Source organism: Osmerus eperlanus, chromosome 13, assembly GCF_963692335.1.
Source record: "Osmerus eperlanus chromosome 13, fOsmEpe2.1, whole genome shotgun sequence".
NCBI classification, from domain to species: Eukaryota; Metazoa; Chordata; class Actinopteri; order Osmeriformes; family Osmeridae; genus Osmerus; species Osmerus eperlanus.
In genome coordinates this window covers 633,643-777,821 of record NC_085030.1, presented here as the reverse complement: position 1 = coordinate 777,821, position 144,179 = coordinate 633,643, and the positions used below count along the sequence as shown (strand labels likewise).

Here is a 144,179-nt window from a genome sequence, read left to right as displayed (position 1 = left end):
ACCATTAAGTAACATGGACAGTGGGCACAAAAGCACATTCCAGTCAACCCAAAATATACAGATTAAAATCTAACACAACCTAACACATAATAAATAAATAAATAAAGATTTTGCAGTGCCATCAACTCCAACTGAAGCATCAGCCGAATTTGGAGGAACACACCCCACATAGCCCCCATGTTGATGTGTCAATACCAACCTTAAGAGACAGTGTCTGCCAATACCCATCCATTCCTCATGTTCAATGTTCCTGTCACACAGGCAGCCATTCCTGCTGTGTATGGATCCTTCTGTGGACAGCCTGAGAGAGATGACCTCCTCTTTACCACTGTCCTAATGGAGATGAATAGCTGTCTCCTGTTCTCTAGATCTGGGCCCATCTCACCAGGATATCTTTCTTTGGAAACCTTACTGGCATCCATGCGGGACGATAGGTGTCAGAGACAACACAGCAATAGTGTTGCTTTCGTTAATGAAAATTATGACTAAATATCGTTGTCAACGAACCTTTAAACAAGATGTGTATTATTTCTGGAATAATATTATTTAGTATTACCTTTTTATTATAATGAATATCTCTGTAAAGTAGAGACTCTTATTTTGACACGTTGTTTTGACCATGTGAAGAGAGCACGCTTACTTGGAAGGAACAGAGAGGCACGGAGGTTCACAGTGTTCTGACCGTGCTAGCTTAATTGTGAAATAATAATAATTTATTTATGTAAAGACAGGGTTACTTGAACATTTATGAAGATAAAGAAATTTAAACTTTTGACCTTTGAAATTTAAACTTTTGCACGCGTCCATTACTTTCCCCGAGTGCTTCAAAGAATGTTACAGATATTGGATCTGCTGCCATAACGTGTGACTAGTGTGTGTACTGTTTGTGTGTGTGTATTTGTTTGTAGGAGAGGGTGTAAAGTGGGTTAGTTCCTACCTGACTGACTGCATGTGTACTAAGCATCCCTTGTTGGCCAAATACTGTAGCTAGTTTTGTCATTCACATAGCAATCACACTGAACTGAATTTGACATCAACAACATGACTTTGAATAGGCCTACCTTATTCTAGACAAATACATACATTTAAACAAATGGTTTTGGTATTAACATGCCTCCCGAGACTACTGCAGACTACTTCTGTTTTGATTAAAAAGAGACTAAAATACAATTTTCATTGACTTAAACTAAACTAAATGTCATCAGTTTTCGTCAACTAAAACTAAACGAAAATAGTCATGGATAAGTCTGACTAAAATAAGACAAAAATGCTCAGACTTTTAGTCGACTGAAACTTCACTAGACTAAAAAGAGTAACTTAACCCTTGTGCTGCCTTCGGGTCACATGACCCAAAGGTTCATAACGAACCATCGTTGTGTTTACCCAATTTTACCCAATACAAAAACAAATAAAAATAATTTTCTTTTAACCTTTGCAATGTGGGGGGTCTGAGACAGCCCAAAGGTTAAAAGAAAATGCTTCACTTTGTTTTTGTATGCGGTAAAGTTGTTGCAATACGACGGTGGGTCACAACGACTGATGGGTCAGAATGACCAGAAGATAACACAAGAGTTAAACTAATAACAACTAAAATGACAGCTTGACACAAAGAGTAGACTAAAACTAAAATGAAAACAGGCCGCCAAAAACAACACTACACAGCAAGCAGCCAACATGGATGCCTTGCAGGAATCCGGACAGGCATCCATGCAGTAAGCCTTAGAGGTGATCCCGTTGGCATCCAAACATGTAACCTTACAGGCATCTATACAGGACAACTAGAAAGCATCCACAGAGGCACCCATACAGGCAGCAATGTTATCATCCTTAGGGTTAATCCCACAGGTAGAAAAACAGAAATCCTCACAGGCGAAGCTCTGTGTGTGTGAACATGTGTGTGCATCTGTGTGTGCGTGTGTGCATGCGTGCGTGTGAGTACATGTGTGCATGCATGTGTGTGTGTGCATGTGCATGTGTGTGTGTGATACCTCCTGGTCTCCAGCAGAGTGGTGTCAGCGCGTATGACAGCCAGCAGCCAGCAGGAGACCCACATGCTACGACCAATCTCCATGGAGCCTCACATTAGACTCTTGTTTCCTGAGAACAGTCATCTCTCCTCACCAGCTCTCCTGTCAACCCAGTCCTGGGGTGGCAGGAGGAAAAATAGCTACTTTTAGACCTGCTCCTTCCCTCCCTCCTTCCTGCTCTGCTCTGCCTTGCCCACAGTGAATTTCTGCATATCTCCAGTTATTCAGGTGTTGTTGTTTTATTTATTTTTATTCCATACAGTATGCAAAAATATGCAGTTCAAATCCTGGAAGGGTTTTAGCAGAAAGGACTGTAACTGTTTTATATTTAATGTTTTATGTAATAATAATAAAATAATGTACAAAATTGCACTGTCATGTCTATGGATGTGAAAGTTAAAATCTGAAATTGAATGCTCCCTATAAAAAAGAGACACTGCTCTCCAAGGCTACTGTACTGTCAAACAAGAATATGAATCAAACGATGATTGTCGTGTCAAGTCAGCGCACACTGTCATTTTCTGTTTGAGGTCGACAAACACTTCACAGACCAGGAAATGTAAATGTTCTCTGACATGGTCCCCTTTTCCTCTTTTGATTTGTCTACTGTTTTCCATTTCAAACAAGCAGCATACTGTAGTGAGAATTTGAGTTGGAATCCCTTTCACGGCAGCGCCTAAATTCCTCTAAGTGGTTTAAAAGCTGTGGACTTGGAAGATAAAACTAACTGTCTGTTTAATGGGTGGATTCTGACACTGAAACACCCTAATCTGCTGTTAGTAGGACAGTGAAAGAGAGTGTTAGGCAAGCTTTGTGACAGCCTTGCTCTGTTACTTCAATAAAATTATCACCATAAAATTATTTGCAAAAAAAAAAATCCTCTAACTTGACTTAGGAATAAGTATTTTAAAAGCCTGTCTGGTGATTTTTATGATGAAAATGGTACACTGTACCCAGAGAGTGAAACTTTATTTCATAGGTCCGACTTCATTAAAGAACAAGGTGAGGAAATTGTATCAAAGTGCTGTAATTACAAATTAAGTAGCAATCAATTACCCCCCTCTGTCCTGCAGTATTAAGAAAGTCTGGAGTGAATGTTAACCTTAACATTTCCTTGACTCTACTTAATCTGTATGCAGGGGTGTGATGGTTGCAGCACTGGCTTGTCTGAACGAATACAGCCTATTCACTGCAGAAAGGAAGGAGGGAGGGAGGGAGGGAGGGAGGGAGGGAGGGAGGGAGGGGGGAGAGAGGAATAAAATGTGAAAAAGAGGGAGAGAGGGAGGAAGGTAGAGAGAGAAAGAATAATTACATTGAGAGAGAACAAATTTAAGAGAGGGATAAAGAGAGAGAGAAAAGAGTAAATATATTGAGAAAAAAATGAAAGAGAGCGTGAGAGACAGTGACAGAGATTAGAGGCAGGATGGAGTGAAATAAAAAGATAAACAGAGCAAAACAGAAAAGAAAGAAGGATGGAGGGGGAGGAGGGGAGACCAGCGGTGGGAGAGAAACAGGGTGTGAGAGCGCCAGCAGCCTTGTCCCGGGAGTCTGCATGAAGTGTGTTCCAGACAAGCAGATGTCAATGAGCCGTGATCTCCAGCAGACGAGCAGGCACTGAGAGACCGAGACCCTGCTGGAGCACATCTCAGCAGCCTGGAGCTCCACAACAACCAGGACTGTTTTCTACTGCTCTCAGCGAGATAGATGCAGGGCGAGTGAGGTACCGAGCAGGACCAGATGTGCACCGATCATAATAGCTTTCCACAAATAGACCTGTAAAAAGTTCAAACTTTGTCCTATTCTTTCAGGGTGCACCGTTAAACCCAGTTCTTCTCAGCAAGTGTAAAAAGCACAATGGAATAACTGTGTTTCTAAGGTTAACTCTATGATCATAACTATAAGGATGCAGTGCAAATTTCAAATAAAAAACTAGATCTTGATTAAAAAACTAAGATAAAAAAACAGTAAAAAAAACAAAGATAACACAAAGAGACAAATTCTCTTTTATAAAGCGACATTTTGCATTTGAAACACAATACTAATTACAGGTTTAACCTTGTGAAAACATATTTTAATTGGGTAGTTAATAGTGTAAGTGCCCTATAATTTAAGAGCCTTAGGTGATGTTTGTGTTGCATGTTAAAATCAGGATAACAAATACGCAGGAATGGCAAAACCCCCTTTTTGTAAGATACATTTTTGAGCATTTATCATGCATTGTTGGACAGTTTTTTGGGCTGCGACAGGAAAGGCAGGGAGAGAGAGAGAGAGGGGAAGACATGCAACAAAGGGCAAAAGCCAAAATCGGACCCAGGCCGCTGCAGTAATGCTTCTGCCGACATGGTACACGCACTTATCCAGTGAACTACCGAGGCAACCCAGAATCCCCTTTTTAATGAGAATTCCAACAAAGAATTCCAACAAAGCATTCTGCCTCAAGAACTCAATGGAATTCCCATCTCCAATTATCTTAACAATCCGCAAAAATCACAGATAAAGAACATGATTCCTACTGTAAAATGCCCAGTTTCTCTTTCAAACTGTTTTTTGTCAATGTAACTGTTATGATAATTTCTTTATCAAGTAATGCACAGAGTCGTCGGATTCAAAGAAAGTACAATAGTTTAATGCTTGCCGGCAATGAGACAAAATCTGATCGCAATACAAAGTTTGTCTGGTTCCCAAGTTTTCATGTAAGACCATTTTAACATATTGGTGAGAAGTCCCCTCCCCTGAATATCAGCTGTCAATGTGATCGATTCCAGAGGTAGAGTGCGCATGCACGTGGAAACTTACAGAGTTCTCATACCGTAGGCTTGACCATATGATTCACTCAACACAAATAAGGTTAAACTCATTTATTGCACCTTTAGTATGATAATGGTCAACCTAGGTCAGTTTGTTAACGTAAGCCTAGTGTCATCTATAGGTCATGTGGGGTGAGGGTTCTCTACTGACAAGGAATGCTAAGCACCAGTATTTTCAGAATATAACGTTACATCCTAAATTTTTCCGACAGTAACAGACGTGGTCTGGGGGGGGGGGGGGAGAACCATTCATTATCAAGACCACGTTGTGGTGACAACAGCTGTGCCTCTTTCAGCACATTTAGAATCTATGTTCCCGTGGCCGTCGTGCCATTGAGTTGACTCTTAGTTTGGCTGTCTCGCCTGCCATCAGAGCCTTGCAGAAATGTGAGTGTTACTGATGGATGCCTCAGGGGTCAGAGAGTTGAGTCAGGAGATTTTGTGATGGATCACCTCTGTATCCAGCTGAGTCCCTCTGGGCCCCCTTCTGAGCTGCCCACACGCGTGGTCCAACTGTTCTTTTCATAGCTACTTCAAAGCAGCCTGAAGGCAAGAATACTGACCATCCACTGTACCAGACAGTGTACAGGACTGGCACACAATAATTACTAGAGACCTTGCATTTATATGGAAAATTAAAGGGTTCATTGCAGAATTCAGAGTGTTTTCTTCTTTAGCTTGGCCATGTTCCATCACACTAGGGCTGTTCTACTTATCTCTGTTGTTGGTGTGAGAGAAATGTAATTATCTTCTTAATTAAATCAGTATGACCCCTCAGAACTGTGTGAATGTTAGGAGTGTGTGTGTGTGTGTGTGGACGTGTGTGTGTGGGGGGGGGGGTCCACACTCCTCTCACAGAGGGACCGTGTATTGGAGGAGAGAAAGACAAAGAACGGGGAGTATAAAGAGACGGAGAGTGGAGAGAAAGAGGGAGACAATTGGTGCCGCCCCCATAATGCATATTTATGATTGTTGGTCATGGCCATAATTATTACACTGAAATTTGCCCACATGCTGTGTACTAAACCTTGAGGGTGTTTTGTGTGTGTGTCTCTAAAAGTCTGTACTTACATTTACATAGAGGGCCCTATTTTAACGATCTGAAATGCAAGTCTCCAACGCGAAACGCAAGTAACTTTGTGGGCGGGACTCCGGCGCTGTTGCTATTATACCGGCGGGATAAATGACTTGGCACCGGTCGCAAATCTAAAATGGGTGGGTCTGAAGTAGCTACATTACTAATGGGTGTGGTTTGGGCGTAACTTGCAAAAAACTATCAGCGCATCATCTCACATTCCCTTTAAGAGCAGGCGCGCTTGTTCCATGGCGGATTGCTATTATAACGGCGGATTTGCCAGGCGCACGCCAGGAGCGGTTCACAGCCGAGGAGACAGACGTTCTTGTCAGGGCCGTAAAAGATAGAGAAGTGACATTGTATGAGAAAGGCAGAGCAGTTTTCTCATTGCACTAAGTTGCCCACTCATGCTGCTTATTCAAATTCTTATTTTTATATATATATATTTTTTTTTTATTGTTATATTTTTAATTGTTTAGTTCTTAGAATTAGTTTAACCATTGTACTTTTTAATTTAATTTAAGACCTGTGTATGTTTATTGTTTGCACCTTCCTGCCACAGTAAATTCCGTGTTTGTGTAATAAAGGCTATGGCAAATAAACCTAATTCTGATTCTGATTGGGATGGGAGAAGAAGCCCACCCAAATTAGCTTCGGTTAAACAGGCTTGGGAGGAAATTGCCACAATTGTTACAAATCAAGTTCACATACATAGAGATTTCTCATGAAAATCTTTTTAATCATTGACATGAAAGACATGTAACACAGCCATACAATAAATCAAAACAATGTTAGTAGCTTCGCAGGAAAAAGACCCTGGCCTCGCCAGCAGTGCACACGGGCCAAGCATGCGCCCTTAACCCTCGTGCTGCCTTCGGGTCACATGACCCAAAGGTTCATAACGAACCATCGTTGTGTTTACCCAATTTTACCCAATACAAAAACAAATACAAATAATTTTCTTTTAACCTTCGCAATGTGGGGGGTCTGAGACAGCCCAACGGTTAAAAGAAAATGCTTCACTTTGTTTTTGTATGCGGTAAAGTTGTCGCAATACGATGGTGGGTCACAATGACTGATGGGTCAGAACGACCCGAAGATAACACAAGGGTTAAAATAGCATCTGAATAATGCACCATTGACTTTAGACTATGTTTTTCCTGGTCTGTGGCGGAATTGTTTTTCTGAAACTGCAAAATAGCACCAGGGAACGTTTGCGCCGGAACACGACTCTTTTTTTTGCTGAACCGCCCCCGGGAGCGCAAGGTCATTCCCTAATTTACCGACGTGCGTCTGTGGAGGGAAAAGTCCGCTTTGCGTCGAGTGCAAACTAGGAATGATACTTGCGTCGTTGACAAAGTCAATTGCGCTGGGTGTAAGATAGGGCAATATAGCTCTATTTGTCTTAAGTCTTTCCCCTCTGTTCTAGGTACAGTTGGCCACATGTGCACACACACAAACACACACACAGATAAGTAACAAATGAACTCACTGTCACTGGGCCAAAAGTCTCTGAGTGCTGTTAGTACAGATATGGAGTATTATGTGTCCACAAAGGGTAGAGTGTTGAGCTCGTTGAAAATCTATTATTTTAGTATGGACGACAGAATCTAGTGGTTTAGGTGTGTCAGATGTGTTTTTGTTGTCAGTCTTGTGGTTGTTTGTTGTGGTTTGTAAAATGTGATCGAAAGAACGATAAAGAAATATGTCCAATGTCTATTGGCGTAGATGCTGAATGTGGAGGTATCAGTCATTATTTGCTGACTGGTCCGTATTGTCCATTCCTCCCACATCCTGTCTGATAGGCCACAGCATTCCAACATGCTGTCTGATAGGCCACATCCTTTCTACATGCCGGTCGATTGGCTACATATTTGCCACATGCTGTCTGTCATGGATACTGCAGTATGAGCAGCATCACTGTTGTCATTATTATCATGGCATTATCCCAGTCTCTCAGACATCCAGATCTTGTCTCATTCCCCTGCCTGACTGTGTTGAGTCACAGCCCTACCCTTGAGTCTTAGGGAGATGTTGTACAATTCATACAGATTCTGGATTTATAAAAAGGCTTGAGGTAGCTAAGCATGAGGCTGTCAGTGACTGAACCACTGCAGGGCTTAGATTTGTCAGCACCCAGACACCAGGAGATCTATGTAGAGAAAGTAACCTTGTTGGTCCATAACAGTGAATAAGACATATGTTCTATTTTATTTAGTCATTTAGCAGACGCTCTTATCCAGAGCGACTTACAGTAAGTACAGGGACATTCCCCCCGAGGCAAGTAGGGTGAGGTGCCTTGCCCAAGGACACAACGTCATTTGGCACAGCCGGGAATCGAACCGGTAACCTTCAAATTACGAGTCCGACTCCCTAACCGCTCAGCCACCTGACTGACCTGATCTGTTCTAATCTAATCTTTGTAAGAAACGTATCCAACAGTGAAAAGTAGGTCTCCTTCTGTGGGATATAGTTGTGTTGAAAAAGTAAGGCTTTTCGGACCAGAAAAGATATTATAAAACTTTTTTTTCCTTTTAAGATGAGACTGGGAAGACCTAGCAGGCTAGGAAGGACTCAAGGCCACTGTGCTGGTATTGTAACATTTCCATAACAATCTCCAAAAAAGACTGCTAAGTCTTACTGCTCAGCTGTGGGAATTAAAGGGATTATTTTCATCATTAAAAATAGCCACTGTATAGTTTTTAATTAGAATGTGCGTGGTTGAATTATAATGACCATTGAAACCTTAATGCTCCTGTCTCTGGAGAAATGGAAGTCTCATAGAAGACAACAGCACAACGAGTTTGACCTTTGAAAATTGTTTAATAATTTGTGGATTTTTGACATTTGAATGATTAAACAGAATTATGGTCTGTGGATACTAAAATCCTCCGCATGTTTTAGCTCTGTTGGACATGAGCCACGATCACACAGACACACTCACTTACACACACACACACACACACACACACACACACACTGATACACAGACCCAAACACACACTGGCACACAAACTGTGCACACAAACACCCACACTCCCCGTATGAGATGTGTGTTTCTTCATAACCACTTCCAAGTTGTGATCTAATCTTAGTAAGAAACATCTCCACAGTGATTAGCCGGTCTCCTTCTATGTAAGGAAAAAATATGAAATGAGTCTGACCTTTACAGAAAGCTTAACCTTTAAAAATGCCAGACAATAGGGCTAAAGTCTAAGTGCGCCACATTCTCTGAACATTCTTCTGTTTTAGCGACTCATCATGACCTATAAGGACCCGGTGACAAGGGAGGGCCGACTGTGATGGATCATGTGTCACACAGCTATTTGTTATTGTTGAGATATTCCTCATCCCTCTTTAAACCGAAGGCTTTCACACAATGCTGGGATGATCAAGTTCACGCAACACTCGCTGCTGTCTTGTGCTGTTGCCGTTCGCTTCTCCTCATAGTTTGTCTTCTTTTTCTTCTTCTGCTTTATATCCGTCTAATTTCCTCTGATTTGTCTTCTCAAAGTTATTCTCCTTCTATTTCTTCTTCTTCTTCTATTGATACAACTTGTTTTTTTGATACGGTAGACATTAAAAAACCCAGGCACGTAGTCTGTTGGCCTCTCTCTGGATGCTGCTGCTCTTCATTCTATGAAGAATATTCCACCCTTTTATTAGATGGGCAATCAAGGGGAATAAAACTCAACCGTTCACCAACGTGACAGACTGGGCGATTCGCCTGGTCTCCCTAAGATCAATCTGACTCTATCTGGTGTGTAATTCCCCTCCAGCTCCTGTTGTCTTCACTGGAGCTGTCGCCAACAATCACAACCTCTCTGTTCAGAGAAATTAGTTGCTTTGTTGTCGAGAGTTCCAACAGGAGCAGAGCTGGTCGGCGCAAATGGGAATGAATGGCATTCCTAGCGAAGACACACACTTATAAAGTACATGTGAGAAAGGCATAATTGCTTCTGTCAGTGTAAGTTGGATCAAATGGATGACACTTCCAGAGAGCTTCACCTTCAGAGGACAGAGCGAGCGTATGTAAAAGATTAATGAGTCTTAAGAGAAAGATGGTGTTCGGTAAATGTGAGGGGGGAAGTAGTACAGTCAGTCACCTACAAAACATGAATCCGCTTTAGGGTGCTTCAAAGCTGTAAAAGTAAACATCTCGACACTGTAAACTTGATATTCCATTACACTGAAAGCTGTACCATACTGTACTTGATTTGAACCATCCAGAATAAAAATCTAAGCAGAGTGTGGACCAACTCTTCCACATCACAATCCAAACATCACAATCTGTTTGGTTTTAAAGTCTTTGGATTATCTAAAGATGAGGTGTACAGTACACAACTCCTGGTCGGTTTCCTTCAGACCAAGCTACTTATGGAATAAAGCCCTGAGCCCTACTGCGCAGTCAGACAGAGAACATCTCTTTCCACCTCCACACCACTCACACCCAGGCAACTACTTCCACACTCACAGCCCCAGCTGGGATTCTTGTGTTAGATTTGACAACGTTTTTCACAATGGACAACACAAGGGTACGTAATGAGACAAATAAATGTTTTCATTGCAAATAAAACCCTTTCTTTTTATGTTTTTTATTATCATACCCCACCTAACTTATGGAGTTAGATTAGTTTCATAATTCAAACAAACAAACGTAACACGATTCACAAATGTATTTCGTGATTCACAAATGTAACGCGAGTCACAAATAAATGACCCCATTACATTTGTTTGCAACCTGACGAACACGAGTTACAAATCGGAGAACACGAGTTACAAATCGGAGAACACGAGTTACAAATTGGAGAACACAAGTTACAAATCGGAGAACACGAGTTACAAATCCCTGCATTTGTGTGTGTTAGTGATGTGTCGTTCGTGAACGATTCGTTCATTTTGAACGAATCCTTACAAGGACTCGGGAGTAACGAGTCCTCTCAAAGAGTGATTCGTTCATTTTCTCGTGGCCGCGCATCGGGACTTTTGCATAGGCTCGTCCAAGTAAACATAAATGATTTGTTCATTTCCCGACTCGGTCTTCGAGTACGAGTATTTGGATCATTTTTCACGTGACCTGCATAGGCTCTGTAGTGGTAGCTAGAGGAAACGCTAGAGGGAACGATTCGTTCATTTCCCGACTCGATCTTTCTACGAGTCTTTGGATCATTTTTCACGTGACCTGCATAGGCTCTGTAGTGGTAGCTAGAGGAAACGAACGATTCGTTCATTTCCCGACTCGGTCTTTCTACGAGTCTTTGGATCATTTTTCACGTGACCTGCATAGGCTCTGTAGTGGTAGCTAGAGGAAACGAACGATTCGTTCATTTCCCGACTCGGTCTTTCTACGAGTCTTTGGATCATTTTTCACCTGACCTGCATAGGCTCTGTACTGGAGGAAACGAACGATTCGTTCATTTCCCGACTCAGTCTTTCTACGAGTCTTTGGATCCTTTTTTCACGTGACCCACATTGTATTTTTTAGTAGAGGAAACAGTTTCCCATACCCTTTCGCGTGGCCGCTGTTTTAGTAAGACGTGAATGATATTCGCTCCAGTCATCATACTGACTGGTTTTGTTATTGGGTGTGCTCAAGCCTTCGGCGAGAGCACAACCTTTGTTCTCTCACATATATATTATTATTATTATTCTTTTTGCCCCCCTAAAACTCAGTCAATATTTGGCCTACATTGACAACCTAGGTGTCAAAAGTTTCGTCTTGGTAGCGATTGAGTTGCTTCTATTGGGATTTACGTTCCGTTGCATGGTTTAGGCTTAAGTTACGTTTTTGTGGCGAAAAGTGAAGCTAACGGTGGCTAATTTGCTAGCCACAGTCACTGACGTTACTAACGTCACTACGTCACTAACGTCACTACGTCACTAACGTCACGAAAACACGCGTGACTACCTGTAGCAGAATATTCGTTTCGCATCTGTTAACTTGGGAGATAGCTAGGCTAACTATAGCTTTACTGCAAGGCAGCTGCAGAAACGCCACAAGCAAAGAGGCCAGGGTGATAACTATTTACTTATTTTACTTTGTGATGTGAAACACAATTGTAAAATGTAATGTACAATATTAGCTGATATTATTAAGGAAGTAGGCCCACATCTACTTTAGGAAAAGGTAGTCTACTATTTCACTGAGGCATTAGCATGACATTAGCCTCTGTTACCCGGGCAACACATACTACAGTGGTCTATGATGCATCTGTTTTCAATCATTGTGAGAATGCTGTTCAGCATTCTCACTATTGTTTTTCAACTTCTTAGTTCTTCCGCCGTTTTTTGGCCTTTAACTCGTTCTGCATACTTTAACCGATTCCTACAACTTTTGTATCAAAACGTTCAGCTCCTTCAGGAGATGATGGCTATGACTTTTGGTATTTCTCACTTTTATACTTTTTAAGACATTAAGGTTTTTGTGCAAATTATTCTCCCATTAAAAGTAATGGTAAATCCTTTCAAATCATTAAAAAGCTTCCTCCTCTTTCAAACGTAACTACTTCAGCTTACTTTCAGCTAGACACCATTCAACCTTTAAAATGTTCACAAGACATTCAGCTATTCCCAAATGATTCAGCTTTTTCAAATGTTCAGCCAATTTTGAATTATGACAGTTTGAAATACATTAAAATGTTTGCTCCTTCTTGATTTTTATGAATGAATGATTTTTCTGATATTCAACTAATTTGTCAAACAAATTCCTCTAACGTTCATATAGTTTAACTTACAGAAACAAGTTATACCTTAAAATGTAGGAATAATTGTCCTCTTTCAGCCAATGTAACTACTAAAGAGCTCACCTTTACAGATTTTCAGCTATGAGCCTTGAAGCGAGAGCAGCCTTTCAAATTCTCTCACTAACTTCAATGGAGAGGTGAGTAAAATCAGTCAGAGAAAGCAAGAAGGAACAAGATTTTGAAACTGCCGATAGAGTCGTATTTCTGACCGCACAGACATATAAAGGACATCTCTGGTTTCGGCAGAGTCTTGGGTCTCGGAAAATATCCTTATATTTTGGATTGGACGTATAGTTTTGCGTCTAGGTCAACTTGTTTGAGGTGTGGATGCTAGGTAAATGTTCGTTTTTCTCTCTGCCTAGCTCGTTAGCTATCACAGCTGCGCCATCGCCGTGGCAACCAAACAAACACGCACCAGGAAAGCAGAAGGAACACGTTTTTGAAACTGCAGGTAGAGTCGTATTTCTGACTGCACAGACATATAAAGAATATCTCTGGTTTCGGCAGAGTCTTGGGTCTCGGAAAATATCCTTATATTTTGGATTGGACGTACAGTTTTGCGTCTAGGTTATCTTGTTTGAGGTGTGGATTCTAGCTACATTTCTGTTATTCTCTCCTATAGTCGAGCTAGCGCGATGGCTCTCCATAACTAAAAACGGTTCGACCTCTTTTCCACAATCGACCAAATTGGCCAAACAAGGTATGTACATTGAGCTTAAAGTGTACATAATCTAGCTAGATCGTTTTTATTTTAGCAAGTTTCACAGAAATTTGCAAAAATCGACGCTTAAGACTGCCATAGCTGACCGTCACGAACAGCCAACCCGGGGCTGGTGTAAGTGTTTGCTGCAGCTGGCGTTAATCCTACGAACAAACGCTTCGTAACTGGAAAGTTTTTACTTTTAATTGACGATATTGAACACAGATGTTAAGTAACTTGTCTTTACTCAAATATATTCTCCGTTTTCAATTTGAAGCAGTATCTAGCTTACTATAGGAAATCTCCCAATGCATCCTCTCTCTAGCTTCGCTTCGGCTAAAGTCAGATGGAGACGATGACGATGCATGCATTGTTCACGCCTACGGTGACTACTGCAAAAAAAGATGAACTACAGTATTGTGGGTATTAAATAAGATCATGCTACATCTAACCAGCGGATCATTTCTTGCAAGTGTGTCAAAGTGGTATTTGTACAGACTGTTAATACAGTCTGTACAAATACCACTTTGACACACTTGCAAGAAATGATCCGCTGGTTAGATGTAGCATGATCTTATTTAATACCCACAATACTGTAGTTCATCTTTTTTTGCAGCAGCATTTTAATCTGAGTTCAAGTAGCTTTTGCAGTTGCACAACCAACAAAGTCACGTAATGTGACGTGATTGAATTTAAAAGTTTTTATTTTTATGTCATCTTAAATTAAGTGTCTGAACAGGGCTGGGTGTGCAGGCACACATGATTAGTTTCTCCTCCACCTTGAACCTGAAACCTAGATTCTAGGTTAGAAATGTTGCCAGTCTGTTGCCAATGACCAACGGTTGCTACGTTTTTCCAGCAAGTTCAAGTCATTCCAGTGTTGTCCTTTTACCTTCCAATTCGTTCAACCCAGACTTCAGCAACTGGTTTTCTGCTAAATTTTCACATTTTCCTGCAGCTCATCTTTCTGAATTTTTGCCCTTATTGTTTTGCATTTTTTTCTTCTTTTCTTCTCTTTTCTTCTGTGTTCTGCCTTCATCTTGCTCCAGGTCCTTTCAAAATTACCTTTCACAGCAGTACCTTCCAACTGCCATACTTTTGCATTTTCTTCTCTTTTCTGTACTTTTCTGCCTTCATCTTGCTGCAGGTCCTTTCTAACATACATTTCAGGCCTTTTGAAACTCCAGCAAATAATTTTCTGCTACATTTTCAAAATCTTCAGAATTATTTCTCTTTTTTAATTTTTCTTCTCTTCTGTAGTTTTATACCTTCGTCCAGCTCCAGCCCCTTTCAAAAATACCTTTCAGGTGCTTCAGCTTATAACTTTCTGCTAAATGTTCAAAATTTTCCGCTTTTTTAGCATGGTCAGCTATCCCCATTCAGGTTTTCAGCATTCTCACTGCTGTTTCGCAGGAACAGCCTTTTCTAGTTAAAATAAACGTTCCTCACAAATACATTTTCGTTGTAGGATTTATTATGACATTACATTACAAGTAAACGATTTGTTGGTGAAATTATCATTACCTGTGGTTTCAAACCAGTGTTGCTCACTGCAACGCTGTAGCCTACGCGAGACACACTACAAAAACATCTACACAGCTGTTTAGGAAGTCAAACGGCGACAGAACATGTTTGGCACTTCCCTTACTTAAATCAAAAGTCTTTCAATAGGTGAAACTATCTGACTACTAACCTGAACTTCATTGCCACAGCCTAAACTTTGTCAATCTGTTCATGAAAATAATTAATTTCAGCCTAAACCATACAACGGAACGTTTAATCGAATTCAACAAACGCAACCGCTACCAAGACGAACACAGCAGTAGTCTAGTACTGTACTGTAGTAGTAGAATTTACCGGGGCAGCTTCTCCACACAGGGCTATATCGCATTTTGCGTTGTTACTGACAATGATCGCTACCAGTGAGCTTTTTATGAATGAGCGATTTTCCACTAAATAAATGTCAAGCTTATTTACGTTTTTGGGGGCATATTTTCAGTTAGCAGATGGTACTGTTTGAATCGCGATTCTATCTTCTGCCGGTAACATCGTAGAATAATCTTCAAAGGGGGTTCTTTATTAATGAATGAATGCAATATGAGTAGGCTAAATGCCTGAAAATATCACGAGAAGGGAAAACTTAAAAGGACGTTTAAGTCATAGAGATTAGGTCCATTTTTACACCGGTCTGCCAAATTTATTCGTTTTGATTCAGCTATGAGGCTGCCTCTTGCAGGGGAAATGAGAAGACATCATATTTCATTCTACACTTCACTCGTATTTTGAGTTGTAAATGAGCAGCAAAAAAAAGATGCTTTTAAATCTATGTAATCTTTATAAATAATAAGTAGGCCCTATGCATTTTTATATAAAATATACAGACCCCTGTGCAACCGACGCAAGCAAGCACACCCTACAATTTCCCCAGAAATTGTACCCTCTCTAGTTTTCACTTTACATTTACACTTACAGTTTAGTGCAGTGTAATTGTTTGCCCTGATAATTAAATGCTAGTGTGATAATAAATGACCAAATCATACAAACTGTCATGATACATTATTTTAATGCAGGAATTTCTTTTAAAATAGTATCTGCTGGTGCACATGTCATGCACTAACCTACATGAGAATATGATACGTGTTTGCAGTGGACGGATAGCCCCCCCCCACCCCCACCCCCGTTGAAATGAACGAATGACTCGAAAAAAGATTCGTTCATTTTACTGAACGAGATTCAAAGAACCGAATCAGTCAAATGATCCGAACTTCCCATCACTAGTGTGTGTGGATATTTGGAACTTTCCTGACGTGCTTAGATTCACAAATGCATTTTTTTCAAAAAGATATTCTCTGCAGCCTATCAGATCGTCTCTTCAAATTTGAGCCAATCACATTAACGTGTCTATGTGGACTTCAACAACCTGCCATAATAACGGACAAAATGTCTCCTTCAGATCACGAGCAATGTCGTCTGGTAGTATGTAGGTGAAATATTGCTTGTTAATCTTATTAAACCGATTATCATATGTGATTGAATATTCTTGAGAATGGCAGGATCCATGTTTAGTCATTTTAAGTGTTTCCTAGGCTAATGTTTAGCAAGCTAGCTGTGATTGGCTAAAATTGGGAGAGACATCTGATAGGCTGCAGAGAATATCTTTTAGAAAAAATGCATTTGTGAATCTAAGCCGACAGGAAAGTTCCAAAAATCGACACACACAAATGCAGGGATTTGTAACTCGTGTTCTCCGATTTATAACTCGTGTTCTCCGATTTGTAACTCGTGTTCTCCGATTTGTAACTCGTGTTTGTCAGGTTGCAAACAAATGTAATGGGGTCATTTATTTGTGAATCGCGTTACATTTGTGAATCACGAAATACATTTGTGAATCGTGTTACGTTTGTTTGTGAATTATGAAACTAATCTAACTCCATACTAACTCCTCACTTTTGCACTAAAACTAAACGATTCTGTTGCACGGTTCATGAAATATTAAAGGCCATTGCTGCAGCGCGTCATAATAGTCACATGATTGCAAACAAGCACCTGGTCCTGTCGACACCAAAAGCTTGGGTACTCTTTTGGCATCTCTAGCCTTGATGTTTGAAGACGTCAGAAAACAACTTGGGGAACATAGGAGCGAGCTAGCTAGCTAGCATCAGCAGTGCCGACTACAGTTTGAAAGTTGATGTCAGTTCATAGTAAGAGACTGAAGTTAGAAAGCTAGGGACAGCTTGGCCAACCGCAAGCACACTTCACTTCTTCCCATCAGAAATGGTACCTCTCTAGTTTCCAGTGATGCTCTGTGTGAAATAGTACAATAGAATAGTACAATACTGTTCGCAATGGTGTGAGAAATCTATCAACTAAGATTCTGTTTCATTCCAAGGATGAAAGCTATGTGAAGATGGATTTAAAAAATGAACAGAAGTACCAGTGTGGAAAGGAGCCACACAATTCTGATACTGATGTCATCCAAGGACAAACTCATTGAGTTGCTGTGTATATTACAAAATCCTCTTTTAACAGATTGCGGGTATCATCAGGTTGCAATCCATCTCTTGATTTTACCTGTAGCTTACATTGGCATAGTGCTCTACAGAATTCTATTTCCATTTGTTATTTACATTGCCTTTTTTCATGAGATCTCTGCATGTCGGCGCTAGTGTGTTCTCTGGGGATCAGAGAGGCAGGTGAGGATTCATCTGAAGGGGCTGATGCCCTGCAGGTGTTGTTTATCTGCTTGTGATGGCCTTGCACAAGTCCTAATGTCATTATAACAATAGCTGTCTGCTGAACCAAACACTCTCTAAATTCCCCACTCTGCCATCCCCCACCCCACCACCCGTGGCTTGCATTGACAGCCCCCTGACACGGGCATATGCAAATACACATTTGAAATAGAGCGTTTTACGTCACGCTCTGCATTCCAAGGTGATGTTTCTATGGTGATTCGTACTTGAAGATGATAGTGGTTTATTTTCTCAGGCTGACTCTGCCATGCTTGTCTAAGGCCATGCAGAGGAGCCGACACCATAACCACTTGTATTATCATACTGGAGTTTGGTCCCTCATAGAACAGGAAGCAGGGCAATCTCCTGCCACTGTAATTGTTGTTGTTGTTGTAGTCATCGTCAGTTACAGGCAAAACATATGATGAAATTAGAAAAAGAATAGTTGTACTGTACTTGTAATTTGCATTAGCACCGTTCAACTATTGTTCAACTCTAGCTACGATGGGCATGGCATTAGCAAAATTATAGCTTTATCTGTCAAACAGCTGACTTAACATAATGCTGAAAATCCAATTTTGTATTGATTGGCAGAGCAGGATGCAGCAAGCCCATTTATTGCTTTCCGTAGTCCTATTATACAGGCTGGTTATTTAGCATGGAAAGGATGTGGCTTTGACTGGGAGTAATTAGCTATGCTCCAGGCTCTGCAAAATTAATTGCAGGTACAGTAGAACTCCTTTACAATGAGGGGATAACCAGAGTAGCACTGCAGCTATGTGAGCATTGGCAAATAGCAAGACTTACACTCTGCCATCACTCACACACAATGGCACACACATGTACACATGATCACAAATGCACACACACTCTACCTCTCACACATGTACACAAACATACTATCTCCCTCTCTCTCTTACACCCAAGCTAGCATCCAAGACTACAGTAGATGACCGATCCATACACTCATTAATAACATGCAGTATTCACCCTTCTGCCTATTGAATGTTTCATCATTAATTCCAGCTCGGCTTTATTGATGAGCAGTACATTATTCAGACCAGAGGAGCCTATCAGGAAGGATGCCTCGTCGCTTAAACATATCAAGGTTACCTAAAGTCAGTTGTTATTCTGAGGCCTAGGCTGTCTATGAACGATGATTTATAGTAATCTCATGAAACGTCCCTAAATCAGAACATATTCACTTCCTATTCTCTACCCAACTCATGTAAATAACACACAATTATTAGAACACTGCTCCAACCCAACTTGTTGACAAATACATTAACCCTGGTTTTGACAATGTCGTTTTTTTCACGATAGTCAAACAACCACCTGAGCTTCCTACATCAAATTAACGAATTACTTCCCCTCGTTTTGTATCATAGACAAGTTGTTTGTTTTATGTATTTGCTGGTTTGTATTAGCGTGTTGATTCTCACTGAGGAGGCAACGGGTGCTCCGGTAATGGGCCTCGAGGATCCATGGATGGCGTCCGCTAACGACATGTCACAATGGAAAAACACCGGTAATTGTCTGAAAGGGTGGCTGTCTAATAACGGCATTGCGCCTCACCTCTCCCATTATCCATAGAAACCGTGTTTGTTTTTCCTCTCAATTAGACATGCAAGCGCTCAACAACAGCTTGGTAGGCAGAGCTTCAGGATGTCATGGATGTTGTGGATGTTTGTGGGGAAGGGTGGGGGTCATAAGAGCTGTCAATCGTGGTGCCGGTGTGATGGTGGTGGTGGGGGGCAGGGTTGATGGAGATATGGGTGCTGTCAAAGGTGATGGTGTGAGGCGGAAATAGGTGCTGTTGAGAATGATGTTTGTGTGATGGTGGTGGGGGTTGGGTGGGTGGGTGGGTTATCGCCTGGGTGCTGTTGCTGGGGGTGGGTGGAAGGCGCTGGCATTGTTGTGGGGGATGCCAGTGTGATGATGGTGAGGAGTGGGGGGCAAGGGTGCTGTCAATGTTTACATTTACATTTAGTCATTTAGCAGACGCTCTTATCCAGAGCGACTTACAGTAAGTACAGGGACATTCCCCCCGAGGCAAGTAGGGTGAAGTGCCTTGCCCAAGGACACAACGTCATTTCACATCGAACTGGCAACCTTCAGATTACTAGCCCGATTCCCCAATGTTGATGTTGATGGGGGATGCTGTAGAAGGCTTGCTCCTAGGGCGCGTGCAATTGGGGGACCTTGGATTTTGGAGTCCAGCTTGAAGTGTAGCATTTCTTCATGGATGAGTGAGTGTGTGGCAGCAGCCGTAGTCACATGTTCCTGGCTGGGGAGTGGTGGGGGGGGGATGTGAAGTGTGTCAGCCTCAGCAGCTGATAACAGCAACTCTGTCACAGTGAGGGCCAAAGAGCATTTGCTCGCCAGCCAAATCGTATGATGGGATTGTGATGCCATGTGCACACGTACAGACAGGCACGCTGGATAATTCAATACTGAGATGGTTTCATTCTGCAAGTGTGTCACATCGTCATCTCTCTGATACCTCAAGAGGACCTTTCTCCTTTCCTCTTCCCTTCCTTTCTCTCCACTCCTCTTTCCTTCTACTCTTCTCTACTCTTCCCTTTTCCTCTTCTCCTTTCTTCTCTCCTCTCCTCTTCCCTTCTCCTCTCTTTTATTTTTTATCCTCTCTTTCCTTTTCCATGTTTTTCTCTTCTTTTAATGAACACAGACTCAGGCCAGTAAAGCAGAAGTAGTCAGGCTGGCAGGGTCGGTAAATGGGCAAAATGAATTTCCAAGGGGGTGGTCAGGTCACAGGCATGGGTTGGATGAGAGCAGGCGGGTTTGTGCAAAGCAAGGAGCAGTTACGTGGGATAGGAAGGGATCAGCATCACAGATTTTAGGCAGTCAAAAGGGAAGAGTAGAGACAAGGTTGAGATTAAAACTGGGTTGGTACACAGAATATTCTAGCGAGAAAATAAACTCTCCAAATTGCAGGCTGCGCAACAACAGGACTTCACAGTGAAGTACCAGAATAGTATTTATACACATTTGTGACCAAAGGGAGGGGAGTTACTCAGGTGAATGGGGTGCAGGTGTAAGAGAGGGAGAGCACTGAAATCTCTGGCGACCGTGATCTAGGAATGGGAGCCACAGCTGTCCTACTTCTCTTTACTTCCCTTATTTCCTTCACTCTTCTCCTCAGCTCTACACTCTGCTCTCGTCCTCTCCTCTCTTTGTCTTTCCATCTCTTTCCCTTGACTTCACACCTCTCAAATTCCTTAATCCAATTTTTTTTCACAGTAAAGCACTGTTGCACACAAATCCACAACACATTTCCACTGCTGACAGCATGCATGAATAAACCACATGCCATGAAACTTACAATGTGTTTTCCTAAACAAACCAACCACTGCTCCGGCTGCTCCGGCTGTGTGACATCCTTCGACAACGCCACTTCAACCGCCTCCTCCGGGGTACACTGTTCCAGTGTCCGTCTCCTCTGTAGGAACAACCCATCTACTGCTTGTTCTCTTGCTCGCTTCCTCTGCCCTCCTTCTTCTCTCTCTCCCTCCCCCTCTCTTTTCCCTCTCCCAGGATAAAGGATTGAGCCTCGAGAGGCTGACGGAGTCTCTTATCAGACTCCAACATCTGGCCAAGACTGATGGGCTTCAAGTGGAGGCCTCCAGACGCCACTGAGACCTATCTATCTGAGATGGGTCTAACCACAGCCCCTCAGCGACATCAATGGAGATGCTGTCATTACACCCAACATTCCTTTCCCAAGCACGAGTGTCTCTATGAATGGCAGGATGTACACAGCAGTCGCTGTGTGACCAGGGGGTATGAAAGTGAAGGAGACTTGTGTTGGAAGAGCACTGGGTGGCAAGACACACCAATCACATGTGAGCCATTCCAGCAGAAGACGAGCGTTGATGGAGTCCTGCTCTCAAATATCCCAGCGATAGGCGTTTCCAGCGGTGAAGAACAGATTGTGAAGACTGATTGCCGATTTTGGTTTGTTTGGTGCGGATAACTCTTGAAATGTAAATTCCATCTGCCCTCAATTAGTTCACCTCTCTGAGCTATTAAACAGCTCATGATTCTTGCTAGATTGCAGTCATCAGTGTTCAATTAAGTCTTCCTGCCAGTGTGTATGTCTGCACATTGGATCAGCTGTGGGAGTCACCCGCCACGGCTAAGATCAATTATCTCAGCTGCTGTTTCTCTTTTTGTGCTTTAAAGACAAAAGGAATGCCATACAGAACCATTTACAACAATACAATTGTAAATAGAAATATCCTTATATAATAAGTGTTATTGGATTACCAGTATAATTTAATTCCTCTCTTTATTTAATTTGATCTCTTCTCAAATGGCTTAGAGTATTTTCTTTTTTGTAAATTATATTATATAATTATCTATCAGAAAGATCTTTATCTGATGTTTTTGTCTTTATTTATTTTTTTATTTTTTTGCCACAAAATTAAAATCCTGCTGAGGTTAAGTTAGATTGGTGCCACAGTGTGAATGAAAGTACCTTCTTTGTTATAATGGAAGAAGTTCATCACTATTAGCATCACTGATAACAGGAGCTTCAAAAGGACTATGCTTGGGCTCCAGCTGTAAGGAAGCTGATAAGGGACAACTGTAAGGTTTAATTTCAAAATACTGGCTGTTTAGCATAAACCGTAAAGTTCAAAAGACTACAAGGTTTTGATGTTATTGTACTCAGGCTTAATTATGTTTTCTAATTGATACTGGGCATACCACAGTTCTTTTACTTTTTGACTGACCACCGAAATACTGTAGAATTCCTGGTTGCACTTCTGATCCTTGATCTTCTGCTGACCATTCCACATCCACTGTACCTTCTAATTTTCAAACATCCATGTTGTTAATGTATTTATTTACATACTGCATGTACTTGATCCTTTGCTGTAATTATCAAGATGTGTGAACAATGAATTCACAATGAGAGTAATTGCCTACTATGTGACAGGAACATGTTCTCTATTGCAGAAATGACATAAAGAGTCACAAGGGTTAAAAAAGACACACATTTGAGATAAAAGTTTGCGCATTTTCATTCTATGTTTTTCCAGGACCTGCAGTCTGAGCTTTGGTTTTCATGACCTCTGTCATTACATCCTTTGACCCCCAACCCTCATCCCCTGTCTCCTGAAATGTGTGCATGTGTGTCTATGTATGCAATTGTGTGTGTGTGCACGTGATTTGAGAAACTAGAAATTGAATTACTGCTGTGGTTCCAGAGTTTTCCCCTGGGTGTGGGTGACAGCAGGGAAATTTGTGAGTATTGGCGCCACCTCTGACCTCAATGGAAGGGGATCCCCTTTCTGCAGACACCAAGGGCAGCTCACATCATGTTTTGATTGACAAAGCAATTGATTGAGCTATTCTACACCTCCAGCACATTCAAATGTTTAATGACCAATGTACGCACAGCATAGATCAGAGAAGCGTTCCATCTGAAATTAGCTGACCTTGTGGTGAATGGTCCATAGCAACTTCGAGAAGCCAGAGGTTCTGTAAAGGATCAAGAGTGACAGCACAACACACTGTGGGAGTGTGTATCTGGCTGTGCATGGAGGTTTGGTTTGTTTCTGCTGACCACAGACTCTAATAGACCCCAAGGAGCCTCCAAAGAAGGAAGCTTTCTTGTTGCTTCACCCTTTGCTTCTAGACCAGCGTTACTCATTGCGCGGCTCGCGAGTCTCCTGCAGCACGCCAAGCTTTAATTTGTGGCTCGCATGGCAGTAAATAACACGCTCATTTGACCTAACGTGAAAATAGGCGGGGCAACCAGAAATCTGTCCCAATGGCCCTCTACGAGAGCACGCTGCAGTTCCATTTTTACATGGGAAAGTTGTGAGGCACTGTCGAGCTAGGGAGGGCTCCGAGACCTAGCACTTCATACACACATTATAACAACAACGCTTGCTTAGCTATGGTTATTTCCAGCTTATATATATAGTGTTATATACGGACTGAAAATGGATCGATTCTATTTATGACTGGATGTAACTTTTGCAACTTTGCAGTAAAAGTGGCTCTTCTACTGACTTTGTCCAATCATTGTCACTCTCATGAAAAAAATAGTGAAGACCACTGTTCTAGCCAGACAGAAAGTCGTCTGCGAGGAGAAAGGTGATCTGAGACCTCGCCACAGGAGGTGTCTGGTTCAGCAGTACAATCTGCTCTGGTTAAATCATAAGTATGAGGTCACCCACTTCTGAAACTTGTAACAGGAGAAGAGATGTTTGACAAAGAAAGAGAGTGGGGGAGAGAAATACCACGATAGAGAGGGAGAGAGGGGGATATAAAGGGAGAGAGAGGGAGAGTAAAAGAGATAGAGTGAGAGAAAGAGAGGGAATATATGAACTAAAAATTAAGATGATGTTGGCCCTGTAATGTGTGGTGTATAGGGAACCCAGCCTATTACAGTATCAATAGCTGAAGACTTGCCCATTTGCAATGCAATTAAAAAGTCAATTTTGGAAAAGCTTTGCCGCCAGTGATAAACGAGGCAGTAATCCTTTAATTGTTCTCAGTTTGGCTGAACTGCCGCGACACTGCATCGGTGAAGGAAAAAAATAACTTGTGAAGACTTCTAGTAAACACTAACTGGAAAAAATGCTTAGAAAAAAACTAAAGTACGTTTTTCTAAAAGAAAACTTAAGGTGCAAAATATAGATACTTGCTACAGTGAACAGGAGTCAGGTGGCTGAGTTGGGCACAGCATTTCACCCTACTTGCCTCGGGGAATGTCCCTGCACTTACTGTAAGTCGCTCTTAGCGTCTGCTAAATGTACAGTTACAATGCATTAATTAATTTTGGATCAATTATAAATGTATTAAACTAACTACTAAGAGTCAGGTGAAATGCTGAATTGTGAGTTTACTGGATCGTTACATTTTGCTACACAAACCACCCTTCTCTCGGTCGACTGCGACATCAGCACCATGGACAGTTCCGTGCGCTGCTACTTCTGTAGTGATGGAGGGAGAGAGAGAGAGAGAGAGAAATTACTTTTTTTTTTAGGTGAGTTGACGACCATTGGCTACAAATATTTATTTTTACTTTAGTACTTCCCAGTTATGTATCTAAACAACTCAAAACATCTTTGTGCGGCTATACCAGTGTTTTACTGTCTCTTAGATATGTACATTTTACAAAGATGAAAGGTCACATTTAATTGATTTCCATCACACTGACAACAATTTTGAACAACATTTCATATAAAATCAACGGACCACACCACTTGTGTTGTTTTCCTTTATTGGACGCGTTCTATCACCCTCCGTGCACACTGTCTAAGGAGATGCCGCAGCTGGAAGTGTTATGGGCGAATCGGATTCACTGGCAGTCTGAGATTGACGTGCTTCTTATCGATTGCGCCAACAGTAATGTTGACGAGCGCAGCACTTGGCTGCAGTAGTCGTACTCTATCGGGCAAGCCTTCTTGTGCATGGGGAAGCTTTTTAATTCAACGTCAGATCAAGTTTGATCAATATCGCCCCGTCGCCTCTGGTCCAATCGGAGTAGTCCGTTTTCTCAATAAGCTCTTCCCGTTTCTCCTCCACCATCTTTGGGATAAGTCCCTGTTTTTTCCCTCTCTCTCTTTCGCTCCCGCACTCTCTTTATATCTCCTTCTCTCTCTCTCTCTCTCTCTCTCTCTCTCTCTCTCTCTCTCTCTCGTCCTCATCTTTCTTTTTCTCCCCCTTACTCTTCGCAGTTCCAGAAAATTGCTCTGTAACCCGGTCTGCACCTGAATGAGCCTAATTGCTGCACTGTGAGCCACCATCGTAAATTGTAGGGATTTTCGTCTATCTCGGGTTGCATATGAATTTGTTGCTTAGACGGAGCCTGTTTCTGAGGAGTTGAATACACAGGTTGGAGAAAATGGCACATAGCATGGTTTTGTTTTTACTGTGGCTTTTTGGTAGATCATTCGGGGGATTTCCCAACCAGATTAATATAGGTGAGTGAATCGCTGTTGTTATTTGTCACGCAATCAGTTATTTTCTTACAGTTGGAAACGTTTTAGCGTCTTCGGGACATTGTTTTAGCGGGTTATCCGGTGTGTGGGGCAGCCTAGCTTCCATGGGTGAACGCGGCGAACTGGAATTTGGCCTGGGACTGTAGTTATGAATTTTGAGTAATTGTAACAACGAGAATTGAAAATAGACGAAACTCACAAGAGGGCTACACAAAAGTAGCCTATACATTCCGTGCTATGGATGATTAAAATCAGACATTTAGTCGAAGGTATTTGCAATTTATGATTCTGTAAACTGTTTTTAAGTAATTGGGGAAGATGATGTCAGAGGGAAAACAATGTGTGGTACTTTTTTAATACAAGAGCATATCAAAACAGCATTATGGATTATTTTAATGATGTCTGAAGACGTGCAACTGAACACAACCTCTCCCACAAGTTTCGCAGGGACGCCAAAAACGTGTTTTTCCTCCATACTTGCAATTGATTAAGAAACCTCTGATTAATGTCGGGTGGTGCTTAAGCTCGTGTTTAATCATCTGCGTTTTTTTAAAAGGCGGACTCTTTATGCGGTCTACGGTGCAGGAGCACAGCGCGTTCCGGTTCGCCGTTCAGCTTTACAACACCAACCAGAACACGACGGAGAAACCGTTCCATCTCAACTACAACGTAGACAACCTCGAGTCTTCTAACAGCTTCTCCGTTACACATGCGTGTAAGTCCCAAGAGTTTAAACAATGTTTCAACAGGACACGTTCACGGTCTCAATAAATCAGTGGAAAGCACACATTCACATCCTCCTCCTAGATTTCTGGTGCAACAACACAGAATTCAACCATTCTTCCAACACTTACATGACAAATTCCCAGTCAGCCCAAACCTTTGGGAGATAACCAGCTCAATGGGCCAGCCTCTTGATGTGAATGTACATGTGTGTTTAGGCCATCATAGTTCTTGGTTAGGACACTGCATGATACCTACTGTAATCCTGGCACTCTGCTGTGCTTTACCACAGGGGTATAATTGACAAACCACACAAATATAAGGACACCATTTGTTTGAAGTACGAATATCTTAATGGTCGAATTGCCCGCTTTGAGTATTTGTGCTTTTTTTGTGTGCATAAAGCATAATTTTTTGTGCGTTCGAACATCAAGTTTCCTTGGTAACGTGCTTAAAGCCGGTGGGCTCTTCCGGCCCTTCCGTGGAACCTTCCGTGGAGCGCAGAACATCAGCAGTTACACAACAGCGGTGGTGTCAAGGACTCCGAGTGGGAGGTTTGTGCCTGCTCTCTTCTGCGAGGCGGTGCTAACAGCACACAGCCAGGCACTGAGGTACAATAGCGGTTTTAATCTCCCAGTCTCAGCTTTGATCAGACGCATCATTCATCCACCCCTAAGCTTTTGGCCCCTAAATCACTGCGGCACTGGATAGCGATCAATGCAGGTTCTGCACCATCAATAAGGTTTGATTCTCCAGGTTTTTACTGCTGCTATGGTGACTGGGGGTCTTCAGTGTCCATCCACAGTGCTGTGGTTTGCAGTGTGTATGTGTGTGTGTGTGTGGGGGGGTCGATGTGGTAAATGACCCTGTGCTCAGACCCTCGGTCCCACTGGCCTTGTTGCTGATCATCAGCAGTCTGGACAAGCGCGGGTGGGAGGGAGAGGGGAGCCGAGGTGAAGGCAATACAGGCTGATGGTGTTATGTGTGTGTGCGTGTGTGTGTGCTGGTCCTGGTATGTGTTTGTGTAGGATGGTTCTAAGGAAGGAGAGGGGAGGTGAGGTGCAGGGAACACCAGCAGATGGAACGTGTGTGTGTACAGTATGTTTGGCTGTGTGTGTTTGTGTGTCATGGTCCAAAGTGAACCTGGTTTGTGTGTGATGCTTCTTGTGTGTGTCTACTTCGACTCTCCTCATGTCTAGAAGCCCTGCAGAGTCAGCTCATTAGCACCCACACCTCATAGGGCCTGGCTCGTGCTGTCATAGGACAAAGGGAGGAAAAAATCCATATCCCCTTGACCATCACCGGCCAATCAGCTGGGCAGTGTCAAGTAGGGGTTGGGGGAAGGGGCTCTGGGAGGTGAGAGAAGACGCTAAGCCCTCCCTCCCCGTTTCACACACGGCACTAGCGGTTCTTCGTAAAGCCCCCCCTTCCCGGTATCGCATGCAGCAGCTTTGACTGTTCCTCAACAAAACCCTTCCCCCTTCGCGTCTCGCCTCGATACCTATGGAAACAATAAGCAAATGAGTAAATAAATAAAAGATAACGGCGTGCAATTTCATGCATGTTGAGGGAGCAGGCAAGCAGGGGGGAAAGAGAGAGGCTAGATATTGGAATAAAAATAATTGCGGATGCAAAGACAAGGGAGAAAGAGTAAGAGAGAGAGAGAGAGAGAGAGAGAGGGGGAACCAGAGGGAGAGAGTGTGCAAAAAGAGTGAGTGTGAGAGAGAGAAATAGGCAAGACTGTGGGAAGAGAAAGAGGGAGTAAAGAAGGGTTATGGAAGGATCTCCGGTGGGAGCCTCGGCCCCATTTCTGCCTCGTCTCTCCTCTCTCTCTCTCTCTCTCTTTCCATCCACACCCCCTCCCCCTTCTCTCTCACAACTCCACAGCTATCTGAGTCTCAGGCCTGTCTCAGGTACTCTGTCTGAGAAACCTGGCTGCCTTTGATGAAGCATGGATGAGATTCCGACCGGAGGAAAAGGTGCTGCAGCAGAGCTGGGGGATCCACTATGAAGTTGTCAACTGCCATTACGCCGTCGGACTGGAACACCTTGCTTCCTTTGATCTGTTTGTGTTTTGTGATCATCTGTGAATGAGCCCCTTTCCACTGTACAGCTCTCCGGTGTGTGCTAATACTCAACACTGATGATAAACAGCTTGCGCTAAACATAGCCTCGCCTAGTGGATTCAACATAGCGAATGCTGGTCCAAACTTCAAGGGGGAGGTTTAGGTCAGTGGCGGAGCGCTTGACTGCAGATCAAGAGGTTGCAAGTCCAAATCCCCACCTGTATGTCGCTTTGGATGAAATGATCTGCTAAAGGAGTATGTTCTTACAGTAATATGGCATGATGGTTGTCAAGCTCTCCTGGAGTTTCTAGTTTCTGTGGTCTATTGTTTGATAATAGTGACAATGACATTATTTCTAGTCTGAGGCCTCTTAAAGCTGAGGATACTGTCTACAGATAGGATCCTGGAAATCTTGTCACGCTAGCATCCAGCAGTCAGCTCTGTCTGAGTGCTAGAGAGCTGGAGTGCTTTGAGATTTGGCATCTTCAAAAGGCTGAGTGACACTAGAGTTCGAACACAGGGAGGATTCTCCGACAAAGCAAAGGGATGTGCTAGTGTTCTCTTCCAAGCCTCCACCTCCCAACAGCTCTCATGTGGAATTGGTTCAGTTTTGTATGGCAAAACTTTATTTCTTCCTTTGTGTGCTGTAGATCCACATGCATGGTGGGTCTACATGCAAGGCTAGCTGTTGTTTGAGAGGGCTGTGTTAGTCAGTGAGCTACTTGCTAGGCATGTTAGGGTGAATGGGCCAATAGGCTTCCTACAAGGCATGTTAGTATGAATGGGCTAATGTGCTGCCTACTCGGCCTGATAGGGTGACTAGACCAACGGGCTGCCTGCCAACATTGGCCAGTTTTCTGCATGCTACTGTAGGCATGTTAAGGCCATATTAGAGTGTCTAGAGGACACACACTGGACCCCCACACACACACACACACACACACACACACACACACACACACACACACACACACACACACACACACACACAGATGACTTTGAAGACCTGTGTCAGCAGTGGATAACACCACTAGTCTCAGCAAATACAGTCAAGAATTCAGCCAACTGGCATTTTACATACAATGTGTGGAGTAAGTCTAAGTTGACTCGAGCTTTCATTTCTTTGATAAAAATGTCACACAACGTGACGGCTTGCAGTTTAGCTGCGAAGAATTTGAGTGACAGCACAATTTAGTGTCCTCTTGCAAAATGTTTTGCTCTCCCTGGCCTTAGAGAGAAATATGATTCTAAAAAGGAATAATTTGAACCCTGCTCTGGTGATTGAAGCGGCGCAGCATCAGACAGAAGCAGTAGATCCTTGATACGTAAAACTGCTGTGTCTTTTATCTACAGGACCATAAAGGTTTGCTAAAGATTTCTTTGGTTCTGTGTTTTTGTTGTGTCGTAAAAAAAAAATAGCAAAGTTCTAAATCTTAGAATGCCCCTTTTTAAAAATGAACTTTTTTTGCATGAACTTGCAAACCCCCCTTCCCAACACACACAGTCGACAGTGAATTTAGAAGAGATTCTTTTAAGTCTGTTTAAAGTCTTTGTACGCAGTATTAATTGAATTAGTGACTGGCAGCAAAACAATGCGTCTTGGCTTAATCCTGGAGGCTCCTCTTTGTACCGCCTCAGCTTGCCGAACCGTGGGGGCCGCAATACTGTTGCTACTTTGAAGTGACATCAGAAATTGAGAAATCCGTAATTACCTTGGCTGGCTCTGTAATGGACGAGGGGGCTGGAAGTCAGGTACCCTGGTACTCACTCACAGACACACACGCATGCACGGATACAACCACACACGCTTGAACACAGGCACACAAACGGGTTCAAAGCTCAGGGTGTCTGCCAGTGAGAAGAAAGCCACAAAGACAGACCTCAATGTTGTGACGATGACGGTGGCTGGCCACACTAATGGCCCTTCTGGCCCTCTGCTCGCTCTTTTAATGTGTTGTTCCTTTTCTCTCTCCACCTGAGGGGAGAAAACACGCCACTCCTTTGTCTTTAGATTTTTCATTCTCCTTTATACTTTTATCTCTCTCCCTCTTTCTCATCTCTCTTTTGCTCTCTGTCTCCCTGTCTTTATCCTTCTACCGTTCTCCTTTATCTCTCTTTCCTTTTCTATCCATTCTGAAGCTTACTCACCTTGATTCAGAAGTTAAAGGAGGGAATTTGCGATACTTGGTTCTTTCATCTCACCTTCTCATCTCCCTACAACACGCTTGCACATACCTCATGCTGTCATTAAGCTAATGGTGTGTGTCCCCAGGCTTTCACACAGACCCAGCCCTCCTGCATAGGCTGCTCCATGGTGCTGCAGATTCTTACCGAACAATAACCTGGCAGACGGCCGTACTGGAAAGCTAAGCCACTCAGCAACATTCCCAAGCTGAAACTGGTCTGTGTCATTAGCCGTGGCTAGATTGTGGCTAGAACTCTCCTCAGTCAGGAAATTATAAAAAATAAAAAAAACTAGAGAGGGTACAATTTCTGGGGAAATTGTAGGGTGTGCTTGCTTGCGTCGGTTGCACAGGGGTCCGTTTTTGGATGACATTTTTACAACTGATATTTCTGTATATTTTATATAAAAATGCATACTTTATTCATAATTATTCATAAAGATTACATAGATTTAAAAGCATTTTTTTTGCTGCTCATTTACAACTGAAAATACGAGTGAAGTGTAGAATGAAATAGATGTCTTCTCATTTCCCCTGCAAGAGGCAGCCTCATAGCTGAATCAAAACAAATACATTTGGCAGACCGGTGCAAAAATTGACCTAATCTCTATGACTTAAACGTCCTTTTAAGTTTTTCCCTTCTCGTGATATTTTAAGGCATTTAGCCTACTCATATTGCATTCATTCATGAATAAAGAACCTCCTTTGAAGATTATTCTACGACGTTACCGGCAGTAGAAGATGGAATCGCGATTCAAACAGTACCATCTGCTAACTGAAAATATGCCCCAAAAAACGTAAATAAGCTTGACATTTATTTAGTGGAAAATCGCTTTCATAAAAAGCTCACTGGTAGCGATCGTTGTCAGTAACAACGCCAAGTGCGATATAGCCCTGTGTGGAGAGCTGCCCCGGTAAATTGTACTACTTTAGTACAGTAGACTACTGCTGTGTTCATCTTGGTAGCGATTGCGTTGGTTGAATTGGATTTAACGTTCCGTTGTACGGTTTAGGCTGAAATTAATTATTTTCATGAACAGATTGACAAAGTTTAGGCTGTGGCAATGAAGTTAAGGTTAGTAGTTAGATAGATTTTTGATTTAAGTAAGGGGAGTGCCGGACATGTTCTGTCGCCGTTTGACTTCCTACAGCTGTGTAGATGTTTTTGTAGTGTCTCGCGTAGGCTACAGCATTGCAGTGAGCAACACTGGTTTGAAACCACAGGTAATGATAATTTCACCCACAAATCGTTTACTTGTAATGTAATGTCATAATAAATCCTACAACGAAAATGTATTTGTGAGGAATGTTTATTTTAACGATTGAAAACAGAGGCATCATAGACCACTGTAGTATGTGTTGCCCGGGCAACAGAGGCTAATGTCATGATGCTAATACTTCCGAAAGTAGATGTACTTCCTTAATAATATCAGCTTATATTGTACATTACACGTCACAATTGTGTGTCATATCACAAAGTAAAATTAGTAAATAGTTATCACCCTGGCCTCTTTGCTTGTGGCGTTTCTGCAGCTGCCTTGCAGTAAAGCAGTTAGCTTAGCTATCTCCCAGAAGTTAACCCTTGTGCTGCCTTCGGGTCACATGACCAAAAGGTTCATAACGAACCATCGTTGTGTTTACCCAATTTTACCCAATACAAAAACAAATAAAAATCATTTTCTTTTAACCTTCGCAATGTGGAGGGTCTGAGACAGCCTGACGGTTAAAAGAAAATGCTTCACTTTGTTTTTGTATGCGGTAAAGTTGTCACAATACGACGGTGGGTAACAATGACTGATGGGTCAGAATGACCCGAAGAGAACACAAGGGTTAACGAGCTGCTAAACTAATGTTCTGCTAGAGGTAGTCACGCGAGTTTTCATGACGTTAGTGACGTAAGTAGCGTCATTGACTGTGGCTAGCAAGTTAGCCACCGTTAGCTTCACTTTTCACCACAAAAACTTAATTTCCACTTAAACCATACAACGGAACGTAAATCCCAATAGAAGCAACTCAATCGCTACCAAGACGAAACTTTTGACACATAGGTTGTCTATGTAGGCCAAATATTGACTGAGTTTTAGGGGGGCAAAAAGAATAAAAAGAATAACTAGAAAAGGCATTTCCTGCTGAAAATGCGTTGGAATGCTGAAATTTGAAGAAAAAAAATTAAATGGCTGAAAATACAGAAATGAGAAAATACCCGCAAGCTGAAAGCTGAAATTGATTTTAAAAATGTGTGATTCACACAAAAGAGGGAGTGTGGAAGCTGAACTGCATCATCTAACAAAGCTAAGAGCTTATAGCCTACAATGCGGGAGCAGCTGAAAGCTGAACTGTTAAACAGAAGAAGTAGGCTAGCTAGTCATAACAAGAATATTATAGTTTTAACAGCTGAAATTATAGTTGGGGTAGTTATAGCTGTAGCCTATCATTGAGTGCGTTTACTCAGCTTTCTTAGTAGGATTCAATGTGTTGATTGAATGAAACATACAGTAGTAGGGCCGATACAGGAAGACACGGCGACACTTTGTTGCAGAAGGATGATGGTGCAAGTTTTGTCCGTGGAGCATACAACGATTAATAAAAAGAATCATGTAGACGCGTTTATTGAGTAATCGCATAACTAATTACACATGTAAACGGAGTAATCGTATTATTGGCATAAACCGACAATTGCTAGTAATCGGGTTTCTCATGGTCAAGTAAACGCACCAATCACCTGTGTGAGAGACTGAGTGGTGCGTGTCTGTCGTTGCCACGGTGATGGTGTAGCTATGATTGCTAACGCGCTGAGGACAGAGAATAACAGAAATGTAGCTACAATCCACACCTCAAACAAGTTAACCTAGACGCAAAACTGTACGTCCAATCCCAAAAATAAGGATATTTTCCGAGACCCAAGACTCTGCCGAAACCAGAGATATTCTTTATATGTCTGTGCAGTCAGAAATACGACTCTACCTGCAGTTTCAAAAACGTGTTCCTTCTGCTTTCCTGGTGCATGTTTGTTAGGTTGCCAGAGCGTTGGAGCAGCTGTGATCGCTAACGAGCTGGGCAGAGAGAATAACTAATGTAGCTAGAATCCACACCTCAAACAAGTTAACCTAGACGCAAAACTATACGTCCTATTAAAAAAATAAGGATATTTTCCGAGACCCAAGACTCTGCCGAAACCAGAGATATTCTTTATATGTCTGTGCAGTCAGAAATACGACTCTACCTGCAGTTTCAAAAACGTGTTCCTTCTGCTTTCCTGGTGCATGTTTGTTAGGTTGCCAGAGCGTTGGAGCAGCTGTGATCGCTAACGAGCTGGGCAGAGAGAATAACTAATGTAGCTAGAATCCACACCTCAAACAAGTTAACCTAGACGCAAAACTATACGTCCTATTAAAAAAATAAGGATATTTTCCGAGACCCAAGACTCTGCCTAAACCAGAGATATTCTTTATATGTCTGTGCAGTCAGAAATACGACTCTACCTGCAGTTTCGAAAACGTGTTCCTTTTGCTTTCCTGGTGCATGTTTGTTTGGTTGCCACGGTGATGGCGCAGCTGTGATGGCTAACGAGCTAGGCAGAGAGAAAAACGAACATTTACCTAGCATCCACACCAAACAAGTTGACCTAGACGCAAAACTATACGTCCAATCCAAAAAATAAGGATATTTTCCGAGACCCAAGACTCTGCCGAAACCAGAGATGTCCTTTATATTTATGTGCGGTCAGAAATACGACTCTACCGGCAGTTTCAAAATCTTGTTCTTTTTGCTTTCTCTGACGATTTTGTCACCAGATTTGCATTGGTCTCTATGGGGCGAGAGTTGGAATTTGTCTCGCTTTCGTGGGGCTCTGAACAAATGTGTACGTCTGTTGGATTCAACAGACAACTGTCTACGACCAGCACAAAATTAGCTATCTATTGATCCAAAAATGAAGCATGAAGAGCGAAAATTGTGGCAATGCTGGCAAACTAGAAATATTTTTTCAACGACATCCGAAGCTGCCCTCCACTCTAAGCGTTTCAGTCTGCACTCTAGGGTTTCACGTACACACCCATGTAAATCTCAGAAACGGCTTGAAAAAGTCATGAAACATAATCAGTGATATTGAAAAAGGTTGAATAGATATCAAAAAGCTGAATTATTTAAAAATAGTTTAGGGTTTTGTCAACATTTTAAAGTTTAAAAGGTGGCTCTAGCTGAAAGATTGAGGAAGAAGAAGGATTTGGAAGTTGAAGAAGTTTAAAGAAGTTTGAGAGGATTTGAAAGAAAACTCCATTGGAAACCCATGTTAAAAATATTATGATTATTGATTTATATTAATTCAAGCATAAGAGGTACAAAGCTGAAAAGTCATAGCAGGAATGGCCTGAAACTGCTGAATTTTTTGATAGCTGAACGGTTTTAATAGCTGAAGATTTGAAGGCGCTGAAACGTGCCACCGAAGAAATAGAATAAGAAGTTGAATAAAGATTCAAAGAACAATACTTGGAATGCTGAAGCAGCATTCCAACAATAAGAAGTTGAATAAAGATTCAAAGAACAATACTTGGAATGCAGAAGCAGCATTCCAACAATAATAATATATATGTGAGAGAACAAAGGTTGTGCCCTTGCCGAAGGCAAAGCACACCCAATACCGAGATGCGCCGCAATTGTGTTCACCTTTCATCCATTGCCAGGCGGGAGGACAGGGCAGAGAGGAGCTGGCTGGCTTCTGTGGTGGAGTGGGTCACCGTGGGCGCGCGAGGGGGAGGGGCAGCATATTAACACTCCTCTGACTGAACAGGACAGTTGGCTGGCTGTGAGAGAGGATGAGAGGATGAGAAGATGGGAGATGGACAGGCCTGCGTGAGCCTGCTGCGATGTGAACACAGCTTGCATGATACGGTGTCTGAGTGCATCACCGTGACTGGATACACTCAGAGTGGGTGAGATGTATGGGACCCGACCAGAGATCAGGGATGATATGCATGTGAAAGAGAGGTGGGTGACATAATATGAGACTACTGGTCTGATACTGAAATGACTCACTGATTCAGTATATGAAAAATTGTGTGTCTTTATTTCTGTTAGTTTGATATGATAGATTGGAGATATGGAAGACAGAAGGTGTTGGAATGATGTGGAATTGTTGGTGAAGGAAGTATCTGATCAGAAACATAGTCTATACTTTGGTCTCCCCACATAGAACAATAATGACTTCTCAGAGGACTGAGAACTAATTTCCTGCCTTATGCCCCCACTGTCCTTTCTCATCTCCCCTCCTTCTCTCCTCTGATCTCCCCTACTCTTCTCTCCTTTCATCTCCCCTCTCACCTGTCCCCTCTCCCCTGTCCCCTCTCCACTCTCTTCCTCCTCTTCTCCTTTGGGATCACATGCTAGGACCCTTACGGATAGGTGTGACCTGAACAAAGACAGAGTGAGAATGAGGAAGATGGTAGGAGAGGAAGGAAGAAAGATGAAGGGAAGAAGGAGGCGGTGGTTTAAGGAGCTTGAGGTTAACTGTTATGGGAGATGGTGAAAGAAAAAGGGGAGAGTGGAATCTGACAGATAGAAAGAGCGATGGTTCAACAGAAACCCTGTCAATGTGTGTGTGCGTGTAGTGCATGACAGAGTGTGACTATGTGTGAGGGAGCAAGCTCTTCAGGCTGCAGAGAGCGTTATCACTGGGTCATTCAACGATGTCCCAGCTGGGTTTGAGGTCCAAAAGGAGACCCTTTTATGAGCACACACGCACACTGTACCATTGCGCAGAAAAGCATTGTTCCAGGGGCTGTCTACCTACATTCACTAAAACAATAACATTTTACGTGACACAATTTGACTTACTATGTAGTCCTAGCCTTGTCTTTTTTTACAGAGAGACACCATCTGTTCAAGATGTGTTAACTTTTAAAGACAATATGGAACACCAAGGATGCAGAACTGAACATTACATAAAAGCTAAGATCAACTGATCCAAGTAGAATGACGTGCAGATCTGGGTGGAAGATCATGACTATGCAAAAAAAGGGAGAGAAATATGAAACGTGGGGGCCGAGGGTGATGTCATTTTACTGGGAAATGCAGCAGTGGGCTGACTGGCTGGCTGGGCTGGGTTTGGAGCCCAGTTGGGGGAGGACATGGTTGAGGCTGGAGTCAGAGGAGCGGTGAGGACAGGGATGAGGTTACGTTCCTGGGATTCCTAAGGAACCGGAGGCAGGGAGAGTTCTGGACTGAGATAGGAGAAGAACAACACAGAAGTGTAGGTGTGAAGCAGGAAGGGGTTAGGAACAATACTCACATTTGGCTAATGTTAGATGTTAAGGAGTGTCTGCGTGGAGGGTCAGAGGTTCAAGTCCCACCTAAATAGACCAGGTGGATAAAGTTGGTGAAAAGGTTTTATGGCAAACACTAATGAGTTAGCTGCTTTTGTTTTTGTGTCTTATTTTCTCATATTCAAAGGCCAAAACTCAGAGTGAGAGATTTGGAAATAACCAGAGTGAGAGATTTGACAAGAAGCGCTGCAGTGGTTTCAAGACCCGCTTGGTGCACAGAAAGAGGCCATGATGGGATTCTAAGGGGGGAATCATGGGCCACCACTACGCCAAGGTAGTTTCTACATCATGAATTGTTTATCTAAATATCAAAGATATCCTCTTTTAAGAAGTTGACGCGGGGAGAAGTTGCTGCTGTCGGCTGTGTTTGTCTTGGAAGGTGACACGGCAAATGTGGTTTGGAGAAAACACAGTTGGCTTTTCTACACCTCTTCCTCATGCTTTTTGGCTCATTGTTGTGAGTGTAACCTTAACTATCAGAAAACGTGAGCAGAGCGACACCTTCTAAATACAAGCAGTATTTTCTGGTCCACAATGAATGAACTGAGCTTGAGTGTGTCTTTTTCTTCGCCTGAGATCCTAATGTTGATGAACTTGTCTATCTATTGTGACGTGACTTTCCTGTTGTTGAAAGTTTCAAAATTCCCTATTGATTTTCATTAAATGTTCTCCGTGTGTTTGGATTGTGCTCTGGGAGGGGGACTCTAAGTTGGACTCTAAACAGGCTGCACTCCTGATTGCTGGCCATAGATCCGGTGCTGAGTGATGGATTATTTAACACTCACCAGTACAAGTCAGAGATACGACGTAGGTTTGTTCAGCCAATCAACGTTGAGAACTGGTCAGACGGTTTGGCATACTGGTGGAGAGTGGACCATAGCTTTCATCCATGACGCTTTACAGTTTGGACACCGTAAAATACACATCAGGCACAATTGATCATTCACACATGCACTTGGGCATACCTTTTCCGATACAGGGACTGAATACTTTACCAAGCTTGTGTGTGATTGGCTTTTTCTCGGAGACTGACCCCTGGCACCACTCCTCCTGTACGAGCCATATCTTCTGTCACCGTGGTGATCTGTGTGTCTTTGTGCAGCTGTAACTCACACACATCGACAGGGTTAGTCTGTGGTGCTTTATTGAAGATGATATCAGCCTGGAGACGTGGAGATGGAGCAGGGGGCCAAGCTGACCACTAAAACAGCAAAAACAAACACAGTGGAGAAGACCTTGCATGCAGGGAGACCTAAATTAAAGGTCTCTGTATGTGTGTGTATGTGTGTGTGTGTGTGTGTGTTGGAAGACTCTGAAGTCTAAGGAACATTAAACACACTCTCCGTCACACTCCATACTGTTTACTATAAGAGAAATAATCCTGCGTCGCAGATACTTTCCAAATCAAACCAATGGGCATCGTTGGCATGTACTGTGGGGTGGAGGTCTGGGAGGCCGGGTGTGTGTGTGTATTTAAGTGTGTGTGTGCACATGTGCGTGTCTTCGTGTGCGTGTCCGTGCATGCCAGCGAGCTAGTGATTGTCGCTCTTGCATTCTTTATCTGACTAAAGGGCAGCTCTGAAGGAGACTGAGGCCGGCCTGTTTGTGGGGAATTTCAGGAACTCATTTAGCCTTCGCCTCCGAGGGAGAAAAGAGAACGAGAAAGAATAGGGAGGAAAAAGAACGAACAATCCCGAAAACTTGTCGGATAGAAAGATCTCTGGCCTTGGAGTCAGTCAGCATTTTCTCTCCTCTCTCTCCCTCTTTCATTCCATCTCTCCTGACAAAGCCAGGCACAGTTGCCTCCAGCAGGCAGAGCAGACCCAATCAGCTAGTGGCCATTCAGACGACAGAGCAATAATACCTGTAATCAGGGAATCAGTAATCCTCTACTTGAGTTGGTGAAGCACATCCTGATCCTGCCTCATCAAGGCCGACTGCTCTGGTCTAGATCGGGGTGGAGGGCAAAGGAGTGCGCAGGAGAAGGAGGGTGAGATTAGGAGAGAGAGAGAAGAGAGAGAGAGAGAGAGAAGAGACAGAAAGAGAGAGAGAGAGAAGAGAAGAGACAGAAAGAGGAAGAGTGAGAGGGAAGACAGTGAAAGAGCAATAAAGAGAGAGAGGAAAATGGTAGCAACAGCCTCTGGCTCTATTGTCCTGAGCAAGATTAAGGTTTACGAGAGGAACCCGCGCTTTCATTTCGAGAAGAACCAGATAATAAAGACAATAACTGGGGTTCTAGTCTCCAACAACCTCCCCACAGTGCACCAGGAGTGAATCATCGGCACTTCATTGTTTAGATTCCCTGTGTCACTCAGTGTGTTTATCGTTAAGTGTATGTGTGGGATTGTGTGTGTGAGCATGCATTGGGAGGTTGATTTCTGAGCTATGGGGGAGAGAGAAAGAACATAGAAAGTGATGTAAGGGACACGATGAATACACAAGCACGACCGAACCATAGTGCTCGCAAGATTCACATTGGATTGGCGATGCTGCAGAAGCGGGCTCTTTCAAGGGCCTCACTACAGTGCATTATCTCTGCTTTGACAAAGCTTGAGTCCTGTCAGCCTTTCCTGCCTGCCTGACTTTCCCTGCCTGTCTGTCTGCCTCCAAAAAAATTAATTACTACCTAAAACCATTTGTCCTTGTAGTTTTGGTGAGAACCTGTTTATAGGTCAGATAGAATCTGGGAACTCTGTGTTGTGTGAGAAGCGGTGCCCTTTCAAACTGAATGTGTTCTGTCTGAATGTTGTTGAAAGTTACTTCTTAACACTAGAACAACATGTAGTGACTCAGTAATTAGGATAAAACATTGTTACAGGTGAGCAGGGGCGTCTTAATAGCACTTGAGGCCCCTGGGCTATGGACTTTTTTTTTCATTTTTTGAGGCCCCCCACACGCTAATCGCACAATCGCACGAGTTGCTTGTATTGTTATTTACATTCCGTTGCATGGTTTAGGCTGAAATTCAGTTTTTGTGGTAAAAAGTGCCTTGTGTCAACGAAGGGAACTCAGTGCTAGCTTACGTCACAACGTCAGCACATGTTAGCAACGACGCATGGATACAACGTGCATTGCTGTTGCACAGCAAGTATCGTATCGTGCCGTGGTGTACTAGCAGCATTATACATTTAAGCAATTCAAGACTTGCATGTACAGTAAGTAATGTCACAATAAATTATGTATTTAAACTCAAGCTTGTGTGGTGCGTCGCTGTATTCAATGCCACAGCCTAAACTTTATGTCAAAAGAAACGTTAATTTCTGGCGCATTCAAACAATCCCCTCAGTGAAGTTTGGCTAGCAACAGCAGCTAGGCTAGCTTGCTCGTAGCACAATTCAGCTTCTCCACGCAGGGCTCTAGACTGAGACCAAAAAGTCGCGTTTGAGGGCATATTTTCAGTTAGCAGATGGTACCGTTTGAATCGCGATTCCATCTGAAAAATACTGCCAGTGACAACGTTATTAGAATAGCTTGTCTCAAAGGGGGTTCAGCTTGTTTCATATTAAATGGACCCATCTGCGACACAAGCAAGCACACCCTAGAAATTGTACCCTCTCTAGTTTTTGTTACATTTTGTTACATTTTGTTTAGATAAGGGGGAGGGGGGGGGGCTCCCCTGCCTCCACATACAACACCAGATGCCACTGTAGAGCAGAGTAATGACATCGCGAATACGGACGTTAATCATCATTATTATTTTGTATTATTATTAAGAGGCCCCTCATTGGTCGAGGCCCCGGGCTTAAGCCCGTGCATTAAGGCGCCACTGCAGGTGAGAAACACAGGAAAATGCATGATCATTATGTCTTCCAGCCCTACAGAAACATGCTTTTATGATCATGTTCTGTGAAAAACAACCATGGTTAATATTGAACACTTTGGGCACAAAGTACCAGTACCAGATAGAATACTGGTTAGCTCGTGAAATTACTAAAATTTGGTATCTTGCTCATGCAATTAATACGGATGTCTAGATTGGCTCCACGATATGGGTGGAATTATTGCAAGTGGCTAGTGCTTATAACCAATCAGTTGATTTATGGTACAAGGTGCGAAGTTGAGTGAAACAATGTGAGTAGGCTAGGTTTGTAGAGATTTAAGACAACCTAAATTAACGAGGATTGAGGAAAGTTCAAAGTAGAGATCCCTGATCGGAAAGGCATTTTCTTGCAGATAAATATTATTTAAATTACACTTTGGGACGTTGACAACATTGATTGAATACGCATTGTCTCAGAGGACAGTATGGCAGGGTGAGCCAGGTCTTAAATGAATAATCAGTCTGCCATCAGCGAACTTGTCAGTTACAAATTTCGTAATATAGAAGAACCTCTCGTGTTGCAAACAGTCGGAACATTTGACGCAGTAGAAACCCTTATGATGTACATGGCTGATTGCTCTATAAATAAATTGCTCCTTAGATGATTTATGGTCTTTATTCAAATTTTGTTTTTGGAAATAAAATACAATTGCTGATGCAGAGGCACGTTTTGAAACCTATAACGTCCGATACCTAGGTAGCCTACTTTACGCAAACACACCTCAGGCGGCACGAAAAATATCTTGCTCGGAGCGTGACTAATATGACAGCTGCAATAGACTGTAGCAACTGCTAAATTGTTATCCCTTATATAATGTCATGCTGGTCTACATTGTCTCTTACTGACATACCTTATGAAAGGATGAATTAACGAATGAACCAACAAGTGGCTTGAATGATGAACCAGTAGGTGAATGAATCAGTGATGAAAGTGTATGATTTAATGAATGATTGTAGACAATCCTGGGGAAACAAGAACAGTACTGGCACCAGTTATGCCAAAGAGAAGGGAGGTTAGTATAAACTATGTTAATCTTCAGAATATAACCCCTTTTCTGTCATCGGGCTGGTCCTATTTGCAATTTTTACATGCTTTAAAGCAATACAAAGTGTTGTGAAGACTGTTAAACAGATTCAGAGCTGATCTCTCATTAAAATCTCTTTGAGAGAGCTGCTTTGCCAGCAGAAATGATCCATCACTGCACTGTGGTAAGGACTTGCTCTCAATATGCAAACTCTGTAAATGTAATAAGATAGGTTTATTCATTAAAATAGATAAGTAAAATAAATATTATATGCAGCCCCTTTAAGAGGATGCCTCTGCAGAACATAAGAGGACAACATAGACTTGACAATGATGGATATGATCGGAATGAGCAGTTCTTGGCTGATGACGTTTCAGTGGAAATGTTCTGTGACATCTCTGACAGGCCCTCAGGTCCAAATACCCCAGCTCTTCAAACTGCCGCAGTTGAGTTGTCACCCTGAAAAACAGGCGCCTGTTTGATCCTGTTCTGATTGAGAGGGGAATATCACCATGATCACAACCACAGGGATGTATGTGGGTCATGTGAACACATCATCTGTGTGACGATGAACATCAACATTTACATCTAGGGAGGAGATAATGGTTGTTCACTCATGTTCAATACAGTACGTTGACTACACTTATTGTACTGTTATCCTCAATATTTGGCTTTGTCTAGAGCATATGTGTCAAACTCAAGGCCCGCGGGCCAAATGTGGTCCGCCACGTCATTGGCTTAAATGGTGTATTGAAATAAGGCTGCTTTACAGCATGCATTGACCATAACTACATCTCTCACAATGCATTTCGATTATGTTACGGCAAAGTGACGACATCCCGCCTCTAGGAAGCAGTAGGATATAGCCTACATATCAGTGTTTAACGCAAAGTTCCAAGTTTAACTGTGCGTGCACGCTTTAACTGTGGAAGTCCTTATCTCGCATCACATCAAATACAGAATACGTCCTATCCCAGAATGTTTACAATGTCTGGCATAAGTATACTTAGAAACAAAAATGGTATACATTTCTTCTGGAGTAGGATGTAGGCTATGTTTTCTTTTATTATACAGCAAAAACAGTCAAAATACTTTTAAAGTACATTACAAGTTACATTTTTTAGATCCATCTTGTATATTCTAATTATTCATGTCTAGGAAAATATATTATGCATTGCACATTGAATCTTTTTTGTTACTGAAGCTGTAACCTTAATTACGGCCAAAACATTTTGAATCCCTATACTCTTATACGATACTAATAATTATCAATTGGAGTATTAATGGAAAAAACAAAAAAACTACTTGAGAAAGAAGCAGACAGAAGGGTTGCATTATGCATTTGAAGGTTATACTGTCAAACTGATTGAAGAACGAAATAACAACGTGAAAAAGATAGCGTGGCTCATTGGCTGGTCAATTCCCATGATGCAAGGCGGTAAATAGTGTTAAAATTTGCTGATAAATTTGCCGCTTGTTCGAAATACAAATGTAACTTCATGAATTTCGTTTTTTTATTGTGTCTGCTTAGAATGTAGTTTTTTTTCTTGCATGGTAATTGTTATTGTTGTGCTGGTTTACCATTGTAACCATGAGTTAAATGACTGTTACGTTTGATAAGAAGAGCTAGATTAAAGCAACATGAGGCCATACACAGGAATTAGCTTCTTTCAGCTAATAATAAGTGTCACTTGGCGAGGGCCCCCGTTCTCGTCAAGTGATGCAAGATCGGTGGTGTTGGAGGGGCCCCTAAACATATAAATATTATAGTAAATCATTGTAAATGGACATTTACTAAGTTTACTTCTTGAAGTACTTACATTAATTGAAAGTGCACTTGAAAGTATTCCAAAGTATATTTTGAAGTACTTTAGGAAGTATGCTTTATGAACTGAAAGTGCACTACACAGGTTACTTTAGAGTATTCAAATGTATACTTTGAAGTACTTTAGGAAGTATACTTCATAAACTAAAAGTGCACTACACAGGCTACTTTACAGTATTCAAAAGTAAACTTCAAAGTGTACTTTAAAGTGTACTAAATGACCTAAAAAGTGGGCCAATTCAGTTTACTTAGTACAAAAATAGTATATAAATAAGTACACTGCTAGTAGACTTAAGGTACCATGATAATAGTATACTTTTTATACTTAAGTATACTTACAAATTAAACTTGAAGTATACTTCTTTTTTGTAAGGGAAAGCAAATACATGTTTGTGCTTCAAGGAGAAAAAAACTGTATGTATTTTGTGTTAAGAGGCGATGTCGGTCGTTAAAGAGTACAATCTCCGTCGGCATTTTGACACCAAACACGGAGATAAATATGCCAAATTTAGCCTCCAAGAAAAACAGCAGATTGTCCAAGAATCAAAAGGCGGACTGACCTTACGAAAAAGAAGTCTACTTCAAGTTTAATTTGTAAGTATACTTAAGTATAAAAAAGTATACTATTATCATGGTACGTACAGTATATTAGCAGTGTACTGTTTTTTGTAAGTAAACTGAATTGGCCCACTTTTTAGGTCATTTAGTACACTTTAAAGTACACTTATAGTCAGGGCCGTTGCTAGGAATTCTGGGCCCCCTCAAAGAATATTGGTGTGGGCCCCCGACTTTTCATCGCCAAAGATACATTTTACACCACTTTCTTTCTTAGACTATATGTATTATAATTTTGTCTTTATTTTTCTGTTTCTCTATGTTCTTGACAGTGCCTGACAAAATGCACACAATTCGTTTATTTTTTTCAATTAACCACTCAACAAAGAGTCACTGGGTATCATTATGTAAAAATCAATGAGTAAGTAATTGCCGTTGCAGTTCACTAATAAGTCAAAACAACCAACAAGTGTCTACCTCACTCACTCACCATCATCAGCATCTTCACTATCTCCTTCACTAGTATCTGTAGTAGCCCTACTTTCTGGTATGTGTTCTTGGGTGGGGTCTGGCTCCATAGACAGCAAGGACAGTCAGTGACTTAAGTAGACTTATAAATATTTCCTATCTCATTTAATTTCATATTGCTTTTGTACACATTTAGGGTTATGTTTTATGGAACAACTGATGAAGAACTAACATAGACTACCTAATCTTGGCAAACATCCAACAAATCTAAATTGATTTATCATTGCCATAGCTCTAGAGAAACAGCTTCACTTTATTATTGTATGAGGACGGCAAGCTGTAAGATTAGCCCCTGCTTAACATTAACAAGACTCATGTCAACAGGCTACCATAGCAGTTTAGTTTCAGTAAAGACTCATGTAAGAATGGAAAATTGTGTCCTACTGCAACTGGAATTTTTTGACAGTGTATTATAACATTTGGCGAATTATAACCTTACTGATCTTTTCTGTGGATGATATTTAGGATCATTTTGTAATATCAGCCTTGTCAGGCGATTATTTGACACTGCCGCGTCCAGGCGCTTTGCAGCCAGTGTGTCCCAGGCGTAATAGAGAACTGACAATGCCAAAACAGAAACATAAATTGGAAAGAAAAACGTTACACGCACATTTTCAAGCGAACCATGGACCAACATTTTTTTTAAAGAAGGGTGTTATTGCTCGGAAAATATAAAAGTTTTTTTCCAATTTTGCTTGATTTTGTGGCTTTGTTTTAACTCTGATGCATTAGTAGTTTAGTAGGAGTAGTTTTAAAGACGCCTTATCGGCCGTGGCCCAATGGATATGCGCTGCTAACCTGGGTGTGGTAGTGGGCGGAGGAAAGGAAGGTGGAGTAAGACGCCTTGCGTCCCCGATGACTGACGCGCGCTGCCCGATTTCCCTGCCTGAACTAGCTGCGCTTATTTCAGTCAAGACAATCACGTATTAGATTTGAGCATTTATTGTTACATGACATGGACATGTAGATTTAACTTTGGTGGAGTGGATGATCTAAGGGAAGCGCTCCCTGCCTCCTCGATGCAACACCTCCATACTTGACATATGAGGCAGGGAGCAATAGAGATATAATCCCCCAAACACACTCCGCCATGCAGACTATGTGTAGAGCGGAGCGCCGCTGCTCCTGAGCCGCAGGAGGACCCCCTGACATCCCACTACGTACGTACTAGTGGCGAAAACAAGCGTTTTCTGGATGCGGGGGTCAGGCTAGCATTATCGATGACTAAGACTGTGTGCATATCCGTTGTGTTACATACCATCTGATGTGCGGTTTACCGAGCCGTCCCACGCGCACATCCCGTCCAGACCCGGTGTTGGACGGAAGGTGAACCTGCGACAAGCCAAATACACCAACCATCTCCCCGGTACCCTTCTCATCCGACATCGGGCAGATAGCTACCTCTAGAGAGCTGCCCCTCTTTGAGCCCGTCGGCGAACCCATCAGAATGTACACAAAGGCAGCATATGTTTATCTAGTGAGAATGACTAGTGTCAGCAGAGCACCTGCTGTTCCCTGGCCGGTGTCTCCGCAGATATCTTGACTCGGCCGCTGGATTCTGATCGATTGCTACCGAGTCAGAGCACGTCTGCGGATCACCAGTGCCGAGCCAAGATCTACGGAGACATTCTACCATGATTGTGATCCGGTAACCTCTCATCCATACAGGGCAGAGTTACAGCTGTCTCTAGAGACCCATTCCTCTAGCGCCCGTCGGCAACCCCAAAGATGTACGCGAGGCGTGCATGTACCATCATCAGTGTCCCTATGTGAGAATGAATAAACAAATGTGTCGGCAGAGCACCCGCCGTTCCCTGGAGTCCAGGGTATCTCTAGAGATATCTCGATTCAGACACTATGGATTCTGATTGATAGCTACCAGATCAGAGCACGTCTGCGGATCACCACGCCCGAACCGAGATCTAAAAAGATATTCTACTGCTATGGGTTAACAAGCCGACCCAGCCACCATCTGTAATGCCATTCATTTATTAATGCAGTAGTTACACATGACCACATGGCCGCAAGCTCCGTTCATACAAAACTCATAGACCTCTGGGCTCCGAGGATGTCCAAGGCATTGGGGCGTACATAGCGCTCGTATGCCGATGAAGACCAACGCCCCATCATTTTCAGAGTGGCTGTAGGCACTTTGGATGATGCCCAGGTGGCTGCCCCGATCCGGACGCAGTGTGCTGTGTACAGCTCCGGGGACAGCCCACAGCGAGCACACAGTACGCGGAGTCGTTGCGCGAACCAGGATCTCGTCATGGCCTTGCCTTCGTCGGTGACGAACAAGGGCTCGGATGGCGTCGCCCGTGGGCGACATAGCAGATATCGGGACAGGGAGGAGAGTGGACAAAAAACACAATTAGTCCGAGCAATCACGATTGGGGTACCTCTACATGCAACATCAGTCTTAGAATGTTTTAGGACAACTGTAAACATGTTGCTTGCCACAGAAACATCAGACAAGGTTAGGTCACGACATGGATCGAAAGTGGCACACCTGGTGGTGAATTCCCCACACCGCAGAAACCCATAGAAGGCCGTGAAAAATACTGACTCAAGGAGAGTGTCGACGTAGGGCCCGAAGCACCCTTGTCTCAAATTGGACACCAGCGTGTGCAAGAGGGGTAAGGTGATTGGTAAGCGTTTATCTTTGGTCTCCGGACGCTGCTTCCTCAGCCCGTTCATCAGCAGGCGGATACTTGGGTTCCCGAGCAGGCTGCATGCTGAGGGCTCTGAACAACGTACATAAAATTGAATGCCTGACACCAGTGCTTTAATGGAGGAGGGATGCAGCTTCCGTGATTCGAAGCAATGAACTATGAAGGCACACAACACAGACATGTTCACAGGCCTAGGGCTCACGCCGAATGCGGCGCAGAAACCAGAGAATTGAATCCATGCCCTGTCATAGGATTTTTATGTGGATGGGGCGATACCCTTCCTCATGTATTCACCAGCCGATACAACATACATGTGCAGCGCACCCGGGCCTAGTCTAGCACCGTCAGGGGGAATGGCGGACACGCCAACCCGTCCGGTAGCGCGTGCGGGCGCAGCATTCGGAACTCCTGAAAATTGAGACGAGACAGAGCGTCAGCGCTTCTGTTCTCTAGGCCTGGAATGAATGTGGCTCGCAATATGAAATTACCAAGCACGCTTGTCCACGTTAGCCGTCTGACTAAGCGATTAATGAAAGGCACCAAAGACCTCCCTTTGTTGATGATGTAAACTGTAGCTTCGTTGTCACAAAACACGGTTATTTTCTTCCTACACCATAAATGCCCCCACAATAGACAAGCAATCACAATTGGATACAATTCGTGTAGAGCCGTGGAGTAATTCTCCGGAGCTAGAGAGACTATCTCTGCGGGCCATGCTCCGGAGAACCACTCGTTACCGTGAAACCCCCCGAACCCAACTGAGGGAGCCGCGTCGGTGTAAAAATCGAGAGCGACGGACGACTCCACGGAATCGTGATAGAAAAAACTGATACCGTTCCAATGATCGCACAGCACGCTCCAAAAACGCAAATCCGATCGGCACCCGTCGTCCAACACCACTCAGTCTTGGAGATGAGGCACGCTTTTAGCCAAGTCCAAGAGACGGGACACGAACGCGCGGCCCTGGGGTATGATGCGCATTGCAAAATTCATCCTCTTTGATCGCCGTTTGCAAATTGGGACACTCTTGACTCACGTCAGGCAGATAACAAAGACCAGCAAGAAACCCGTGCACCAACCCATCGAGTAAATAAGACACAAAACAGCGATTGGGATGACTCCCCAACGCGGCAGAAAGTCTCGATACATTGACTGGGGTTGACGGATGTTTAATAATTTCCCCTTCGGAGCAGGGCGGACCCGACGAGGGCACACAGATCGGGGATGAGCGTCCCCGCAATAACTGCAAGCATGCAGAAACCTACAATTAGTATACCGACAAACACTTTCGTTGTACGTGATGCACAGCGAGGTGCTTGCAGCGGAGGAGGGCCGTACCTTCCTTCGACCGGCTTGACCGCCCGAGGCGGAGGCACCGTAGGCCGACCCCTCTGCCTTGATCGGCGGTGCAAATGCAGTCCTCGGGCACAGATTCACTGTGTGGGCCAACGAACTGCACACGGAACAACACATCGGCACATGCCCGGTGAACACCCTGCTGACCAGATCGAGGTCGAGCACCGACCAATCCACACGGACGTTGAACTTTTGAATGTACAATGCCGCCTTGGCAGAAAAGCATTTGTGGTACTCATAGAAGAGGGTTCCGCCATAGCGCATTGCTAATCGGAAATCAATGCCAGGTAGGTATCGAACTCCACGCGGCGCTCAGGGTAAGCCTCGCAGAGCGTGTCGCGGTATACACCGAAGCCACGTAGAACTCGGGCAGAGTCAGGTTTTTGGACATCCTGGGATCACACACCTTGAGGAGCACGGACACTTCCCCGCACTCGACCACCCGCCTGTCCACCGGATCCGCAGAGCATAGCAGTATCTTAACTAGATTGACGTCGGTACCTGCTAGGATTTGGCTCCTCAGATGGGCGGAAATGCCGGCAGCGGGAGACAGGAACGGCGCCCCAGAAGCGTCCGCTGGTAAGGCGGAAGCCAGAGTCCACCTAGGATTTGCTGCAAAGTCCAAGGCCGCCGGAGTGCTTCCGGACCCGGATCCGGGGATCTGCGGAGCCAACGCCGTCGCCGACCTGCCCTCCAACGCGACGACATGAGCTCCCATGTCAGCCAGAGATACTTTGATATCCAACAGGGTCGCCAGCACCGGGTCCGAACGGGAGGTGGACGCCGCCGGGGCCGGAGCTCCTTTTCCCGGATGCCGGTTGGGAAGAGGTGCCCGTTTCCCCTTGCCTTTCTCTGCCGGAGCGCTCGGGGGAGCGGGAGGAGCGATACCGCCGCACTCCACGAAAAAATCGAACAGTTCCTCGTGGTTGCATCCCCTGGGAGGAGACACACCCCGGTCGTACAGGGAGTCGAGGATGCGATGGACTGGCCAATCAGTGATGGTAGCCGATCTCTGGGCCAGACGCGAGCTGCGTCAAACTTGGCCATTCCCATCGTCACCGAGGTCCACGGACGGTGCACCTCCGGGTGATCGATCGGAACCTCCACCAAACACCCCCAACAAACGGGTCGGCTCCGAATCAGAGGAGTCGCCCATGGCAAAGCCGAAAAACAAGACAGCCAATAGACGCGGGACCAGAAACAGCATTGGCAGCAGCACTGATCATACAACAACCGGGGTGAGTGTGTGCGTATCCGCGAGTCTTTTAAAGACGCCTTATCGGCCGTGGCCCAATGGATATGCGCTGCTAACCTGGGTGTGGTAGTGGGCGGAGGAAAGGAAGGTGGAGTAAGACGCCTTGCGTCCCCGATGACTGACGCGCGCTGCCCGATTGCCCTGCCTGAACTAGCTGCGCTTATAAACGTTTTTTTTCCAATTTTGCTTGATTTTGTGGCTTTGTTTTAACTCTGATGCATTAGTATGAGTATTAGTTAGGCCTATGCATAATAATTTAGTCATAGAAAGGGAAGCCTACATAATAGGCTATTGGGATTTTTGTTTGGCCCCCCTGGGCTGTGGGCCCCTAGAATTGGCATCACCTTTCACCCCTAAACGACGGCCTTGCTTATAGTGTATTTGAAGTTTACTTTTGAATACTGTAAAGTAACCTGTGTAGTGTACTTTCAGTTCATGAAGTATACTTCCTAAAGTACTTCAAAGTATACCTTTGAATATTCTAAAGTAACCTGTGTAGTGCACTTTCAGTTCATGCAGTGTAACTCCTAAAGTACCGCAAAGTATACTTTGGAATACTTTCAAGTGCACTTGAAAGTAGTTACTAATACTTTCAGTTAATACTGAAAGTAGTTACTAATACTGTCAGCAGTTACTAATATATTTAATAGTGATGGGTTGTTCGCAAATGAGCCGGCTCTAAGAGCCGTCTCTTGTAGGTGAACGTCGGGAGCTGAATCGCATATCTTAAGAGCCGACTCTATTTTTAATAGATTAATATAGCCTATAAAAATAAAATGATTATGTAATCATGAATTTTAATTGTATTTAAAATAATTGACTAATTCAAAGAACAGCACAAAAATACTTGTAGGCCTAAAGGCGCACACGATCATCCTCAAATTCTGTTCCTGTCAATCATACACGCGGTGTCAACCAATTATACTGCATGAGGGAGGGCCAAGCCAACTTAGTTAGACGAGTAGTCGAAACTCGGAGAGCCATAACAAATCAATGCATTTTTGTGACATTGTGGTTAAGGTAGAGTATTATTTCATTTAATAATTTAATTGTTTTCACACCTATCATAGTCAAATTCATAGTTAAAACATTTATTTTTTAAAGAGCTGTTCGGGAGCCAAAAGAGCCGGCTCTTTTCAGTGAGCTGAGCCAAACGAGCCGGCTCACGAAAAAGAGCCGGAATGCCCATCACTAATATTTAAATGTTTAGCGGTCACTCAAACGCCGCCGATCTTGCGTCACTTGACGAGAATGGGGGCCTTCGCCAAGTAAAGGGCGATTTAAGGCCGATTTATACTACTCCGTTTTCACGGACACGGACACAGGGAACGCCCTCTCTGACGTGGAACGCCCACTCCGAGCCCCTCGGAGAGCTCTACGTGCACTTCCTGATTTTCCTGACTGTCCGTCCGTCATTTTACGGATACCCCTTGGCTGTGATTGGTCCGTATTAAGAACCGCTTGCGTCAGGGGCGGGGTTGCCGTGACCAACAAGACGAACAGAATCCTTTGACCGCCATTGCTTTAAGTTTTTACAAATCATATTTTAGCTAAACAGTACATGTAAATCAGCATCTGAATTAAAATGTGACGAGAAATGGGCAGTGTAGTTGCTGAAAATGTGCTTATTTTATTGATGAAACGGCTAATTTGTAAATTTGCTCAGACTTTTCGATAACCTAGCTAGCATCGCAGTGCAGCGCCACCTACTCTTCTGGCGGTGAATTGTTTTCAGCACCCACAGCCTTCGGAGTACTATAAATTCAACCAATCCGTCCGACTCCGTCCGTATGTCTGTCTGTCCGTCTGTCCGTAACGGAGTCAGAGTAGTATAATTTGGCTTTAACACTGCAGATGATCAGATGAAAGAAGCTAATTACTGCGCATGCACTCACGTTGTGATAATACAGCTATTCTTATCAAACGTAACACATTTAACTCATTTAACTCATAGTTACAATGGTAAACCAGCACAACAATGACAATTACCACGCAACAAAACACTACATTCTAAGAAGACACATAAAAAAAACGAAATTCATGAAGTTAAATTTTCGAACAGGCAAATTTAGCAGCAAATTTTAACACTATATATCGCCTTGCATCATGGGAATTGACCAGCCAATGAGCCACGCTATCTTCATTGTTTCACGTCGTTATTTCGTTCTTCAGTCAGTTTGACAGTATAACCTTCAAATGCATAATGCAACCCTTCTGTCTGCTTCTTTCTCAAGTAGCTTTTTCTTTTTTTCCATTAATACTCCAATTGATAATTATTAGTATAGTATAAGAGTATAGGGCTTCAAAATGTTTTGGCAGTAATTAAGGTTACAGCTTCAGCACCAAAAAAGATTCAATGTGCAATGCATAATAGATTTTCCTAGACATGAATAATTAGAATATACAAGATGGATCTAAAAAATTTAACTTGTAATGTACTTGGACTGTTTTTGCTGTATAATAAAATAAAACGTACATCCTACTCCAGAAGACATGTATAGCCGACCATTTTCTGTTTCTAAGCATACTTCTTAAAAGTATATAAAAAGTTAAATATTTTCAAAGCATACTTCTTAAAAGTATATAAAAAGTTAAATATTTTCAAAGCATACTTCTTAAAAGTATATAAAAAGTGAACTATTTTCAAAGCATACTTAAAAGTATATAAAAAGTGAACTATTTTCTAAGCATACTTCTTAAAAGTATATCAAAAGTGAACTAAAAGTGTACTATCCATTTTTTTGTATACTTATAAATGAGTATACTTTAATAAACTTCTTTTTTGTAAGGGTGAAATTGCAGCAGAATATGTTCACAAAAGCTACAGCTAAAAATGTTTTTACATCAGCAAACATCGTTACATTGTCCCTTTAATGGGGCAGCCATAATGCTGATGTGGCCTTCTGTGAAAATGAGTTTGACACCCCTGGTCTAGAGTGTAGAAGAGCCTAACATCCGTTTGTTTTGATAAGGAATACACAGGCAGACATGGAGGGTTGGGTAGGAAAGGTGTTACCTTTCTCACTGAAAGTGTCTCCAGGGCTCCCTAGTATCTTCCTAACCCTAACTCTGATCACCAACTGCCCGCAGATGAACAGCTTGTTGAGGCCAGTTAGAGAATTCTTGAATGACTGGAAGGCCATGCCCAGCCACAAAATCTGTTTTGTATTCCAGCTCTCACAATTTATAGTCAAGGACTGTTCAACACTTGATACTTGATACACTACTCCCCAGTATTTTTGTTGTACCAAACACAGTTTAGCTTGTCAAACAGTTAATTGTGAGTGCTTAGGGTTGGAAAGAAAACATAGAGAAGGGTGGCTCTCCAGGAAAAGGGTTGGCCAGCCCTCTTATTGGCAGCTCTGGGCAGAATGTTAGTATGTAGTTTTGTAAAGAAAGAGGTTTGTTGCAGTATAGCTTTACTGAACACGCTCCATTGCATCACCCTTCCTTTGCTTCTCACATGCATGTGTGGTCCTAATCAATATCTGCGTCTCTATTACAGTGCTTCTTACTGGATAATATTGTAATTCAGTCTCCATCTGAAACACAACCAGCCACTTTCCCAGACATGGATTGAGCCTAGTCATAACCTAAAATAAATATGAAGATCTCCTTTGAAAAAAGTTTTGAGTCTAAGACTTGGCTTAATCTATGTTTGGGAAACTGGGCCAAAATATTTTAGCTTTCATTTTAAGTGACTGTTTCTTTTAAATCCTTGCACATGCAGATGTACTGTATAGTGTACAGTTTACAAGGGTCAATGGATTGGCTGTCAGAAATTACATTTACATTTAGTCATTTAGCGTTAGTTAAAAAGAACCTTTGTGTAAGGTGGGAACATTTGTTCTAGAACTGGGAACCAAAAAACCTCAAAAGGAACACCTACAGAGACAATTAAAGAACACTTTATGCTTCTACAAATCTGTAAGAGAACCCTAGTTTTATGGTTCGACCAGGAATCCAAAATGGTTTCTAAAGAACCTTGGTTTGCCGTCCCATTAATGTTCTGAGAGGGATGGAGAGGAGAAGAACACCTTCACGCCACCCGAAGCCTGTCAGTGATTAGGTCTTCCACATGTTGTGTTCCCTGTTGCATATGGATGGTGGCAGTATAGAAGTAACACAGTGTGATGTGTGCTCTCTCAAACATTCCTCTGTCCTGCCTCCCCCTCAAACGGTGAGCTCCACGTATGCCGTGTCTGTGTGTGTGTGTGTCTCTCACCATTATACACATGGCTAAGCCGAACCTAGCGGCGGTTTTCTCCCAGGCCCTTGATCTGTGCGTGTCCGCGTGTGTGACTGTGAAATGAAATATTGAAGCGTTCCATCGCCGGGTGGACGGAGGGGGGGCAGTTCATGTTTCTGTTTTTCATGTTCCTGCTCTTCCTCTCCTCTTCTTACCCCTTCATCTCTCCGCGGTGAGGCGGTGTTGTTTTCGTCCTGGTGTGGGGCGCAGATCGAGAAGGAGCTTATCTGAGAGAAGAACGAGACAGAAAGAGGTGGTAGAGAGAAAGAGAGAGAGAGGTGGTAGAGAGAGAGGTGATAGAGAGAAATAGTTAGATATGGAAGAGAGTCAGAGGGACAGCAAATAATAAGGATAGAGAGAGTGCTGTAATCCAGCACAGCTGCAGAATGAAAAGGGCCTCTTGGAGTGAATCCACTGACTTCAATGGAGAGGCTCTCTCCCCCTCCCCTGATGTCCTTTACAGCACAGGACAAGCCTGGAGAGGGGAGAGGGGACTTTTGATACTCGTTATAGGAGGGAGAGGACAGGAGAGCAGAGGGAGGGCAAGAGAGAAGAGGAGAGGAGGGGTGGGGTAGGGAGTAGTAAAGCCAGAGTATGCAGAAGTCTAACACATGGTTACTCATCACACAAGCCTGCTCTCTGAACCACCTCTGTTACATGTGCTCAAACCCTGTAGGCAGTACTGCAGCTGGTTACAGCCTGCTCTCTATGCTGCTTACAGGGCAGATCTCAGACACGCATGCTCCATCTCCAGTCAAAACACGCACAGATGACGACTTACACCACCGAATAAAGGGTCTCTTCTCTCTCTACTTTACTCTAACCACACGTTATGTACACCATTATGATGACTACAGGTGTGTTGTATGATGGACAGTGTGAAATGAGTTCACACTGAGGCATGTACCCTATGCACTATATTATTATATTTTTTACAGCAGATATGTCCAAGACAAATTTCCTTCAGATAAAGTGGATCTTATCTTAACTTTTTACTCAGATAGCCATCCACACAAGGACACTAAGAACACAGACTCTACATACTAAACCAGGCTGGAGGGATGGAGGCTGAGAGAAGGGATCTCTTTGAGGGAGGGTTACAAGGTTAGAGGCTCACCTCCTCTCTCCTTCTGCATGGCTCATTTTATCGTCCTGTACTGAAATCCATGACCGAGATAGAGAGAGCAGGGGAAAGGTAGAATCAGTCGAAGAGCCGAAGGATAGAGACAAAAGCGTGAGAAAGCAATAGGAGAAGAGAGTGAAAGTGAGACAAAGTGGGAGAGAAGACAGGAGAGAGAGAAAGAGATTCTCTTTGGTTATCAAGAGTTCTGGATGTTAGCATCAGTGAGAGCCACAGGACTAGGACTCTAATTAGATTAGAGGGAGCAGGACTGACCAGGGGTCACAACAGTCCACCATCTGCACCTAGAAGGGGATCAGCGAGGGACTCTTAAATTCTGTCATGACTTCAGGATGGTTCTTATATATCAGAATCAGAATATTCCTGAGACTATGGGCTGTTTGTGTGTGTGAGCGTGGGGTGGGGTACATATGTGTGTGTGTGTCGCCATGTGTATGCATCAGAGCACGCCTGGTAAACAGGACTGTTCTGCTGCAGCCCTACAGGACTGCACCAGTCGTAAAGTATTAACCTCAGTTCGCTGGGACACAGACTGTCTCCTGGCTGTGTGTGTGTGCACGTGCATGTGTGTGCACAAGTTCGCACGTGTGTGTTCTCCTGGAAGAGTATGCATAGAGATGGACAGTCGCAGTGTGACAGTGACAGGGATAATAAATGGAGGTTTGTCCATCCACAAGGAGTCAGGTGGCTGAGCGGTTAGGGAATTGGGCTAGTAATCAGAAGGTTGCAGGTTCGATTCCCAGCCATGCATAAATGACGTTGTGTCCTTGGGCAAGGCACTTCACCCTACTTGCCTCGGGGGACATTCAGTCCCCCGAGGCAAGTAGGTACAGTCCCCCTGTAAGTCGCTCTGGATAAGAATGTCTGCTAAATGACTAAATCAAATCAAATCCACGATGTTTGATCATCGGTTTTTAAGTCAGGGATGAGAACTGAAAGAAAACACATAGGGAGACGTTCAGCTGTCACAGCTATTCTCCTGGCTGCTGTGTGGTGGCTTCACAACCACAACAAAACCAGTCAGTCATTCTGCCTGGTGCAGTCAGACTGCTTTCGCTCTCCCCTTCATTGGCCTCCATCCCCAAGCACTGGGGCGTGCCTTTGCCAGCACTGCTGCTGACATCAGCTTCCTTCGCTGTGTGCAGTGTTTCCCCTAGGACTTTTTTCAGGGACCAAAATATTGCCTCCAATTCAGTTTCAATGGATGTCACGTGATAGATCCCGCAAGGCAGTGTGAGATACTTGGCATCGCGAACAGGTAGCCTAACAAGAGAAGCAAACTCTATTATTTGTGTTTATTAGGGCATTTGTGGACGAGCAACGTCATTATGTAGCCAGTCAAAACTAAATGGGCTAGCATAACACAGCTAGCACAGTATATGCAAGGAAGTAATTGCAATTCCTAGCACCACACGGAGCTGCTCGCAAGGAGCAAAAAGGCGAATTCACGCAAATTGAATTGCTGCCAGTGGATCTAGGGTACTCATCTACAGGCTATGAGGAGTAAATAACAAATGCAACTTTGCGCGAACTTAAGTCGCAAATGAATGTAACTTTTTGAGGTGAACAGGAAGCGAATTGCCTGTATGCGTGACTGCCGTTTTTTCAGTCCTAGCCCAATATATATCTTGTCATACTTTTAGGGGGCGGGAGGTAGTTTTGGGGGAGCGTGCCTCCCCTCCAAAACAATGGTAGGGAAACGCTGGTGTGGTGTATTGTGTAGCTTTCTCCAGACATCTGCTGACATTGACTGGTGCTTGTTGTTGCATCATGATGGACTCAATTTCCTATGAGCCTTCACTCTGCCTCTCTCTTTCTTCCTGGGGTTTGCCGTTGGAATGGTGAATAAGTAGTAATTGTGTGAGTGTGTGTGTGTCTGTTTGTGTATGTCCCTGCCTGTGTGTGTGTGTGTGTATGTCAGCTGAAGTACATTGGCAGGCCATCAATCGAGGTCCCTGCTCATGCAAGAACACAATACACACCCCCTTGATCTGTGCTCCCCACACGCTTCTTTTTTCCGTCCATTCTTCCTCCTCCTTCCTCTTTCCTCTATCCCTCCCACCCACCTCCATCCATCCCTCTCTCCCTCTACATGTCCTTTCAGCCATCCCTCTTAATCCTGCGTCTACCTTTTTTCCTCTCTCCTCACCAATTGCCCAACCCTGGCTAACTCTTTCCTTCTCTTTCTACTACCACCTTCTTCCTGGTGTTTCTCTACACCTCTTCTCTCCTCCGCCTAAAGTATCTGAAGAGAGCACACATGTGACCTGGCAGGCTGATCGCAGGGATTAGTGCCTGTGAGGGACTTTGTCAACAGCTTTCTGGAAATCCAATTACACAAGATCATAAGCCTTACATGTTTCATAGCCTTTTGAAACCTACACAAGAAAACATCACATCTCTACACATGCACCAAAGACCCCCTCCCCACACACACACACACACACAGTGTTGGATGCTCCTCACTAAACATCTAGGAGGAGGTGAGAGGAAGGATCCTCCAGCAATGCTATTGTGTGTGTGTGTTGTGTGTGTGTTCAGCCAGTCTTGCTAACTATATCTCCCTCTGCATTGCAGCAAATGGTGACCTGGGTCTTCTGTTTGTTGTTTGTTCTGTCTTATGGGCTGAAATCTCTCTCTGCTGCTCTCTGTATTTGTCTGTGTACGTGTGTACGTGTGTATGTGTGCGCGTGTGTGTGGGTGTGCGTGTATGCCTGTGTGCGTTATCTATCAAGGAGCAGATAGCGGGTAATTGCTTGGATGGCGGTTGGTCTCGCTGTCTAGGAACAGCCAGGGTGGTCGTAGTCACGTAGGAAGGCTGGGATGGTTGCTGCCGTGTGCACTCCCCGTCTCATGTATCAATTAAGTCCCATCAAACGGAATCATTTGAGAGTCGCAAAGCAAAGCGCCCTATCTGCTACCGGTGAAGCGTCACTATCCGGGCTTTAGGGATACGCCGTTTCGTCATTGCTATCCTCCTTTTTTTTCTTCTTATTTTTTTGGGGGTGGGTCAGAACTCTGATGCACTCTGTTGGGCTGATAGACATGACTGCCAAGGTAATGGTGGTGGAGAAGATGGGGGTAGGGAGAGAGAGAGAGAGATGAAGGGAAAGAGGAAGGCTATGCTCCTTGTGAGCGGTGGAGAGCGGTGAAGAGGGAGGGGTGAGAGAGATTGAGAGGGGGATGGAGGAGGAGGGGTTTGATCTATTGATAGAGGAGGGGGGGGTCCTGGAGTCTTGGCCCCAGCTCCAGGGAGGCTGTGCTGAAAGGTTGTACTGTGCAGGGCTGCAGTGAGGGGGTAGCAGCATAAGATTGTCCCCAGCTCCAGTGATGCTGTGCTGGGCTGGGCTGGAGGTTCCTTCCTCTCCCAGCTGGTAAAAGGGGGTCTGGATTAACTAGGCTTGGCGGGGATAGTGGGGGACGGTCTCCCGGCCAACCCTCCCGCTGTCTTAGTCATCCATCATAACACTACACACTACTACACGCACACACACACACACACACACACAAACTCATACACTCTCACACATACACACACACAGCAGCTCGCTCCAGCAGTAACAAACCGGAAGATTGCCTATACCAGACCTGAGTGTGTCTGATACAGGAGTGTTTTATGGGGATCTCCCGTAGACAGGAATCCATGCTTTCACGATGCACCCTGATTTATGACCTCCTCCCCAAACCAGGTTCACACAGCACAGTTTTTGTCCATCTATCCTCAGGGCTCTTTGTGTTCTTCCAGCTGTTAAACTTAAATGGGGGCTAGTTGTTCCCTCTAATTATATTTAGGATGATGGTTCCTAATATGGGACGGGGGGAGGATGAGAGTGCGTGGGAGGACACACGCTCCAATGACAAGTGATGCGAGGATGAGAGGAGCAGAAGCACTCGTCTCCTTTAAGTGTCATGGACATCGGCGGGGGTGAGACTTTAACAACAACAAAAAAATTGGGGGGGGGGGGGGGGCGGGGTATTTGAGTAAAACGCTTTGCGGCGCTTCGCATCTACAAATGACAAGGGGCTGATGCAACATCTCTCGTCCCCACCGTCCCCCCAAAGCACTTATGAGCTATCTCCTCGTGACAGCATCGCCGGCTTCAGAAGAGGACAGAGAGGGGGGGTGAAAAGAGAGAAGGAAAGAAACGGGGGTAGGCCTACATCAAATAACACACAAGGAGAGGGTGAGGGACAGAGAAAGGGGTAGGGAAAGAGGACGAAAGAGAGGGAAGGACAGAAAGAAAGAGAGAAAACGAGTAAGCAAGAGAAGGAGGAGGCAGCCTGGATGGGTTGAGGGGAGGACAACAGCTAAAGAGATGTAATCACCAGTGACATTTACAGCGTTCATCCCCAGTTCCCTGGGCCCTGGAACAGTCCAGTTGTCTCCAGTAACTCTGAGAACATGCAGACCCAGATACTAGAGAGCGGCAAGGAGGAGGAGGGAGTTGTTTAGGAAACAGCCAGGCCAAGCCGTGGATTCACTGGCAATTTTTGTTCAAACAAAGGCAATGCTGTTCCATTGTTTTACATGGCACAGTATACAGTGCTTGGACGAGCCTTAAACTAAAAGCCTCACATGGAGGCATGCTCCCAGGCACTGGCTGGCTTTGTTGTTGTGAAGCGCCTGGAGTTGAAAATTAGCTTTGGAACGTTTGGATAGCTTGGTGGCGCATGGGTGCGCTAATAGCACCCACTGGATGTCAGGCTGCTGTTAGCCTGCAGGACAGGAGACCAGGGTGCTCTGGCTCTCTCTGCCTCTCACAATCTCTAATGGTAGGTCTCTCTGTATCTGTGTCTGAGGCGAGGTCTCTGTAGCTGTCTCCAAGGCTATGGCCTCTCTGCTGCCGTCTCTAATGCTAGGTTTCTCTCTAATGGTGTCTTCGGCTAGGTCTCTCTATAGTGGTCTTTAAGGCTAGGTCTCTTTCTAGCTGTCTCTAAGACTAGGTCCCTCTAACAGTCTCTTAAGGTATGTCTCTCTAACGGTCGTTAAGGATAGGTCTCTCTGTAGTGGTCTCTAAGGCTAGGGCTTTCTAACGGTCTCTAATGGTAGGTCTCTCTAGCTGTCTCTAAGGCAAGGTCCCTCTCTAATGATCTCTGAGGCTAGGTCTCTCTCTAGCTGTTTGTAAGGCTAGGTCTCTGTCTAGCTGTCTCTAAGGCAAGGTCTCTCTGTAGCTGTCTCTAAGACTAGGTCTCTATAAGGGTACCCTCTCTGAGGGTAGGTCTCTCTCTACATGTCTACTTCAGTTGCTTCTCAGGTTTCTCTAGCCAGGCAGCTCAGATGTCCCTGCAGCTCTCTGTCATGGTTATGGAGGGAAAAATGTGGGCGACTCCCACACTGACACACACTCACACTCACACAGCACACACAGACGCACTCACTCACAGACACACTCACACAGCACACTCACATACAAACACTTACACAGCACACACACACTAACAAAAACATGCACACACTCAACCAAACACACAAACCACATACACATTTTCATAAATTCAGAGACACACACAAAAGCACAAGAGTGAGTCAAAAAGCCTAACAGCGCTGTGTGTTTGACCAGTTAACTGCAGAACCCCTCCAGCAGGAGTAGGAGGAGAGAGGGAAATAGAGAGAGAGTGGTGGGGGGGGGAGAGAGTGATGGAAAAGGAGAGGGAGAAGGAGAGGTCTGTGTCCTTAGGCATGCCACGTGTGCTCTATATATTCATATATGTGTGTGTGTGTGTGTGTGTATGTGAGTGAGTGTGTGTGTGTGTGTGTCTGCTGGTGCTCATCTACTCCAAGAAAACATGGCTGGTGAGTAAAATAAACATTATTGAAATGTGAGGTTATACACAAGGAATCAGTAAGTGATCCACTGTTATCAGGCTTGCCCTCAGACAAGCAGACGGCCTGATTCTTCTCACACAGATCTATTTACTTTTTACTTGGAGGCTTCAAGCTGGAGCTGAAACATGACTGAGGACTTGGGTTGAGAATGAGAACTGAGACTTGGGTCTGGGCTGGGGCTAGGGTTGGAGCTGGTGTTAGTGTGGGGCTGGGGTTAAGATTGGAAGCACTGAATAAAACTGGGGTGGAGGCTGGGGTTGTGGCCGTGTAGTGTTTGAGACTAAAGCAGTAGCAGAGGCTGGTTGCTGGGTAAAAGGAGAGTGCTGCTGCTCCACTAAGCATGTCTCCTATCCTGAGCCAGCCTCACTCTGGCCTGGGGCAGAAACTCTTCGCCGGTCTGGTCTGGTCTACTACACTCTGAACGGGCACAGGCACGGAGCAGGGTGATATAATGGGGAAACAGTCGGATGGGGGCAGAACATTTAGAGTGGCGGCTGGGTAGATAGAGAAAGAAAAAAAAACAGAGAGAGAAAGAAGGAGGCAGAGACTGCTCCACTTGAAGAGAGGGTATGTGGAACTAGCAGATGGCAAGGAGGAAGACCGACCGCAAAAGGAGAGCAGATATAGATGTGAGGCAGGGAGTTAGTTAGTGTGTGTGTGTCTGTGTGTCTGTGTGCCTGAGAGAGAGAGAGAGAGAGAGAGAGAGAGAGAGAGAGAGAGAGAGAGAGAGAGAGAGAGAGAGAGAGAGAGAGAGGGGGGGGGGGGGGGGGGGAATGAGAGGAAGGGGGCTGGATCCACACAACAATGAGATATCCCTGGGAGCAGATAGCATAAAGGAGGGACAGGAACAGATAGCAAGAGAGAGACAGAGAGACCAGTGGGCCTGAAAGAGAAAGGTTCAGCATAGCAGATATGCTGTCACTAATAGGAGAGAAAGAAATGAAGAAAGCATGGAGAAGGGAAGGGAAGACATATCTTTTAAAGAAGCTGGAGCTAATTGAAAGCTGAACCTAAGAAGCAAAGGACAGCTGAAGAGAGAGAGAGAGAGAGAGAGAGAGAGAGAGAGAGAGAGACAGAGAAAGAGAAGGGGGGGGAATAAATAGTGTGTGTTTGTCAGGCCTAGTCACCCAGAGCAGCTGTGCGCCTAAATGAAGAGGCCTCTAAGAGAAAGTGGACCTGGCTCAACCTGGCTTCTATTCAGATAGACCAGGCAGAGAGATTTACATTTATAAAAGCTTTCATTGCATTGGGCAGTAAAAACTGCTAGATATCAACCGTTGGACCATGGACATTGGAGAAATAAGTTGATCGCACACATATCTCTAAACAAGAAATGAGACTAATATGAAGACTAGTTCTTGTATAACTGAAAGTCTCATTCTCCAAATGGTGGTTATAGAATCCTTCCACCACAAGAAGCAAGCAGTCTCCAGTGTTGCTAATACATGTGTATTGTGTGTGTGTGTGTGTGTGGGTTTCACCACACACACTTGCACGCACACACACACGCACAAATACACAGCATGAGCCTCAGTTATGCAGAATGTGTTTGACCACTCTCAATCTCTCCCCTCCCATCTCCTCTCTCTCTTCTCTTCTCTTCTCTTCCTCCTCACCTTACTCCACCCCTCCCCCTCCTCCAGTCTGCTCCCAGTTCTCCAGGGGCGTGTATGCCATATTCGGCTTCTACGACAAGAAGTCAATGAACACGCTGACGTCCTTCTGTGGCGCCCTGCACACCTCCTTCGTCACGCCGTCCTACCCCACCGACAACGAGGTCCAGTTTGTCATCCAGATGAGGCCTGCCCTCCGGGGGGCGGTGCTTAGCATGCTGTCTCACTACAAGTGGCAGAAGTTTGTCTACCTGTATGACACAGACAGAGGTGAGGATACAGAACAAAACACACACGCACAGACGTTACACATGCCAATGGACGCACACATGCAAACACACACACATATTAAGAACTTGGATGGATGTAGGACTGACAGACTGACTGACTGATTTAAACATACAGTACTATGAGTTTTAAATGATGTATGGTGGCTGACAGCCCCTCCTACGCTGTATTGTTGTTGTAAGGGCCTGTGTTGCCCTGAAGGTCAGTGGATTTAGTTGCTCATTAAGGAAAGGTCGTAACCCTCTAGTACACTCACAGTAGTGTGTTTCCTCTGTGATACTTTCTTCTCTCCTTTCCTCTCTACTCCTTTCTTCGCCTCTCTTCTCCTCTCTCTTCTCCTCGTCTTCTCCTTTCCTATCCATTCTTTTCTTCACCTTTCCGCTTTACCTCACTTCTCTTCTCTACTTTCTTCTCACCTCCTCTCATCTTTTCTTCTCTCTTCTCCTCTCCTCTGATTTCCTCTCTTCTCCTCTCCTCCCCTTCCCTTTCCTCACCTCACACCTCTACCCCTCCTGACTGCTGAAAGGGGAACAGGAGATGTGATTAGAGGAGGACACAGGCTCCGTGGGGAGTGTTAAAGAAGTTTATTGATGCTCTCCATCGTGTTCTGGGGGAGTCTGATACCTGGCTCATCACAGAGACAGGTGTGTCAAATATCTACGGCCTATCAGGAAGACCAGCTCCTGGCTCACTATTTCACACCACGGTCTAATAACATTCACCAATACAGTCACATACTTGGGGTGCACTTGTTTCAGAACATAACATGCTCTTAAGAGCCAACTGCAAGGCAAAAAAAACACTTTAAAATGCTTTGAAACAAAAAAAGATCAATGCCATCGACTCAGAATTGTCTCCCCACTAAAGGCTGGGGTATCAAGATCTCTCACTAGAATAGACTGACATCCAAGTGAAATAGACAGTGGTGGATTTGGACGGTGTCTTTCATTCATTTTGTCTTGTGATGTTTGAGGAACGTTTCATGTAGATTTGGCTTGATGCCGTGTGTTGACGTTGACGTGCTGGTTTCCAATTTCATTTTGTGTTGATTTCGGTGTCCTTGAAAATGAAAGGAAGACTATTCCCCCCATTTGTCCTTGCATTCCCTACTTAACACCCCCATAACAGAGAAACTTGGTTGATAAAAGAAAACCAATTATAGCATTTAAGCGTATAGCAAATACTTTATATGCCAACCCTGACTTACCTGGGGGGTGAAAAAAATAAATAAAAAAATCTCGAAACATCAAGAGTAACAGACAATGAAAGCAAAGGAAATACAAATTCATCATTTGGAATGCTCTCTAAAACCAATTACCCCAGACAGATATTTGTCTTTGTGTTCTCTGCTTTGTCAGTGAAACCAATAAACAGTGACATGTCCCCAAACAAGGAACAAACACACAAACCTGTTCCTCCGAATGTTCATGTCAAGTGCTTTTGCGAACCTATAAACGGTAAATAAAATCTGTGTCTCACACATACACACACGCACACATACCAACACTGGGGGCAGATTTGCAATCCTTTCGTTCCAAGAGGAGGGCAGCGTTTCAACTAAAAAGAAAGAAATCAGCAGTTCACTTCCACCCAACCTTTTTATTCAGTCAGTAGACTAGATTAATTACCAGTCCCCTACATGCATTAGACTGCTATATTGGCTGTGCAGAGATAGCTTTTAGGCTTTAGTGCTTTCATCTAAAGAGGGCCAGCAGGTTCAACCTCCTGATGTTCCAGCCTGAATTTAAGGTACATTTGCAGCCTAGGTTGAGTGTGTGTGTGTGTGTGTGTGTGTGTGTGTGTGTGTGTGTGTGTGTGTGGTGGGGGGGGGGGGAAGGTATGTCAAAGTGTCTTAAAGCAAAGGTTATGACTCAGGTTATGAATCTTAATGAAGAGAGCTGCAATTCGCATTTGAATCGTGATTCAGTCTTCTAGCGATTCATATTGATTCAGAAATGTAAAAAAAATATTTTTATTTTTATATATATATAACAATGAGTTTACTGCAAGAAAAACAAGAAAACTGCAAGAAAAACAATACATTTCAAGGTTTTGATGCATTGGGATTTTTTTCTTCAACACTTAAATGAGCGAAGCAGGTTCAGGCAAGGCACTCGGGCAGCGCGCGTCATACCACCCATCGCCGTGCTCTCAGGCCATAGGCGTAGCTCGATAGGCAGCGCTATAAAGCCGCTCCATGCACGCACACGCATTGTCGAACCTGCCGTCTGCGTTGCTGCCACCCACCACCGTCCCCTTCACCCCCGTGTTGTCTGTCTGTGCTCCCCGTGGGGGATTTAACTCGTTGCTCCCTGACTCGTGTCTTGCATATGCAGTGAAGGCAGGGAGCGCTTCCCCATGTACATCCATTCCGCCAATGTAAAACCATTTGTCATGTGTAAGAATAAATGGTGAAATCAATCACGTGAGTGTCTTGACTGAACTGCCTATCACAGTCAAATAGAAACAAGTAACACTAAACAGCAAACTGGAATCAAATGTAAGCATAAATTGCTTACATTTATATATATTGAATTTCATAACAAATCGAAAAAATTGTGAATCGAAAAAATCGTGAATAGATTTTTAATCGAATCGTGACCCCAAGGATCGATTTGAATCGTGAGGTACCAAAAGATTCCCACACCTAGTGTGTTGTATGTTCATGTGTGAGTCTTTGTGTCCCTGTGCGTGTGTGTGGCAGAGTGAGATGGATCCTGGCCTTTGTGTTGCGTCAGTCAGGTATGGGCAGATAATTGCGGGACCGGGTCTACAGAGAGGGATGATTACAGGGCTTATTGTCTCTCCCAGGCACAATCAACCCTGATTCAGCACTCTCACCTTCACTTGATTTATGAGGCTCTCTATCTCAAACACTTTCCTCCTTCCACCTTCCTTTTCTCTCAGATGCTGCCCACCCTCTCTCTCTTTCTCTCTTTTCCTATATTTACCCTGACATGTGTTATCGTTCTTTCACTCTCATCTCTCTCTCTCTCTCTCTCTCTCTCTCTCTCTTTAATTCTTTCTCTCTCTTTCATTCTGTTTTTCTATAAATTTTCCATCTCTGTAAAATGTTTCTCGCTATCCACCGACCCCGCCTGTCCCTCTTTTCTTCCCCCCTGCCTCTATCTTTCTCTCTCAGTTTTTTGTGTGTGAGCTTTTCTGACCGAAACAAAGCCAATTTGGCTTCAACTGTGAAAAAGAAAAAATCACAGAAATACGTAATAAACAGTGAGAGAAAAGGAAGGAGGGAGGGAAAGTGATAGAGACTGATCTGCTAGCCTCCTCCAATGGTGTGAAAGCTCTCATTGGTTTTCCTTTGACATTTTGTGAATGGCAGTCTGAAGAGAACGGTGGTAGTGACATTTGTGGGTGAGACCTGGAGCAGGACTCCATTTAGTTGTGTGATTGCTGCAAAGAAACACAAGATGTGTGTGTGTGTTTGTGCCTGTGCCTGTATTCTCTTTCACTCTGGTGGTGAGGACAGAGTAAGAACAATGGCATCCTCTCTCCCATCGATCATCTCTAAAGGCCTCTCTCAGACAGTAAATATTACATTACAATAAAAACAATATTACTCTACCATACAAATATAATATTACTTTCCTATACAAAGTCTACTACAAAAATATAGTAGACTTTTCCTAACTTGACTTTATCTGGAATGTATCACATTTTGAAGCCAAGCTACCATTCTGAAACACTATTACAGGGCTGTGTGTTTTCACACACTTCAGCAAACTACTGTTTCTGTGAGGTTATTTTTCCTTCACTTCTTTCCATCAGTGTACAGCACCACCACAGAGCCAGTCAGTTTGCAATCTTTCTGTCTAAATGTTGGTTATGTTCACAATCCATGACTGAATAAGAGGTTTGCTGTTGCACACACCCACACCCATGCCCACGCACACGCACATGTAGTATTTATTCAAGTCAGTCTGTTTAGTAATTCGAGAAATACGTTTTAGTCTCATCAGGCCTTGTGAAGTCAAAATGGTTATGAAATGTTTAAATGCTATCGATCATCGCAACTCGGATACTTTGCATCAACCCATATGTTTGAATGCTCCATTTGAAATAAGGAGCTTCTTACAGTAAGTGTGTGGTAAATGCAAAGTACTTTTTAGACCTCTCTGTGATCCCTGGAGCGTGCGCCAGCTGAAACAACATCCCTCAATATTGCATGGCCTGGGCTGTAGGCTCTGATTATGGGTGATGTGTGTCAAGATTAATCCAGCCATCGCTGGCCTTTATCGACTAAAAGCTTTTTATTCAAGTAAATAAAAGAGTGGAAGCAAAGTCCTCTGTCTGCCAGGGTCGACCTTCAGCAGCGACAGTCCTGATTATGCCGATCGCGGCTGCAGGTCTCGAGTGCTCTATGACGCTGCTCTGTCCAAACACCTGCTTTGGTAACACTTTACAATAAGGGTGCATTAATGAGCGTTCATTAATACTTTAACTAATGCATGAATCATCATCAGTTAATACATAACTCAGAAAGTAGGCTATTTAATTATGCACTGATCATGAACACATCATTTGTTAATTCTAGTATATACTGTTTTTGATCATTTCGATAATCACCTCAGCGTCTCTAGATAGGTTAGAGCCTGTCCGCTAGCCTGGCTGACTAGCTAGCTAGTCTAGCTCTAACTATAATGGGTAAAAAAGCATTGTTAAGTTTGTATGAGTTGAGGTTGGCAGTCAGCTCTACGTAGTTTGCCGTTACCCTTCAAAGGCTACATTCTTCTCTGTTAGCTTTCACCCTTTTCAAGTTGATGCATTATGCTGAGTTTAGGGAAAAGTGGAAAGTTAACATTCGAAGATAGAAGTTCACCGTCATGAAAAAGTTTTACAAACGGCATGGTAGTCATCCATTCGTCAAAATAGTAATTGGGTGTGCTTTGCCTTCGGCAAGGGCACAACCTTTGTTCTCTCACATATATATTATTGTTTTCCTGTTTCTCTTTATTGTGAGAATGCTGTTAAGCATTCTCACTATTGTTTTCCTGTTTCTCTTTATTGTGAGAATGCTGTTAAGCATTCTCACTATTGTTTTCCTGTTTCTCTTGTTTTCCTGTTTCTCTTTATTGTGAGAATGCTGTTAAGCATTCTCACTATTGTTTTCCTGTTTCTCTTTATTGTGAGAATGCTGTTAAGCATTCTCACTATTGTTTTCCTGTTTCTCTTTATTGTGAGAATGCTGTTCAGCATTCTCACTATTGTTTTTCAACTTCTTAGTTCTTCCGCCGTTTTTTGGCCTTTAACTCGTTCTGCATACTTTAACCGATTCCTACAACTTTTGTATCAAAACGTTCAGCTCCTTCAGGAGATGATGGCTATGACTTTTGGTATTTCTCACTTTTATACTTTTTAAGACATTAAGGTTTTTGTGCAAATTATTCTCCCATTAAAAGTAATGGTAAATCCTTTCAAATCATTAAAAAGCTTCCTCCTCTTTCAAACGTAACTACTTCAGCTTACTTTCAGCTAGAGACACCATTCAACCTTTAAAATGTTCACAAGACATTCAGCTATTCCCAAATGATTCAGCTTTTTCAAATGTTCAGCCAATTTTGAATTATGACAGTTTGAAATACATTAAAATGTTTGCTCCTTCTTGATTTTTATGAATGAGCAGCAAGCTGGCTGCTCTTTTTCTGATATTCAACTAATTTGTCAAACAAATTCCTCTAACGTTCATATAGTTTAACTTACAGAAACAAGTTATACCTTAAAATGTAGGAAAAATTGTCCTCTTTCAGCCAATGTAACTACTAAAGAGCTCACATTTACAGATTTTCAGCTATGAGCCTTGAAGCGAGAGCAGCCTTTCAAATTCTCTCACTAACTTCAATGGAGAGGTGAGTAAAATCAGTCAGAGAAAGCAAGAAGGAACAAGATTTTGAAACTGCCGATAGAGTCGTATTTCTGACCGCACAGACATATAAAGGACATCTCTGGTTTCGGCAGAGTCTTGGATCTCGGAAAATATCCTTATATTTTGGATTGGACGTATAGTTTTGCGTCTAGGTCAACTTGTTTGAGGTGTGGATGCTAGGTAAATGTTCGTTTTTCTCTCTGCCTAGCTCGTTATCTGTCAAAGCTGCGCCATCACCGTGGCAACCAAACAAACAAGCACCAGGAAAGCAAAAGGAACACGTTTTTGAAACTGCAGGTAGAGTCGTATTTCTGACTGCACAGACATATAAAGAATATCTCTGGTTTCGGCAGAGTCTTGGGTCTCGGAAAATATCCTTATATTTTGGATTGGACGTACAGTTTTGCGTCTAGGTTATCTTGTTTGAGGTGTGGATTCTAGCTACATTTCTCTTATTCTCTGCCCTCAGCGCGTTAGCAATCATAGCTGCACCATCACCGTAACGACAGACACGCACCACTCAGTCTCTCACACAGGTGATTGGTACGTTTACTTGACCATGAGAAACACGATTACTAGCAATTGTCGGTTTATGCCAATAATACGATTACTCCGTTTACATGTGTAATTAGTTATGCGATTACTCAATAAACGCGTCTACATGATTCTTTTTTATTAATCGTTGTATGCTCCACGGACAAAACTTGCACCATCATCCTTCTGCAACAAAGTGTCGCCGTGTCTTCCTGTATCGGCTCTACTGCTGTATGTTTCATTCCATCAACACATTGAATCCTACTAAGAAAGCCGAGTAAACGCACTCAATGGTAGGCTACATCTGCTACTGCTATTACTATCCCAACTATAATTTCAGCTGTTAAAACGATAATATTCTTGTTCCGACTAGCTAGCCTACTTCTTCTGTTTAACAGTTCAGCTTCTCCCGCATTGTAGGCTATTTTAGCTCTTAGCTTTGTTAAGATGATGCAGATGATGCAGTTCAGCTTCCACACTGCCTCTTTTGTGTCACTCACACATTTTTGAAATTCATTTCAGCTTGCGGGTATTTTCTCATTTCTCACTTTTATACTTTTTAAAATATAAAGGTTTTTGTGCAAATTATTCTCCCTTTAAAAGTAATGGTAAATCCTTTCAAATCATTGTTGGAATGCTGCTCCAGCCCCTTTCAAAAATACCTTTCGGTTGCTTTGAAGCTTCAGCTTATAACTTTCTACAAAATTTTCACTATTTTCAGATTTTTTAGCATGGTCAGCTATCCCCATTCAGGTTTTCAGCATTCTCACTGCTGTTTCGCAGGAACAGCCTTTTCTAGTTGTGAGAATGCTGTTAAGCATTCTCACTATTGTTTTTCAACTTCTTAGTTCTTCCGCCGTTTTTTGGCCTTTAACTCGTTCTGCATACTTTAACCGATTCCTACAACTTTTGTATCAAAACGTTCAGCTCCTTCAGGAGATGATGGCTATGACTTTTGGTATTTCTCACTTTTATACTTTTTAAGACATTAAGGTTTTTGTGCAAATTATTCTCCCATTAAAAGTAATGGTAAATCCTTTCAAATCATTAAAAAGCTTCCTCCTCTTTCAAACGTAACTACTTCAGCTTACTTTCAGCTAGAGACACCATTCAACCTTTAAAATGTTCACAAGACATTCAGCTATTCCCAAATGATTCAGCTTTTTCAAATGTTCAGCCAATTTTGAATTATGACAGTTTGAAATACATTAAAATGTTTGCTCTTTCTTGATTTTTATGAATGAGCAGCAAACAGAGTGGCACACTCTGCTTGCTGCTCTTTTTCTGATATTCAACTAATTTGTCAAACAAATTCCTCTAACGTTCATATAGTTTAACTTACAGAAACAAGTTATACCTTAAAATGTAGGAAAACTTGTCCTCTTTCAGCCAATGTAACTACTAAAGAGCTCACATTTACAGATTTTCAGCTATGAGCCTTGAAGCGAGAGCAGCCTTTCAAATTCTCTCACTAACTTCAATGGAGAGGTGAGTAAAATCAGTCAGAGAAAGCAAGAAGGAACAAGATTTTGAAACTGCCGATAGAGTCGTATTTCTGACCGCACAGACATATAAAGGACATCTGTGGTTTCGGCAGAGTCTTGGGTCTCGGAAAATATCCTTATATTTTGGATTGGACGTATAGTTTTGCGTCTAGGTCAACTTGTTTGAGGTGTGGATGCTAGGTAAATGTTCGTTTTTCTCTCTGCCTAGCTCGTTAGCTATCACAGCTGCGCCATCACCGTGGCAACCAAACAAACAAGCACCAGGAAAGCAAAAGGAACACGTTTTTGAAACTGCAGGTAGAGTCGTATTTCTGACTGCACAGACATATAAAGAATATCTCTGGTTTCGGCAGAGTCTTGGGTCTCGGAAAATATCCTTATATTTTGGATTGGACGTACAGTTTTGCGTCTAGGTTATCTTGTTTGAGGTGTGGATTCTAGCTACATTTCTCTTATTCTCTGCCCTCAGCGCGTTAGCAATCATAGCTGCACCATCACCGTAACGACAGACACGCACCACTCAGTCTCTCACACAGGTGATTGGTACTGTACGTTTACTTGACCATGAGAAACACGATTACTAGCAATTGTCGGTTTATGCCAATAATACGATTACTCCGTTTACATGTGTAATTAGTTATGCGATTACTCAATAAACGCGTCTACATGATTCTTTTTTATTAATCGTTGTATGCTCCACGGACAAAACTTGCACCATCATCCTTCTGCAACAAAGTGTCGCCGTGTCTTCCTGTATCGGCTCTACTGCTGTATGTTTCATTCCATCAACACATTGAATCCTACTAAGAAAGCCGAGTAAACGCACTCAATGGTAGGCAACATCTGCTACTGCTATTACTATCCCAACTATAATTTCAGCTGTTAAAACGATAATATTCTTGTTCCGACTAGCTAGCCTACTTCTTCTGTTTAACAGTTCAGCTTTCAGCTTCTCCCGCATTGTAGGCAATTTTAGCTCTTAGCTTTGTTAAGATGATGCAGTTCAGCTTCCACACTGCCTCTTTTGTGTCACTCACACATTTTTGAAATTCATTTCAGCTTGCGGGTATTTTCTCATTTCTCACTTTTATACTTTTTAAAATATAAAGGTTTTTGTGCAAATTATTCTCCCTTTAAAAGTAATGGTAAATCCTTTCAAATCATTGTTGGAATGCTGCTCCAGCCCCTTTCAAAATACCTTTCGGTTGCTTTGAAGCTTCAGCTTATAACTTTCTACTAAATTTTCACTATTTTCAGCTTTTTTAGCATGGTCAGCTATCCCCATTCAGGTTTTCAGCATTCTCACTGCTGTTTCGCAGGAACAGCCTTTTCTAGTTATTATTATTATTCTTTTTGCCCCCCTAAAACTCAGTCAATATTTGAGTTTCGTCTTGGTAGCGATTGAGTTGCTTCTATTGGAATTTACGTTCCGTTGCATGGTTTAGGCTGAAGTTACGTTTTTGTGGCGAAAAGTGAAGCTAACGGTGGCTAATTTGCTAGCCACAGTCACTGACGTTACTTACGTCACTAACGTCACGAAAACACGCGTGACTACCTTTGGCAGAACATTCGTTTCGCATCTGTTAACTTGGGGGATAGCTAGGCTAACTATAGCTTTACTGCAAGGCAGCTGCAGAAACGCCACAAGCAAAGAGGCCAGGGTGATAACTATTTACTCATTTTACTTTGTGATATGACACACAATTGTGATGTGTAATGTACAGTATAAGCTGATATTATTAAGGAAGTTCATCTACTTTCGGAAACAGTAGTCTACTATTTCACTGAAGTATTAGCATCATGACGTTAGCCTGTGTTGCCCGGGCAACACATACTACAGTGGTCTATGATGTATCTGTTTTCAATCGTTAAAATAAACATTCCTCACATATACATTTTCGTTGTAGGATTTATTATGACATTAGATTACAAGTAAACGATTTGTGGGTGAAATTATCATTACCTGTGGTTTCAATCCAGTGTATCACTGCAACGCTGTAGCCTACGCGAGACACTACAAAAACATCTACACAGCTGTAGGAAGTCAAACGGCGACAGAACATGTTCGGCACTCCCCTTACTTAAATCAAAAGTCTATCTAACTACTAACCTGAACTTCATTGCCACAGCCTAAACTTTGTCAATCTGTTCATGAAAATAATTAATTTCAGCCTAAACCGTACAACGGAACGTTAAATCCAATTCAACCAACGCAATCGCTACCGAGACGAACACAGCAGTAACGCTAGTCTAGTACTGTACCGTAGTAGTACAATTTACCGGGGCAGCTTCTCCACACAGGGCTACATTTTGCGTTGTTACTGACAATGATCGCTACCAGTGAGCTTTTTATGAATGAGCGATTTTCCACTAAATAAATGTCAAGCTTATTTACGTTTTGGGGTGCATATTTTCAGTTAGCAGATGGTACTGTTTGAATTGCGATTCCATCTTCTACTGCCGGTAACGTCGTAGAATAATCTTCAAAGGGGGTTCTTTATTAATGAATGAATGCAATGAGTAGGCTAAATGCATGAAAATATCACGAGAAGGGAAAAACTTAAAAGGACGTTTAAGTCATAGAGATTATTAGACAATTTGTACACCGGTCTGCCAAATTTATTCGTTTTGATTCAACGATGAGGCTGCCTCTTGCAGGGGAAATGAGAAGACATCCATTTAATTCTACACTTCACTCGTATTTTCAGTTGTAAATGAGCAGCAAAAAAAATGCTTTTAAATCTATGTAATCTTTATAAATAATAAGTATGCATTTTTATATAAAATACAGAAATATCAGTTGTAAAAATGTCATTAAAAAACGGACCCCTGTGCAACCGACGCAAGCAAGCACACCCTACAATTTCCCCAGAAATTGTACCCTCTCTAGTTTTGAATGTAATCCAAGATTCCAACTCATAATAAAGTTTATTTCAATGTTGTCTCTGAAAAAACAGTATTTGTTTTTGTGAATATTTAGTTAATGATTAGTGAATGTATCATTATGTTATGACTTTACTTGGGGAGGCACATGACTATTAACAAATGATTAAGTACCGTCTCAATCCATGGATGCCGCCATTGTGGTAATTAACACATTAATTAAGGTATTACCATTAATTTACCCTGTTAACTCAGGGTTTTAGTTCACACAGTTAACTAACAGTATTAGTTCGCACGTTTAACTAAAGTAGTTAACTCACCTATCAGTTAATGTGTTAATATCGACAGGAATAGATACATGATTCCGGTTTTAATTCATAGTAAATCATATGTGACTCCCTATTAACAAATGGTGTGTTCATGATCAGTGCATAATTAAGTACTTTCTGAGTTATGTATTAACTAATGATGATTCATGCATTAGTTTAAGCATTAATGAACGCTCGTTAATGCACCATTATTGTAAAGTGTTACCGCATTGGTTTAGAGCTACTCAGAATTTTCTTTGGTTGCAGAAGTCTAACTGAACAGTAGGAATAATATCTGATAGCCTGCAGGTTATTGGGGTCATCCTGTACCCTCTCAGCCACCTGCAGTCCAGCTTTCTGATCAAGTCAAATCACATTATATTTACGTAGCCCTTTTAACAAGCAATGTCACAGATGGCTTCACATACGCCCATAGAACTGCACCTAAACCAACCTAAACGCTCAAAGATGACAAGCAAAAACTCCCAGGAACCCTCTGCTCCCCTCATTCTAATGAGGGGGAGCAGAGGTTGTTGCTGTTAACATCTTCCCATGTCCTTCAAACACCCTACCAACCTGTGGCTAAGTCTCCTGTCTCTGGGGGAGAGATAGCATTTATATGTGTGCAGAGTACGGGACTGTGCTAGCACCTCATAACAGAATCTGGTATAGACTCATAATACCCTCCAGCACACTGTAAAGCTACCAACTTTAGTTTTAGAATTGGAAGAAGTGGTAGAAGTAATTGGGTAGATGAGTTGTTTATGAAAAGAGCAAAACATAATAGTTGCCAGGTAAATATCCGATGTAGTCTGAGGAGCTACCTGAATCTAAGTCATTTCGTCTTGCCCCCTTCATCACCTGACATCCATTGGTTTACCATCAAACATGAACTGTTATCTGCAGTCAGGGCCATGTTTAGCTGTATCGCCTTTTAACTAGCTGGATTTAGGCTGGATGAGTTGGCAGCTGAGGAGGGCAGTAAGGGCCAACAGCTTTGTGAATGGGTTTATACGATGACCACACATGTCCAGAGGCAGCTCTCCTCTTAGTTGCCAACAATCTGGAGAGAGAGAGAGAGAGAGAGAGAGAGAGAGAGAGAGAGAGGGAGAGGGAGAGTGAAAGAGGGTGGGGGGATTTTTGGGTGAAGAGTAACAGTAAAAGAGAAAGAGAGATGGAGGGTGAAGGATGAGCCAGAGAAAGGCAGCTAGCTCAAGTAAACATCCATTCTCACTATCTCTCTCTCACCCCCCCTTTCTTTCTCTCTCTCCTCCTCACCCTCTCTCTTTCTTTTTCTCTCTCCTGAACAATCCCTCTAATTGGCTGTCCTGAGACGGTTGGTTTACTTTGTTCCTGCAATACTCTAACAAGACCTGCTTCCTGCTGAGTGCTCTCCCTCCCTCTCTCTCTCCCTGCACCCCACCCTGCCCGGCAGTTCCCATGGTGTCTCTGATGAGGAGCTGAAATTGGGTTTCTCCCAATTGCATGGTATTTGTTTCTCTGTAATCCTCACTGTTGTAAAAAGTTCAGCCAAACTAATCAATCAAAGGAAGAAAACAATGATGGACATGATTGTCAAACTGGTTTAAGTGACAATACAATTGCTTGACAGGTCGAGTGATTTGCGACATATGATAGTCAGTCCATTTTAGAAGGTACTGGGCTCCACCAGCCCACATTGATCTGTGTCATTAGCCAGCTGTTGGATGTTCATATGTTTGATTTGTCTCAGCATGAGCACATCAGAAGCTGCCCCACCCCTGTGTGCTGCACCACCTCTGTATCAGAGTGTTCAGCTTGTTGCCTTGCAGCTCGGGTGACATCATACACGAAAGAATGGCACATCAGCTGCCCCTAGCTCCTTCTGCATGGACACACAAAAACACACACACTGAGGTGCATACATCCTCTCACATCTTCTCAGACCCACTGGACACACAAAACCTCTGTAGCAGTAGACTACCAATAGACTCACAATAGACCCAATGTAGATAGACAATAGACCCCTCTGGCCTCGTAGTGGCCTCTGTTAACTGGAGCTGGGTTACAGCCATAATACCACCTCTCCCTCAGTGGCTCTAGCAACCATGAAATTGCAGCTCCTAGCATTCTGGCTTTCTTTCATTATTGCGTTATACAAGACAGAATGTCCTGCCCTTTGCTGCTAGCAGCAGGCATGGGGGTTGATTGCTTTGATGTTACTGTATGTTGCAAGGCCACTCAGTCAATTTGTTCAGCGCCAAACTACAAATGGGAAAAAGGCCATGTTTTTTTTGCTGCTGTTAGTTTTGTTTTCTTTGATTTTAGTGGTAAACATGGGACAAAATATATACTTTTATAATCTGTAGTGCGCTTTTGTTTCTTGTCCAGGTTCTGTCCCTGTAGGCACTTTTAGCAATAAGTGGGTCTCGTGTCAGGCTCTCCTCCCTCCTCCTCTCTTTTCCCCCACTCCTACTAGTTTCTCCCCTCTCTTCTCTTGTTCTTCTCTCCCTTCTTTAACCTCCTCTCATCTGCATGTGTGCTCTTTTAAAGATACGCTTTGCTGGACTCTGCTTGTGTATGATTGAACATTTGCTGTCTCTGTGATTAGAACCACGCTCACTTCAGGATTGTTTTGTTTAAACCGTAAACCCAACATCAAAGGCTTAGACACACACAAACAAACACATGTCCTACTGCCTTTAGGTAAAAAGCACTGCATTTTGTACTGCCAGTGGGAAGAGAGTTCTGAAGGATGAACTGGAGCTTTACAGAGAGATGATGTAGCTGCCTGGACCCACTCAGCTACCCTGTACCTACTAACTGGTTCAGATCTTTGTTGCTATTTGCTGCTGCTGTTCGTTTCTATTTCAGTGTTTTTCATCCTAGATCTAGTTAGGGGTTTAAGAATTTTGTCATAATCTTCCAGACTGTATCTTGTTGCCTTGGAAGTGCATTTGGATTACATTATTTATAGAACATATGCCATGTAAATTTGTCATCTCAATGTTTGATCGATTGATTGTTCCTCTTGAGGTTCAGACACAGTCTGGAAGTCTCTGAAGAACTGACAGCCAAATCACCAGAACCATGCAACTGAGCCACTCAGCTTTACCAGCTCTACCGTTCGATCTGCAGTGCAGATACACGCACACACACACACATACAGCCCAGAAGTAAACACTCATTAGCACTGTAGTATTATTTGTGTTTACTGTGCCTGGTTCCTTTACAATGTGGCTAGTAAAAATTACCGTTCCTTGACCACTGAAATGCTGTAGAACTATGCACATCTGAGCCTTAATCTTCTTCTTAATCTTTGGAGGTTGCTTTGGATGAAAACATCTGCTGAATGAATTAAATGTGATGGGTGTTTGTTTTAGGTTCATCATAGAGTAATGGAGATAAATCATCTATAGGAATCCACTGTCAGTATTACATTCTGATAACTGGAAACACTGGAGACACTGATGGCCCTCAACGGTAACAATAATCAAGAACCGTCTGGAAAAACTGTGATTTACATCCTTTTCCAAATTTGATCCATCTGCACAAGCCCACAACAACACAATATAAAAATAAAAATACCATAAGCAAGTTGTTCTTCAAGACCCCCACCGCTAATAATCCTGATCTGTACTTTCCAAACTCCTCTTCCTACTCCTTCAACCAGTAGTCAGATTTACCATTCCCAAATTGGCCCGGTCCGAGCCCCAATATGGCTCTGGGCCGGGCCCTGTCAGGCATAACAGCAAATCAGGGACCAGAGCGAGCCGGTCAGGTGTTACAGCCAACCACAGCCTCTCATTCACCATGGGGTTGTCCAATTAGTGACAGAGCTGCTGCATTTAACAGCCTGCTCAAACGCTCAGCCACCTCTAACTCAGCAACCTCCGCATGAAGAATTCCTCACAGAGAACACACTCAGTTCCGTGTGAAGGCTTTTATTTTGAAAACAATGGATGCGTGATTAAATATATTCATAGTGCACAAGTAATTCTTATAAGACGTGTTTTGTATCAACTCGTATGTGTATTTCTATGAGGATGTCATGATTGTGGGTTGTACTCTTAGTGGTGTGCCTGACATGTCCTCACCCAGCCTGTTTGTGGAGCCAATTTGTTTTTCTCATTTAGCTATTTAACCTGGAACAGGTATGAGATGAGAAGAGAAGCAGAGGAAGAGAGAATGAGAGAGGCAGAACAGACGGATGAGTTCTGGCCTAGTTCATGTTCTACTCTCTTATGACCACTCTCGTCATTTACTGTATACTTTGCTTATGGTGCATAATAATATTAGGTACTCTTTCTTGGTTTTGTTTTCAAATGGACGATCACTCAATGATGTAGCTTTGTCAATTATGTCAATAATACGATTGACAGAGAAAGCGAGAGACAAACAGAGAGACGACAGGAAAGAGAGAGAGAAGGATGGAGGGCATTTGGGTTTGTCTGTGCGTGCGCAATGCACTTCCGATACTTGACATTGTTTTAAAATCTGACTGAGGAACACTGAGGTGAGTGATCAGAAAGAGCAGCCTTGTGTGTGTGTGTGTGTGCGCATGTGTTAATGTGCACATGCTCATGCGCAAATGTGTCTTGGGTCCAGGTTCAGCAGGGATTTATAGATGCTGATAAGGAAATCTTGTTGTTTTCTTCTAGAATTTATGTATTTGACTGTATTACATTTTCAGATGCTACGCAGCTGCATGGCTCTCTCCTCGTGAGGAAGTAAGCAGGATATATAGTCTGTCTCTCTCGAAGGAAATGAAGCTGAGTTGCTCCGTCAGATGTGTGAGTGAGGGAGTGTGTGTGTGTATTTTTCCCTCGCTGGACTGGCAGGGTGAGGTCCCTGATCAGCTAATGGTGTAGATGGCCAGCGGCCCGAGAGACAGCGAGAGAGCGAGAGAATGAGATGAAGAGAGGGAGTGTGTGTGTGTGTGAGAGAGAGAGAGAGAGAGAGAGTGCAGAGAGATAGCAAAGAGAAAAAGAGACAGAGAGTGTGCCATAAATCGGGCCTGGCAAGGACAAGGTCTTATCACTAATGATTTACCATGGATGGCAATGCAAATTCCGCCGGTGAAGCTTTGAACGGCCCATATTTAACTTTCAATGTCAATTAGGGCCAAGCGGCTGTGACAGTAGCGTGGGATGGCTGCGGGGGCGGAGACACACCCTGATTCCTCTGATCGCTTGTTTGTTTGATTTGCTCAACTCCGTTCTGGATGAGGAAGTAGCTGGCAGATTCCCTCCTGCCTTCACTCAGCCTAAAACCCTCCTTCTTCTCCGACACCGACAAAGAAATGTTCACTTTGACTTTCCACTAAAAAAGAGAGAAAAGGGAAGAAAGTGAAAGTGCTGATCCAATTCAGCAGAGAATATTTACCAGGGAGCTGATTATCATCTCTTAATTTCCATACAAATGTAAAACTAGGCAGGCATAGACATATCTGAATCTTAAAGGAATCCAATTGTTCCCACATACAGATCTAGGCCTGGCTCAGAGATAGAAAGCTGTACAATTCAGCACTTTCAAAATAAGAGCCCCCAGCCCCCCCCCCCCCCCCCCCCCCCCCCCAAAATCACCACCACTCTTGTGATCCTAATCAGACTGAAAAACTTTTATTTTGGTTGTTTCACATTAGTGGTACAAAGGCAGCTGTAATCTGAGGCCTTGCTTGTAGCTCAGTACCAAGAAACAACTGAGGTAATTTAAAAGGATAGCAGAGATGAATGTGTTGGGATTAGAGTGGATTGTTTCTCTCTTTGTCTTTTTCTCTCTCTCTCTCTCTCTCTCTCTCTCTCTCTCTCTCTCTCTCTCTCTCTCTCTCTCTCTCTCTCTCTCTCTCTCTCTCTCTCTCTCTCTCTCTCTCTCTCTCTCTCAGATTTAAATTATATCTGCTCACTCAAACTGCCAAACTTTCACACAGCTTCAGTAATCACAGCACATAAATATATTAGTGCTGTCAGTTAAACGCGTTATTAACGGCGTTAACGCAAACCCATTTTACCGCAATTTTTTATCGCAAGATTAAAGTTCTTTTTGGCCTAGCAAGCTTAGTAGTTTTTTTCACATGCTGTTGCAACAACTACTCACGTAAGAAAAACTACAACACCACACCGGATCTAGCTAGACCGGAAACAAAACAACAGGCACGCCGCACACACTAGGGGTTATGCGGAAAACTCTTTCGTATTCGGTAAAACAGACATCATCACTTCCGGATCTGTACGCTCTATGCTGACATGGTGCTGTTTTACACAAGATGCCTCCAGTTTCCAATTTCATATCTCGGTGAATTCTGCGCCAAAAAGGTTGAGGATGGCAGCCGTTAGAAGAAAAAGCGATTCCCCATTGATCTGTAGACTCTTGTAGAATTTTGATTTGGGTCGTGATAGTCTTATTTGAGTGAGAACGGCTCGCCCGGTAGACTGCATAGTCTTACTGTAGGCGGCAGCCACGTCTCGTTCGCGTCATTTCATAATGTAAATAATTTTACATGTCGGTCAATTTTACACCAAAAAGGTTGAGGAGGGCAGCTTTCAAGAGATATGGGAATTCTGCATTTAGCCAGGTTTACGAGTTTTGGTGTGATTTGTGTAAAACTTGCAATCTGAGTGAGACTGCATCTGTTCGGATTTTCCCGCATCTTGTACTTAAACGGTTTGGATAAATAAATGGTCTTCACAGTTAAATAATTTAAAACGCCCAAAATGCTCATAATAATAATAATGTTATTGTTGATTGTGTGAACTAGCTGGGTTTTCCGTTGGGTTAGCACAGCAGTGGAAACGATTACGTCTGTTTTCCGGTTCTAACGCCGGGCGCTCCGCATAACCCCTCTTGTTTGGGCTTGCGAGCCGGCTAAAGAGTAGTAGGCTAATGTTAAGTTTTGAGTGGATGGCGAGCGCGAGACGCCGAAATGGATGCCAATAAGATTCTGAATGGAAAGTTTAATTTAAAAAAGTTGCCAAATGGTTCCATTGACAAGACCAAAGTGATCTGTGTGTTTTGTCGTTGTGAACTGAGCTATCATCGCAGCATGTCCAGTCTGAAATACCACTTGATGGCCAAGCAGCTGAAGCTAATTCTTCGCCCCCTCATCAAAGCCAGGCGATTGCAATGTTGTTTTCAATTAAAAAAAACATTTGCACCAAACAATCCGATCCACTTTTCCATGTTGATAAGAGCATTAAAATGAGAAAAATAATGTGAGTAAAAGAAATCAAGGGACATTTAGAATATATAAAAATGTGCGATTAATTGCGAAACTATGACATTAATGCGATTAATCACAATTAAATATTTTAATCGTTTGACAGCACTAAAATATATACTTTGGCAACTATAAATGTACTGGGAAAAGATCTCTGTTCTCAACAGAAATATCCATTGTGAAATTCTGAAGTTTATTGATGCCTTTGATAAAGTTTTACACCTCAAGAATTATGTTGACAAATCTCTTGAGTGTGATTGGCTTTACTCCTTCTCATCTCAGTCTTAACTAATGGAGAATAGTGAAGTATATATACTCTTCAGTATCATGGGCAGTTACTGGCCATGCAGCAGTTTTGTAAGCTTTCATTGGGTGTTCTGACAGAGAACTATAAACAATTCAAACATCCTGCTTTCTGCAGCTATGATGTAGAGGAGGTTCATGTTTATCTATGAGAGATGTCTTAGCTTACGCAGGTAAAGTAGTGTTCATGGGCCCAGTACAAGAGTGGTACTACAGTATGTAGTCTACCTGTAATGGCTTCATGTAAAAGTAATGTTCCTCCATATGGAAGATGGACAAATTGGCAGAAGCATTCAGAGTGTACACACTAAACACACACCAGCTTCAACGATGCGTTGACCCTAGTGTGTGTCTGTGTGTTTGAGTGTGTGTCTGCGTGTCTCTGTGAGTGCAGGTGTGTGTGTCTTCAACATGGGGCCAGTTGCATAAAAATGGATGGTTACGTCCTTTTATTCGACATGCCTTCTCTGTCTCCTGTTATCTGGAGGTAGCAAATACTGTATCCAAACCAGGTCTAGAATTATTTTTTTTTAATTGAGATGTGTTTTGGATCGTTATTGATCTATTATTTGTATTGTACTACTGGGGTGAGAGAAAGCAGCCATGCTCAAGTAACTGTCAATATTTTCACGATATACCTGACTAGTGTGCTGTAAGTCGGGATCTACAGCACACCGGCCTTCTCACAATGACGCCAGCCCCCCACTCTGCCCCTAACCTAGTGGTGGCAGGGAGGGGGGACACTGCACAGTCGATACTGGCCGTACGTGCTGCGTTGGTAGCAGGCTGTCGGGTCATTTGGCTGGGGGCTCGAGGAGACGTGAGGCAGAGAGGGGAGGGGGAAACCGCAGTCAGATATGTACACGCTGTCTGTGGTTTTTGGTGTCGGTCTCTGCCGCTGCTTCGTGTGCTGCCAGTGGCGTGTCTGCGGAGATAAGGCTGCAGGGAAGAGCAGCGGCTCTCTGGGAGACAATAAGAGAGACCTGCTGCCAACTGCTGCTCAGCACTGCAGCACGGCCCAATCTGCATAATTCCTAATGACGCTATCTTTGTTTTCTTTGCCACGGTATTAATCACGTAAGGAAATCTGCATTTTTTCCCTGCTGCCCTGTGTCTTCACTAGGGAGATTACTGTAACAGTGGGAATCTGCAGTAATTGCACGTTTCTTTCTCTATAGGAGGGGTAGAGGAAAAGTGACAATATGAACAATGTCAGCTGACTCATAATGGAACGTCGAAGCTCTGTGCCGATGTTTCTGAAGAAAAAACTATGATGTTGTCTGGGGCTTGATGAGACATGAGTTCTGGGGCATATCTTCATTAACCCAGCTCTTGTTCTCTTGCTCGGGCTATACATTAGGGCAGAGTTAATTCTTTTCATTTCAGAAATGCACAGTTCTTCCTATCACTGCTGTGACTGTGTTAGTCATTCTGCGGGACAGTTTGACCATAGTGTCATGGATAGGTCTGTTTAATGAAAATATTTCACGTGAATTAATCATGAAAATGACTCTCACTGTCTAGAGGACTTTGCATATTGATGACTCTCACTGCCTCTCTTTCTCTCTCTGTCTCTCTCTTTCATTGTCTCACTCTCTCCTCCCTCTCTTTTCCTCTCATTGTTTCTAATTGAGTTGGCTCAACTCTCCAAGGACGAGTGGGGCTGGAGATGTGTTTCAGCCCTGTGTCAGAACGAACACGTGGTTAACTTAAACACACTGGATTAATGAAGCCAGGCACGATTACATCCCAGTGCTGTTTAATGCTGCCAATGCTGTTTCATTACCTGGAAACAGAAGGACTCTAACTTGTCTCTCTCTGTTCTGTGGTTAAACCGTCTGCTCGGTTCATAGGGACATCCACAGACACACACACACACACCATCTAGACAGAGTCTCCCTCAGAGCTGATGGAAGACCCTCCAGTCTGACATCTCTCTTTCTCTGGCTCTGCTCTCTCCAGGGTTCTCCATCCTACAGGCCATCATGGAGGCGGCGGTGGCCAACAACTGGCAGGTGACGGCCAGGTCAGTGGGCAGTATCACTGACGTAGCCGAATTCAAGCGCATCATCGAGGAGATGGACCGCCGCCAAGAGAAACGCTACGTCATCGACTGCGAGGTGGACCGGATCAACACCATTCTGGAACAGGTGAGGGAAGGAGAGGAGCAGGAGGAGGCCCAATGAGCGGCGTGAGAGAGGAGGGGGGAAGACTTGTTGGAGTGGCAGTCATTTCTCTCTGGAGGGGATATTAAAAAGTACGCTCGTCACCACAGAGGAAAGATAATTAACGGGAAGAGTTGTGTTGTAGCATGTTTCCACCCTGCCCTCACGAACGCACAGCTCTGTTGTGTGTTTGTTTGTTTGCTGGGTGCTTCCTTGAAAGCCAATCAGACTCTCAGTTGGGTTCTGCTCATTGGCATTCAAATCTCTCGGTCCCCTTCTCACAATATCCCACCTCAACCATTCTTAGGCACCAATGTTTTAATTTATAAATTTTATAAATTTTATTACAGTCATATTTAAAGCAGGTTTTCTTTAGTTGTAATTTACTGTCCAATGTCCTTTTGTCAATACATTTAAGAAAATCCTAGTATTTATTCTGTTACGGTTAAGCGTTAGTGGTTTTAAATAGGGTTGAGAATATGCATTACAAATCACTTGTGAGACGTGTTAATGGCTGTAACTTTAATGGATTTTTTTTCTTCAGATTTACTACCAATAATGTGGTTGCCTAGGTTTTAATCTGGGTGTTAAAAACTGCGTGATGGAGTGTATTCTCCCAATAGATCTGCTGTTCTGTTAATGAAGTGTTTTTCCATCCATCCATCATCTTCCGCTTGTCCGGGGTTCGGGTCGCGGGGGCAGCAACCTAAGCAGGGAGGCCCAGACTTTCCTCTCCCCGGCCACTTCCACCAGCTCTTCCTGGGGGACCCCGAGGCGTTCCCAGGCCAGCCGAGAGACATAGTCCCTCCAGCGTGTCCTGGGTCTTCCCCGGGGCCTCTTCCCATTGGGACGTGCCCAGAACACCTCACCAGGGAGGCGTCCAGGAGGCATCCTTATCAGATGCCCGAGCCACCTCAACTGGCCCCTCTCGACGCAGAGGAGCAGCGGTTCTACTCTGAGCCGATGACCGAGCTTCTCACCCTATCTCTAAGGGAAAGCCCGGACACCCTGCGGAGAAAACTCATTTCGGCCGCTTGTATTCGCGATCTCGTTCTTTCGGTCACTACCCACAGTTCGTGACCATAGGTGAGGGTAGGAACGTAGATCGACTGGTAAATAGAGAGCTTCGCCTTTCGACTCAGCTCCTTCTTCACCACAACGGACCGATGCAGAGCCCGCATCACTGCGGACGCCCCACCGATCCGCCTGTCGATCTCGCGCTCCATCCTTCCCTCACTCGTGAACAAGACCCCGAGATACTTGAACTCCTCCGCTTGGGACAAGATCTCCTCCCCGACCTGGAGATTGCACTCCACCTTTTTCCGGTCGATAACCATGGCCTCAGATTTGGAGGTGCTGATTCCCATCCCAGCCGCTCCGCATTCGGTTGCGAACCGCTCCAGTGAGAGCTGGAGGTCACGGCCCGATGAAGCCAACAGGACCACATCATCCGCAAAAAGCAGCGACCCGATCCTGAGGTCCCCAAACCGGACCCCCTCAACGCCCTGGCTGCGCCTAGAAATTCTGTCCATATAAGTTATGAACAGAATCGGTGACAAAGGGCAGCCCTGGCGGAGTCCAACCCTCACCGGGAACAAGTTCGACTTACTACCGGCAATGCGGACCAAACTCTGGCACCGGTCGTACAGGGACCGAACAGCCCGGATCAGGGAGTCCGGTACCCCGTACTCCCGGAGCACCCCCCACATGAGCCCCCGAGGGACACGGTCGAACGCCTTTTCCAAATCCACAAAACATGTGTAGACTGGTTGGGCGAACTCCCATGCACCCTCCAGAACCCTGCCGAGGGTATAGAGCTGGTCCACAGTTCCACGGCCAGGACGAAAACCACATTGCTCCTCCTGAATCCAAGGTTCGACAATCCGACGGACCCTCCTCTCCAGCACCCCTGAATAGACTTTCCCAGGGAGGCTGAGGAGTGTGATCCCCCTAAAGTTGGAGCACACCCTCCGGTCCCCCTTTTTAAAGAGGGGAACCACCACCCCGGTCTGCCAGTCCAGAGGCACTGTCCCTGATGTCCACGCGATGTTGCAGAGTCGTGCCAACCAAGACAGCCCTACAACATCCAGAGCCTTAAGGAACTCCGGGCGGACCTCATCCACCCCAGGGGCCTTGCCACCGCGGAGCTTTTCAACCACCTCGGCGACCTCAGCCCCAGAGATAGAAGGGCCCCCCCCAATGTCCCCAGACTCTGCCTCCACGTCGGAACGCGTGTTGGTGGGATTAAGGAGGTCTTCAAAGTATTCCTTCCACCGATCCAGGACGTCCCCCATCGAGGTCAGCAGCGCACCATCCCCACCATATACAGCGTTGACAGTGCACTGCTTCCCCCTCCTGAGTCGCCGGATGGTGGTCCAGAACCTTTTCGAAGCCGTTCGGAAGTCATTCTCCATGGCCTTGCCGAACTCCTCCCACGCCCGGGTTTTTGCCTCCGCGACCGCCAAAGCCGCATTCCGCTTGGCCTGCCGGTACACATCAGCTGCCTCTGGAGTCCTACCAGCCAACAAAGTCCGATAGGCCTCCTTCTTCAGCTTGACGGCTTCCCTCACCTCCAGCGTCCACCACCGAGTCCGAGGGTTACCGCCGCGACATGCACCGACCGCCTTGCGTCCGCAGCTCCGGTCAGCCGCCTCAACAATGGAGGCCCGGAACATGGCCCATTCGGACTCAATGTCCCCGGCCTCCCCCGAGACATGGTCGAAGCTCTCCCGGAGGTGGGAGTTGAAGCTCCTTCTGACAGGGCATTCTGACAGCCGTTCCCAGCAGACCCTCACATTACGTTTGGGCCTGCCAGGCCTGACCGGCGTCTTCCCCCACCATCGTAGCCAACTCACCACCAGGTGGTGATCAGTTGACAGCTCCGCCCCTCTCCTCACCCGAGTGTCCAAGACATTCGGCCTCAGATCCGACGACACAACTACAAAGTCTATCATCGAACTGAGACCTCGGGTGTCCTGGTGCCAAGTGCACATATGGACACCCTTATGCTTGAACATGGTGTTCGTTATGGACAAGCCGTGTCTAGCACAGAAGTCCAACAACAAAACACCGCTCGGGTTCAGATTGGGGGGGCCGTTCCTCCCAATCACGCCCCTCCAGGTCTCACTGTCATTGCCCACATGAGCATTGAAGTCCCCCAGGAGGACGAGGGAATCTCCGGGAGGAGCGCTTTCCAGCACCCCTCCCAGAGACTCCAAAAAGGGTGGGTACTCTGCACTGCCATTTGGTGCATAAGCACAAACAACAGTGAGGACCCGTCCCCCCACCCGAAGACGGAGGGAGGCTACCCTCTCGTCCACCGGGGTGAACCCCAACGTACAGGCGCCGAACCGAGGGGAAACAAGTATTCCCACCCCAGCTCGACGCCTCTCACCGAGGGCAACTCCAGAGTGGAAGAGAGTCCAGCCCCTCTCAAGGAGACTGGTTCCGGAGCCGATGCTGTGCGTCGAGGCGAGGCCGACTATATCTAGCCGGAACTTCTCTACCTCGCGCACCAGCTCCGGCTCCTTTCCCGCCAGCGAGGTGACGTTCCACGTCCCTAGAGCTAGCTTCTGCAGCCGAGGATCGGACCGCCAAGGCCCCCGCCTTCGGCCGCCGCCCGTCTCGCACTGCACCCGACCCCCATGACCCCTCCTGCGGATGGTGAGCCCACTGGAAGGGGGTCCCACGTTGTCTCTTCGGGCTGTGCCCGACCGGGCCCCATGGGAAAAGGCCCGGCCACCAGGCACTCGCCATCGAGCCCCACCCCCGGGCCTGGCTCCAGGGGGGGGGCCCCGGTGACCCGCTTCCGGGCAGGGGCAACTGAGAACCATTGTTAGTTTTCTTCATGGTAGTTTTTGAGCCACGCTTTGTCTGATCCTTCGCCTGGAACCTGTTTGCCTTGGGTGACCCTACCAGGGGCATAAAGCCCCCGACAACATAGCTTCCAGGATCATTAGGACACGCAAACCCCTCCACCGCGGTAAGGTGGTGACTCAGGGAGGGGGTGTTTTTATTATAGCATAATTTGTCTTTGTCCTCTTAATCTTTTTCTTTTCAAATGTGTCACCCTGGGAAGAAGGCACAGGCCCTTGTCCTTAAGGGCACCACTGTGTAGACACACGCTCGCACACACGGGCATCCATGGATATACAGTATGCACACACACAAACACACACACACACACTCACGCATGCAATGACGTGCACACGCAAACAGAAAACTGATTTGTGAGCCAAATAGATACTATACCACAGCAGTAAAAAAAAAAAAGTTGTAAAAGTAGTAGCACAGCAACAATGCCTATTTTCAGCATAATGCTGACTGGACTGTGTCTCACACACACAGACACATACATGCTCACTGACACACACACACATACAAAAGTCTTGAATATGATGGCACTAACTGCCATTATGATTGATCGTCAGGGTGTGTCCATCAATATGCTGCAATGCAGACTAATGAAGGCTTTAGTGATCCTTACCTCCTGGAGGAGAAAATCATCCTCCCCCTGTCAGCCTGCCCAGCCTCACCTCTCTCTCACATCCAGCCTCACTTCTCTCCCTCACCATTCCTCCAGCCTCATTTCTCTGTCACCCTCCATTCAGTTTATAGAATTACAGAACCAATTGCTATAATTTCTTACAGAATACAATTCAACATAGTTGGTGTGCTTCTGTTAGTTTTTTATCCCCTTTCATGCCAGCACAGCAAATTTCTAAGAGTTCATGAACACTCCTGCTATTCAATGAACCCAATGAATTTTGCTATGAGTATGCTGCCACTTGGCAGACAGGCAGGCAGGCAGGCAGGCAGGCAGGCAGGCAGGCGAAACACAAACCTGATGTCCTCCCAGCTATACTTTCCCCCAGACATAGGAGTATAAACAATAAAAAACATTGTTTTTAAGACGGAAAGAAAAAGGATGAGGAGAAAGAGAAAAATGGGAGAAGACTCTGGGGATATTGTTTGAACAACACTGTGCTGCCTCTGGTGGCTGGGAGGGCGGCCATGTTGGAGAGGCTCCAAATATGTCTTTCGGATATCTCAGTTGAGGGTCCGCTACTCTTTCTTCACAAACGCCAGGCTGTCTGGGGGCTGTCTTCTATGGGTCCTGTCTGTGTCTAGGACCGAGCACTTCATGTATGTACTGTAAACCACACAGATGGGTGTGTTTTCATTGAGAAAGAGTGGGAGACAGGGAAAGAAAAATAAATACATAAGGGGAGGATAGAGAATGGATGTGAATGGAAGAGGTAAAAGCCTCTGGGAGAGACCAGGCAGGAGCGGAAGGAGAGAGCATTGCCTTTAAAGACCAAAGGATGTTTGTTTGTGCACCAAATCTTTGCTGAATGAGTGAAATACTTGCAGACCATCTCTGAATGTATGTATTCAATTTGATTCTGTCTCCTCTCTATGATAACTAAAACCCAACCTCGTTTACTTGAGTTTGTGGTACTGACTTACCCAACACTCTATTTAGCAAATCAAGTGTTGACAACCTTGATGCCATCTGCAAAAGTCCCTAAGAAGGTACTGTACAAGACAGGTCTGGCAAAACCCAACGAACACAGATTCTGATTGATGTTTTTTTGTTTAAAGACACCTGTACAACATTTGTCTCAACAAGTCTAAATTACCGTATACTCAGTTATAGAAAACCTTTATTTCCCAGTCAAAGATCTCAGATTACTCTGATCCTTTTAATAAAGCTGACTTCCAGTCTCTCTGATCTCCCTGTACAAAGATGTCGAGAAGGATAGAAAGAGAAGGATATCAGTGTTTCCCCATGTTTACAGCTTTGGGGGGGGGGGGATAAATAACATAAGGCCATTTAGTTTGTTTAATAAAAGAGCATGCTATAGACCTGTTTTATAGGAAAGGTAACCTTAAATGACTTCTTTTGGGATCGGGCGCTATATATTAAAAAAAAAACTAAAAAAACAAAAGGGGGGGCGGGGGGGGGGGCGTTGGGGGGGAGGGGGGGAGGGGCGCCCCCTTAATATAATGGTAGGGGAAACACTGGATATGGCAAAGGAGAAATAGAGAGGAGAAAGAAGAAGGAACTGTGAGGGTGAGCGGCCATCTTGACCAAACCACGTAGAGAAGAGAGAGAGAGCATGATTTAAAGACGGCTAAATGAGGATTAAGAAGATGGTACCTTTTATATCAACACTGGTACTTTGTCCTCTCTTTAAGTCAGATGATTGTCATTGAGAGAGAGATTAATATAGAAAGAGAAAGAGATAAAAAGAGAAAGAAGGGGCAAGTTCCAGTTATTTAAAGTGCAACTCTGAGGACAGGCTTGTGGCGTGCTCCCAAAGAACAGTTACTATCCGCGTGACAGAATTAAATAGGGCTTAAGGCTTTATCATTAAAGAGGAAGTCACCTATGCTCTTCCTGTACTTATGGAGGGGCTAAGAACAGCGATCTCACACTCTGTTATTAAGATACAGTCTATTGCATTGATTCTGCCATGCAGTACACTATTCCTCGCCTCCCCTGCTCTCTTCCCCCCTCTCCTCCACTCTTTCACTCCCCTCTCCTTGCCTCCTCCCATCCTCCTCTCCTCCATACCCTTCCATTCCTCCTCCCCTCTCATCTGCTCCACCATCTTCCCCCTTTTCCCCTCCCCTCCTTGAGAAGCAGCAGTTACATTTACATTTATGCATTTAGCAGACGCTTTTATCCAAAGCGACTTCCAAGAGAGAGCTTTACAAAAGAGTCACTGATCATAACAACGAGATAGCCCCAAACATTGCGAGCAGCCAAAACATGAAGCATACATTGTGGAAAACCAAATAAGTGCCAAAGGGAAGAACCATAAGAGCATGCAGTTAAACAAGTTACAATTGAACAACATGAAACTCCCCACAAGAGTGCAAGAGTGTACCTGTAGAAAAAACAATCAACAGTAAAATATTTCACAGCGAGTACAAGAATTTGAAACCGTTACAACTAACCAACAAGAGCAACAAGTCTCTCAATACGAGTCATTGTGATCCTGGAGGGAACATCAGGTCCAGCCAAGCATTCCTAAGTGCCGTTGTACTCCCGGAACAAGTGCGTCTTGAGCCTTTTCTTGACAGTTACATTGAATGTTTCTTTTTTGTCATCTTTTCTTGCAAGCCGTAGGTACGGTAGTCCCTCCATAATCGTTTCGAACCAATTTTCTGTATTTATACTGTATGAGTATCGAGAGCTGGCTTTCCTTCCCCCAGAGATATCCAGTGACAAACTGCTCCATACTTTACAGGGAGGACAGATATAATGGGTTGAATATGAGTTGGGTGTTTCGACAATGCTCCGTTTTTGGAAGAGAGCCACAACTTCTTCTTCTCTTATCCACGAGGGGATAAATCCAGCCTGTCAAGTAAGGAGGCTGAGAGAGGAGTCAGCGAAGGTAGAGGAGAGAGGGAGAGGGAAGAGGAGAGGTGTAAGGGGAGAGGGAAGAGGAGAGGTGTAAGGAGAGGAAAGAACTAGGGTAGAGGAGAGGTGTAAGGAGAGGAGATGAGAGGAGGAGAGAAGAGGAGAGGCCTAAGGAGAGGAATGAGGAGAAAAAGAGAGCAAGAGCATAGAGCGCGGGTAAGAGGGGTGGGAGGAGGGGAGAGGAGCAGGCAGAGAGCGTCGCTGTTGTCAGTTAATTAGTCAATTCCAGCAGGAATACTTAGATGGAGAGCCCTGGAGCAGAAACATGGACTGAAGCAGAGATGGAGATAGCTGGTCCCTATGTACCAGGCACACAGCTCTCTCTCAGCCTTCTGTCCCATCTCCTTCTGCAAAGGAATTTGGTGACGTCTTTCTGCATTGCTAAAAACTCGCTGCAAAGCCCAAAGCTTAATCAGCAAGTAACTAGTTGTTTTTCTAATTTCTCTGCATATCTTCTATGTAACATCAAACTGTATACTAGTCAAGCATGTATACCATTATTAACAAATAAGAGATCAAGACGTAAACTCTAAGGAACGTCATTTTCCATGATTTTCCCATTTGCCTCTGGGGTGGGGGGTGGGAGGTGGGGGGGTGGGGGGGGCTGCCTGCCTGCCTGCAGTGGAAAGGTCAGCTCTGGAGGGGAAATAGCCCAGCGCTTTTTGGACATTAGGAGAAAATGTGCCACTGTAGTTTTTACATGAGGGGCATGAAGCTTCCGTGAGCTGCCTGGTAGTCTAAAATAGGGTGAAGCCAAGGTCGAGGAGACTGTCTGTCCTCATCAGGGCTGAGACACTTCCCGGCCAGGAGAGCTCCTTTTCTTCAGGGGACAAAAGGGGGGTGACGTGGCAAGCTTCAGGATCAATGTGAACGCCAGGGTAATTGAAAATAAAAAGGAGGCAGATTACAGGGAAGGGCAGGTGTGTTTCCTACAATTTCCTTCCGTAAGTGGACGGTACGTTTGTTTGTGTGTGCACGTGCGTGTGGGTGCTTGTCTGTACGTATGTGTGGGTGCATGCGGGTGTGTGTGTTCTCCACAGAGGAGAAGCGGGCAAGTACTATGGGCAGATAAATAAATCCCAGGCACTCTGTGCATAAGAGTATAAAGTTAATACTTAATCATGTGGGACTCTGCTTTTGGTATAAATATCCTGTCTCCATTTCAGGGCAAAGCAGATTAGCCAGATCATATTAGCATTGTCAAGGGGCTGACGTAGGGCTGTGAACCTCTGCTCAGTCTCATTCAATGCTAAGCTTCATAACTCTCCTTATAACACACACACATACATGCACACAATGACTGACAGGGCAGAATTGAATAAAACCTCCAAACTCGTGTTGTACGATACAATACTTGTGTACAACTGGCGCAAAAATCAAGCCTGGGTCTCCCAAATAAATCACTTTCTAAAGCTGGTTGATTAAATGAAGAAGTGCTTGTTGTTGGCTTGAAATCAAGGCTCCATAATGGCCTCCATACCATCTATGCTACAAGATACCACAGAAATGAACTGACTATCTATCTTGTATGTGATACATTTTTCCTGTCTCTTACCACTGCCAGATAACAGTAACAGAAGTTCTCCAGCAACTGCTGATATGGCAGTAGGACTGCAGTCCCAGTAAGGGGCTTTGGAAGAGCAGCATTCCAGCTTCCTAGGAGCTCCAGCCAGGCTTGCTATGCCAGCAGGGTCTGTGTGTCTGTCCACGACAAGAGTTGTCCTAAGAGCCGTCTGCTCTGCCTAATTAACACCATAATGGGGAAATGTTGGTGTGTGTGTTTTGGCCTGGCCGTCAGAGCTGGGTGTTTTGGCCTCAGTTTTGGTGTGTTACTCTGTCATTAGGGCCCCGGGTTCCAAAGTTGCAGTTCCAGCCAGGGCTGTGGACTGTAGGGGGGTAGAGGACAGGTTGACTGGCTCTGTCCAGGCTTGCAGTTCCAGCCAGGGCTGTGGACTGTAGGGGGGTAGAGGACAGGTTGACTGGCTCTGTCCAGGCTTGGTTCAGGTGTTAGGATACCTGGGGCTGAAACAGAGGAGACCATCGGGTGGAGATGAGTGTGGGTTGAATGTGTGTGGTGTCCAACAGTGTGTGAAAGCTAATAGTCAAGGACTTTCTAATGGACAATGGGAGGTGATGGAGCTAGACCAGCATTTGTACCGTTTGTGTACCGTATTTTTCTGAAAATAAGCCGCATTTTCTATAAGCCGCACCCCACCAGAATGGGAGCTTTGTGTTTGTAAATCTGAGTATAAACCGCACTGGAATATATGCCGCACTTGATACGGGAACAATGATACCAAGCAATGCACGAGTATAGGCTATCTTACAGCATGCCGTTGTGTAACACACTTCGAAAACGAAATTAAGTGCGTAATGAATGTTTTCTATTGCCCGGGAATTAACTAATATTTACCTTTAGACACGTGAGTTCTAAATATTTCCGACGGTCCCCAAAGCGTAAGTTATTTTTACGAAACGATAGCTAGCTAGCTTTAATTAGCTTCCAGGCTAAGTTAGCTAGCATAATACTCGTAGCAATGCTACTACCATGCTAGTGTTACTTGTTAGCCTTCTCATTAGTACATTTTGAAGTCATACTAAAGCATTAGTGGCATAGTTTTTGTCCATCGGAAAATATTCAGTTGGATTGTTCGAAATCGCATATGCTACTCTACGCTGTGAGACCCGCATTCGAACGATGTGTGCGACGCTACGCCTTAACAGGTTAAATAGCATTCATGAAAAAAGCGTTTCTACTGTTGTTTTGTTATAAAAACGTGCTATAAGCCACATCGAAATATAAGCCGCACCACCAATAGAAACATTTAAAATCGTGGTATAAACCTCTAGCCTGGTCCTAACCAGACTCTCATACATTTCATTTGTACAGAGTCTGGGATCGCTCCATTGACAAGCGTTAACTTCCTTGAAGATGGGTACTCTGTTAAAGTTTAAAACTATTGGATCTGCCCAGAGCCACTCTGATCTGCCATAACCAATCGCTAGCGTTCGCCTTAGCCAACTCCTTCACCAGTACTGTAACGGAGCTAGCTGCTGTAGCTGGAAAATCTAACTTTTCCCGAACCCCGTGGGGAGGAGGGCCACAAAATCATGGGCACCAACAAACCTTAGCAAGGATTATTCTTGCTCTGGGTATTCGGCATCGTTGCCACAACGGACTGAATAGCTTGGCTCGCATTTTTCTCCGCCGCCATTAGCTACTGAACTACAACTCAAAATAGCGCACAACATCAACGTCATTGTTCTCAGCCACTCCCTCTGTTCGCTGATTGGACCTAAAAAAATGTTGTTTCCAAAAACTGACTAATACACCAAAATCCCAGACCTAGTACCGAAGCAAAATGAAAATTGAGCGGAAGTACGTAGAAGGGCAGAGCCAGGCTAATAAACCGTGGCTTTATTTCCGAAAAATACGGTAGTTCTGTTTTGAACATGATTGTCAAAACACTAAAACTAATGAGATGAATGTAATATAATAATGTATCTGATCTATTTTTCCGTGCTGGATACCATTACATAGATAGATCCAAGATATCCATAATATAAATACACCCCTCCATCCTCTCTCTCTCTCTCTCTCTCTCTCCCCCTCTCTGTCTCTCTCTCTCACTCACAGTAATCCTCCCTCTGTCTTTCTCTGTCTGTGTCTCTCTTCTCTATCCAGTATTTCTTGTCCAGACATGCTGTAGAACTACAGGCTTGGGGTAGTAAGAGTAGTACTGTGGGTGGATGGTGTTGAGTTCTTTGGTGGATAGAGATATGTTGAGGTCTGTGTCTCAGATTAGGTCAGGCTGACTCTCTCACTCTTCTGTCTATCCATGTTGGGATTGTGGACAGTAGATCGCATGCCTTCTGACACAGCTGTGAGTTGATAACCATGACGTTGCGGAGGCCATCTGAGAGCAGCTCAATAGGTTCTGAGGGGCTGGACATGTCGCCTCGATTCGCCCTGTACTGTGTCCTTCTGAGCAGCTTGACAACTCTCCCTCCTTCCTTCACCTCAACACAGAGGCGAGGAATGGCTCCATTAGATGAATGTGAGTGCAGCGTGTCATAATCATGAAGGAGGAGGGGGGTGATGGAGCTGACTGTGTGAGGAGGGAACAGTGTGAGACAGGAGAAGGGGAGGAGACGGATGACCAGATCCCTCTTGTTGTGTCTCATGCAGAGCTTATGTCCTGGCACGTCCATCTCCAGTGAGCTGGTGATGATTGGAAGCATTTTCCTTCACATAATTACCGGAAAAAGATTGCTTACTGCGCGATGAACATCAAAAACTTCAAACCAGTAAATGGTTGAAAGAAGATGAGAGAAAGTTCTCTCCAGTATTCCGAAATGTACAGCAGCTGCTACGTGGACTGTCAGCTACGTTACTGGGCCAGTGGCCAGAAGCACTGTCAGCCATGCTGTTTGTTGACATGGACCTGGACTGTCATGTTTGCAGTACACAGATGAAAGCTGAGACATGTTTGTCAATCTCATCATGGCAACTGCCCAAATCTGGCAACCTCGGGGAGAGCAGAGTGCTAGTAAATAACCGACCTGAGAGCATAAAACAGGCCTGGGTCTGTAACAGGAAATAAAACTCAGCAGAAATAGGAAACACTGGTCGTGGGACCAGCTACAGCTTGTCTGACACATAGATTTACACAGTATGATTTATGAAGACTCTCATGTTAGAATCCTCTGATGGACTGTAATGTAAACAAAGCAAAAGAGAGAGGTAGAAGAGAATGGTAAAGGAGAGGAAGAGATGGATGGAATTTTGAAGAGGAAAAGTAGTACAGTAGAAGAAGAGATTAAAAGCACAGCATATGGTTGCTGAAAAGAGTGATGGAGTGATTCTGAAAACTGCCTGCTATTTCAAGCCAGTGTGTGGGTTGGAACCTGCTGTTAAGATTGGAAGGTGTGAGTTTATTTGAAAGAAATTCAGCGACACATCTACTGTACTGTACTATGGCCTTTGAATCATTCTTTCCGTTTTACCAAAAATAATTTTTTATTTCTCATTTAGCAAGGACACAAAAACACTATATTCTAATAGACTTCAAAGCTCTGCTTAAAATATTTTTGATAAGTGTGAACTTCTCTCTCATTATCTTATTCTCTTTCATTAATGTCTCTAAGTTTTCTTCCCTTATATTGTTATACCAGTGACTCACTTTGTTCGAATTGAATAAACCCATGCAATTTACTTATTAATATTTCTAACCACTGCTAACAACCTCTCTGGAAACCCTTGCCACTCTCACTAGAACCCCTTGCTAACCATTGCACACCCCTGTGCTAATTGCTAATGGTTAGCTCTTGGGAGATTTAGGCAGAATTGATGCCTAAGCCTATGATCTGGGGTTCTGGCCCTCATCTCCCGGCTGGCTGACCATATTGATCGTCTCCCCCACAGGTGGTGACCCTGGGGAAGAATGCCCGTGGATACCATTATGTTCTGGCTAACCTGGTGAGTAAAGATCGTCTAGGGGAGGATGGGTGGAGGGAGGGAGGGGGAGACAGAGGGGAAGACAACAGACGACGGGGGAATCAAACCTGAATCTGCGCCACCAGGAGGGTATGGAGTCAAGGCTGGGAAATGTGTGCTCTGAACATGAGGGTGTGTGAACGTGTTTAAATACTCCACAGGGATTGGAGGGGTACTGTGGTACAGTCTTTTGAGTCTGTTGAGCGAATAGACATCTCCCTATCAGACCTTACATCACATTCATTCTCGGCAGAGAATAGATGCTTTTTGGACTTTAATACTTTTGCAGATGTGCTGGCCTTGGCAAGCATAATGTGTGGGTGGGTGTGTACATGAGAGAGAAAGGGGTTGAGGGAGAGAGAGAGGATGAGGGAGAACAAACCTTATAATATATTCCTACATCATGAATAGAAGCTCGGTTTGGTAGAAACATAGGATCAAAGCACAGATAGATCTGTCCAGCTGCATAAAGACATTACATTGTTTTTATTTATCTGGAAAGGACAACCTATTCAAGCACAAGCGTAAACAAACAAGAAAGAACTTCACCTCAGATTTGAACATTTGCTAACATTGTCTGTAATTGCCCTAACCCTATCTCATCCCAGGGATTCTCCAACGTGAGCCTGGACAAAGTGTTCATGGGCGGAGCCAACATCTCCGGGTTCCAGATTATCAACCCTGAGAACCCGGTGGTCCAGCAGTTCATGCAGCGCTGGGAGCGTCTGGACGAGAGGGAGTTCCCAGAGGCCAGGAACACCCCGCTGAAGGTACAGAGAGAGAGAGACAGGAATACACCTTTACAGAAAAGGTACAGGGAGAGAGACAGGAACACACCTTTGGTTGAGAGAGAGTGACAGGAACACACCTTTGAAGAGAGAGAGACAGAACACCTTTGACGGGAGAGAGAGAGAGACACAAATACACTTTTGAAGGTATAACGAGAGAGACAGGAACATACCTATTGCAAGAAGAAGAGAGAGAGAGAGAGAGAGAGAGAGAGAGAGAGAGAGAGAGAGAGAGAGAGAGAGAGAGAGAGAGAGAGAGAGAGAGAGAGAGAGAGGGAGAGAGGGAGAGAGAGAGATAGAGGGAAAGAGAGAGCTGGGGGTTTGTAAAAGAGAGAGAGATTGATTTGTGTGTGTGTATGTATGTATGAGAGAGAGAGAGAGAGAGAGAGAGAGAGAGAGAGAGAGAGAGAGAGAGAGAGAGAGAGAGAGAGAGAGAGAAAGAAAAAAAAAAGAAGAGAGATGACGTGAAATCGGGGTTTGTAAAAGAGAGAACAGATTGGATGGGCAGCAGAGCGAGAGGGAGGGACAGAGAGAAGAGACGGGCAAGGAAACACACCTCATCTTTTTCCTTTGAAGATTGTATCCATTCATCTCCTTTTCTCCCCCTTCCCTCAGTTGAACTCCCTTAATTATTCCTCGCCCCCACGCCACCCTCCCTTCCTCCTTACGATCAATATATTGACAGTTAGTCCAAGGCAAGGTTATGTTGTAGCCTTAATTTACATCTAATTAAACAATGATCAAGAATGAGATGGATGTGTAATGGCAGGTAATTAGATGTAGTCACGGTGTGCTGGTTAACGAATACCCTGTCCTTCCCTCAATGGCATGGTCAAGGTAAGATGGAGAGACGGGGAAAAGTGCAAGAAATACGTCGTGTATTGATGTTCTCTCTCTCTCTTACTTTCTTTCTTTCACACACACACACTCTCTGTCCGATGTGTTCAGTATTAGTTCAGACCTGCATATCTTGATTAAACTAATTTTTGGCAATGCTATTTCTTTGAGTCAAAGGTAGTCTTTGACTGACATATACTGAGTACAATGTAATAGAATGTTCCAGAAAAGACTCACTCTCTTCTCTCTCTTTCTTTCTCTGTCTCTCATTCTCTCTCTCCCCCTCTCTACCCCTCTCTTTCTCTTCCTCTCTCCCTGTCATCTACAGTACACGTCGGCCTTGAGCCATGATGCCATCTTGGTCATAGCGGAGGCGTTCAGGTATTTGCGGCGGCAGCGCGTGGATGTGTCGCGGCGTGGCAGTGCAGGGGACTGCCTGGCCAACCCTGCTGTGCCCTGGAGCCAGGGGATCGACATTGAGAGGGCTCTCAAGATGGTGAGGGTCTGAGAAAGGGTGGAAGAGAGGAAAGATAGAGGAAGAGGTTGGGGCGGCAGGATATCCATCTCCTGTTCACACTTTGTCTATCTTGTACTCTGTCTCTCCCTCTCTGTCTCTTTCTCTCTCTTTAGTCCAGATTCCCCTCATTACCATAAACCCATATCTCTCTTTGTGAAGCGTATCCGAACAATCACTTGATTCCCTCACTCTCCTGCCTACAGCAATCGTATGGATTAGGGTGATGCGATTGTACTTGAGTGCACTTGATTTGTTTGACCAACTCTTGGGTGTACGTTTTATTTCACTGACTGCAAATGAAACCAATGGATCAGTCAGTTATGTGAGATCTGACAGTCTGAGCGAAAAAAACATTTGAAATACTGTTTAACCCATGTGTGCTGGCCTCTCTCCCTCTGCAGGTCACAGTCCAGGGCATGACAGGGAACATACAGTTTGACAACTATGGACGCAGGTCCAACTACACCATCGATGTGTACGAGATGAAAGCAGGTGGGCCCAGGAAGGTAAGCGGCGTCCGGCGAGCTACAAACGACCGTCATCCATCCACTTACAGATGGAGCCGTGCTGATTGTGGTGGTAGGTCAGGGCATTACTCCCACTTACTCAAGGCTCTGAGCCTTTAGTCATCCGGAATGTTCCGGTCGTCAACATAACCGGGCTAGCTAGCAGCTGTCAGGTATGGGGCCTCCACTCGTTATGTTCTCCTGTCAGTGAGTTGAGATACTGAAAACTAGCTCCCTTATATCAGACTGCTGTATTTGATGAGACATGTCAAGCTGTCACTTGGAAGGTGTTCAGATCATCTGGAAAATCTAGAGAACAGATCTGGCGATGCAAGCTGACGAGACTCCTTTTCCCTCTCCTAGGAAGATATATAGGGCTTGGAAGGATATATCGGTCTCTGTGTGTGTGTGAAAGAGAGAGAGACAGGGAGAGAGAGAGAGAAAGAGAGAGAGACACAGTCAGAAAGAGATAAAGAAACACAGTGAGAGAGACAGAGTGAAAGAGAGAAAGAGAGACATATCAGAAAAGAGAAACAGGATATATGTTTTGAGTCTGTAGACTAGCGGATGAAGCCTTCCTCACTAGGTAGGCATGCTGACGTATAACTGGGGGGGGGGGGGGGGGGGGGCGCAGGGAGGTGGAGAGAGAAACTGAAAGGGACAGAGATGGGGAATGAGAGCAGCAAAGAGAGGGACAGAACAAGTGAGAATGAAAGATTCGGAGAGAAGAGAGAGAAAAGAGGGAGAGAGAGCGAGATGAGAGCATATAGCCTGCGCTCCAGGTGTATGTAGCACCATCCAGAGTGATGAGCTACCGATACAACTCCACCGCCACTAACTGCACTCATGCAGATAGCTCATGAAATGAAATGAAGTTCCCTGTGTTTAAAGGATAGCATCAAGAACACTTAGAGAGGCTATGGGTTTTGGAGAAAGAGGATTATTTCAGTTCCTGAGATTAAGCACAACTAATGCATAACCGCTGAACTTTTATTCAAGACCCTACCGCAACCCAAAGATCTGGGTTAGGAAACTGGAGAGACTGGAGGAGGCTGGAGAAGATTAGCAGAGACTGGGAGAGTCTGGTGCCCTGTTACCCTACACAACCCATGCCCTCACTCTCTGTCCTACCCAACACTCCCACCTCTTACAATCCCATCAGTCAGCCCCTATCCTAACCTTCACACACTAGTACATCGTTTTCCCGCCCAACTATTTATCTTCAAAGACCACCACCATCTAGAGCAGGGCTAATGGTTTACCTAAGTTCAATGTGGACCGCTAAACACTTCAGAGCAGCAGGTAGTTATTGTGCAGCAAACCAGTCTTTATTTCAGATAAGCAAACAAACTCTTGGGCGTGGCTGGTCTTACTTTTGAAGCTGAGGACAATGCCAGACAGTAGCTGGGGAGAGCAGGTGGGAGTGTGCAGAAAGGGAAACCAAAGAGATACAGGCTGATGATGATGAATTATGGAGTATGTATGCAGTTCACAGGCCCCGGTATCAATTATTTAATGTAAAACCTGGGAAGTTATATGTGGAGGACAGTTTGATGTAGTCCTCTGTGTGGCACCGCACACTAGCAGGAGGAGCTGAGCATACAAACACACCCTCACACACAGTCCACACACAGACAAGCATCTGCACAAAGACACTGCATACATTCATGTGAAGACAACACGTCGTCGCTAATAGGCTACGTGTTTCCACTGTGATTACAGCAGCACTATAAACACAGCTTCACACTGCTCTCACATGATATCACACCAGAGATGTCCAGCAGCAGTAGAAACTGTGCAGCTGTTCCAGTGTTCTGTTTGTCCACCACCATTCTGACGGGGTGAGAGAGAGCCAGAAGATCTGTTGCTGTTTTAATGAGCTCGCCAAAGCCACTGCTTCCATGTTACAAGCCAGGATGACACAAAGCCAGCACTATCTATCTGCTCTGTACAGCTCATCTTAACAACCCTGTCACAGCAAACAAGCGCTTCTCATTCTACTGCAGCTCGACTAGCCGTGCTTGGCTCTCGTTGATACAGCCTCGATGCAGCCCCTGCAGCTAGCTATCGCTATTGCTACAGCTAATGTTTAGAGACAGCCCTGTCATAGTCTGTGACCAACTACCTAGCCATTTGTGCTATCAAGGGAATACGTAAAGAGGAGGAGGAAGAAGAGGCGGTGGAGGTGGTGGAGGAGGAGGCTGAGATGCAGACCAGACTTAAATACAGTTTTGCAAATACTTGGTGTGCAGTTGGTTTAGTGTACTCGGCACACAAAACAAAAACAGAAATAAAACCAATTTAACAGTTCATGCACTGAGATCAAATTATACACTCCCAAATGTGTTGATGAATGATGCTAGGTATTTTACATAGGTCTCAGGGGGGAAAGCAGAGGGATGGTTGATAATGGTGTGCTTTCTCTTTGCAGATTGGCTACTGGAACGAGTTCACCAGATTTGTTAATATCATGGATCAGGTGGTCACCAACGAGTCGTCCTCTGTGGAAAACCGAACGATTGTGGTCACTACTATTATGGTACACTTTCAATGCCGTTTTAAGTGTGTCACGTATTCTGCCACTCAAGGTCATGGTGTTGATTCTTATGATTGATACATTCTGTCCTGGGTGGGTAGAAGCATCTGTTTTCTGTTGCTTTCCATCCACTCACTACATGCTGGAACAGTCCACCCTCCCTGGGGGGAGTGTTCCAACTGTACCCGTGTGGGTGTCAAAGCAGTTTGATTTTCCATACTTCAGTGGCCTGTCGTAGCAGTGACATCACAATATTGGTATACATATGGTAACCGGTTGACTCCATCAAATACAAAACCCCCAAAAAAACATTCAAACGCATACGTAAGTAGACCTGTCTGTATGTCTTGTCCGTCTGTCCTCATCAAGTAAATAGTCAATGACGTCCTGGGATGGATAAACTAAGCTGAGAATGACCAGGCGAGGATGATGCTGATGAGGATGCTGCTGATGAGGATGATGAGGATGAAGATGCAATGGCTTCTCAAGGGGCAAAACAAAATATACAACATTGAAAGAGGCACAAAATGATGTGGCTTTGGACATCCCCATCAATCTATTTTGTATTGCTTCTCAGAGTGTTCTGTGTTGAACTTTAGCCTCCAGTCTATGGGTTAAGCACTCACATTTAGTTTAGTCCTCTGGTTGAAAGAATCCGAAAGCATGATAAGCTTCAATTGGCAATACTGTGGCCTAAAATACACACTCGATAGCAAATACAACAATATAAACCCTAATGAGTCAGTGGGGTCTTGGACGCGTAGAAAATGGGCATTCCTCCACAATTTGAGTCAATCAGCATTCCATAAAGGAGACTTTCTTCATGCCTCTTTCCTACTGGAAGAGGAGAGGGGGGAGGAGGTGGAGGAAGGGTTTAACAGTTTTCTAAATGAGTACTAGCATCAGTAGATAAACATGTATTAACTCAGGGGGAAACAACTTCAATTGCACCAAGAAGGGGGAGGTTGGTGGTGTGTATTTATGTGTGTTTGGGGTGTGGTGGGTAAGTTCAACACTGAACAAACAAGGCATTGCTCTCCGTCATGCACCCCTGGCTGTGTGTGGCTGTCATGGCTTCTGTTGCTCTCTGGGAAAGCTCCTTTGTCTGGTAATGATGAGGCTTAGAGAGGAGGAGAGAGTGAAACAGACAAGAAACAGACGAGCAACACCGCTGTTTTTTGAAAACGAACGAGAGAAATGGCACGCCCACACTCCCTGTTTAGTTTTTTTTGTATTGAAGAATAGCTTTTTTATTTCCTTCTTTGTTTACTTTTGACCTTTCATGTTGTCATTTTCTGTTCGTTTTGTAGGGTTAGTTTCACTCTTTGAAATAAGCTTTGATCAGCTATTTTTTGTTTGTTTGGTTGTTTTTGGAATGACATAGTCCTGCTGCTACATTGGTGCAATGTGCTTGATTTTGATGATGATAATGACAATGATGTTGAGAATCTCCGGGCACTCTCTGATCCCTCCCGTCACTGGCGTTTACTTCATGAACCCTCGACCCCACCCACATGCCCACCCCCATACCCACCCCACTCTGTGCCACACCATGCCTGCTAAAGACACCCGGCTCCAAATGATCCTCCCTCTGCACCCCTTCTCCTTTGTGATTGCCTCCCCTGAATAGCTCAGCATGCTTTTCCTAAATAGTACGCCCCCCCCCCCTCTCCTCCGTGTAAGGGGCCCAGGGCAGGCCCCTGTGAGGGAGCTGGGAGTCTGAGGCCTGTTGTCTGCTCGCAGACACAGCTGGGTAGAAGCAGCACCCCTGGACCATGGGTCTGGTACTGCTGCTTTAACCCATGTATGTTCCCATGCATCTATGATGTGCCACACATTCATGCATGCCGGCATGTGCAGCTGACTTTTCTGAACTGTATGTGTATGAGAAAGAGATTGAGAGAGAGAGAGCGAGAGAGAGAGAGAGAGAGAGAGAGAGAGAGAGAGAGAGAGAGAGAGAGACAGTGTGCTTGTGTGTGTGTGGAGTGTGGGTGTGGGTAGGTGTGATGGCTTGTCTTCAAGAAAGAGTAAGAGACAGAGTATGTACGTATGCATGCGTGTGCGAATAAACTTGCATGTGTTTGAACCAACAGGAAGCTCCGTATGTGATGTACAAGAAAAACCACATGCACCTGGAGGGCAATGAAAGATACGAAGGCTACTGTGTGGACTTAGCCTCTGAGATCGCCAAGCATGTGGGAATTAAATACAAACTGTCCATAGTCATGGATGGAAAATATGGAGCCAGAGACCCAGAGACCAAGACCTGGAACGGGATGGTGGGTGAACTGGTCTATGGGGTGAGTAGCATACGACCCCTTAAAGTCAGACACCTCATTGCAATTCGATGGAGGTTTAAAAAAAATAGTCACCAGAAACACATTAGGCCTACAGTGGATGTAAAACAATTATTGATGTCATTAGAAAGTTGGATAGCTTGTAGCAATATCCCCGGTTGGGATTACATTACATTTAGTCATTTAGCAGACACTCTTATCCAGAGAGACTTACAGTAAGTACAGGGACATTCCCCCGAGGCAAGTAGGGTGAAGTGCCTTGCCCAAGGACACAACGTCATTTGACACGGCCTGGAATCGAACCAGCGACCTTCTGATTACTAGCCCGATTCTCTAACCGCTCAGCCACCTGACTCTCGGGATATATCAGGTGTACTCTAGGCTACCTAATACAAGGTGGAATTTCTAAGCTACTAAGCTAATACATGGCCCTGGGCTGCGTTTCCCGATAACAATATCAGATCTTAGTTTTTAAGAGCGTTTTCTACAAGAAAAATAACGAACAATCGTTATTTCTTAATTTAGTTTCCCAAACATCCTTTTAACAAGAATGTTCGCACGTGTGTCTTAAGAACTACTTAAGACGCTTTCTGGATGCAGATGTGATTATTCTGTCGCAACTTCAAGACTTTTGTTCAATAAACTTAAAGCAAAAGAATTGAGTAATCACGGTACGCAAGAATTATTATTTACTGTCGGTACAGAAAACGCCGTACATTTACTAAATCATAATTATAATGATCGTTTTTAATTTATATCGTAAGTGGTTAAAAATAGTTCACACGATGTCCACACCTAGCAGGTGTCATGAATTTACAATCAGCGTGATGCATTTATGAAATGCTTACGTAATTTGCACACCATTTCATTAAAGGCATGTGTAGTCTAGTTCATTGAAAAATATCCCAGTTTCAGTTTAACTTCTGTAAAAATAATAAAAATCTATATAAAGAGTTTTTTTCATATCTTTTTTTCATATCGCATCCATGTAGCCTTGTTTTTAGGGTCGGCTTACTGGTGTCTCTACTGAATCTCTTCGCGTAGATGCATTTAGCGATCTACAACTGCTCTGGAGCTCTCGTTAATCTACGAGCATTTTCAAGAGCCTTTTTAGCTACGATTAGGGCTGAACGATTTCGGGAAATAAGCTAATTGCGATTATACTACTGATCTCCAGTCAGCAACATAACACACAAAGTTCAGAAAACATACTGTACCTCTTCGAAAATATTTTGGTAAATCGAAGCTAAACGTCGGCTATAACATGCGTTGCACTTTCTTAACTAAAGATAGCTAGCTAGCACTACCGTTTTGGGAAAAAAACGTGCGCTGTGGGGACCGTTAGAAATATGTAGAACTCACGCATCTAAAGGTAAAATCTTAAAAGAAAAAGAAACACTGTCTGAACATTTTGGATCCAGTCAGTAGCCTAACAGAAACAGGGACACGGCCTGGAATCGAACCAGCGACCTTCTGATTACTAGCCCGATTCTCTAACCGCTCAGCCACCTGACTCTCGGGATATATCAGGTGTACTCTAGGCTACCTAATACAAGGTGGAATTTCTAAGCTACTAAGCTAATACATGGCCCTGGGCTGCGTTTCCCGATAACAATATCAGATCTTAGTTTTTAAGAGCGTTTTCTACAAGAAAAATAACGAACAATCGTTATTTCTTAAGTTAGTTTCCCAAACATCCTTTTAACAAGAATGTTCGCACGTGTGTCTTAAGAACTACTTAAGACGCTTTCTGGATGCAGATGTGATTATTCTGTCGCAACTTCAAGACTTTTGTTCAATAAACTTAAAGCAAAAGAATTGAGTAATCACGGTACGCAAGAATTATTATTTACTGTCGGTACAGAAAACGCCGTACATTTACTAAATCATAATTATAATGATCGTTTTTAATTTATATCGTAAGTGGTTAAAAATAGTTCACACGATGTCCACACCTAGCAGGTGTCATGAATTTACAATCAGCGTGATGCATTTATGAAATGCTTACGTAATTTGCACACCATTTCATTAAAGGCATGTGTAGTCTAGTTCATTGAAAAATATCCCAGTTTCAGTTTAACTTCTGTAAAAATAATAAAAATCTATATAAAGAGTTTTTTTCATATCTTTTTTTCATATCGCATCCATGTAGCCTTGTTTTTAGGGTCGGCTTACTGGTGTCTCTACTGAATCTCTTCGCGTAGATGCATTTAGCGATCTACAACTGCTCTGGAGCTCTCGTTAATCTACGAGCATTTTCAAGAGCCTTTTTAGCTACGATTAGGGCTGAACGATTTCGGGAAATAAGCTAATTGCGATTATACTACTGATCTCCAGTCAGCAACATAACACACAAAGTTCAGAAAACATACTGTACCTCTTCGAAAATATTTTGGTAAATCGAAGCTAAACGTCGGCTATAACATGCGTTGCACTTTCTTAACTAAAGATAGCTAGCTAGCACTACCGTTTTGGGAAAAAAACGTGCGCTGTGGGGACCGTTAGAAATATGTAGAACTCACGCATCTAAAGGTAAAATCTTAAAAGAAAAAGAAACACTGTCTGAACATTTTGGATCCAGTCAGTAGCCTAACAGAAACAGTATGCCACTGACAGCCATAGTGATCCTACTGTATGAATCACCGAGGGGCATCATATCTTTCGTCATGAACGCTGTGACTGCTTGAGTAGCCTAATTTCGTACATGAATATGGAGTTAGACTTTGAAACATTTCTATCAGTGATCTTGTCGGGTGTTATTTGTCTTTTTTGACACACTGGTGTTCAGCATTTTAGCTATGCATCGTTGGTGGTGTTGCCCTGTGAGGTAGCAACGTTAGCCAGGCAGGTTTTGTACAAAGTATTGCGCACATAGAGTTAATATAACTAGAGGAAGCAACCATTGTCTTCCAAGATGGCGTCCCCATTCATTTCTATGAAAAGTGCTCGGTGGCGCAGTGAGGCAAGCGAGAGCGCGAAACTGGACCGCGCCATCTTTCCACTTCCGACTCTTCAGGTCTAGATTTAAACAGTGGCTCTTTTTTCCCTAGCTCCGAGACCTCGTGCACGCTTGCAACTAGCTGTACACGTCATACTTTGCGACAGCCAGTGGCGAGCATAGATTTATATGGTTGCGAGCGTGTGAGCTAAGGCATTGCAGTGGCAGAATGGGGTACAAGTCCGATAAGAATCAGAGACATGATGCAAACTTTACGTAAATGTATGCTGTCATTGTATAGTATTCCTTTCACTTGGTTGTTAGAAATAGGCTATAGGGCTAAATATAGGGCTATTCTAGATGGAACTCATCACATATGTTGCTTTTATGAGTATGATTTCCAACGCATTGTATTGGATTAAATAAACTGTTAACATGAACACCTAGCTCCGTTGTTGTTCTCGCCAGGCAAAGAAAGCTCAATAGTTATTTTGGTAACAGAAATCTTCCAAAATGCAGACTTACCATAGCTGTCAACTGTATTTTCAAACGAAATGCCACGAAATTCACACTGCCTTCAATTTACATATCAGTGTAGAAATGTGGCCTGTGTTTTATATGTTCTACAAAACCAAACGCCTATTATATAACGTGATCTAACAAGACTTGGAAATAATGTAATAAATAAAAGCTTGAGAAGTGTGTCTAAAATATACTTTATTTAACATTTGCCTTTGAAAGGGGCATATTAACAGAACTAGGCCTATATACAAGACGTTTCCATCAGATATAAGTGGGGGTGAAACAGTCACTGAGGACCTTCATTGTCCCACAAAAGCAGTCTGGCTTGACACGATTAAAAAAAAAGAATAATGGGTGTGTTTAACAAAAGCTTATGAAGGCAAGACTAATCATATTTATATCATTTCTTATTGTGGTTATCAGTTAAAGTATTAATCTTCTTATGCTCACGCTTAACATAATGTAATATTTGCCATCATGTCATGAACGTAAAAACCTTCTTGACAGAAAAATCAAATCTGTTTTAAAATAACGGGAATAAACTATATTAACAACATTTCATGTATGTGTGACAACCATTTTCTAAACTTGCTACAACAGGGCAGGCAACTCAAGCCATTTCTCCCTGTGCTCATTCAATATGGCTCATTCAGCTCCAGGTAAATCGGCTATCGGCCAATGTGAACTTTTGTGCTTGTGCCCTGTTAGTATCCGCGAGCACATTTGCAGGCAAATTTTATTGACGTAAGCAAATAAATGGGGTGCTAGTTTACCCATTTCGGATTGGTTTCAAATTTAACAAAAATCAGGAAAAATTATTTTAGGAAAAAGCTAGTAGTATGAGCCAGGTTCGAGAATCAAACAAAAATTATTGGGGGAGATAGTTTTGTAAATGTTGACTGGAGTTAATAAAATAAAAACGACCGGAAGAGCCGGAAGTCTAACAAGAAATGCAATACCACCTACATCCACCGGGGCCGTTACTTCAAGCCGAGGGGTGAGGGGTGGGGGCTTGATTGCGCAGCATCTTTTTTAAAGGCAAAATTGGTCTGTAGTGTCAGGTTCTAAGCCTGAGGCCATTGTACAGGTGAAGGTAAAGTGTAACGTGCAAAGTTTATCCTTTGTCTGCAAACTGCGATTACAAAATCTTGTTTTTTCACATTGTGATATTATCGCAAATGCAATTAATCGTTCAGCCCTAGCTACGATGGCTTCGGGAAACGGCCCGTTAAACTAAGATCCATCGATCGACGGATTCTACGATCAACTTAGACTAACGATCCTTTCGGTAAACGCAGCCCAGGTCTGTTAGCATTTTGTATCATGGTAATAGTCTCAAGGTCTGCCTAAATCAGCTGAGCCCATCGATGCAAACTTGTTACTAAAGATTCCTTTCAGTAGTGAGAACATTTGTATGAGTATGTGATTTATAAAATACATATTTAAACTCTGAGGTTTAAGATTTAAACTTCATCATGGAGGAGTCGGTGATCACTCAAGATTAAATCTGGAAACATTCCCAGAGCTGTTATACAGAATCCCAGGACTTCAGTTCACATAATCTTCACTCTACTTCCACAGTCTAAACGTTAGGGCTGTCCCAGACTAAGATTTTCTTTGGTCGACCAAGACTCGGCTAAACACTTCTGAAAATCGACTAATCGAAATTTGAAAAAAAAAGTCCTATAAATGTCACAATGTTTTTCATCAAACCATTTTGTGTAATGTTTTACCTCACTGTTTTAGGAGATAATATGGAAGAAATACATACATAAGAAGGGAAGAACGGGGGTCAGATGGCTGAGCGGTTAGGGAGTCGGGCTATTAATCAGAAGGTTGTTGATTCGATTCCCGGCTGTGCCAAAAAAAATGACGTTGTGTCCTTGGGCAAGGCACTTCACCCTACTTGCCTCGGGGAGAATGTCCCTGTACTTACTGTAAGTCGCTCTGGATAAGAGCGTCTGCTAAATGACTAAATGTAAATGTAAATGTAAATTGACAACTAGACAAACAGAAAGGTACAAACATTTTCCCGATCTGACTAGCTGCTGGACATTCCAGATTCAGCCGCTATAAAATAATCTATTACTAATAATAAGCCTTGTGTCACCAGTCCTGTTGTTACCGAATGCCGATATAATACAAAATGCCTGATTGGTTATTTATTATCTCTTACAATGTACTACAAATTACAAATATTGTTTGTTTAACATGCAAATCATCCGAGCGCGCTGATCACTGCCTGAAAAAGTGCAACAAGCGAACTTACGTAGAAGCTGAGTGGGGAACGGTGCAACAGAGAAAGATTTTGTTGTCTTGGCTGGAGAAGATAATGCCATTCGATTTGGATCTGATTCTTATAATAGGCATATTCATTTTTCAACCCAGCGCATTAGCATGAGCGAAGTAGGCAAACTTAGGTTTTCAGGTGGTAGGCTACATCATATTCAACGTCGAACTATGAAAAATAGTTTTCATTCAGCGTTTTTCGAGTCACCCGGTACTTTGTAAATGTACTGTAATGAAATGCTGCCATACCACAGATTTATTTGCAATTTTGCCAAATAACACCGACAAAGTAGGCTATGGCAGAGTTTGTAGTTCGGCAGCCAATTGTGCTCGTGCCGTGTGCAAAAAAACGAAGCGCAGATTAACGAAAGGGAAAACAGTAACACGTTTTCTTTTAAATTATACATTTTTTGAGTTGCTTTATTTGTCTTAAATAATATAATCTACAATTTCTGTAGAACATTTCTTTAATCCAGCAATGGTGACACAAGCGGGGACACAGTTCGACTAAAAAAATCTTAGTCGACCAAGAGCATATGACCAGAAAATCGACTAGTCGACTGAGTGGGGACAGCCCTAGTAAACATACAAGGTAGGTAGGCTATGTTGGTACAAATATTATGGATGAGCTTAGCTATATATGTAGCCCTCTCACTCAATTCTAATCACCCTAATAGATCAGCATGGGAGAGGAATTTGTGAGGGTTACTAATATGTACAATTAATATTTATTTACAGTAGCCACAATTCGGGCATATGACTGCCTAGGGTGCAGAGAGGCCTGGTTAGCTTATTATATGGCTATACGGTTATTTGATACATGAAACACATTAACATCACCACTGAACACATTATAACAGGTTTATTACACACACAGGCAACTTCAACCTTTTAAATGGTCTTTATAACCGAAAGAAATAAACAAAAATCTACCCGGGGTTTTCTGTTACTCTGTGTGGTACGTCAGGTAGGACAGTATTTGGCCCTAGGACACTATTTGGCCTGACAGTACCACAACGTTGGCGCGCTTGTTGGAGCTCCTGAGAAAATGTCGTTACTAATGTTAACTGTTCCTCGACAACCCAGAAAGCCTTTAGCTAGCAGTCTCTTCAACCCTTTGTCCAGCGCTAAGTTAGCAACAGTCCACCTGCAGCCACGCCGCTAGCTCCACCTCAGCAAAACCAGCGTTACCCAGTAAAACCAGCGTTACCCAGTAAAACCAGCGTTACCCAGTAAAACCAGCGTTACCCAGTAAAACCAGCGTTACCCAGTAAAACCAGCGTTACCCAGTAAAACCAGCGTTACCCAGTAAAACCAGCGTTACCCAGTAAAACCAGCGTTACCCAGTAAAACCACTCCCCCACCTCAGCAGGGCCACACCAACGACACAAAATCCCCCGTTTCCAACTACAATCCAACAGCAAGAACGAACTCGCTCCCAACTCTCAGCGTCTCTCTTCCTCCTCTCGATAACGATCTGTCTTTTCGTTCTTCTCATTCACGCCCCCTCCCAACAAACAATGGGCCCTATTTTAACGATCTGAGGCCACGTTTACACATACAGGGTATTTACAGAAACAAATATTTCTGCCCTTCCATTTTCAAAAATAACGTCATACACACAAGATCGTTTTCAAAAATGTTTCTGTTTACATTAACCCGCATAAATACGCCCCCGAGCGCGATCATAACTATGCCAAACCTGTAGGCGGCAGTGTAACGAGAAGGATAAAGCCCTGCAAACCAATCAGAATTCTCAAAATCAACAACTACGAATAACACGATCAACTTCCTTTTCCTTTCAATAGTAAATATGGCGCAAGGTTCATTTGTTTTGGATGATTCACAAATAAATGTAATGCGATGCACAAATGTATTTCGTGATTCACAAATGTAACGTGATTCACAAATAAATTTGTGCCAGGCGCACGCCTTCACAGCCGAGGAGACCGACGTTCTAGTCAAGGCCGTAAAAGATAGAGAAGTGACATTGTATGGGAAAGGCAGAGCAGTTTTCTCATTGCACTAAGTTGCCCACTCATGCTGCTCTTTCAAATTCTTAGTCTTATTTTTATATACATTTTTTTTTTTTTATTGTTATATTTTTTCATTGTTTAGTTCTTAGAATTAGTTTAACCATTGTACTTTTTTACTTAATTTAAGACCTGTATATGTTTATTGTTTGCACCTTCCTGCCACAGTTAATTCCGTGTTTGTGTAACATAGCCTACATGGCGAATAAACCCAATTCTGATTGGGATGAGAGAAGAAACCCACCCAAATTAGCGTCGGTTAAACAGGCCTGGGAGGAAATTGCCACAATTGTTACAAATCAAGTTCACATGCATAGAGATTTCTCATGAAAATCTTTTTAATCATTGACATGAAAAAAATGCAATGCAACGTAGCTTCGCAGGAAGAAGACCCTGGCCTCGCCAACAGTGCGCATGGGCCAAGCATGCGCCCTTAAAATTGCATCTGAATAACGCGCCATTGACTTTAGACTACGTTTTTCCTGGTCTGTGGCGGAATTGTTTTTCTGAACTTCAAAATAGCACCAGGGAACGTTTGCGCCGGAACACGCCTCCTTTTTTCGCTGAACCGCAAGGTCATTCCCTAATTTACCGACGTGCGTCTGTCGATGGAAAAGTCCGCTTTGCACAGAGTGCAAACAAGGAATGATACTTGCGTCGTTAGCAAAGTCAATTGCGCTGGGTGCAAGATATGGCCCAATATGTTACCAACTCTGATTGGCACTGATGGCTTGTAACAAAATTGACACCTGACTGCAGCCAATACAGAAGAAAAGAAAAGTCATTAAACACCAGGGACAACTGAACCAGCCCACGTTTTTCTTTCTTCTACAGAAATACCTACAATAGAACGATATATAAACAATTTATCAGGGTGCATATATATATATATTCATATATATATGAAGCATGGTGGGAAAGGTCAGGGGCATTTTGTTAGTGTAAGTTCAATTGAACAATGTTTACAGAGAAAACAAAACTCTGCAAGGTTTGAAAAGTTCCCTAATAGAGTCTTTTTCAGTTTCGTAGGATGCTGTTTGGACCTCTAAATGGTTCCTTCTGACTTGACCTGAAGTGTGTAGTGTTTTGTCTGTTTTAAAGGGCTATTATATTGTTTGTTTGATACAAATGATACTAAAAACCATAATAAAAACAGAAGCAATGATTTAAATGGTGAGTTTGGGAATGTGGATTATCTTCCCAATTGTAAGGCCCAGAATACATCCAAATTTGCATTGTTGCAATAATGGTCTACTAAACTTAAAACTATGCGTTCTCACCACTGGGTTAGGATTCCAATCTCTTAAACAGCCTTATTGATATTCTCACAGAATGCAAAAGACGTGAAGATGTTCTGGAAGCATCCATGAAGCGAGATCTGTCAGAACTCTCCAAATCTCTCAAAAGCCTCAACTGTCCCAAATTATATATTTTTTCTACGAGGCAACTGCAGCTGTGCTGGGGCCACATAAAAAATGTATGAGGGTTAGCCTAGCTCATCTGTTCAATTTCCTTACCATCAGTCAGGAAGATTGCCTGGTTTGATGTCCTAACGTCACCAAATTATCCTCAACCTCAAAATGGGAAAGGTCCACCCTCTGCTTCCCTCCCTCCTCCCTCCTCATAGAGAGGGAATCAGCCCCCATCAGGTCTTCATCAGGTAGTTTGTTTGAAGACAGGCTAGTGGGGCAAGAGTTAATGATTATATTGGCTTTGACCTTTTGACCAGTAAATTAATCAAATTTTGGTTGTCTTTTAAAGGTTAGCCTTGAAGGTGCTCTTCATGGCTTTGTTTCCCAGCACCATTGATTGAGTGCTGCCTGAGACAGCTACAGGATTAAGCGGTTGTTCTGAGCTCTGCTCGCTCCCCTGTGGACAAGGTTAAAGAAACAGATGCCTTTGTTGCTTTTATTTGTGTGTTTTCTCTGAGTGACCTTGTTAGAAGCCCTTTCTCTCAGTGTAGCCCTATCCCCATGTTACTCTCCTAATTTATGGATTAAAAGAACAATACTATACCACAAAGTGTCCTTCGCAAAACATTGCTTGCAAGAAAAAGCTGTTACATAATTAAACACGTACGCGCTCTAGCTGAAGAGACACTATTAATATACGAGTGATTCATTCTTTCTTCTGTTTTATACAAAGCAAACCATCATCCTAAATGTAAAATAACACCATTGGTTCTTGAGAGTGTGTTATGGGAGATGTGGCTAGAAGATGAGTGATTAAAAACTGAGGAGAGAGAGAGACGGGTAGCATCTTGGAAGTCTAAACATATTGTTATGCAGATGCCACAGCTCTGTCTCTACAGGGCGCTGACTCTGAGCAGGCAGTGATGGAGGATGCTGGAGAGGGTCGTTTATACAGCCGGAGGTTGTAGCTTCTCTACATGAGAACAATTCTACAGCTGCTGTTTAAATCACAGGCTTTTTTTACCGTTGAACAAACGTATTTGTTCCCCTGGACAGATCTGGCTCTTTGTTAGCTAGATGTTCTGCCGTCCTATTCAGAAAGCATCACTCGTGTTGTGGTAAGAATTTTCCACATCAACAATAAATCACTTTTAATTAGTTATTTATATGCACATCAATTTATGATTTATCCAGACCAAACCATAGTTTTTAACTAATAAGACAACACATACATCTTCCACAAACTCCATCTTTTATTACTCAAAATACTTGCAATGTTTTGTGGACGATTTTTGGCATCTCCCTGGGTCATTCTAGTCTGCCTCCCATGGCAGTTTCCAAACACATCTCAAACATCCATCTCATTTGGGTGAATTGCATCCAAGCTGCCTCTTATCCATCTGAACCTATTTGTCTTCCATTTCCCCTTGAGTTGTTGGATATCTTCTCCTCTTTCCTCTCTCCAGCTCTCATTCTCCCTCCATCCCTACTGCGTTCGTGGACAGATTTGTCAGCCACTGTGCGCAGTACAGGAATAGCTAACTGTATAAATTGGAGTTGTTTTTGTTTAGCTTCTTACGTGACTAAAAGCATCCTGGGGCTTTTCCTTCTCTCCCTCTCCTCGTGTGAGTTTCTTTTTTTTGGGTGTCTGTGAAGATTGCATAAAAAAACACTCCTGTCCTATTTGAAATAATTTTTTATTCCCTTTAGTAACCATCCTCTGAAGACACACTTCAAAAGCTTTGAGTACACAGATTATTATTTATATATATATATATCTATATATTTTTTTACTGCATGTAAATGTAAGACGCTTAACTTAACAAAGTTTTTCCACAGATATGTAATTCTCCCAACAGCTGTAGGTTTACCGATCTCTAGCAGCAATGATACAAGGGTACAAGAAGACAACACATTCTTGCTTGTTACGGCAGGAAAATAAACATGTGCTTTACATGTCCCTGTTTCCAGAGAGCAGATATAGCTGTCGCACCCCTCACCATCACCCTGGTGAGAGAGGAGGTGATAGACTTCTCCAAGCCCTTCATGAGTCTGGGCATCTCCATCATGATCAAGAAGCCCCAGAAGTCCAAACCTGGGGTGTTCTCCTTCCTGGACCCCCTGGCCTACGAGATCTGGATGTGCATCGTGTTTGCCTACATTGGTGTGAGCGTGGTTCTGTTCTTGGTTAGCCGGTTCAGCCCATATGAGTGGAATCTTGACGAGCAGGATGAGGCAAAAGACCCCCAGACCCCCCCGGACCCCCCCAACGACTTTGGCATCTTCAACAGCCTTTGGTTCTCTTTGGGAGCCTTCATGCAGCAGGGCTGTGATATTTCTCCAAGGTGGGTCCACTCAGAATGGAGTTTAGAATATCAGAGTACAGTACAGTAGAATTTAATTATTTATCTCTCTCCAATCAGTAAAAGGTTCACAGCACAATTAGATGCAATTAGATAACAATAAAATCTTTATGACATAAAGCGTTGGTCGAGCTATCTATTTCTCTGCAGCAAAGTGTCCTCTCCTGCCCGCTCTGCATGTGAGACTAGGCTAGCTTTAGCTTTATAGCTGTATTTAAGGTTCATTACGTTTGCCCTTTTGTACGGAATGAGATTGCCATGGCCCGAATAGCTTGATCAATAATTGGTCGAGGCGGTCGATGTCAGGGAACATAACAAGGCTGAGGATGACCTTCAACCTCTGGGCTCATCTTAACCGCTGATGAGTCAGCAGGGATGAAGTTCTCTGGGACTTTTAATAGTCATGTTCAGTGACCTGTGTCTCTTTTAAAGTAAATGCAGCTTGAATCTGCCAATTCTCGTAAAATCCAGTTTGACAGATTGAAGAGGGCATGTCAGAGGCCAACAGTGTTAGCCAGTCAAAATAATAACCTGCGAAAAATGACAGATTACGGCCGCAGTAAATACATGCTTTTGTTGTGTTGTTGTCCCTTTAACAGGGATGTCCTTGTCTCACAAACCCTCTTTCTCTGTCTTTCTCACGTTCGTCCCCAGGTCGTTGTCGGGGCGTATTGTGGGGGGTGTGTGGTGGTTCTTCACCCTCATCATCATCTCGTCCTACACGGCTAACCTGGCTGCCTTCTTGACGGTGGAGAGGATGGTGTCTCCCATAGAGAGTGCTGAGGACTTGGCCAAGCAGACTGAAATCGCTTATGGGACTCTGGACTCAGGCTCCACTAAAGAGTTCTTTAGGGTGAGTTTTCGAGCTCCTCCCTGAGGCTCAGTGTTCTTCTCTGATGGTGGGTATCGTACATGTTTTGTTAGTCATACTAATAAAAAATGTACATAGTATAGTGACTCCATTCTCAGGAACTTCCCTAAATTGCTATTCGTCTTCTTTCCGACCAACGCATCCGTCATTTCAAGGGGTTGAATTGAGGTATAAAGGCCCATCGCCTTTGTGAAGTGCAACTTGAAACTCGATGACATGAATATGGAATGAACGTGCTGGTGTCTGTGCGACCTTGAGGCGGGTGCGCCTGTCAGTAGGAATAGCATTAAAGACATGCCCATGTCTGAGAGGTGGTAAAAACAGAGGCCTAATCTAAGCTCCCACATCAGCCCAGCACTCAGATGGGTCAGCCTTTAAAATATAATTAGCTGGCTGGCTGTGGAGAGGGAAATTGGACCTGATGAGGGAAAGCCCTCGGGGTCAAACCAAACGTTTGAGAAGGAATAAGCAATATGTCCATTGGCATGAGGGACTGGCTGTGCAATTAAGTCATAAATTAACCAGGGGCTTGAAAGGGAGTCTATCATCATCCCCTCTCAAGACCAGCCACAGTCTTCCAATAGGGCAGCGAATGGGGGAGTTAATGGGAGAGAATAGCATTGGTGATAGCTCGGAATCAGGTCCCTGCTGGCTGCAGAGGAGTTGTAAGGAGTCCTGGACCCTGTGAAAAAAATTCAGACACAGACACATTCAAACACAACTGACTAATAGACATCCACAATGGTGGACCCCGGCCAACCCAAAGGACCCATGAATCTCTTTTCCCCATGTTAGAGATTCCCCTGCCCACTGGTATCACAAGAAAACCTGGATCTACAATGGACAGTTGAGGCAGTATATAACAAGCATACTCTCACATGATATACTGCTGCCTTTTGTGTGTGTTTGTCACCAAGCTGAGGGACATCAATTTCCAGGTAGTTGGTTTGTCAACTCAGCCACGCTGTGTCTAAAGGTCTGCCTGGGAGCATCAGGAGGGGAGGGAGCCTCCTTCCAGATCCCACATTCCCTGTAATGAGTGTCCTAGTTACCGCCTAAGCCTTCAAACTGGAAATGACATGTGTGAACCGCTATACCAAGGGACTTTTAATTAAAACTTGCAGAGGGGCTGACAAGCAAGAAAAGAAACACACACACTCACTGATTAATGGAGGTTCAAGCTCTATTTCAAATCTGTTTTTCAGGAAATACACTCTGCTTTAATTAGAGCCAGGTAGCAGCTGGAAACGCTAAATCAGACATATGTCATTATGCCTGAAACCCTGCCTTTGATATCGGATAATTTCACCTGGGGTTCAAAAAATATGCCTTGCAACTGAAGCAGAACCTCATAATGCTGTGCATCGCTGTTTTCTCTTGGTCAACACAGTGAGGGTGGTGCAGAAGAATAGAGAATTTCCAGAATTTCCAGACTTCTATATCTAAAAACAGTTTTCAGAGTAATCTACAGTACTGTTCAGAAGTCTTATGCTCACACGATTTTTTACATTAATATTGTCGTACACATATATATGTTTTGTTTTCTGTATTTTTGCAGCAGCCTAAAACTTTTGCACTGTGCTGTATATAAAATGTGACATGAAGTGTAGTCTTTCAACACATATCGTTCTTAACAATTCAAAAACCACTGTCCCGTAAAACATATTCTTTCAAAGAAAAGTATATAAAAAACAAGCTAATTTTACAGTTGAAAAGCTCCAACATCTCTCTCCCACACCAAATAGGACAGCTGGCGTGGGATCCTGCGCTGGTGTGCCCAGTGGAGAGCTGTGGGGCTCCAGGCTCTTGGCACCATGTCGGTACCCATTGTTGGCTGCTCTTCCCTGGAATGACTCTGGGCCCTCCCTCTCCAGACTGCAGCCTGTCTACCTCCCCTACCTGCAGGGACTCTTCACAGGGACAGAAACAGACAGACATACAGACAGGCAGACAGGAAGACAAGCAGGCAGACAGGCAGACAGAAAGACAGACATAGAAAGAGAGAAAGAAGGAGGGAGAGAGGGAGAAAGGAGGAGCTGCAAGCTTTGTGTCGTTTCTTGTATGTTCTTCCTCAACGTAACAAAGCCTCAACATAAAAATCCATCATTTTAGCCCTCTCCATCTCCTTCTTAATTTCATCCATGCAGTCTGTAGAACGTTTGCATTGATGAATCGAGAATAATTAGCTGCAATCTCTCGATAAATTAAGCATGACCTTTGCATTGACATGGAAGCTGAATCCCTTGCAACGGTAATATTTCTGGTAGTAGATAGTAGATACAGCAGGATGATGTGTAATCACCCCTGGGGTTGCCTGGAGACTAACATTGGCCACCACAGTCCAGCCCCTACCATATGCCCCATGAAACAACAAAGTATCAGTCAGTGAACCACAAATGGAAATGCATTCCATGTTTTATTTGTATTTTTTGGAAAGGTTTTTCTTTTGGCTTAAATACTTTTTATCTAGGGCCACAGGAGCATGGAAACCTGAAGGCATAGAAGCGTGAGCAGGGCGCCTCCTATGGCAGGTTGTGCATGCATGAGTAGAAACAACAGCTTGAGCTCAGTCACCACTGCTCTTAACCCAGCGTGAACATCAATTTCACGTCCCAGCTACTGTGCTCCAGACACTATAGCTGATGCATGGCGATATATAAGTAGGGGGATCGTATGACACGTAAAGTGGATTTGTTTCTCTTGCATAATAACGAGACTTTTGAGAAGGCTGAGTGAGTACCTTGTGTAAGGAAAAGCCTGTGAATCTACACATGCAGTTTGGAACCAAAGGAGATGTTCTGGAAGGTTACTGTGGAGATGTATAGACTGTATCAGAACGTTGAGAACCAGTGTTGAGTTCAAGGTGTGTTCCAGGGTACAGAGGGGCTCTCACAAAGATTAGAGAATGTTTGCATAAGGGCAGGGACTGACAGAAGAGATGACAGGTGGAAGGGAGATAGAAGTACCCACTAAAGAAGAAACAGCTCCTCTCAGAGGAGCGACGTCCAACAGCTGATCAGCACCAATGAGAGACGGGGAGGCAGAGCTCGATTGGATTCCCGCATCCAACCTCAAACACTTCCTGCATTGGTATTCTGAGCCGTGACGAGTGCAGCTTTTCACTGACAGAGTTACACGTCCCTACCGGAGGCCCTAACTTTCATTTCTGCATACATGAGATACAGGTAGTCCTAGCAGGAAGTAGGAATTGAACCTGAAGAAGAAGAAGGAAAAAATTACATGTACCGTCCTGAATCTAAGTGAAAGATAAGTTGAAGTAGGGAGAAGAAGTGCTGCTGGCTGTTTGAGGATGGGCTTTCAATAGACCTCCATCACTGATCTGAGACAGAGGCTGGAGAGAGAGAGAGAGAGAGAGAGAGAGAGAGAGAGAGAGATAGAGTAAGAGAGAGAGAGAGTAAGAGAAAAAGTGAAAGAGGAAGATGAAAGTACCCTATAATGCCAGTGGATGAGGACACATGGAGTGCATTTTCGTCCGGTTGGTGGACTGCAGGGCTTCCCAGGAAAAGCTGCCTAGCTCTTAATCGATACAGATTAAGTGGCCATTTAGACTGAAGAGGGCAATTCCTTTTGACTTTGCGTCCTTCCCCAGACATTTTAATGGCCACTTCAGTGGGTTTTATAAAAACAACAACAACAGCTAAAAAGGGGCCTTCACTCCAATGTTAAAGCTTCAAAGGATACTTTATTAATGACCTTTGGAAAATACACAGACAGACAACCACACACACACACATTTCATACATACACACAAACTGTCTGTCCACACTGCTAATTGCATCATGTCCCTCTCAGAAGAATACTGGTATTGCTGTCAGCCTCACAACTAGCCTCTCATCTTCACACTACACATGTCTGGGGACACTGGGAAGAACAGAGTTTGGTATGAGACACCACTAAGAGAACTCTCAGGTGTGTGTATGAATAGTGTGTGTGTGTGTGTGTGTGTGTGTGTGTGTGTGTGTATCTTTCTGGTTATGTGTGTTTGTGTGTGTATGTGTATGTATTTTCAGTGTGTGTGTGTATGTTTCTGTCACAGTTAGACTGACTGTTCCAGGGTCAACTTTAAAACCCCTACATCCCTCCATACTGTCCCTCCTCCTCCAACGTAATCATCCGTACAATGATACCAGCAGTCACCCTGGGGTCAACACTGTGGCTTTTAACTAATAGGAACACATGGAACTTAAAATTAACTGTGTATGTGGTGGGGGAGGGGGCACTTTCAGAGCTCTCACACTGGATCTAACTGCCAGACAACAGCCAGTCACCAGACATAAGAGTGATGTGTGAACCCATGTCATTATCTGTGTCAGGGGAAGGTGAATTTAATAGAATTCTAACTCAAATCCTAATCTTACTTAAGAGAGGTTGATTAAACCTAATGACAAATTAAAATAAGTGTGCTTCATAGGTCTGTTCTTGTTTGTAAGACCTGAGGTCCAGACACCCCACCCATGATCGGGGACCTCAGCACAGCTACAAACAGCGCTGGTTATCCAGTCATCGTGGACAACGGTTGTGACTTGCTCTCCCTTTATTTTAATTGACTTCAAGAGACCACTTAGATTGCATTATGTTTCTGCAATAAAATTGCCATTGTTTAAATAGCCTCATGTATAGAGCTGCCTTTAAGGAGCAACATAATTGCTCAACAAACGTTCGTTTCATTACCAATGATGGACCTTTCCATTTATTATTCTATAATTGAATTTTAAATGACTTCTTCATGGCCGGATGTGAATGATTACAGTCTGAAGGGGATTGAAGCACCGGAGGTGACTTTCAACGGGCCTCAGTTTGCGTTCACTATAGTAATGCATTGTCCACAATTCTTTCTCTTTTTTAACTTTTTGTTGTTTTAAACTTTTTTTGGTTTCTCTCTTTTTTTGTGACCCACCCATTTCTCTCTCCTCCTTCATCGCTTTCCTTTTTCACTGTGAATGTTTCAGCGGAGACTGGAACAGATGTGGAATGAGCTTATCTGGGGTTTGGTGGCGTTTCATCTCAGCTTTGATATTGATGAATAGACTTCATAAAGCAGTGAGATGGCACTCTCACTGTAATCAATGACGGAATACATTCCTTTTTCTGTTCATTGAAGGAGGGGTCTTTCTCTTTTTCTCATCGTCTCCCCCTCCCCACTCTCTTCTCGCTCACTCTCTCCAACGCTCACTCTCTCCAATCTCTCTTCATCCTATTTCCCTCCCCCCAACATACACTCTCTCTTTTTCACTGCCTAGCAGATGAGTCCTAAGCCTTTGGGGAAATTGTCCTCAAGCACAAATGACGTCCTTCCAGAGCTGTTTGGCACATGCAAATGAAACGCATTTAACAAGATCGTAAAAAAAAGATGGAGCTTCTGAAAGCAGCCCACACCCCATCCCAGGTGCATTAGCGTTAAACCAGTGTGGTCATCACCCCTACCTCCCCCCAACACACACACACGCTCATCCCGGAGGTAAAGCCTTTCCTCATCAACACAAAGGACATTCATCACGTAGACTTTTTAATTTGTGTTATGTAGCCGTCTCCTCCCATGTCCAGTCCTCCACTGATGGGCCCAGATGGATGGTTCTCAACAGATTGTTCTGGATCATGGGTAGAAAGCCAGCAGAGCGGTTCTGTCAAGCCAAGGGTAATGTTTTTGTTTATAAAAGGCGATGTGCCGGGGGAGGTTACATGCAGTACAGCTGCAGGGGGAAAGTGTTTTAATTGATGGGTTTCTCTGCTACTAAAAGGAGATGGGGTTAGAAAGCCTTGTGTGTGTATGTGTGTGTGTGTGTGTGCAGGCCCGCCGATAGGGGGGGACAAACAGGTCTGTTGTCCCGGGCCCAGGGTAGGGGGGGGGGGCGTAGAACTGGAGCAGAGGAGAGGAAGAGTAAGGTAGGGCGGGGGGGGGGGGGGGGGGGGAATCTAAGATTCTCGTCCCGGGCCCAGGCAAGACTGTCAGCTGGCCTGTGTGTGTGTGTTTGTGTATTGTAACATATGCTATGTTGTGATGACTCACCATAATGAACCCCAAAAGTGTTTTCAACCTGCAAAATGTCTGTTTCATATGAGCCTTTAATTTAACTTTGTAGTGTTCATCTTGAATGTATGACATTGACAATATGTTGATTCAGCAGATATCCCTTCAGGCAAATCGGAGGTCCTAAGTGGTTTTAAGTGAATGTGTTTCTGACCCTACAGGTAGAACCCCAGGTGATAGTCTCTGTTACACACCTGAAACAAAGCCTCTTATTGATGTTGCCATATCAACAGCTTGTGCATGCTCTGACCCCATTGGCTGCCCGCAGTGCACTATAAATCCTTTTTGATCCAATTGGCTGTTGGCAGAAGGCCCGCCTCCCTTTGCTCCGAGGCTGAACACATCCTGACTCATGTGTACCAGGCTTCTGCTCTCATCTGTACACACCTAACTAACCCGAACCAGGATCAAGATCCATCTGTCCAAACTGGGAAACAAGGACGCCAAAATAAATCTAGCTGCGTTGAATAATTTAATTGATGCTAATCATAGATAGTGTTCCGCTCTGGTCCCCTCCTCCTGGATTCCACAGACTGGCTTAGTCTGCCCCTCAGGCACAGGGGAACACACACACTCCCTCTCGCTCTCTTTCACTCTTTCTCTCTATTTCTCTTTCACTCTCTGTGACTCTTTCTCTCACTCCTGTTCACTGTCTCACTTTCTCTTTTCTGTCTCACTCTCTCTTTGTCTTTCTCACACACGCTAATTATCAAACAAACTCTCTCTCTCAGTCAAAATGAACTTAACTAAAGAAACACAATTCTCATTCAGCATTATCTGTTGTCATTATTATCTTAAAGTATATACTACATCATGGCACCAAATATACTATAGACCATAAATGTAATTCCCTGACGTGAAAATGGATTGCGTGAGTTCTTATATTTCATGATTCCGCGCAGGCCCAGAAAGTTTTCAGGAGCCTTCCAGCAATATTCTCTTGAAGTATTTAAAGATATCACACCGCTTTACATGATATCTATAAATACTTCACAATGTCCCCTGGCATCCTGAATTAAATCTTTGAGGCCGGGATCATCATGAAGTATAAAAACATTAACTAGATCCATTGTACCGACATCCATTTTTTATGTCTAAACTACTTTCTGCCTCTTCCCCCTCTCTTCCCCTGACTGCACAGCGATCCAAAATAGCAGTGTATGAGAAAATGTGGTCGTACATGAAATCAGCCGAGCCGTCCGTGTTCGCTAAGACCACGCCAGACGGCGTTGCCCGGGTCAGGAAGTCGAAGGGCAAGTTCGCCTTTCTCCTTGAATCCACCATGAACGAGTACATCGAGCAGCGCAAGCCCTGCGACACCATGAAGGTGGGAGGGAACCTGGACTCCAAGGGCTACGGTGTGGCGACGCCCAAAGGCTCAGCATTAAGGTGGGTGGGATAATATAACAATATCCTCCATGTTGTTATAGTATTCCACCTACCCTGATGTCTCCCTGTTATCACATCCTTTCCTCTTATCTTTTGTGTTGTTTGTGGAAGCCTGGAGGTAACATTTATTTTTTTCTGTTTTAGGAAACCAAGGTTGATTAATCGTAATCAGTTGTTGTAATGTTATATATTTACTTCACAAGGTCCCCAAGTCCCCAATGCATATACTATATAGCTATATATATGTATTGTGTGAGAGAGACTTTTGTTCTATGACAGTAGATTATTCTAATCCAAGGGTTAAAATAACAAGCAATTATTATTTTTTTGTCTCTCACTCTTTACCTTTTCTTTCCCTCTTTCTCCTTCGATCTTCCCCTCTGTCCTGCCTGTGCCGTCCGTCCTGACTGTCGTGTTGTCACTTTTAATTTAACAGTTCAATGGTTTTTCAATTTAGCCTTTAAAAGCTGCGCTGTCACTTGTGACGGATCTTAATTGCATGGTGTTTGTTGTTGTTGTTACTTTCCTTCTCAATGACAAGTGTCCGCATCCTACACACTTCAGTTCTCAGCGACGTAACCCTTCATGCCACTTGTCCGAAATCTCTAACACTTTCTTTGTTATTATAAGACTTCCTTACCCTTATATATACATTCAATTCCTGAACATTTGTCCTTCCCTAGAGCTTTCTGATAACAGATTCTCTTATTAATATTATTATAACCCACAAGAACTAGTGGTAGTAGTCTCCCTGCCTCATATCAAGTACCATTATCTAAAGTGATCACTATTATTATATCATCTCTATTAATTCTACTAGAACTACTACTATTATGATTAACGTTATTATTACCATGCATTAGATTTCTCACGGACCTGTGCATTTTCTTACAAGTTATGTTTTATCGTTTCAAGAAATGCTGTTAACCTGGCAGTTTTAAAACTGAATGAGCAAGGCCTGTTGGACAAATTGAAAAACAAATGGTGGTACGACAAGGGCGAGTGCGGCAGCGGGGGAGGTGACTCCAAGGTCAGCTGTGATGTCACCACGATCGGGTACCATAGTGCAGAGTAATCGGCAAGGCTGTTACTACTACTACTCTTACCACAACCCTATTTAAACGTCTCCCAAGTAAAACCTGCCACTGCTGGACTCTGTCAGTGAGACAGATGTCGACAATAAAACAATACATCTGACCAGGCTATTTACAACTCAACTCGATCCACAGAACCTTGACTTGATTAGAAGAACAGGCAGATAATTTGATTGAATTGTTATAATTAGCTTTAGAGATTATGTGATGTTATATTTAGATGGTTCTGAAAACGGACATTCTATTAGTGCGATGGGAAAATGTTGACACTTAGTATCTCAGAACTATGCCAAGTGCAGAACCTTCACATTTTCCACTCACAGAAGGACATGAGGATGCACTGGAGGATAAAGATCAGTGTTTCTTGCTGTGTGACAAAGAGGTGCAGACCTAGTTATTTTACTGAAGAGGAACTGGATGCTTATCTGAGCCAGACATGTGACATTTGGCTGCCCAGTAGTAGTAGAAGACAGAGACGAAATTAACTCTGGCTTTGACTTCTGTGGGGCACCTATCCTAGCAGGTGTACTGGCTTTTATTGTTATTGCGTAGGAGCAGTTTGAAGTGAGTTAGAGCTGGAGTCATAGCAAATAAATATGGCTATTTGCAGCCTTCATTTTTGTCTGTAACTCGATTGTTTATGAAAACAAGACATTGAGATGTCAGAGAACACATCTTTCTCCTGAAAGAAATGTCTTGTTTTCAAATTAGGAATTGTGCTGTATTTTGTGTATTTTCTAATGTTATATTATCATCAGATTTGGATGATTCAGATAGGTTCCTAGACGTCTTTTTAGATGCTATATCGACATCCTTAAAGTGTCAGTAGCAATATGGTGCAACTAGTAAAATGGTCTTATTGTGGTATTAATCATTCTTGAGGAGAATTATTGCATAAATATTAGGTTATGTGAGAGTTTTGGTGAGAACAAACAAAATTTTATTTAAAGATCAATTACGACGGGATGGATATGGAAATTGTGGTGCAGGTCATCTTTGTCATAGGACATTAGAACAGACCTTAACAATAATAATAAATACTTGGTTGTTGCTTCTTAGACAAACTACAAGCTTTAAGGCCAAAATGGAAGAAATCTTAGAAAAACCTCAAAATGGCTGCTCTGCTACAATACTCATGGAGGCGAGGCAAACAGCGGAGTCTTGAGGGGACTAAGCATTGCAGGCAAACGTGAGAACTCTAATATAAAAAATGAGAGTAAAACACAACAAAGCGTTCAATTGGTGTTTTTACTTGATCATTTATAACAGAAAGATATGTTCTTCTCATTGTGTGCAATATTGGATTATTCTCTCCAATCTAAGCGTTGATTGCAAGTTTAACAACCATGATGCCCCATCAGTGACCCTGCAACCAACATTACGACCGTCAGGTTAGATCGTGTTCCTGTGCTTCTCCACTGTTCCTGAAGACAAATAGCCCACCCATTACTGGAGCTAATGGTGCGAAGTGTGCAACTTCCTTTGAACCATGAAGGCTTTGGTGGAGCATCACTTAGACTGTGCTTGGTGGAGCATTTTGTGTGCTATTTTACAAGAGGAATACAAGCACATAAAATACTTTTACAGTTCAGGTCAATTTAATGACAAATGACTCATGATGCACGCACCAATTTAGGTCTGCTAATTGGCTTGCCCATATATGAGCGGCAGAAGACTGAAGATCTACTGGATGTCGTAGCATCATGACATCATAGGTAATGAGTTATCAAGTATAGCCTCAAATGGTCAGGTCACACTGGTGTTGAAACTAGAAGTGTCATGAGGTGTGGATAAAGTGATGCCTTACCAAAGAACTGTTGTTTCTATTGACCCAACCACTTTTATTGACTCCCGCAACAGGCACTCACTCGGCACTCCTGTTTTCATATTGGTAGGAAACCGTATATCATCTATGCCGTTACTGTGCAATGCTAACATTGGTGTGTGTTCTATAGTCACAAAGCCTAGTGCAGCATGAGGATGGTACGATTGTCTCTCTGTCTTACTGTGTGCTGCCGTCTATTAATGTCGACACACAGGTACGTACTGTATGTTTCCTGAGATCTTGTTGTTGGATTTCTCACCATGCTTCCCTTAAGGGGTGTAGCTAAGACTCTTGCATGGTTGAATAAACACTATGTGGAAAGCCAATCAAATTGAAATCATCTTGGAACCAAAAAATATGTAAATCCCATGGCCACTGACACAGTAATTCTATCAGTTGTGGTTGGTAGGGCTATGTTTTTCCCTGGAGAGGAAATTTGATTACCTTCTTTAATACCTGCCGGGGGCAAACTTGTTTCAACCTCTTACCTAGCTGGCCCCCATCATACTATTACCCCCCTCACTCCCCCGCTCTCTTCCAAATGGGTGTCAGGAGTCACGCATGCACACACACACACTTGTTCTTCATCCTCTCTTTCCCCCTCAGGCACCAACAAACTGCTGCCTGGATGGAGTTTCAAGCACAGAGCATGTTAACAGATAATTGCATTGTTAATCAATGTCTCCCTGCACCAACACAATGCTCTGGTCTTAACAGTTTGCTTATCGGTGGCAGGCTATGAGGGGTTTAGAGTACAGCACTGTTATCTTCTCTCAGTGCATAATTAATGTATCCCCCCTTGGAGGGACATTGTTCACTAGCAGCAGGAAGGCCTCTCATCGATACAGTGCTCTCTTATCAGAAAACTCTTCTTTTCTATCCAGAAGCACGTGTTGAAAAGGGAACACATTGGGACTTCTCTACTCGGGTTGTGTTTGTGAAATCAGGCTAGGTATGTGTCAACTGTGACTGTGGCCTATTCAAAGTTAAATAAAAATGCTCTCATTGCTAAGTTGGACCAGCATGTCCTCTTGGCCAGGTGATAGATTACTTGAATGGAGATGAGGTGGTTTACAAGGATGCTGTAGTGGTGTAATATCCTTGCCCAGGGTAAGAGTGTGCATGGATGTGTCAACTTTTACTAAGCAGTACGACAATTTAGTTGCTGTACATTTAGGACTTCTTTTAGCTAAAAGCAAATACTGAGGTTTTGTGTCTTTATCAAGAATGGGGTTCTTGTTGGGTCCAGTCCTAGTCAGATGAGTCACTGTCACCTAAGTAAGTCCCCTCTTAACAATTATTTATTCGGCTTGTTTGAGAAGACCAGCAGAGTGCACCTGCTGGTCGCCGTGTTAACAGTGCCTGCCGATTACTCAAAGCGATATGGGTAGGTCCTGGCTTCTAGAGTAGGGGGACAAAGGTAATAGATAGAATGCTTTTTCTCTGTGATGTTGACATAGCCAGGAGCCCTGCTGTATCGCTTTGTGAAGTATGAACTAGCTTAAAAGTTGAATAACATAAAATAACATAATATAATGTTATTTATGTTATTTCCCACGTGAAGAACTCCGGTAAACCTTGCAGTATTGAAACTCAGTGAACAAGGCATCTTAGACAAGCTGAAAAACAAATGGTGGTACGATAAGGGTGAATGTGGAACCAAGGACTCTGGAAGTAAGGTCAGTCGCTGCAGGTCTTTTGTACTGATTCCAACTTGCATTTTGACGTACTGTTCATATGCAAAGACAGGACTACTAGATCATCTAATACTCCCGTTTTCCTGTGTATTTAGGAGTCAAAGTTCAGCCACATAACTGTAACTCAATAAAACAAGTGGCTTGTATTGATTAAGCACTGTTTCCCCAAATCCAAAAGCTCTTTTTAATATTATCATATATTTCTATATTATTTTGCCATAAAGTATGAATTTTTTTAACTGAATCTGTAATGATAAAGATGTAGTTTGGGGAAATTGTAAAAGTGCAAAAACAGTATTTTCTGTTGATTAGTTATAACTACAATAGTTGTTATGCTATATGAAGTGCTCATTTTCACATTTGACATTCATGACATCCTAACCATTATGCTGCTGTTGATATTTACCGAACTTTCTAATTAAAATTAGATTTATTTGCGTCGTTACTAGTTTGCATGTAGATGTGTCTATTAGATTATTTAACCTCCTGTGGTGTAGTAAACAAACAAAGCTTCTTATTGTGATGAGTTGTCTTGATTCATCTTCAGAGAGCTGTTAAAACACTCCGGGGTGTTGAAGTCTGTCTTTGTCACGAGTTGCAATAAGGACTTCTTGTTTTCCACACCACATGAAGTTAAGAAATGTTTCTTGCTACAGACCAGCGTTTGTCTCCTCGAGGAACCGCATAAAAACTACTGATGCCATATGAATCCTCTTCAAAACTCATAGGGTTAAATTGAAAATGGTAATACACTCATGAACAGATTTTTTAATTATTATGTTTGGTAAGTAAGCAGCAGCAAAATGGTTTGGGTTCTCGTGTTTAAAAAAAAACCCTGCTTTTTCATTTTTGATATGCAGTAGATCATCAATATATTATGAATTTGGCTTTACAATATGTCAATTATGACAGGGAAGTTATATGTACATGTCAATATTTGTAGGGGATTTTTAAGACAGGCTTGTTTCAGAAGGATTGACCTCTGCGTTACTGGTCACAGGAAGTAGCTTTCACTTAGGGTAGAAAGGGCTCTACATTCGACACTTTTGACCCTTTGCCTCTCCCTCTGGAGAGTGGTGTGACTACGGGTTGTCTGAGGTTCCTCACAACTTTGTGACCACCGTACACAGACCTCCACATCCAGGACTTCTGGAGTCAACCTGTAGTATTTCCCTAACCTTTAGTATTCACCCCAAAACATTTTGCCTTTAGAATACATAAGATCTGCTAGTTATACTGACAGAGAAGGTTTCCCATTAAGATATCAAGGAGGGTTTGTCTTATCTTATTATTTCTAAGTGCAAGTATAGCATGTGTTATAGATAGAAATTACTTGATTGGATTTATTCAGGTTTTTAGAGGTTAGGTTGTGCTATACTTCCCTCTCTCCACTGCAATCCTCTAACTGTGATCTTTGGTCTTCTCAGGACAAGACTAGTGCTCTGAGCCTCAGCAATGTGGCTGGAGTCTTCTATATCCTGGTTGGAGGGCTGGGGCTGGCCATGATGGTGGCCCTAATAGAGTTTTGTTACAAATCAAGGGCCGAAACCAAACGGCTGAAACTGGCAAAGAATGCCCAGAACTTTAAGCCTACTCCTCCAACCAACACCCAGAACTTTGCCACATACAGAGAAGGCTACAACGTCTATGGAACAGAGAGTGTGAAAATATAAGGGTAGGAAACCCTTTAAAGTGGCCTGCTAAGGGAAATAAGCTTTTACCGAATGGTACGCAATTGAGGGTAGAGCTGAAATGACTTAGCAACCTTCTTGTGTACTTTTCTAACATTTAACCACTGAAATAGTACACTTTTGTTGCACACAACTACACAGTGGGCTCAGTGAATCTGTGAAATAAAATAGTGACAAAGGATTAAACTGGAATGGTGAGATATCTCAGACGACTATCGTTAAAGGCCCCATAATTATAAGGATTTGCCTATGATTATGGTGATATATATTTAATAACATTTCCTTTTGTCATGTTTTGCAAAATTATTAGTTACAGTACATTGAGCTAAAGTTTACACATGACATCATAACACCCAATAATAAGCATTACATTTGTGTGCTTTTTCTCTAATTACGCAGGTCTGAGGAGTGATACTCACTTATCCTTGCCCGGCTTTGACAAACCCATGATACAACAGAATCGCTAAAAGGGGAAGGGTATTATCCTCTTCCCGTCCAATCCTAACTGGCGGACACGGCATGATAATCTGCAGCGATGACACGGCAGGACTAGTCTTGTGAAGATTTGCATTGGTTCCCTTCAGTGCCTTATACGAACACCAGAGTCTGAACAATGCAACTCATCAGAAGCCCTTTTTATTTTGTTGTTTGTTTTTGCCTAAAACTCACATGGAAAAGAGTGATCATACACTGTAATCTGTTTATAACAGTATTTATCATAAATGTATGGATGATGAAAAAACGATTAAAGAGAGATAGAGAAGTAAAGCCATCACTTGCAACCTAAGCACATTTGGAAGTGCCGAACCAGAAGACGAATCTGAAACGACAAGCGATAAATTGGTTTTCTGCCCATAAAATGTGATCAGATAAGCCTTCATTTTCCTTCTGATGACATGTTTTCACTGGTTAGATGTGATTGACAATAGGTTAATTATGTCCTCTTCAAAGCAATGTATTAAAGTCTGTTAGGAGACTGTTTTTGTATTGTTGTAAAATACTGGCAGTAATATTGTTATTGTTATAAAGGACAGGTGAATCTTATTGTAATTGATCATTTGTTGATAGGACTGCTGTTAGACAGAGGGATTGTTGTTGAGTTGTTCTTTTAAGCTCTGGTGCTGCTGAGAATCTGAAAACATAATATGGTACAAAGTCTTGTGAAAGAGATCATAAGATGCAACAATTGGCTTCACATAAACTGGAACAAGCCACTTTTTTGCACTTCCAATACTGCCGTCAGTTTTACGTGGTTTGTTTGTTTGTTTGTTTTAAAGGGTTCATACTCTCTGCAAAGCAAGCAGGTTTTCCCTCTAGGTAAACAATAAGTTCGTGATTTAAGATGTGTAACATATGGAAAGTTTTTCAAGACTTCTGTACATGAAATTAAACCAAACAAAAAGCAGAATTTAAATGTAGATTAACTGCAATCCAATAACAGGATAACAGTAATGGCTTTTAAATGGTAGTATTTTGAATTACCTTGGCATTTTGTTAAACAATTGCACATTTTACAATGAGCTGTTTTTGCTTAGATTTTTCTTTCATAAGCATTGTAGTGTTTGGTGAATTTACTTGGTAAATGAAAATTAATAACATGAATAAATATAATTATGGAAAATAGATTTTTACAAGGTTATTACAGGGAGTGTATTGAAAGCTTAGCACATTTCCATATTGCTGTAACAATTCCTTTTCTCTAAAAAGACTGTGATTCCATAGGTTTTAGGAAGACCATAAAAATCACGTAAAACGAAAGATAGTTTTATACCAAAAAAACAGAAGAAAAAGGGGGGGAGAGAAAACTGAATTGTAAAGAAACGTTGTACATTTACCGAAAGGATATTTATTTATGTGAAGGCTTCACACAACTGAGTGATCTTTTTTCCCCAAGTTTTTATAAAGAAATTGCATGTGTAATTGGTTATTGCTTAAGAATCTCTACTTCTCATGTCAGATTAGGTATGCAGTAGGAAGGCAACCCTTGGTTAGGATCTTTGGTCAGCCAAATTACCTTTTTTTGTAAAACCTCACCTCAGCTGAGAGAAATTTGCCCAGCATCTTAGTAGAGTAAAAGAAATGCATGTGTGCGACTAATTAACTGACCCTCGTTGGTGAGGGGCTGTACAGAGAATTTTAATACATTTTGTAAATAAACGTGTATAGAAGACAAGATGTGTCTGTTTTTAATTGTATACTATTATATGTACCTGTTGTATCCTGGCCTACATCTGACAATTGGCGCACATAAAAAAAAATATACAAATAATGGAAGTTCATGCACATGCTCCTAATTCTGCTACTTGAAAGATTCGGCAGCATTCCATCAAACAAACATATCCATGGAAACGTTTTTCCCTGAGTAGTATCACGTATGCCAAGAAACACCTCCACTGCTAACAGACTGAGAAGGAGTTTTTCATCTAATGGTCTGATATTGAACTGTTGGATAGGGGAAGAGTCAGCTTTGGATCGATGGATGGCACCATCTGTCCCCCCCTTCTCTTTCCCTTTCTCTCTCTCTCGCTCTCTCTCTCTTTCTCTATCCATTGATTGGGGGTTTCATCGATGTCTTTATTTTCAGCCATCTGATACTGATTTTTTTCTCAATCACACACACAAGTTCTCTCTCTCTACCTATTTCTCTTTTTTCTTTGATATATCATTAATGTATTATTTCAACCACTAACTGGGTACAAAATTCTAGCACAAAAAACAGGCCAGTGTGGCCTGTATCAACCATGATAACCAGCCATGACACTGTGCCAAAGCATCGTGGGAACATCCAAGAATTCATTAAAACAAATATTAAAATAGTATCAGTTTATTATCAATATCTCAAAGGTTAATCAACATTATTTTCACATATGGACACAGAGGCATGAGAACAGAGTATCAGGTTATGTTCATAAACTATGTTTATCCACATATTTTCATACACATCTTGGTTCTCTCCTAAAGTCCGTCCCTTCTGTATGTGTAGTGTGAGTGCATTGAGCTGCATCTTCATTGTGCGGTTAAACTCCCCGCCCCAGTCACACAGCTTGTTATTGCTTAGATAGAAACACTTCCTGGATCACAAAACATGGCAGCAAACCAACAGTTTTTATTTGGTGTGTTTGCACAAAGAATGTGTGTGATTATGGTTTTATCCTTTGTTCTGTTCTAACTGAGCATTCCCTGCTATGGCTACACTGAACATACCATATTTGTAAAAGCATAAAAAGGATGTTGTTTTGTATTGTTTTGTCCTCTTCTCCTCTTCCTTTTCTTTCTTTGTCACACCTGGACAGGGGTCAAGGGGCTGGAGGCCTGTGGCTGAGGGGCCAGATCAGCACAGCATTCTAGACATGCATGTGGGACTCTGGGAGCCTTAAATGGAATTACATTTACATTTATGCATTGAATTAGTTCAGTTCAGCGAAGGAAAGGAAATGGCCTTGTTTATCTACCCGAATCTGCCAAGTTTACAATAATAGCCTGTGTGTGTGTGGGGGGGGGGATAGAGAGAAAGAGAGTGAGGGGAGAAGAGCTGCAAAAGGAATCACTGAGATCAGCAGATGCAGAAGGCAAGAAAGAAGAAGAGAGAAAAAGAACATAGAGAGAAGCCCATGGTCAGACACAAAATATAGTATCAGGTCAAACTTAACATTACTTACTGATTACTGTAAGAGAAACACAGTTCACACGCATGCGCACACACACACGCACTGCAGGCATGTGCTGAACTGAGTGACGATGTAGAGATCCTGTTCTCACATGTCTCTCAGGGCTGCTTGTGCTTCTGACAGCAGTGCCGATACAAGGTAGGCCTGGCCACAGGAGGGTTATCAGGAGACACTTTGATGCACCTGTGTGTGTATGTGTGTGTCTGTCTCTTTGTCTGCTTCAAACTGTGTATGCATGTGCGTGTGTGTGTGTATGTGTGCATGATAGAGAGAGAGATAACTCACGGAATGTGAGCAGGAGGTGCCACAGGGAGGGTACTTTGATTGCTGGAGGAGATTTCTGGTTCACTACCCCCCTCCTCTCTTCTCTCTCCCCTCCTTCTCACCTCCACTTCTTCCATCTTGTCCTCTTCCCCATCGCTCTCTCTCTGAGGATGAATGAATAAAATCAGATTCCAACTCACTTGTTCCTTTTTGCTTCTTCCACTGATTTAGCAGCTGACTCATATCCTGGCTGGCTGTACGAGTGGGCCAGGAGAGAAGAAGAAACTAAGCAAATCAAACCTGCACTTGACACTGAGGTGTAGACCTTTACTTGGACAAGTTCACTAAGCATTCGTTATCTGCTTTTTCAACACAGCGCTTAGCCAGCTGACTGGGGTCACCACAACAGTCTTTTCAAACATGCCTTGTAATGGTATAGTACAGAAATATCAGAAAAAAAGCATTTTCCTTCTTGTAAATACTGTATAACTGATTCTGAATATAGATTAAAGGGGTCATTGATTGCAGAACCGAATTTACCTTGTCACAGTTGAATAACGACAGTTCAGTGGGTAAAATGGACATACAGTGAACCTCAAAGTCCATTGACACCTCTTTCCTATGCAAATCTCACAATAAAAAAATTTAGCTGTAAAACGGTAGGTTTTGAAAAAGCGTCCGAACTGACGTCAGGCTCCACCTTTTTTGACTCTGGTCTGTACCTTGGTCACGCCCAAAAGTTTGCTGCATGCTGCTCTGTGTACTTCCACAGAATTACAAAGAATAATGTTTTTCTAGCGAGGTGAAGTTAGTTTCATATTCGACATTCGTCTCACATTCGGAAGACGCTACTTTGCAGCATCGATTTAGGGACCGGGTGAAAACTAAACCGTACAATTTAGAAAATGTAAGTGTTTCATTATATTTCTATGGCTATAAAACCTCAAACTGTCACCAGATTATTCTAATCATGTCTGTTATACTTCCACACCCTTTAATTTTTCAATAACGTTTTTGACAAAATTCCAATTAACCGCTAATATCTGAAAATAGCATGAAATCCTCACTAATCTCAATAATTTTTTCAAATTTGTGTCAAAAAATCTCTTATATAAACCAGATTATTCTAATTATGTCTGGCATACTTCCACACCCTTTACTTTTTCAATAACATTTTTAACAAAATTCCAATTAACCGTTAATATCTGAAAATAGCATGAAATCCTCACTAATCTCAATACATTTTTCAAACTTGTGTCAAAAAATCTCAAATATACACCTGATTATTCTAATCATGTCTGACCTTCTTCCACACCCTTTACTTTTTCAATAATGTTTTTAAAAGAATTATAGAAAATCGCTAATCTCTGAAAATAGCATGAAATCTTCTTCTACTTTTTCAGACTTGTGTCAAAAAATCTCAAATATACACCACATTATTCTAATAATGTCTGGTATACTTCCACAGAGACCACATCATCCGCAAAAAGTAGCGATGGAATCCCCAGCCCACCGAACCGCAACCCTTCCCCACCCCGACTACGGCTCAATATCCTGTCCAGAAAATATCACAAACAGGATTGGTGAAAAAGCACAGCCCTTGCGGAGACCAACCCCCACACAGAACAAACTCAACTTTGTGCCGAGGACCCGGATACAACTCTCGCTTTGGATGTACAGGGATTGGATCGCCCAAGAAGAGCAAGAATCTCCCGGCTTTGCCACTGTGGAGTTGTTTGACTACCTCAGTGATTACCTCAGAGGCTGCATTTCTCCACCGTGGCTTCAGCAATGGAGGCTTTGAACATTGCCCACTCCGGTTCAATGCCCCCAACCTCTGCAGGGATACCTGAGAAACTCCGCTGGAGGTGTGTTTTGAAAATCTCGCGAACAGGGGCCTCCTCCAAACAGTCCCATCTCACCCCCGCACTACTCGCTTGGGTTTACCAGGTCTGTCCAGAGTCTTCCTCCCACCCCCTGACCCAACCCACCACAACATGGTGATAGGTTGAAAACTCCAAAACATACAACTTCAGATTTAGATTTAGTCATTTAGCAGACGCTCTTATCCAGAGCGACTTACAGTAAGTACAGGGACATTCTCCCCGAGGCAAGTAGGGTGAAGTGCCTTGCCCAAGGACACAACTTCATTTGGCACAGCCGGGAATCGAACTGGCAACCTTCAGATTACTAGCCCGCTTCCCTAACCGCTCAGCCACCTGACTCCCTACAGATCCGACGACATTATTACAAAATCAATCATCGACCTTCCGCCTAGGGTGCTCTGGTACCACGTACACTTATGAGCATCCTTATGTTCGACCATGGTGTTTGTTATAGATAATCCACGACTAGCACAGAAATACAACAACAAACACGCCTTCGGGTTCAGATCAGGGAGGCCTTTCCTCCCAATCATCCCTCTCCGGGTGTCCCTGTCATTTTCCACATACTCGTTGAAGTCTCCCAGCAGCACTATGGAGTCCCCCACTGGGGCCCTAAAAAGGCAAAATACTCTGATCTTCTGTTCGGTCCATATGCACAGACAACAGCCAGAATACCCCCCCCCCCCCCCACAATCCATAGGCCTAGGGAGGCGACCCTCTCGTCCACCGGGGTCGCCTCCCGCCTCCTCCAACTCCAACAAATGCATCGGGTTACTGAGCATTTGTGTATACAGTTTCTCTTCCCTGGAACATACTTAATTTTCTATCTAGGGTGGCTGGTGCTGTCTTGGCGTTTAGGGCTACATCAAAAACTCTTTGCTTAACTACTGCACTAAATCACACTTGACTGGTGGGGACCTCACCCATACTGTTATTGGGTGTGCTTTGCCTTCGGCAAGGGCACAAACTTTGTTCTTTCACATATATCTTATTATTATTATTTTCCAACCCCTAAGGATCCCTCAATATTTGGACTACATAGACAACGTCGGTGTCAAAATGTTCGTCTTGGTCACGGTTGCGTTGCTTCTATTAGGATTTATGTTCCGTTGCACGGTTTAGGCTGAACTTAACTTTTTGTAGCAAAAAGTGCCTTGTGTCAACAAAGGGTACTCAGTGCTAGCCTAAGTCACAACCAGAGCATGACATTAGCACCCGCCCACCCGCCAAATGCGGGTAGAATTCGGCTGTGGCGGGTAAAGCAGTCGGTCTTACTAGCCACTTTGGCCGGTGGAATTCTATATATCTCTCTCTATGTACTTTTTATTGTAGCAGGGCTGCCAACTCACGCATTTCAACCAATTCATTGTATTTTTATATTGTATTTCTCACGCTGAGAAGGAAACGACCAAGTAGTTCTGCTAACGTTATAACCAGTAATGGACGAGGCGCAGATACACTGAGTGAAGCAACACTCAAGCTCACGACGCGCAAACACGGAACACCCGTGAAATCTCGTCTCGGGGCTGGGTTGGGTTGCGCAGCAACATTTTGGTTGGCCCTGTCGCGGGGTGGAACGGGAGAAGGAGGGTTTCAACGCACCGGTTGCTAATCAGGCTGAGCGGGGCTGGAGATACTTGTTTTTACTAAATAATAAAATATATTTTTGTACGTCCTCTACTAGTCTTCTGTGTTGCCTTGTGCCGAGATCTAAACCCTGCACGGGTGGAGCCGGGTTCACTGTAACTGTGACAGCCCCACCAAATCTCATTCCAAGGTTTTTTGAAAAGTTTGCAACCCTGTTGTAGGCTAGTCTTCTCAAAACACATCTAAAATAATAAACTCATTGCAGGGTTCTCAAGCCTCACGCATTGACCGTGAGACACACGCATTTCAACATTCATTCTCACTTAAACACATACACAAACATACAATACAAGATAAACATTTGTTTGTAGGGGAATCGGAATTGATTAGACAAAAATGATGATGTTGTTTATAAATATTTAAGTTGACAAAGTTTTGCTTGTGGGTTCTTTTCAGTTTAGTTCATATATTTTGTACATATAGGCCTACATTTTATGTAATCTTGATTTGGGTGTTGACAATGGTCATTTACATGTGAAAGGATTGTAAAACTAGTTATTCAAGTAAATTGTAGCAAACCGTAGTCAACTTTAATCAAATCAAACTTAATTTCCCAACAACAAAATTGTGGCTAATGAAATTACTGAGTGGCTACTAACTTTGGAAAACCACTAGCCACAGTGGCTAGTGAGCAACAATTTTAATGTCAAGCGCTGGTCACAACGTCAGCACACGTTAGCAACGACGCATGGATACAACGTGCATAGATGTGCTGTTGCACAGCGAGTATGTATCGTGCCGTGGTGTACTGGCAGCATCATACATGTACATTTAAGCAAATCAAGACTTGCATGTACAGTAAGTAATGTAACATTAAATAATGTATTTAAACTCAAGCTTGTGTGGTGCGTCGCTAGCTTCAGTTCCAAACTAAATGGAGACAAAATAAAACATTTGCAGGCTCGCATGAAGTGGGATTCGATCGCACTAGAGCAAAAACTCGTGCGCACCATGGCCCATTGATTTACACCGCGAGCTATACCAGCTCACAAATTTGAGCTAAATCGTTACGTATTTGATAACTACGTTGGCCTTCAGGTAACTCTTTGATTTGGCTTTTTCTGAATCAACTGGTTCCCATAGACACAACCCGAATGTAGGCTACTATGCACGTATTTGGGGTTGTTTGAGGCAATAGCCTTATTTTCCACGACATCACAGCTCCTTCTGACACCACATATAAAAAATTCATACTAAGAACGTCGCTGCTAACCCAGACAATACGATCAAAATACGCGTAACACAACATGGAAACATTTAATTCCTATGCGATTTCGTGTAGCCTATGGCTGAGTGTTTCTTCGCTATATCTTTTGAAATCAATTCATTTCATAATTGTATATTCTGAACAAAGTGCTGTCTCAAATGGAACACTTAAGTTAACCACTTGGCGGGAAGTGACGGACGCAAATCTGATTGTGACACCCGCGAATCTAAGGCGAATCTGCTCGCTAGTCATTTCCAGAGCCATAGAAAAAGAGAGTTGCGACACGCTTTGATCTCGCCGACACGTGATCACGTGGTTCATGTTGCTCGCTGTAGTTCCAAAAAAACCCACTGCTGTCAACCGGTTTGAATGGTTTTCAATGAAGCTGGCCAACGGAAGTCGCTTTCTCAGGCAAATGATGAATGAAACAGGCTCGGTTAAAGAAATCCGATATTCTGGCTATCTTCAGCAGACTCGTATCTACAAAAGGCAGTCCTCCCTGACGTGTTTGGTGTAGAATGGAGTGAAATACAACATTGTGAACACTCACTGCCAGTGAAACACAGGAAAAAAGTTAGAGCTTTTTTGTCACGTGGTTCCGGTAGCTCCCTGTAGTTAAACAAAACCCCCACTGCTGTCAACCTGTTTGAATGGTTTTCGGCGGGACAGACGGCAGCACCATCTCGATTCACGGACATTTTCTGTATATTAACACATAATGTCAATTGGTTACTGGTGTGTTGTATCATGTATGTCTGATACTTTATTAACATGTATGTATTACATGAACTTATACATAACGCAATATTGTGAAGCAGAGCTAGAAATGGCTATGCTAGCTACCATACTGTACAAACGGTACTGTACATACCAAACAGTAGCCTAATGAGGACTATATTGTTCCACTTAACGTTTAACCTTAGACGGTTGAAGTAAATGGGTCTTGTTAAACGTTTTTTTATTCATCAGCCCACTTACAATTTAGCCTACCACATTAACAACACTTATATTTGTAGTACTTGATGCAAGTTGAATCTAACCATTATCACCAGCAACTGCTCAATTTAAGACAAGAAAGGAGTTTGGTAAATAGAACAGAATAAACAAGGCAACCAACTGCATTCAATAAAACATTTTATTGTACAATATGTCCTGTGTTCTTCCACTCCTTTTGTTTGTAGTGATCCGGCTATGATACATGAGGACTATATTGTTCCACTTAACGTTTAACCCTTGTGCTGCCTTGTGCTGTGATGATACATGTACAGCTAGCTAGAGTAAAAGTGTTGCTTACGTAGACCTACAGTCTAGCTCCAACTGCATTTAGAATCTAACAAGCTTACGATAAACTTTAACTTAAGCTGGCTATATAAAATACTACTAATAACAATTGATATGTGGTGGTCAAAATATGAAAAAATTCAGGATTTTCGTGAATTTACCAGCTAACTTGCTTCTGACCACTTAATTTGCAATTCATTGTTGCTAGCTCTACTAACTACGCTAATAAGAGCTATATATAGAAGACTTACTTTGTATGCCAACGAACGCCAATAATTAGAACTAATTTGACAGACTATAAGCCAACTGACTTCTGGTTATGATACACATGCTCTCTAGCTAGCTTCAGTAAAAGTGTTGCTTATGTTAGATACTAGCTAGACCTACAGTCTAGCTCTAACTGCGTTTCGAATCAAACAAGCTATAATCTTACGATAAACTTTATCTAAAGCTAGCTATATGAAATACTACTAATAACAATTGATATGTGGTGGTGAAAAAATGAAGGATTTTCATCAATTTACCAGCTAACTTGCTTTGGAGACACTGAAAATGAATGGGGTTGAACGGTGGAAAATGCAATGTTTGGAACTACAGGTCGCATGTGACACGCTTTACTTCCGCATTCCTCGATAACAATGGGAGTCTATGGAAGTGTCGCAACTCTCTTTTTCTATGGCTCTGGTCATTTCGTCCCCATTATTTTAGAAATTAAATGAAAAGCTGCCGAAAGGGCTCCTCCTCTTCCGCTACGTAGCCAATATGGCGCCCGTTTAGGGCAAGTAGTGTCCATCGTTGTACACTGCATTTTTTGACCGTTTGCAGTAAGTAAGTAAGTAAGACTTTATTTATATAGCACTTTTCATACAAGAATTGCAGCTCAAAGTGCTTTACATAAAATCAACAAAACAATAATACAAGTGTTGATCTAAACTAGCCGCACTCTATCTGCGGTCTCTCGAATCCATCTTAGATCCGAGCTGCCACTTGCAGTTTCTAATACACAAGACAAGACAAGGTAAACATGGGAGGAGCAAGATAGTCTCGCTTCAGTGCTCTCCAGGGGAGTTGTTTTCCAGCGACGGCCTTGGCCAAGGCCTGTGCTGGTTACGGGGCCGAAAGTGGATAAGATTGGGGTAGTTGTTTTGACGAGTAGCCGCACTCAATTTTCACGTCCACCCTTCAGGAATGTCTCCATGTCCTCCATCTTCCTTTGCAGAGCCGCAAACTTATCCCTGTTAAGTTCACAGTTTGAGCTCCAACAGCTCTGCCCAACGCATCAATCATGTCGGGCAGCCTAACGGGGCTTTTGATGGCTGCAGCCGTTTCCTTGATTTTCCGATATACAAAGCCAGCGCTTATTCCAAACAGCAGAAAACCTGTAATCATAGTACCGAATATGAAGATGTCTTCAACGTCCTCCACGGAAAGCGCCGCTAGACACACGACACGCCAATTCTCCCACGCGTCCATCGTGTAGCCAGCTGCGAACGTCCCGTCCGGACAGTTGGGTTCCCCCAAACCCGAGCTTCTCTTCGAGAAGATGGTGTCAATAGCATTGAGAGACCAGCTAATTAATTCCATGCTTCTAGTTTCGGAGAGTGATGATGAGAGAGTATCTTGAGACAAGACAAGACACAGCCAAGCAGGGAAGGTCAGGGAGGGGAGGAGAGAAAAATGGAACTGCAGTGCGTCATCCGGGTACTTTCAGTGCACTGAATTCTGCTGGTTCTGTCAGTGTAAGCGCCCTAAACACTGAAAGTCAGTGCTCGAAGTGCCCAAGTGCACGGTAGTAGACATAGCCAACGTTTCGAGACGGGTTTTAAACACACTTCCGGTCACGTGTCAAAGTGTTTCGAAACGTTTTGTGACGTGATCTTGAACGAAACCTGTCTCGTAGTTGCCAAAAGACTCTGACGTGTCGGGGTATAAAATGAGGCGGCAAAGCCAAGGTTTTGAATGCTTGAGACCTTGGTTGAGAGATTTGTGAGAAATCCTGTTTTTTTGTTTATTTGTCTGTTTGTGTGTTACACAAACAGACAAATAAACAAAAAAACAGGATTTCTCTAATGGCACACAAGTAACTAACGTTCTCTAACTGTCTCAAACTCTCACACAAAAAAAAAAACTCTCGCACAAAAAACAGGATTTCGCTAATGGCATATATATATGTAACAACTTTATGTAACAAGTTTATTGTCTCATACAGTTCAAAAATCATACTTGGGCTTAATTGTATTGTTAGATGAAAGCCATCACTCCCGTATTCGATACCACGCCATCTGCATTGCAGGATTGCGGCACCCGAGGCACATTCGACTCCCTATCGCGACCAATCAGCTACCTCGGTTCTAGGTTCGAGGGCCAATCGGATTCTCACCCTGTCCAATTGCGTCAGGCCGATTGAGCCAATCGGAACACGTACATCTCCAATTATGTCACACCGATAGCAACGGCGTCCATGACCCCAGAGACCCCCACCGAAGATGTGAGATGAGTGACAGTAAGTCGCGTCAGTTCATTCATTGCAGGATACGCTATTTCCAGTTGTTAGCAGTACCGCACCGCAAAGGTAAATACATACATAGCTAATCAAAAAAATAATCTGTTTGACATTTCAATACATGTTATCGTTCATCGGGTCAATGACAAGTCATATCACGAATATTAGAGTTTGTCATTTCAGAGTTTGTCATGTACAGTAGCTACAGTAGATTTCCTCAGGTAGAATACTACCTGCTGATGCAGGCAACAGGCCAGCCCCAAGACAGAAGAGGTGGTATGACCTCTTTCAAAAGGTATGTAAAATGACCAAAAGATCACTGAAAAAAAATGGATGTATTCTGATGGCCTATAAAAGATTACTGAATTGCCAGAAATACCAGTCACAGTATGGGACCTTGATAAGGATAATGAACAGCAACTTCAGTGTCAATGTCATGTTTAGTCACCAATAGAAGATGATATGTCAAAACGCTCCATTTCTATTGGGTTGTTTTCTTTAAAAAATGTGTTTGTTTTATTTGGAACAGATTGAGAAGTGCCAGTTGCAGTTACGTGGCCAAAGAATGCTGTTTGGTGGGACACAGCAGTGTACTTGTGGCTTTCATAACCCAAAGGTAATGTGAATGAGACTTCTTGACACCAAAACACTAAAAGAATCACTTTGTGATGTGCTCAGTAATGTGATGTCTGACATGGATCTCTCTGTCCCTAATCCAGCCAACCACTGGACAAACTGTGGCAGAGACCTCTACCTGTGCTGCCCCTCCCCCACTGGGAACAGCCTCTACCTCAGCCTCTGCCCCTCCTCCACTGGGAATGGCCTCAGCCTCTGCCTCAGCCCATGTCCCAGCACGGCCCACACTGACTTTGTCCATGGTGACTATTTCAATATTATTATTGTCATACAAGCTTTCAAATATGGACAACCACTGATTACATATGATGATGGCAAAATGGAAGAGCATTTCAGGTTTACAATGTAATCAGCTCAGAAGGGAGGGTGTGCCCCTCATCACCAACGACATGGTGGACAAGGCCATCACCAAGGCTGAGCTGTCCCAGTTCTGCAGGCGGAGGACACGTGGAGTGGACGCCACGGTCCTCCGCATTGAGCAGCTGCTGCAGGAGCTGATGGGGGAGAAGGGGAGAGACCTGCTGGGAGTTCCACTGCTGGACCAGACAAAGATGGAGCACATCTGGCGCACCCAGAAGAGGCACGTGAAGTGCATCCAGGATGTGCCAGGTGTACTCCTGTACACGGAGACAGGCAGCTCCACCAGGGAGGGGATCCAGCTGACCACGTACAGGTGTGCAAGAGGCTCCACCTCCTTGGAGTCCTTCCACTGCCACCTGAA

At 43.5% G+C, this 144,179-nt stretch overlaps 2 protein-coding genes across 5 annotated transcripts in view; both read left to right on the top strand.

The window, feature by feature from the left end:
* Positions 1 to 24,842: 24,842 nt before the first annotated feature.
* Positions 24,843 to 132,264, top strand: gria3b (glutamate receptor, ionotropic, AMPA 3b). Of its 4 annotated transcripts, none has more exons than XR_009931973.1 (16): positions 24,843 to 25,545; positions 26,120 to 26,278; positions 62,752 to 62,991; positions 83,581 to 83,768; positions 96,641 to 96,694; positions 97,321 to 97,482; positions 98,666 to 98,833; positions 99,256 to 99,360; positions 101,792 to 101,899; positions 103,990 to 104,196; positions 115,359 to 115,732; positions 116,405 to 116,603; positions 123,812 to 124,059; positions 124,975 to 125,089; positions 128,543 to 128,657; positions 130,103 to 130,241. XR_009931973.1 is itself a non-coding variant. In XM_062475734.1 (16 exons), the coding sequence occupies exons 1-15, from the start codon at positions 25,467 to 25,469 to the stop codon at positions 130,346 to 130,348; spliced, it is 2,652 nt and encodes an 883-aa protein (XP_062331718.1). In that variant the 5' UTR covers positions 24,848 to 25,466; the 3' UTR covers positions 130,349 to 130,350; positions 130,766 to 132,264. The 4 variants fall into 4 exon arrangements, 3 of the variants coding, with proteins under 3 accessions (XP_062331719.1, XP_062331718.1, XP_062331717.1); XM_062475734.1 differs by lacking the exon at positions 124,975 to 125,089 and adding an exon at positions 130,766 to 132,264 and having other exon boundaries at positions 24,848 to 25,545; positions 130,103 to 130,350; XM_062475733.1 differs by lacking the exon at positions 128,543 to 128,657 and adding an exon at positions 130,766 to 132,264 and having other exon boundaries at positions 24,858 to 25,545; positions 130,103 to 130,350.
* An 11,553-nt stretch (positions 132,265 to 143,817) lies between these two features.
* Positions 143,818 to 144,179, top strand: part of LOC134032804 (uncharacterized) — a 1,284-nt gene continuing 922 nt past the window's right edge. The window contains exon 1 of the mRNA XM_062476870.1: positions 143,818 to 144,179. This exon is cut by the window's right edge and continues 14 nt beyond it. Within this exon, the coding sequence (XP_062332854.1) occupies positions 143,848 to 144,179 (332 nt within the window). The 5' untranslated portion in view covers positions 143,818 to 143,847.

What these genes read in the sequence shown, in the direction of transcription:
- gria3b (XM_062475734.1), top strand. Translation starts at nt 25,467, where the DNA reads ATGGCACATAGCATGGTTTTGTTTTTACTGTGGCTTTTTGGTAGATCA. An exon ending in CCTGTATGACACAGACAGAG is followed by an intron (nt 62,992 to 83,580) that starts GTGAGGATACAG and finishes TGCTCTCTCCAG; the next exon opens with GGTTCTCCATCCTACAGGCC. An exon ending in TTGTGGTCACTACTATTATG is followed by an intron (nt 101,900 to 103,989) that starts GTACACTTTCAA and finishes TTGAACCAACAG; the next exon opens with GAAGCTCCGTATGTGATGTA.